General features: G+C 47.2%; 11 protein-coding genes across 11 annotated transcripts; 3 read left to right on the plus strand and 8 right to left on the minus strand.

Annotated features, from left to right (window-relative positions):
* Positions 1-6,803: 6,803 nt before the first annotated feature.
* PtA15_8A714 (uncharacterized protein) lies at positions 6,804-9,195 on the minus strand (the record flags this gene model as incomplete). Its single annotated transcript, XM_053172172.1, has 4 exons — positions 6,804-7,334; positions 8,618-8,753; positions 8,853-8,970; positions 9,048-9,195. 4 exons carry the CDS (start codon positions 9,193-9,195, stop codon positions 6,804-6,806), a joined length of 933 nt encoding a protein of 310 aa, XP_053023362.1.
* An 11,963-nt stretch (positions 9,196-21,158) lies between these two features.
* Positions 21,159-22,043, minus strand: PtA15_8A715 (uncharacterized protein; the record flags this gene model as incomplete). Its single annotated transcript, XM_053172173.1, has 1 exon — positions 21,159-22,043. The coding sequence occupies one exon, from the start codon at positions 22,041-22,043 to the stop codon at positions 21,159-21,161; it is 885 nt and encodes a 294-aa protein (XP_053023363.1).
* Positions 22,044-29,006: 6,963 nt separating this feature from the next.
* PtA15_8A716 (uncharacterized protein) lies at positions 29,007-30,391 on the plus strand (the record flags this gene model as incomplete). Its single annotated transcript, XM_053172174.1, has 3 exons — positions 29,007-29,121; positions 29,197-30,217; positions 30,301-30,391. The coding sequence occupies 3 exons, from the start codon at positions 29,007-29,009 to the stop codon at positions 30,389-30,391; spliced, it is 1,227 nt and encodes a 408-aa protein (XP_053023364.1).
* Positions 30,392-30,649: 258 nt separating this feature from the next.
* Positions 30,650-31,945, minus strand: PtA15_8A717 (uncharacterized protein; the record flags this gene model as incomplete). The annotated part of the gene is made up of 5 exons (XM_053172175.1): positions 30,650-30,859; positions 30,972-31,113; positions 31,193-31,258; positions 31,358-31,576; positions 31,659-31,945. 5 exons carry the CDS (start codon positions 31,943-31,945, stop codon positions 30,650-30,652), a joined length of 924 nt encoding a protein of 307 aa, XP_053023365.1.
* A 14,920-nt stretch (positions 31,946-46,865) lies between these two features.
* On the minus strand, positions 46,866-48,931 carry PtA15_8A718 (uncharacterized protein; the record flags this gene model as incomplete). The annotated part of the gene is made up of 6 exons (XM_053172176.1): positions 46,866-47,614; positions 47,698-47,714; positions 47,847-48,336; positions 48,480-48,545; positions 48,619-48,666; positions 48,772-48,931. 6 exons carry the CDS (start codon positions 48,929-48,931, stop codon positions 46,866-46,868), a joined length of 1,530 nt encoding a protein of 509 aa, XP_053023366.1.
* An 11,938-nt stretch (positions 48,932-60,869) lies between these two features.
* PtA15_8A719 (uncharacterized protein) lies at positions 60,870-61,579 on the minus strand (the record flags this gene model as incomplete). Its single annotated transcript, XM_053172177.1, has 2 exons — positions 60,870-61,186; positions 61,297-61,579. The coding sequence occupies 2 exons, from the start codon at positions 61,577-61,579 to the stop codon at positions 60,870-60,872; spliced, it is 600 nt and encodes a 199-aa protein (XP_053023367.1).
* Positions 61,580-71,760: 10,181 nt separating this feature from the next.
* On the minus strand, positions 71,761-72,904 carry PtA15_8A720 (uncharacterized protein; the record flags this gene model as incomplete). Its single annotated transcript, XM_053172179.1, has 4 exons — positions 71,761-72,051; positions 72,116-72,355; positions 72,422-72,527; positions 72,606-72,904. 4 exons carry the CDS (start codon positions 72,902-72,904, stop codon positions 71,761-71,763), a joined length of 936 nt encoding a protein of 311 aa, XP_053023368.1.
* Positions 72,905-94,773: 21,869 nt separating this feature from the next.
* PtA15_8A721 (uncharacterized protein) lies at positions 94,774-99,439 on the minus strand (the record flags this gene model as incomplete). The annotated part of the gene is made up of 6 exons (XM_053172180.1): positions 94,774-94,795; positions 97,526-97,720; positions 97,804-97,874; positions 97,960-98,217; positions 98,283-98,579; positions 98,648-99,439. 6 exons carry the CDS (start codon positions 99,437-99,439, stop codon positions 94,774-94,776), a joined length of 1,635 nt encoding a protein of 544 aa, XP_053023369.1.
* A 215-nt stretch (positions 99,440-99,654) lies between these two features.
* On the minus strand, positions 99,655-103,951 carry PtA15_8A722 (uncharacterized protein; the record flags this gene model as incomplete). The annotated part of the gene is made up of 7 exons (XM_053172181.1): positions 99,655-100,352; positions 100,446-100,507; positions 100,592-100,762; positions 100,859-101,015; positions 101,105-102,030; positions 102,165-103,039; positions 103,181-103,951. 7 exons carry the CDS (start codon positions 103,949-103,951, stop codon positions 99,655-99,657), a joined length of 3,660 nt encoding a protein of 1,219 aa, XP_053023370.1.
* Positions 103,952-119,585: 15,634 nt separating this feature from the next.
* On the plus strand, positions 119,586-120,132 carry PtA15_8A723 (uncharacterized protein; the record flags this gene model as incomplete). Its single annotated transcript, XM_053172182.1, has 3 exons — positions 119,586-119,700; positions 119,772-119,980; positions 120,046-120,132. 3 exons carry the CDS (start codon positions 119,586-119,588, stop codon positions 120,130-120,132), a joined length of 411 nt encoding a protein of 136 aa, XP_053023371.1.
* A 1,329-nt stretch (positions 120,133-121,461) lies between these two features.
* PtA15_8A724 (uncharacterized protein) lies at positions 121,462-122,077 on the plus strand (the record flags this gene model as incomplete). Its single annotated transcript, XM_053172183.1, has 3 exons — positions 121,462-121,677; positions 121,766-121,965; positions 122,032-122,077. The coding sequence occupies 3 exons, from the start codon at positions 121,462-121,464 to the stop codon at positions 122,075-122,077; spliced, it is 462 nt and encodes a 153-aa protein (XP_053023372.1).
* Between the last annotated feature and the right edge of the window lie 6,142 nt (positions 122,078-128,219).

The following is a 128,219-nucleotide window of genomic DNA, read 5'->3' on the forward strand; positions in this document are numbered from 1 at the left end:
ATTTGGCAACTGGATTAAAGAAAAATATTCTTTGGTTACGTGATTTTGCTGCAATAATTGAATGTGATCGCGCAATGCGGGCAGGAGGAATTGGAAGGGTCCTCAATATGTGTTGAAGTGTCAATCTAGCACTGCTTAACACATTGTTGCTTACACATCCAATCACCACACATCATCATAAGCATACATCTACTGTATTCAACTGCAACATAGCAATGTGTAATTAGCTCAATGGTTAGAGCATCACTCATGAATGTTGAGTATGTGAGTTTGACTCTCACAGTACACAAGGTTGCGGGTTCAACACCCACTTCACTCGGACCTTTCTTTTCACTTGTTCAATAATATGTGGAAACATTTCACCATAATGGCTCATGGAATTAAAGGTCTTAACAACTATGCAATCTACTTGCCACAGATGATACTTCTATTAACAAAAGTCCTCCCGAAAGGCCTTGCAAAAACCTTATTGCACTTGCTTCTCATCAACCCCAGCGGACGACCAAATCACTTTGTTGCCAAGGATTTCTTCTTGGAAAACAATAACTTTTGGCTCAAGTACTTTTATAATCATAGCGGCATCGGGACCGAAATTTCCCGCTTGAAAGACGTTTTCTTGCTTATCATACCAATTGTGGGTGTTCTGTATTCAACCTTCTATTTATTCTTGTATGTTTTATTTGCTGATTGCGCCTTTTGTTCCCCATCTGAATAGCTACGCGAGCTGGTACAGGGAATTAAAGACGATTCTGGCAAGAATGTGGTTTATCAATCTCATAAACATTATTTATCAATCAACTCAATAAATAGCTATCTTGGAAAGGCCCAACAACACAATTTACTCTCCAAATCATCTATGTTCAACTCAAAGACTGCTGACATTTACAAAGCCGGATTGGAAGCCTTGCATAAAGATTAACAGCAAAAGAAAAAGAAATTGAACTGTATGCGACCATCAACCATCCTGCTGTATCACACGCCCACCGGTCCAATTGAAGAAGCAAAAATGTTTGAAGAGGAAGAAGAGGATATAGGTGACCTCAAAGAGTAATTGTTCACTTTGTTAGTTTTTGTTGTTTTCTCTCCGCGGCTTGTTCAGAGTTTTTTCTTTTTGTTTCCTCTGCTTTCTGTTGGCAGCTTTCAAGAGTGGCTTGGTTTCTTTCTGAGATCTCTTTTTTTTGCTTCCTCGGCGTCCTTCTTTTCTCTTTCTAGTTGCTCCAAGTAATCCATGTATGAGACTCTTCCGACATAGTTGTTGATCTGATCAAGTAAGTGTGCCATTTGATCATTGTGAGCTTCGCCGCCAGAGAGATCCTGCAGTTCCTTATTTGAAGCCCCCCCGCGAAATGCTACAACGACCCTCCGTGCCTGAAATAGTCCAAAGTGATCCTCAGGGTCAAACTCCGAGTAGTCAGCTTTGATTTGAGTGTAATGGAAATCAGCGTATTCTTTGACTAAAAACTCGGCAAATCTTTCAAGTTCTCCAGCCAAAGGTTTGATTCCCGTGTCCGCTTTAACAACTGATTGAGTTGTGGGTACCTTCTGAACCTTTGGCGGCACTGGGACATCGATTGATAATTCTCTAGAGGTAATGTTTTTGCTGAAGTTTTCTTTTGTGAGGTGTTTGAAAGCTTCAAAGAGAATCCTTGCGCTTTAGGGGTTGCAGTTGGAGCACAAACACACATCAAACTGATTTTCTTCTTCTCTTAGTTTTTCAAGTTTTACGTTTGGGTTGGCTTTATCTAACGGGACATAACCTAGTCTGCAAAATCCAATAACATTGAGTCAAAATCAATGATGTTTTAATTTAATTATGGGCCTCAAAACAAAAAATAAACTCACAAATTATCAAGAGACATTGCAATGCAAAGGCACACTGGGTTGTGGCAAGTGCGTCCATCCTATTGTCGTCGGATTGCATAATTGGGGTTTGAAAATCACTGATTTTATTCTTTCCTGACCTCCGATTGGTTTCAACAAGCATTATACCGAGGCCTGGATTATTTTCCCCACGGCCACCCCTGCCAATCATCTGACTAATTGAAGAGGGGTCTCCCCGGCCAACGTGCACCACACATCTGACTCGCTTCCAATTCTGGCCCAACCCAAGAGCCATAGTGCATGAAATAATTGGGAACCGTCCATCTTCAAAACCATTGATTATGTCAACTTTATCTAGGTTTCCAGTACACAAATGGTAACAACGAGCAAATGAGCTGTCTGGGTCTAAGTGGCCACCTTGGATATCCCGAGCTTCATGGATTGCGCAAAGGACTTGCCAGGTGAGATTTCGGGTTGGAGCGTAGATGAGGGTTGGAGGAATTTGGTTGTATGGAATAATGTTTCTGGTTGCAAAGAGCCTTTCAAGGTCATGACACGATCCCAAAGATGAATTAATTGGGACACGGATGAGACAAATTTCCGGACGGGTGAGTTCACCATGTACCATCGTCATATTTTCTGGTAAAATCTTCAAGCTGTTCAGGATCTTCTGGATTGCAACGGGTCTGCAGGTTGCTGAGAGCAAAAGGATTGGTTCTCCATTTGCTGCAAGAAGTCTGGCACCTAAGTCTTCATAAGAAGGACAAAAGATACCTTGGTCTTGAAGCTTGAAATGACTGCTAATTTTTTTCCGAGTCTGCTGGCAACTAAACCCCAAACGTATATCATGTGCGCTTCATCAACAACTGTCAAGACTAATTGAGATAGGAATTGGCATTCAAAAAAGATTTGCCAGAACGTCGGATTATTCAAAAGGACCTTGGGGCTCTGGTAGCTCAGGAAAAGATCAGCCAGCCGGTTGAGTTGTTCCAAAGGAAAGCCACTGAAAACTCTAACCAGGTAAATGAAGGCAAAATCCCCTCTAAGCACTTTTTTCTCAATGTCCGGTGTAAAGTTCATCTTAGTCAGATTCACCGCTTTTATATTTGCATTTTTCTTCTCCAGGACCTGATTGCGGCACACACATGCAGGGGTTCAAATATTAGTAAGATACCATGCATCAAACAATCAAGAATCAATGGATAAATAACTTGGTTATCTCCAAGAGAATCCAAAGGATTAAAAACAAGGATTATTGGTTTCTTGTACGCAGGAAAGAGGCAATAGTATACTTCACCAATCCTTGTTTTGCCAAAAATGGTGCCAGCAAGCGTAAAGGTGTGCTTGCAACAAACCAAGCTGATCACCGTTTCCATTTTGATTGGCTTCAACGGTTCCAAGTAATACTTGGCTACAGTAAGGGTGATATGTTTGGTAAGTTCAGCATTGGACATTGTGTCAAATTCTTCCCGCAAATTCAATTTTGAGGTTGCATTTTCTTCTTGAGATATATTGAGGGTGGCTAGATTGCCATCATCCTTGTTGGTTGCTTCCATGGCTGATTGATTTAGTTGTCCAATAAGGATGAGGTTCTCTTCCAATGTCATTTTATTCTTTTCTTGTCAATCAAGCTCAAGGTTCTTTTTTTGGCCTCAAGGTTTTTTTCTCCATTGATTGTCGGTCATTTGGGCGTGATCAGGCTCACTAGCTTCAATTGGGTCCCAATGCGGTTGGGTCAGTGCGCTATGGAAATACTAAATAAATTGAGAATGGAATGTAGTGATGTGCTCGACATCACAGTAGGCATGGCAATTGGGCGGGTTTGGGCCGCCCACGGGCAGCCCGTTTTGGGCCACAGAATAAACGGGCGGGTCGGGCCGGGTCAATTTGTCTCAAATTGCCGCCCGCCCCAAACCTGTTTAGCTCGCGGGCAGCCTGCGGGCCCCTGAGCCCAATTCGCCCGCGGGCAGCCCACGGGCGGCCCGCGGGTCGCCGCCAAATGACCTATAAACTCAGATATCTAAGGATTAATACCAATGCCAATATCCCCGGCATTGGAATGTGGCCTGTCCGCAGGCCCCCAAAAAAATTGAATTCAAATTGAGGATGCCATAGGGTGCTACAGGTTCAAAAACTCAGCCCCTCATGGCTGGACGCTGAGCGGGGGGCTGCAGGGGCTGACTGGGGATCGGCCCAACGGGCGCCCAGCGGGCTACCCAAACCTGCCCGGCTTCAGTCGTGGGTCTGTTGGGTTGGGTTGACTTAACAAATTTCCTCAATAAGCCAATGTGGTAGATGAAAAAGTGAAAAATCAAACGTTTTTTCTATACTACATATTTACTCACAATACGCCTCAAGATACCATCAAATGGAATGGATTCTACGGCCAATATTACCCCTATTCAACACTGGAAGAATCACTGGAGTCCCTCTGGATTGGAACCTACACTTCTTTGGACACTGGACACCCATCACACGTTCAACATACCAAATCACCAACCTATCACAAGCCTCAATTCAAGGATCACAGAATTATGCTTATACACATCACAGGATACAAACATACATCTCCCCATCAGACTACAGTCATTACATATTATCAATTACTCTTCTATTTCCATATTATGATGTCATCACACACTGACTCTGCAGCCTCAGACTTCATTTATGCACCCTCTGCATCCACCTGTCAACTCATGCAGTCTACTGTCACTTTACGCAGCCTTCATGCGGCCCTACTGCATCCTGCTGACATTGTTTATGTACTCCTGACATATCATGACATCATTTTGTATCTGCTCCCATCAGCTAAAATCCCTCACCCTGTTGTCTAGATTAGTTGCAACCCTAACCCACAAGCCCCTCTGGGGCTCCACTTTTGTCTATATAAGGAGCTCTCTCCTCCCCAGTTGTCAGCTCCTCAGCTCAGTACTCACCAGTTATTTACATACCACCCTTCACACTTACCATCACTACAACCCTTATATTTGCAAATAACTACTGAACTCACTCTCAAATCTCACATACCTGTCATTGAACAACTTCATCTGGAACTAGACCAGACCTATCACTTGATTAAAACTTGCCAAGCATAGCTTGGTGGGTCTTGTTGACTGATAGCATAGAAGGGCAGAGTTTGCACCTCTATCATCCCCTTCTCCATTCAGCAAAAGGGTTTCACAACCAATTTTGAGTCTTACACCAACCCAAGCCCGGCCCAAACCCAGCCGGGTTTGGGCGGCCCGCCGGCCGACCCACCCAATTGGCATCCCTACATCACAGTGATTTTGTTTTTTATTCAGATTTTTGAAATATTTATTTTAGAGGTAGATGAGCTAGATACATGGAATCAAAAATACATGATAATTTCATTGAAAAGAATGCCATTCAGAAAAAATGGGTCCTGTAAGGAGGGGTTGAGAATTGACTGAGTAATGAGGAATATAATGATGAACGTGGTCAAATATCCGGATCTCTCATGTGAGAAATGCAGCTTAGTCATATGGTGTTGCGAGCGCGTCTGGGCACATACCCAACTCCCGCTTGGCCGAGTGCCTCCGGGAGTTGGGTATGTGCCCAGCGGGCTTGATTGGGCAGGTTGCGCGGGGGGCAGAGCTTGGCACACAGCCAAGTCCCGCTTGGCCGAGATCAAGCTCTGGGCCAATGGGATCTGTGACTTGGCATGCAACACGCCAGTCATCAGACGCCGGCCCTTGTCTCTGCCTTGAAAGGCAAGAGCAACGTGCCCTTAAGGAGGGGAAACGTTTTCCCTTCTTGACATCGCACATTGGACATCAACAAGGGAGCTTTTCCTTCTTGATGGCCGGTCTTTAGGCTGGTCATTGGGGAGGAAAGACTCCCTTTGCAATGGGCAATACTTGTATTGATCATCAAGAAGGGAGTCTTCCCTTCTCAATGACCGGTTTTTAGACCACCCATTGAGGAGGGAAACTTCTCTCCTTGATGGCCAGCACAGCGTTTGGTGTGCGTGGCACTCTTGCTTGAAATTGGCCCAGCGGGGCTTTGTGCCAAACCCCGCCCACTTTGTGATGTGCCAGGCGGGCTTTAGGGTCAGCCACGCGCGCTTGGCCTTTTTTCGGCCAAACTTTGGTGAGTGCCCAGACGGGCTTGCAACACCATAAGTCCCTCCGGCAAAGCCTCAGGCGGGGGAGGGACTTAGTTAAGTTTGCTGTGATGCAGGCTTTCACCGTTAATCCCAGTCAAAGCCAGAATAAACATTCCAAGGTTATTCACAGGATATATACATAACCTAATTAGCCCAAATCAAGTGAGCTATTTCATTCTATGAGCCCAATTTGCAAAAAGAGAGCCATTCTAGTAAGAAAACATGTCCCCGTTTCTCTTGTATCTCTAAATCTCTGTCGGGGTAAATATTTAGCTATGCTTTTTACATACAAAGAATAAAGAGTTTCAAAAAAGAGATTCATATAAGGTGATGGGCGATGTGAAAATCTATTGAACAAAGATAAAATCTGTGAGATTATCAAGAGGCTGAACGTTGATGATCACCCAACAAAAAAGCAGAAGAGAAAAAGGACCAGAAAATCAACAGGCAAGACCCAAAGAGCCACAGGACCACTTTTGGCATGCAACATTTGAATGAGAAAAATAGTTGGACGACGTGCATGAACCATTAACTCCAATCAGAGCGCAGCAAGAATTGTTTAGCATACTTCTAGCCAAGGACGTCCGCATGGCGCAATAGTAGATCCACCTTGATATTGATCAATTTCCTCAAAGCTTGCTTCAATTTGGGACTGAGGAAATTAAAAGCATCAAGACCATAGAACACCAGGGAAGCCTGGCGAACATCTGGTTCTCCTTGAGCAGGTAGTTGGTAAGTTTTCACGCGATTTTCAGGGTCACCCGCTTGGGCTTGTTTGTCAATTTGCGGTGAGTACTTCAAGTCGAAGAACAGTGCAAGATAAGGGTTGACATTGGGTATGTCAATGCCTGCGTTTTCAGGGGTCATCAACGACTGGTATATGTATCTGGGCGGCGGTGTCGTGGGGAACGTTCTTGACCTGGACACCACAGAATGAGATATTTTTCGGTTCCAGAAAATCTCGGGATCGTTCCTTCAAGTAGATTGTCAAGACTTGATCAAATGCCTTTTGGCTATGCTGACATTGCATAGCCACCCCTCGGTGCAGACCTTCCATCAATGATTCAGTCGTCGGCGTCTTCGTGCATTGGATGAAGTGATTCCAATGCATCATCCCCTCTTCCAACAGTCTTTTCTTCTGCTCACTAGCAATTGAACCCAGAGGCAGCGTATTTGCTGAAATTCCGGTAAGGGTTTCCAGAAACCTCGCCACTGGAATCGCGCCAGGAAACTCTTTTAGTTCCACGGGCCGCGAGTCGGGAATGTTCGGGGCTTTGTTGGAAGTCTTCGGAGCTTTGTCGAGAGTCTTCATATCGTCAGGCGGTGAATCAATGTCCATACCATCCGGAGCTTTATTGTCCGTACCGTCACGAGCTTTGTCGAGAGTCTTCAAATCGTGAACAGTTTTGTTCATCGCGCACAGTAGAATTATTCTGCTGGCGTATTCGCCAGCCTCCCCTGTATCGACGCAGCCTCGCGAGAGAACACGAGCCAGAGAATCAATACATAATACGAGCTCGTCCTCGTTCTGATATAGATAATAGTTTGCAGTTAACGCATAAATCGGCTGCGACGGATAGAAACTATATTGGAGTTCTTGGGCTGGATCAATGTAGCCGCAATGTGCCGCATGAGACGCAGTAAGTCCCACGTTGAGACGTGCCTGGCCATGGAGAGGAACCCCAATTGTCGGGCCGAGTAATGCAAGTGCCCGGGCTTCAGTTATTTCAACGGGTTTTGTTGTATCGTCGCAGAACAAAAGCTTCTTCAAAGCAACCCGAGCCATTTCGTCAACAGCAATAGCGAGGGTATCCACCGTTTTAAACGCCATCGCATCTTTGAGCTATACACTGTAGAAGGGAACACCATATTGGCAAAGTCGCTTCGGCAATAGTAAGTCGTTCCAATTTTCTGGCCGTCCATCAGAGGGGACCATCACGTCGAATGATGCGATTTTGTAAATGGGGGGGTACTATTCCGCGCGCTGCGGTCATATCGGGTGTTTGGCAAGAAATTGGCAACGCGAGAGTTTGTGTCAACTGGAACGGCAAAGATACCCGCGCTTTTTGGTATGTTTCTAAACGAACGGCGAAACTCCCGGAACCGCGGAACTCTCCGATTGGCGAAAATTCAAGCAGAGCACTGGCCTCATCAATCGCCAGAACCACCTTCAACTGTGTATATTTGAAAAAGTTGCTGTCATGAATGAACCAAACTGCTTGACGTAAATCGTGCGGCGAATCTTTCGTATCGACTAGCTCGCCAAGTTTGGACCGAACGTTTGAGTAAAAATCCGAGTGAATGGACTCTTGGTGCTCGTTCCATTCTTTTAATAGCTCGGCTCGATCGGATTTTTTGCGGGCTTTCTTCTTGAAAAAATCGGAGGCAACGTGAAGCATTGCTGCGATGAGGGCGTTGTAGTGATGTTTGGATGAGTTTGTGTCTAACATTTCAGTTGCAAGTTGGGATCGTGGCGGTTCACCGGTGGAATCCTTGGGGCGGAGGCAAATATAAATGACACAAACTTCCTTCGCAATTTCCTTGAGCAAACGACTTTTCCCCATCATTGACGGGCCAACTATACACGTGTAGGGCGCAAAGTAGATATCTGGGCTCCAGGCTAATGTCCACGCTTCTAGAGCCTGGTGTGACAATTTCATCGTGACCAACATATTCGGAGTTAAAGCCTTTCTGAACAACGTCCAGGGCCAAGATGGGAGGTTCAATTATGTTACGCGAAATTGTTTCGCCTACGACCAAGGGGCTTTCGAGCGCGCGGATTTTCGCCGCGGTATTGATTTTTTCGCTGTCGTAAAGTTGAGGGTAACGCCTCATGAGGGCGAGCTGCATTAGTTTGTCTTGCTTCAACTGGTTGTCAGCCACATATTCAACCACAGTATGTTACCATGGTTCTATTGTTTGCCCGGTGGCAAATTTGATTACACCCAAGCGAGCATTTCTCGCGACATCTAAGATTTTGAAGACCTCATCAAGCAAGTTCAAGTATCGAAAAGCAGTGGGTACTAAAGGTTCCACAAAAACAGCAGTATTAGCAAGCTGGTAAAAAGTAGAGCAACCTGACAGATGAAATGTTGCATACATCCGGCACGTTGGCAGAACGACGTAAAATCCTTACGATCGTGATCATGAATATGGAGCCGCTCGGATTTCTCCTCTAGTTCTGACTGAGAGAGAGAGGGTTCGGAGTTTTCGGCTTGATGTTCACGGGGTGTTTGGTCTGTCATCATGATTCAAATATTGATTCGGCAGGATTCTGGAGTCATGTAGGAAATGACTGGTCAGCAAGGACTACTGGGGGCTGGATGTATTACACTTACGTATGCACTCATCGGAGTCAGTCCGATTGGATTTGCGTTCGTGGTTGAGATACACCCGGGGAGTCCTTCGACGAGGATATCTCGAGGAATCCTCGTGGATTCCCCGTAGTGCCCCTCGAGCTTAACAAAGCCTCTCGAACGGCTAACTTAACAAAGTCCCTCCCGATGCGGGAGGTTGGAGTTCGGAGTTCGGGTGGTGGTACGGGGGGTAACTCATTTGGGTGGAGCTTAAGTTTGGCTGGTGGCGAAGCCACCCCTCCCGCAGGGAGGGACTTACGGGCTATTGTACCATTTGGGTGGGAGGCCATCCACCAAAAAGTGATGAAAATCCACACTTTGAATTTTCCAGCCTGCAGCTTCAACCCTGTCCCTCCCATTATCGGGAGTTAAGGTGATACAGATGTTGCACATTTTTTAACCTCATCAACTTATCATCAAACCATCAAGTGATTTTTTGATGGATTTTTGAAAAAGGCTGCAAGCCTCAAGGCCACCTCTTCTTGGGCGGTGCCTGGCCCCGCAGGTCCAAGCGGGGAAAGTTTCTTTCCTCTTTATTCTCCTTCTCTTTTTTGTTTGAGTGACTCTCTTCAGAAACAGAGTCGATAGAAAGACAGACAGGATGCATTCGCATCCATCCATGGTTGGAACCTTATATGTAGCTTGCAAAACAAGTGAGCTACAAGCCTTTGAACACCAACCAGAGTTTCTGAGATGCTCTCAGGCGAGCACCCCAACATAAGTTGTAAGTCCCTCCCTGCGGTCGGTGGTACTCTGCTCCCCACTCAGCCCCGCAGAGGAGGAACTTTGTTAAGTTAGCTCAAACGGGGGTCCCAAAGGGACTCTCCGTAGGGGAGGCTTACACCCAAAGTTGGCCGCGTGGCCTGAGCACTTTGAGAAATTTACATGAATTTCTTCTTTTTTGGAATAAACAGCTCGTTAAACACAAACAACCACCTTTCATGAAATTCTGAGGAGAACAGTTTGTAGACTTGCTTCTCAGGCATTTTTTCATACTTTTTTTGGGGTGATTTGGTTTGAAATAAGCAGTTGCTTGTGATTGCTAGTCAGCGATGTCCCAGCATTTTGCCCGGTAGAGATCAACAGCTGGCAAACCGGTTGGATCATTGGTTCACGCACCCTCTCACGGCTTGGTGACTTACATGGGGCCAGATTTCATCTTTAAAATGATAGTCTCTGGTTTCTGAATTTTTACTCAGTGCGAGGTAATTATATATGTACTTGCACCAGGGACAGCTGCTGGGATATCCGGTCCTGATCAGATTGTTTACAACACTATTTTCTTTACAGGATGATTCTTGCGAGGGGATGGAGCTATTCAGAAGTTTCAAGTGGTGTGAGGTATGCACGAAGCCTTGCATGGGGGATATAGTGGGATGAGATCACTCCCCAGCCATTTGGCTGGTAGCTCTCCCCCTCATAAGCTGACTTTAGGTGCAAGTCCCTCCCTTCGGGAGGCGGGCCCTTTGGGCCCCCCCAAGCGTAGGCGTGAGGGAGGGACTTGTGTTAAGTTCAAGTGCCCCTGCCTGCTGGTCCACACGTTCACGTGATCTCCACCAAGTGGATTGCGGGGGCACCTTGTGATGGCCCCAAGGATTCCACGGATATTTACAGATGTGCAGTCAATATTGATATATGCTTTGGGACCGGCTTCTTTTGGTTCAGATACTTAAACAAATTGTATGCCAGATGAGAGCATCCACCACCGTCTAGGTAAATCTTTAGCTAGCCAGCGAGTCCCGCGAGGCTTGGTTGCTTAGCTAAATAAAAAATCCACCCTTGCCAGCCGGTATTGGCTTGGTAGGTAGCGCAAGTTCAGATAAAGACACCATCACCACCCTTGTGTCCATTCAGCCTCTCTGTAGGTGAAACAACACTATTATCACATACAGACCTTCGCCCATCGGGCTTGAATGCATCCATTCAATGACCACTTGACCGGTCATCAAATAGATACAATCAGCAACCGGTGTGGTAGACGGAAAAGTGGAAAAATAAAAAGTTTTTTTCTATGCCACATAATTACTCATACGAGGCCTCAAGATACCCTCAAATGGACCCCAGAAATGGATTCTACGGCCAATTTTACCCCTAGTCACAACTGGAAGCGTCACTGGAGCCCCTCTGGATTGGAACCTACACGCCCTTGGACAATGGACACCCATCACACGTTCAGCATACCCAGTCACCAGCCTGTCACAAGCCTCAAGTCAAGGATCACAGTATTATGCTTATAAACATCACAGGATACAAGCATACATCTCCCCATCAGACTATAGTCATCACATAGTATCAAGTACTCTTCTATTTCCATATTATGATGTCATCCCGCACTGATCCTGCAGTTCAGACGTCATTTATGCACCCCCTGCATCCACCTGTCAACTAATGCAGCCTACTGTCACTTTACGCAGCCTTCATGCAGCCCTACTGCATGCTTATGACATCATTTATGTACCCCTGACACATTATGACATCATTTGTATCTACTCTCACCAGCTAAAATCCCTCACACTGTTGTCCAGATCAGCTGAAACCCTAACCCACAAGCCCTCTGGGGCTCCACTTCTGTCTATATAAGGAGCTCTCTCCTCCCCAGTTGTCAGCTCCTCAGTTCATCACTCACCAATCACAGTCACCCCAATATTCACCCTTACCAATTATAACCAACCCTTATATAAATCATCAACTCTATACCTTGTCAATCAAACAACTCATCTTGAGCCAACCTACCCTATCACTTGAATAAAACTTGCCAAGCATAGCTTGGTGGGTCTTGTTGACTGATAGCATAGAAGGGCAGAGTTTGCACCTTCATCATCCCCTTCTCCATTCAGCAAAAGGTTCTCAGGAACACTTTTGAGTCTTACACCGGTAATAGATTATATTTGGAGCTGTTGTATGACCGGTAATCATAAAACTGGTCATCAAAAGACCATTTTTCTCATTAAAAGGCCTGTGATTGATAGAACGGTCATCAAAAGACCAATCATTGATAGACCGTTCATCAAAAGCCCGGTGATTGGTTATTGAAAGACTAGTGATCAACAGGGGTGATTGGTAATAAATATCCCTCCATTCAATGACCGTTCTTCACTGGTCATTGAATGGGGGTTCACAATCTCAAGACGCTCAAGGTCATCTATGTATGCAGGTGGGTTGATGACCGGTCAATCAGTCTTGATTGGTCACCAGAAGGAGATCATATTTTTTTTGGATAACTGGGGGGTATGTATGTACATGTACATGTATGGGGTGTACATGTACTGGCAAGTCTGGAGGGGGCAGTTGGTAGGCTTGTAAAAATTTTCCTTACAGAGGCTCTGTAGGGCTTGGTAAATCTAGCGAGTCTTAAAGATTTACCAAACAAACATTTAGCTAAAGAGCCCTAAAGAGGGCACGGGGGTGGCAAATCCCTTACATGCTCTGTAAATCTGCCTTACCAAGCAGGTTTACAGAGACAAGGGTGGATGCTCTAAGTCATTTTGGCCTGCTGCATCATCAGTTGGCCCCTTTGCCTCCATGTTGACAGGTGGTGGGCATGGTGGAAAGTGAGCTGCAATTGTATATCGGAGTTGATGTCCATCTGGGTTGGATGAGGGTGGGCTGGCAATAGGTAGCGGGTTGCTGGTATGATTGGTGGGTGACTGCAAGTGGAATCTGAAATTTCGGCAGCCAAACGGTCCAATCCTCATGAGGATCTGGATCTCAATGTCACGGTCCAGATACAGGGCAGTTGCACAGATTAAGGTTTTGCCCGTCGAAAATGCCGTCAAAGACAAAACACCTGCCTGATTGACCGCCCACCTGTTGGCCTCCGGTCAGCCGTCAAACTGCCAGCCAAATTAACAGCCAAACGGCTGGCACTTGACTTCAGGCAAGTTTAACATAACCTGCCTGGGGTTGGTTTGCCAACAAACATGCTTGACCCGGTGGGAACAGTGGCAAGATGCCGGCCTCCAGGCTAACCCCAAAAAAAGGACAGAGTGGGCCAAGACAAAGTCCGCCCATCAGAGGGACACGTCACCCTTGGCCCTCACCCATCCACCCGCCTCATTTTTTCTAAGTCCACTCATCGGATCACCGCCACCCTCACCAACCCACATCCTCAGATGTGTCCCTCTGCGCCTGCCTCCTCCTTGCCCAGCCCACACCCCATCCACAGCACACTCACCTACACATCACATCCTCCAGCAAGCTCCGCACCTTGCTTGGCTCCATCGGCTCCTTCCAAGCCATGTTCCCCCGACTATTGCTCCTCCTTGTCTTCCTTCTTGCCTGCTCGCTTCTGGGCTGATTTTTACTATTGATTGATCTTTCCAACCATGGGGAACATTGCGAGGACCCGCCGAGATTTGTGTGGTCACTGATGGCCAGGCCTTTTCTTCTCATCACAGCCTCCAAGCTGAGGGAACACCGCACCAGCCAACCACGCCAAGCCCATGATGAGCCCATTCATCCAGCCCATCCCGCCGGCTGAGTTTAAGCAGCACTTCTGCTCTCTTATTGGTTGGTATTCAAGAACTGGGTGGTGTGGCTGAGAGATCAAGAGGCTGATTCTCCTCATTTGCATCTCACCCGCAGAGTTGTCAAGCGAGGCCTTGGGCAGCTCGATCATTGCCGTCTCCAACCAATGGTTTGCACCCGCTGAATCCCTGCTCAAGCAACATGTTTGTCCCTCCCTTGCTCTCATCAACTACCTCCATAAATCAGGCATTTATTCTTCATTGCTCGCTGTTCTCAATTCAGCCCCCTTTGGATTTGAGAGGCCAGTTCAGACCCAACGGCGCACTCTACGACGTAAGTGGCACATATAAACAGCTGTTGAATTTACATAAATACTTGGACCCTGGATCATCTAAGGAATGATTTGCTTCAGTATTCCGTGATTTCTCTCTCTTTTCATTATCTCTCCTTCCCTCCCTAGTGAGAAAATTGTAAAAGCTGAAGAATGTATTTCTTTATAAGTATGGCTGAATAAAGAAATACAAAGGTATAATAATAGTAATGTTCTATTAAAATAACAAAGGTTTTTACCTGAAGGCAGATGCTTAATCTGCTCAAAGATGCTTGTCTGTGTTTGTAACTTAGTCGAGTGACTAGTGACTAAACAAGGCTGAGATGTATCTAGTTAAAAGCACTAAAACATTACGATTACATTGATTGTTAGTACTTTAATCTAGCTGAATAACTTCTTATTAAGAAGATGAAAAGAATTTTACATATTTGTAAAGATCTAGTCTTTTGTTTAATCTTCGTCGATGATCGACGAGCTAATACGGTCCGCAAGACTTGTGTGTCTGTTTTAAGGCAATCAAAGAGTCAGAGACTTCTTCATTGAATTGAGATTTAGAAGAAAGAAAGCGTCAGACGACTCACGATATCTTCGTGAACGTTTGACTGCTTCGATCTTTCGTTTTGGTTTGGACTTCGGGATTGATTGATCTGTAGAAGAATGAAAAGATGATTAGCTTTTCATTCGACTGAGTTTGTGAAGTCTGCAACTCACGAAGAGCTTATCAATAGCAAATCGACTGAGTTTTGAGCGGTGACGTTGCTGTTGTCACTGCTTGGTGCAATAGCGCGAGGCTTCTTGCGATCTGGGTTGTGCAGGGGATCTGTCACAGATTTGTAGAGAATAGTGAATATCAATATTCATTATGAACTCTTTGGTGAGTGTACTAGGGTACTACTCACCAGGGGTACTCCTCTTATGAGGGTGAGTCAAATTCCAACACCTAGCATGTATTCAGAAAAAGAAAAGATTAAAAAGGCAATAAAAGATTAAAAAAAAAAAAAACAATGTATAAAAACGGACTTACTTCGCGCACTGCAAAAAACTCTTCGCGCACTGCGAAAAACTCTTCGCGCACTGTGGGGGTCGTTGTTTTGACGTCCAGCCCCCAGTGCGCGCTTCTGTGACGGCTCTTCGCGCACTGCAAATTAAAATGGGTGATTTTTCATTTTTTTTCGCTGCCAGCCAGCAGGGGGGATTTTTCTTGCCCCTCCATAAAATTCTTGGAGATTTTGCAACCCTCTGAATGACACAAAAGAGAGGAGAAGAATACATACTAAAAATAATCTGAACACCGGCTCCCAAGCACCCAGGACTTCTTCCACGGGGCTTTCTGACCTGCCAAAAGTCAATCGGCCGGGTACCCAAACCCTCGAGAGCAAAGTTTGAGGGACATAATCCATACATGTATGTTGTACCGGTGGAGCAAGAACAGGGGCAGCCGGCCGCTGATTCAACCCGGTTGATCAGGGACAACCTGGCTGCCTGAAGACAAAACTGCTTCCCGGTCAATCAGGCTATGCAACCTGATTGAATGGGATGAAATCCTCCCCTGATTGATTGGGAGGAAAGCCTTGCCTGATCGACCGGGAGGAAAGGCTGTTGTCGGCCACCTGATTGATTGGGAGGAAAAAACTGTTGTCGGCCACCTGATCAACCAGCAGGAAAGCCTCTTGTCGGCCCCCTGATCATTTGCTGTGGTCGATGGGCGAGCCAGGTGGGTTGATGGGTGCAGTGGCAAGTGAGCTTAGAGAGGTGGCGGCGCGGACGTTTTCCTCGGACTTCCATCTGCGCCGACGCTCTTGCTGAGGGGCGAGGAACTCATCGTAGGCTGTGAGTCCTCCTGTTCAATCAGGTGAGGTTTTGCTCCTGGTCGATCAGGTGAGGTTTTGCTCCCGGTAGAGCAGGTGAGGCCTTCCTCCCGGCCAATCAGGTTGTATAGCCTGATTGACTGGGAAGCAGTTTCCTTGTCAGGTACGGGCAGCCAGGTTGTGCACGATCAACCGAGTTGAATCGCCGGTCGGCTGCCCCTGTCCTTGCTCCACCGGAACGGCGGCCGGGGGTACCGCCGCCGGTACAACATATATGCATGGATTATGCCCCTCGAACTTTGCTCTCGAGGGTTTGGGTACCCGGCCAATTAAGTTTTGGCAGGTCAGAAAGCCTCGGGGGAGCGTTCCCGGGTGCTCGGGAGCAGGTGTTTGATTATTTTTAGTATTTATTTTTCTCCTCTCTTTTGTGCCATTCAGAGGGTTGCAAAATCTCCAAGAATTCCATTGAGGGGCAAGAAAAATCCCCTCAGCTGGCTGGCAGCAAAAAAAATCAAAAAATCACATATTTTAATTGGCCGTGCGCGAAGAGCCGTCGCAGAGGCGCGCACTGGGGGCTGGACGTCAAAACAACGGCCCCCACAGTGCGAAAAGAGTTTTCCGCAGTGCGCGAAGTAAGTCCGTATAAAAAAAACATTTTGAAATGTACAAAAAAGTGCCCTGGTGGCCGTTAAACCAAAACTGAAAGTGCCTGTGAGTAATGTGATCGGCCAGCAAATTTCTGGTGGTGTCTGGTTGAATGGTGGTCAAACGGTGGGCAAGCACCCTGACCGCTTTTGTAGGGGGGCTTGGGTTAGACGGCGTGTTGCCAGACGGGTCGATGTGCCCTTACTTTTGCCAGCGGGTTTTCCGCTTGCGCTGTAAGACTCAAAAGCAGTTGTGAAACCCTTTTGCTGAATGGAGAAGGGGATGATGGAGGTGCAAACCCTGCCCTTCTATACTATCAGATAACAAGACCCGCCAAGCTAAGCTTGGCAAGTTTTAATCAAGTGATAGGTCTGGTCTAGTTCCAGATGAAGTTGTTCGATGACAGGTATGTGAGATTTGAGAGTGAGTTCAGTAGTTATTTGCAAATATAAGGGTTGTAGTGATGTGTGAAGGTGATGGCAAGTGTGAAGGGTGGTATGTAAATAACTGGGGAATACTGAGCTGAGGGAAAAACAACTGGGGGGGAGAGAGCTCCTTATATAGACAAATGTGAGGGGTTTTAGCTGGAAGGGGGACCCTGGATGAGGGATTTTAGCTGGTGGGCTGCGTACAAGTGGTGTCAGAAGATACTAAATACAGGCAAAAAGTGGGGTGAGAAATGAAAGATGATGTCATACTAATGCAAGGAGCGCATAAACAAAGTGGGGAAATGTCAAATACAGGGGTACCTCATGCAAGTGGTGCATGAGTGGTGTCAGACTAATGCAAGGAGCGCAGAAATGGGGTCAGAAGACTGCATGCAGCTGCAAGGGGTGCATAAATGAGGCGGGGACATGTCAAATACAGAAGAAATGGGGTTGGTCCCCTGCATATGCAGTGGAGATAAGAGGGATAGAAAAGAGTATGTGTTTGGCTGGGGCTGAGTATGCATATACTTGGGAAAGGTGACTTGAGGGGTGTGACAGGGTAATGACTGAGGCTGGCCGTGTCCATGAGGGTCCAAGAGGGTGTAACTTCCAATCCTGCGGGGTTCCAGTGACGCTTCCAGTGGTGACTAGGGGTAAAATTGGCCGTAGAATCCATTTATGAGGTTTATTTGGTGGTATATTTAGGCCTAGGGTGAGTAAATATATGTATGAGGAAAAACGTTTGATTTTTCACTTTTCCGTCTACCACAGCGCATTGGCGGGGGTGCCGTCAAGTTCGGTGGTCCTCTTGACGGTTGATGGGAGGCCGGCATGCGAACAGTCAATGCTGGCTGGGGGGAAACGTCAAATTGACGGCCAAACTTTGGCCGGATTGGCGGCAATTTGTAAACGCTGTGTACACAGCGGTTACTCATTGCCGCCAGAGATTGTAGCAGATGTGGGCTGGTAATGTAAATATGTATATGCGGAGGGCACACCTGAGCATCATACGGTGCGTCCGGGGCAGGGCTGAGTCTGTCGAGGCCATAGACCAAGCAGGCCGGCGCTTCATTGCCACTAAAGAGGGTTGTGTAGATTTCAAACCCGACAATCGTGCCTGAGGGAATGTCAATCTCAATGATCACCCTTTAAGAATCAGCCAGCTTCCAGGCGGAAGCACTTGTTTCGTAGGAAGACAAGGAGGAGCAATAGTTGGGGGAACATGGCTTGGAAGGAGCCGATGGAGCCAAGCAAGGTGCAGAGCTCACTGGAGGATGTGATGTGGGGGTGGATGTGCTGTTGATGGGGTGTGGGCTGTAAAAATCATGACATGTCACCTTTGTGACATCTTCTCAACCTCGCTCGTCTCTTCCCTATTTCCAATTCATCCCTGCTCCTTGATGACTTCTCATCATTCACCTCAAGATCAATCAACAACCCGACTTTGACTTCTCATCAATCAATCCCAACTCAATCAAACTCTTTCTTCTTTATCTCATAACCTCTCTATCTTTTATTCTATATCATACTCACTTGTGTTCTATTCCTTCTTGTCTGGCGAGATTCCGCTCTACATAACAATTCTCCTGATGCCTAAACTGATCTTTTCCCTCATAGTCCTTTGTCCATCACCGCTTCTTCCTTCCATAGTTTAACCATCAAATACTGCCTTAACTCAAGACTCTGTTGATCTCAATGTTGGTTCCAAATTCTCTCATTCTTCTACTTGTTATTTCTTTCTTTCTGACTTATTTTCTCCTAAGTGTGTCGGCTTCATTTTAGCAATCAAATTCTCAATCAAAATTCTTTTATGGGCCGGGAAAGGAGGAGGCAGGCGTAGAGGTACACATCTGAGGATGTGGGTTGGTGAGGGTGGGGGAGATGGAGGGTGGCGGTGTGGTCATTATTCCTGTGTTTGTAGGAGGAAAAATTCAAACTTTTATGTGTACTCACAAAACTCCTCAAGATACAGCCAAATGGTCAGAAGAAATAGAATCTAGGACCAAAATAACCCCTAGTCACCCACTGAAACCACCCTCATATCTCTACCAGATCAGAAGATACGCAAATCATCCCTTTCACGCACCAGTCTCGAAGCAGGTTCACACACAGACTCAACTCTTGGCTACCATACTTGGCATAATGCATACAGCACATGAATTCCTTTTCTTCCTTCCTTTTAGCAGTCCGCACCTCCTATTTTCCTTTGCATATGTTTGTTTCCCATTTGCATATCTTTGAACTTGGAAAATCCTTGTATGAATATATATGATCCTGTTTGCATATCAAAGGGACGCATTGTAGATAGACTAGCTAAATTCCCTCAGTGGTACTTTCTCACCAGCCAAATTCCCTCAAAGCTGTTCCCCTGGAGCTAAATTCCCTCATCATTGTCTATATAAGGAGGCCTCTGCCTGCCAGTTGTTCCCTCCCCCATGCCATCCGGGCAGTATATATTCCCTACTCACTTATCACCACTCATATTATCATCTATCCATATCACAGTTATCAGTTCATATCACCACTCAGTTTCACATACCTTCCACAGTCTATTTGAAATTTATATCACCACTCAGTCACACACCTTTCACCAGTAACCAGTCCCCGGTTCCACTCCTGGTTGAGCTTAGCTCCCTCTCATCCTCATCACTCCTCACTTTCTGAACTTATATACCCCCAGGCCAAGGACCTAGTTTCAAGCCCCACTCGAGACATCAAGTCACCGTCACCTATCTCATACATCAGTAACTCCATCAACCTCAGACATCGACAACAATCCTCTTATATATCTCATCTTCAAACATATCCTATCACAAAATAAATTGCCAAGCTTACCTTGGTGGTCTTGTTTTCTGATATACAGAAAGGCAGAGCTTGCACCTCATCCATACCTTTCGCCATTCAGCAAAAGGGTCTCACGACACCTTTTGAGTCTTACAGCGGTGATCCAATGAGCAGACTTAAAAATGGGGCGGGTGGATGGGTGAGGGCCAAGGGTGACGTGTCCCTCTGATGGGCGGACTTTGTCTTAGCCCCCTCTGCCCTTTTTTTGGGGTTAGCCTGGAGGCCGGCATCTTGCCACTGTTCCCACCGGCTGTTGTCAGGTCAAGTGGCAAATGGACCCCAGGCAAGTTATGTTAAACTTGCCTGAAGTCAAGTGCCGGCTGTTTGGCTGTTAATTTGGCTGGCTGACGGCTGACCGGAGGCCAACAGGTGGGCGGTCAATCAGGCGGGTGTTTTGTCTTTGACGGCAGTTTTGATGGGCAAAACCTAAATCCGCAGCCGTGTACCATGACATGTTTGGCTGCCAGGGTGCCTTTGGCTGAGATCTGAATCTGCCAGATTCAGATCTTGAGATTCAGGCCCCCGCGCGTCCGAACGGCCCAAGGCCCTCCTTCGGAGGGTCCCTGCAGGATGGTGTCCCCCCTCCAATAGCAAACTTAACACAAGTCCCCCCCGTGCTTGCGGGGGCGAGCACCCTCCCTGGCGGGAGGGTGCTCGTCTCCTTCGGAGACGCTTCGCGCCTCCGCGGAGAGGCTTAGTTAAGCTCGCTCCAATAGAGGGACTTAGTTAAGTTTATAGGCGTGAAACATGGATAAATGGAGGACTTCCTGTCAATCTGGGCACTCAGATTTCTCCAGATTTTGCAGGGAAATCTGGGCTCAATTGCACCAAATCCTAGATCTGCCTAGATTCCCCTCCAGACTCTCAGAAAATCTGGGAACCCTTTCCAGACCTAGATCTGGGCCAAATTTGCAGGGAAATGGAGGACTTCCCGTCAATCTGGGAACCCAGATTTTTCCAGATTTTGCGGGGAAATCTGGGCTCGATCTTCCCAAATCCTAGATCTTCCCAGATTTCCCTGCGAAATCTGGGAAAATCTGGGTTTCCAGATCGGCAGGAAGTCCTCCAATCTAGGCTTTGGGACTCTGGGAGCCTCCCAGATCGCTCCCAGATTGTGACAGGAAGTCCTCGAGCAAGCTCAAAAGATGTATGAATATTTCCAAAATTTGGGAATTCAGGTTACTGTGTTCCATAGGGGCTTTCCTGGGCCCTGCTGGATAAATATGCACATAACTTTTCTTTTCTGGACTAGAGCGCATTACATGAAAGTTATTCAACAGCATGGATAAGGTGTTCGATGGCCCAACTGAAGTGAGTGGACCAGGTAACAAATCAGGCCCTGAGGTGGCTTTGAGCATGAAAACGGTCAGTGTCCGGCCTGTGAGGTAGAAAGTAGAGGAGCATGCAAAGCACAGCAGGCTCGAAGCGACCCGCGAGTCGTTGGGCGATTTCTCTGACACGGGGACCGTCGGGACGGCGGGAACCATTGGCATGTGGCACTAGCTCGAAGAAACAGTCGATATCACCATCAACGTGTTCAGCTAATTCAGCTAGGTAACCGAGCTGGTCGGAACGGAGTTCGGTGAATGGCAGGAGAGGCTTCATGTTCGTTACTCGGATCGAATCTAACTTCTTGAAGAATAGCCTGGATAGCTTGAAGATCGGCGATAGCAAATATGCCCACGAGAAGTCCTGGGGCTCTCCCAAAGACATTCGCTCTTCTTCGTGCACGCGATCGATTACTACGCAGAGCTCTTCCAAACTTGCATCGATCTCGCGTGTCCAGTATGGCCAATGGAATTGCACGAGCTCAAACTCGGTTCCTTTGAGCCATCTCATCGTCGCTTCGATTCTCTCGATGGAAAGAGTCGTCTGCGGAGGTACTCCACGTTTATATAGGCCATGCAATGCTGCAGGTGGATCACGTTGGGCACCAGGCGTCCGAATGTGTGGGAGATACCGGGTCATGAGATGAGCGCAAGCAGCCAAGGTGGACATCAGCGAGGTTAGGAATTCCTTTGCGATCCGCTGGTGCAAGCCGTGCACCCGAAAGAATTTGAATTGCTTGAGAAGCTGATCATTGATTCGGGTTGATCGAGATGTGTCTGGTGCTGGACAGAGTTGAGAGAGTGCCGATTGGGTTTGGCCCAGGAGCTGATCGAGTTCGGATTGGATGGCCAAGATGCGGTCGAAATGTAAAGCAGGATTTTCCCGCATGCGAGTTGTAAAAGATTTCACAATACTAAGAGATGTTTATTGCTCATGAGATATTGGTCTATCTGTCAATCACAGAGACGAGAGAAATAAAAGAAAACAAAGTTTTACCTAAGAGCGGATTGCTGGCCGACTCTGGTAGAGTAATAAGAAAAATAAGGAAATGACAGGTTTGACTGCTAAGCAGCTAGAGTCGCTCAGAGGCGACGAGGACGATAACGTCTAAGAGAGGCAACTGCGATTGTCGTCAGTGCTAAGGCTTCCGGAGACGGAGCTGCTAGGAAAGAGAGAGTTCTCTTACTTGGACTCGGTAGGTGGAGCGCTTAACACTTGCCTATCCGAGCTGCGAGGCTTTGGGCGCTGCTGGTGTCTACGGAATAATGATTCCTGCTATTAGCATCTTTGCGCTTGTTATGAGGCACTGCAGCATAGGACTCACCTTCTCTCGATGGGTCGGTGATCCTTCTGCTGAGGCTGGAACCTTGTAGGTCTTGGTGGGCGTCGGATGGTAGCGTGCTGTATTCAGGTCAAGGATCCTGTCAGCATCGCTCTCCTAGCTATGGCATTCCCAGCTCTCCTACTTACCTTGAAGGTGTTCGAGTCGGCTTGGGTTGCTTCGACACTTCGTCTGATGTCGACGTGGCTAATAACAGAGGAACAGGGTTTCAGCTCTCGCTTACTCCTCCTGTCTGGGAGTCGCATGCATATGCATGGACCTAGAGAATGCGCGGACTCACCGCTCCCCCTTGCGGGGTTAGGGTTTCTATCCTTGCGCTTCCTTTGACCCGGGACAAGCCCTGAGTCTTGACATCCCGCCATGCTTTGAGCCGGTAGGATTGAAGCAACCAAAGACAAGGGTTTGATACCAATGACTTCAAGCGCTCTCCGGATGATGGCCCTGCCGACCGGTTTGGTTAGGAAGTCGGCGGCGTTCGCCTCAGAGCAAATGTAATTGAGCTGGATCAGTTTTTGAAGGACTAGCTCCCTGACGAAGTGCAAGCGTATTGACATATGCTTGGTACGGAAACTGTTTTGTGAAGTTTCGGATTTCGCTAGATCAATCGCCCCACGGTTGTCGACTAAGACCTGGACGTTCATTAGATTCTGTCGCACTTTGACTTCTGAGATGAGATTGGAGAGCCAGGCGAGCTCTCTACCCAGGTCTGATAGAGCCTTGTATTCGGCTTCTGTAGTTGACAAGGACACTGTTGCTTGCTTCGATGACTTCCAAGCGAGCAAGTGAGTCCCGGCCATGATAGCGAAACCTGTAGAGGATCGTCTGGTGTTGGGACAGTTCCCCCTGTCTGCGTCAACGTAGGCTTTGATAGAGTTGTCCTGGTTCTTGCAGTACGTGAGGCCAAATGACTTGGTTCCGGCCAAGTATCTGTATACTTGAATTGCCGCATGGTAGTGTAGCATGCCGGGGTTTTCAAGATATTGGGATAACAAACTGACTGCATAGGATATGTCTGGTCGTGTCAAGACGCTCAGGTAGTTGAGAGAGCCGATTAGCGCGCGGAAGTTGACGCCGGTTTTTCTGAACTCTGCAATCTCTTGTTGCGTTGCTTTCTTCAAGTATGCTTTTGGGTTTAGAGGACATGATGCCGGGTGTAACTTCTCTAGACCGAACTCCTCCAGCTTTCTTTCTATGAACTGTGATTGGTTGATGTGAACTCCCTTCTCGGATCGCTCGATATTCATTCCCAAAAGAAATTTAGCCTTGCCCAGATACTTTATCTTGAATTCTGCTTCCATTTCGCTTTTGAAGACAGCAGGCTTCTTGCTTATAAATACCAAGTCATCCACATGTGCATAGACGAAGGTGTCCTCCCTTCCTGGGACGTTAACTCGGTAGAATACGCACGGATCCGCAATCGATATCGCAAAGCCAAGTTTCTTGAGGTAAATCGACAGCCGATTGTACCATACTAGAGGTGACTGGCAAAGGCCATAGATTGCCTTTTTAAGTTCTAACACTGTGTTAGGCGGCATATCTAAACCAGGCGGTGGGAGAAGCGTGACCTTGTCTTTGAGAGGACAGGTCAGGAACGCACTGCGAACGTCCAGTTGATGAATCTCCATGTCGTTATCGACCGCGAAAGAAATAAAGAGCCTCAATGAGCAGGGACGTCCTGTTGGTGCATACCGTGCTTCATAATTTAGGCCGTAGACCTGCCGAAACCCTTGCGCACATATGCGCGCTTTAAATTCCGTCACCTGATTTTCCGGGCCGAGCTTCTTGCGGAAAGCCCAAGTTGCCGGTATCGGCGAGTCCAACGGAACCCGTAGCCGCTGTAACCACACATCATGCTGTATCATGTTTGTGACTTCCTTGAGCTCGGCTTCCTTCCAATGAAGCGACTCCTTGGAGTTCATAGCCTGCTTGTGATTTTTCGGATTGAGTTCAACGGTTGTGTGATACATCTGCCGTCGACTATACGTTTGGATGTTGGCTGGGTCAATATCACTGGTGATGCGCGTCGGGTGCCGGGGACCAATGACTTTTATGCGAGGTCTAGAGTTCGGCTCGAGAGGGTGATCGTGTTCGTCTTCCAAGTTGTCTCGCTGCTCTTCTTCTTGTTCTTTGCCTTCCTCATCTTCAAGGCGCGGACCCGGAGCGAGCTCATCTAAGATTCTGTAGATATCAGATTCTTCCTCCTCGCCCTCTTCTTCCTCCTGTCTCTGCATGTCTAGCACTTCCTCCTCGTTGAAGGGTAATGGATCTTCTTCGGTAAAGGACGGTAACTTGTTGATACCGTAGGCGTTGTGACTCCTGTGTAGCGCTGGACACTCGGGAAACGTATGCTCATCAAAGTGAACATGTTTCGAGGTTACAAAAGATTTGTCTTCAGGTCGGAAAATGCGATACAAGGTAAAGTCGTTGTTGTAGCCAAGCATGATCCCATCCCATGCTATGGAGCCGAACTTCGTTCCTCTGTTCTGTTTTGGTTTCACAATCCAGGCGCGGCATCCGAAGGGCCTAAAGAAGTGCATGTTCGGCTTAAGACGAAACATTAATTCCATTGGAGAAGCTCGTGACTTGCTTAGAGATGGCAAGCAATTTGTGGTTGCCGTCGCAGACTTCACTGCCTCACCCCACCATTCAGGTGCCATATTGGCCTGCATCAAGAGGGTGCGCGTCATTTCAATTACCGTTCGATTAGCGCGTTCCGCAAAACAGTTGTGTTGAGGCGTGTAGGGAGGCGAGACGTTGTGTTGTACACCAGCTTCTTTGAGTATCCCGCTAAGTGCTTTGCTCACGAATTCACCTCCACCATCTGATATGAGTTTCTTGATGCTCTTTCCAGTTTGATTCTCGAAAAAGGTCTTGTACTCCAGGATTGCCGCCGGTGCGTCGCTCTTCAACTTGAGTATCTCGGTATGAATATATCCAGAGTATTGATCTACTAGAGTCAGAAAGTAGCGAGCGCCACTATTTGTCGACGGAGTTATAGGACCAACCAGATCCGCATGAACCACTTCGAGCGGACTGGATACGGCTTTAAAGTGACTGTTAAAGGGCAATTGGGTGACCTTGCCTTTCATGCAAGCTTCACATGCGCGAGTCGCATCGTTGGGTAACTGCTTTTCAAGCATGACTTCAATTCGCTTCTTGCTCGCGTGACCCAAGAGACGGTGCCAAAGGTCAAAGTCGTTGAGCTTAGCGGCAGGGGCTGCTTCGGAGAGATGTGCCACTGGTGCCTCCTGCGGCTCCCTGAGTCCTATGATTTCAAAGATTGAATTGGACGTGTTGATGCTTAAGGATGTTACATCGTCGATCCTGAATTCAAAGCCATTCTGCGACGGAGAAATCACTGCTTTGTTCACCATCAGCTGCGCGAACAATATTAGGCTTCTAGTCAGGTTCGGTACGTATAACGCATCTTTCAGGACGACCGTGGAGCCGTTGTCGAGCTGGAGCGTAGCGTTCCCTTTTGCTACTGCGAATAATTCATTCTGGTCCCATTTATTGCCCGTGGCAATACTGATTCGGACTGGTGACGTCGTGTGGAATAATTCCAGGGAGTTAAGCATATGATGACTCGCCCCTGAGTCTAGGACCATCCTGAGTTTCTCGTTGCTGGAATTGGGTCCGGTTAGATAGCCGAAAGTCGGTCTTACTATGTTTGCGGCATTAGTCGGTTCCGGAGCAGCAGTAGTTACCAGACCAGTAGGAGGGTTCTGTCGCGACTTCTTGTATAATCCCGGGTGGAGCGTCCAGCAATTTTCCTCGGTATGGGACGTGGCCAGGGGATTGTGCTTTTGATTGGCGCATGGATGCGGATTGAAACGCCTTTTCTTCTGATTATTGTTTCAATTAGAGGAAGATTGAGCTTGCGCGTTGAGAGCCGTAGATGTGATATCCGAACCAGATAAGGATTCTTCACGATTCATCGTAGCCGTTACGGCATCGTGGTGCGCGATATCGCGCAGTTTTGCAATGATCTGCTTTGGATGAGAGAGCATTTCAGAGTTGCTAATCAACATCTCCATGAGAGACGGCCGCTTTCTGGAGATTCTTGCAATGATTGTGCAACTAAGTATGGTGCCCGGAACGTCTAGCCCCATGGCAGCGAATTCAGCCAGCATCGATTCGAGTTGGGTAATGTATTTGTTTATGTCGTTGTTGTACTGAATGTCTTCCCATTTTCTCCAGGCGTGGTAGATAGCAAGAACGGACGCTGAAGCATACTCTCCTTTGATTTCTTTCCAGAGAGTAAAGGCGTCGTTGACGTTTTCATCGGTAATGATGTGATTGTAGATATCGTCTTCGATATGTCCGCTGATGACCGCCGCGGCTCGTACATACTCCAATCTGGCTTCTTCCAAGGCGTTGGGAGGCAGGGGTTGCTTGATGCACTTTAGAAGGCTTTTGACAGCCAGGTAAGTCTTGACCTTTCTTTGCCATATCGGGAAGTTTTTACCGTCAAACGTCGGGCATTTAAACAAGTCCCGATCATCGCTGGTGGTGGCTGTGGCAGTTGCATTCAATGAAGAAGCGGCAGGAGTCTGTCGAGTTCCGGCCATGGCGATCCGCTCTTAGTTATGTTGTGCTAAGGTCGGGAGGTTCCGAGATTCGTCGAGACTGTAAATCTAAAAGATTTCACAATACTAAGAGATGTTTATTGCTCATGAGATATTGGTCTATCTGTCAATCACAGAGACGAGAGAAATAAAAGAAAACAAAGTTTTACCTAAGAGCGGATTGCTGGCCGACTCTGGTAGAGTAATAAGAAAAATAAGGAAATGACAGGTTTGACTGCTAAGCAGCTAGAGTCGCTCAGAGGCGACGAGGACGATAACGTCTAAGAGAGGCAACTGCGATTGTCGTCAGTGCTGAGGCTTCCGGAGACGGAGCTGCTAGGAAAGAGAGAGTTCTCTTACTTGGACTCGGTAGGTGGAGCGCTTAACACTTGCCTATCCGAGCTGCGAGGCTTTGGGCGCTGCTGGTGTCTACGGAATAATGATTCCTGCTATTAGCATCTTTGCGCTTGTTATGAGGCACTGCAGCATAGGACTCACCTTCTCTTGATGGGTCGGTGATCCTTCTGCTGAGGCTGCAACCTTGTAGGTCTTGGTGGGCGTTGGATGGTAGCGTGCTGTATTCAGGTCAAGGATCCTGTCAGCATCGCTCTCCTAGCTATGGCATTCCCAGCTCTCCTACTTACCTTGAAGGTGTTCGAGTCGGCTTGGGTCGCTTTGACACTTCGTCTGATGTCGACGTGGCTAATAACAGAGGAACAGGGTTTCAGCTCTCGCTTACTCCTCCTGTCTGGGAGTCGCATGCATATGCATGGACCTAGAGAATGCGCGGACTCACCGCTCCCCCTTGCGGGGTTAGGGTTTCTATCCTTGCGCTTCCTTTGACCCGGGACAAGCCCTGAGTCTTGACAAGTTGGGTCTAGTAACGGCGAGAGATTGCTGATTTGGAGTGCCAGTTGCGGCAGAAGATTCGACTGGAGCCGGCTCAAGAGATCTCTTTTCTTGTCAACTTCATCGGTGGAGATTGCGAGATTTCTTAGAGTAGGCCTCGGGTAACGCCCAGGGGTTTTGTGGGGATCATACTGGCTCTGGAGGCTCTTGAACCCCTCGACCACCAGCGCTGGAGAGATGCTGTTCAGTTCCACTAGTGTTTGCGCAGGGTGGTCGATGGAAAGCGGAAGGGTACAGTGCCCCCCACAACTTCTCAACTACCCCTACAGGGAGGTTCCAAATTTTGGAGTTTTTTTTTTCAAAAATTCTTTTAAAAGTGGGCTGATGCTGGGCTCTTTTTGGCACATTTTTTTGATGCAAATGTCACATTTCACCAACCAGACCTGGTAACATGCATGATAATAGTCCAAATTCATTGAAATTTCACTGGACTTGCTGCCAAGAGAGCAATGAAGAAATATTCTTCACATTGCCACATTCCAAAGAGTGTACTGATGGATATGGCAATCATCAATAACTAAGGAGCTACATATTTACATAAATATCTACACCTGTAGTATGTATGTACATAGATAATTTAGTCTCTAAATACATAATAAATATTTTATAAGTCCATAGTACATGTCTGTAACCACATACTATGGTCTTAAAACCAGCTGTTCCAAATTTTGCATCTGAAAAAAATGAAACTTTTTTTTGAGGCATTGCACAGACTTCAAAGTTATATTTTTGAGTTCTCCTACTTCATTAGGGCTCAAAAATGTATAGTTTACATGTGATACATGTCTGGTGACTTTGAACACATTGTTCAAAGTTCAATTTTTTTTTGCAGGTGCGGGGTAGTTGAGAAGTCGTGGGGGGCACTGTACAGGCCTGAAGGGCTCTTTTGGCGAGTGCCTCGGCCTCGGCGAAGTTGCTGAATCTCTCTTTCCCGACTTCAACGCTCACCCACCTTGGTCCCCCCGCTTCCAGCAGCTCAGGGCTCAAGAATACGAATCCCGCAACCGGCCTCGTCCCGGGAGACGCAGGTAGATGGCCAGCACGAGATTGGTCTTGAGCACACTCAACCGACGACTACCAGCAGGCACACTACCATCAGGACACCGGTGCAGCTACTCTCCCCTGCCGGTGCGACCGACTCCGAAAGGTCTGTAGAATGATTTCTGGTGCTGCAGAGAGAGCAGGCAAAGTGAATGCATAATTATTCTCTTATCTCAAACAGCCCGAAAGTCGTCGAATCAAGGCAAGCAGAAACCCAATCCACCAGCCCTGATCGACCAGAACGCTCCGTCGCCGTGGAACTTGGGCTCGTTATGGAACCCAGGCGCCAGATCGCTTCCCAACAACCCCAGCTTTCCATGGACAGATTACGAGAGCGGGCTATCTCCGAAACTTGCCCCGCCTAGAGCGACGAACGTCCCGAGCGGAGGAGCAGGAGCCAGCCGATCGGCGCCAGCATCATCGGTCGTCGTCCGAGTACCTGACCATCCGCACGGCCCGCACGCTCTCCATCCCGCTCATCCCGCCGCCCCCTTACTCTCCCAATCCGCCCTGGTCATCGTCCGACAGCTGGAGATGCTCAACCTGTTCGTCGGCTTCGAGCAGGCTAACCGCTATCGCATCCTCAGTCCGACCGGGCAGACCTTGGGCTTCCTCGCCGAAGAAGAACGAGGGCTCAGCGGGACCCTGTTCCGGCAACTTGCGGGCACCCATCGCGCTTTCCAGGCCAGCATCTTCGACCCCCTCGGCATCGAGCTCCTCCGCATCCGCCGCCCCTTCAGTCTCATCAACTCGCGCATCTTTGTCGAGCATAGTCCCACGGGAGATCCTCAGCAGCGCGCGATCGTCGGCGAGAGTCAACAGGAGTTCCACCTCTGGCGACGCCGGTACAATCTCTTCACCCGTCTCGCTCCTCGCTCAGCAGCTGCCCCGGAGGAAGAAGACCAGCAAGAACAGCACTACGACCAATTCGCCCGCATCGACGCCGGCTTCCTCTCCTGGGACTTCTTCACCCTCGACGCCAACGGCCGGCCGACCGGCAGCGTTTCCAAAAACTTCACCGGCTTCGGCCGCGAGATCTTCACCGACACCGGGCAGTACGTCGTCCGCTTCGATGCCGTCGACGCCCCTCATCTCATCCAACAGTCACCCTCTCCAGCAACTTCCTCCGTCCCTCATTCCGGCCAGTCTGCCGGCTTAACTCTCGACCAACGCGCCGTCATCTTGGCCACTGCTGTATCAATGTTAGTCTCTCTCTCACTTGCCTAGGAGTAAGCAGCTTCGAACGTGTGCTGATGTCCTCCTTCATATTTTTCTTGTGATTTAGTGATTTTGATTATTTTTCTCGCTCCCATAGAGGTGGATTAATGCCTCCAATCTTCTTTGGCGGGGGCTCGTCCTCCGATGGAGATTTTTAATACCCATCGTTCACCTCTTCTAGTTCTCTCATCCTTTGATTATCCTTGGAGCATGTTTATTCATATTTTCTTGATTGCTTTACCTATATTCAATGCGAGAGAAGTCTTTGTTAATTAAAAAATAGAGATCAGGCCAAAATAAAAAGTACTGTTGAGCAATGTACAACACATCAAAAATCCTGCAACGCCCTTCTCTGTGAGAACTTGTACAAACAAGGAAAAGTGCTATCATCTATTTTTTTTTGTCAGTGTGCGTTTTCAAAGAGGTGCTGGAGAAGGAGTGGGAGAGGAGGGAAGGAAGAAGGAAGAAAAGTAATAGGTTAAGACATGTGAGGCTAGATTGAAGCCTAACAGACTGATGAAATATAAAACGGTATAGACCAGGATGGGGATCAATAGGATCTCGGACTTGATTAGGAATGGAAGTGAGTTGTATCCTAGATAAGTCACATAACTGTATTGCGTGGCCTATAATATAAGAGAAGGGATTGTGTTAACGTCTGTCATAAGGTTGATTTAAATTTCAGAAGGAATAAGGGGGTCTGGGCAGTTCGATCGGCAGGGGGCGAGATGACTTAACTGCAATCAAGTACAGCGAGTTGCCGATCCAGAGCGAGACCCAATTATGGCGGAGAACCAAGGGAGCCAGGATGAGTTGGAGGACGTAGAGGTTGAGGAAGAGGGGGAAGAATGAGTTTGTATGTATGTCGAATGCGTATTGCCTTCATGAAGTTGGAATCAGGTTTTTGTTTTAGTTGCCTTGCCCTGTTGAGTGAAAAATTGGTGTGGAGTGGGGCTTACCATTCGACTCGTTGGTCAGTCGCATGTGTGTGTGAGGAATGTGTAAAGAAGTGGTTCGAAAGCGCCCTGGAATATATCGTCAAAAAACAAAAAAAAGAAAAAGGAACAGATGGTTGGTTGAGGTGAGAGCAGAGAAGGGGATCGTGGGAGTGGCAGATGACCCACCAGAGAAGAGTGCTGATGATCAAGCCGCTCAGAAAAAAGTCCCGCAAGATGAACCGGGAGACCAACCCGAGCCAGCTGATCGGGCTCCAGGAGCGTAGATAGAGCGCGTTCCAGAGGAAGCCGACGAAGGCCATCGATCCTATTAGCAGGATCACGATCGCTGGGTCATCCCTTGCCCATGTGTTTTTAGTCTGTTTGTGGTAGTAGACGTTTCGATACCTAGGGTGAGAGGGTGCATGGAGTCAGAGCGAATTACTATGGATATTTCTGTGCCGAGAAAGTGGTCAGAAGGGAGACTGACACTCTTCGTGGGGCGATGCAGAGATAGCTCATCTGCCAAGCGGCGAGCTCGAAGTCCATCGTCGGCCATCGGCTGGGTTTGAGCAGTCTCGAGAGGAGTTTCTTGAGCCTGTCCGGGCCGGAGCGGGGCCGGGCGAAAGGGCCGGATGGCAGAAGGGAGACGGATGGGGCCAGGTTTCTGCCGGGCGAGTTGGGTTGGCCAGGGCTGCTGGGTGGTGGTCGGGCGTGGTTGCTGGAGGATGAGCCTGCTGCTGTCGTGGGCATGGCGTAGAGGTGATGCTTCGACATCTCGTCTTGAGTCTCCCGTCTGCCCTCGTCTGCCCGTCAGCGCTGTTCGTGTCCTGAGCTTCTGGTTTACTTCGGTTCTGATATTGCAACGTTGTTGGTATTTAAATTTCCGAGGCGCGATGTCTTCCACTTCTGCAGCCTTTTAGGCCAGCTTGGTTTGCTCCCTCCGGATGTTTTGACGACTGGTCCGAGCCTCGGATCGGATCGTCTCGTCCAGACTCCAACCGGCCGTTGGAATTGTTATGTCAAAATATGGATTTACTCATATGTATATATTTTCTCATGCTGTCATATTCATTTTCTCACATATTTTTTAGTTACATACTTTCTCATGGCTTTATAGGTTCTCATCAACCAAACTATGTACTTACATTTTCCTATAAATATCTCTACATACTCATCTCGAAATTATATGCCCCTTGGGGGAGTTTCCTTTCATCATCTCATATTCCAGGATTTACAGCTCTACAGGTTATGAGCCCGCGCTGTGACCAGCGGGGTTTTTTCCTTTTGATCTGACACCATCTTCATCCTTTCGTGAAGACATTCTAATCCTCTAGGTTTCATCCTTCCGTGAAACTTATATCCCCAGATATACTTTTACAAACTTTCCATTTTTGACTCCGACAAATCACCCTTCCGTGTTTGCTGGATTTTCAAGTTTATGGTTAACACACGTTCCGATCGTCCAGACCTTGTTACTCCTGACTTCACTGCTCGAGTAACTCCTCCTCGACGCCCCCTGCCTTCCATTCCCGAAGAGTCTTTTGACTCCAATCCCTTCATATCGGCCGATTCTTCGATCTCATCCGATACAATGTCTCACGATCAATCAAATATCCCTTTTCCTTCTTCCTCCGTCAACCCTATTCAATCCAACACTGAGGAAAAATCACCTGAATCCCTTGATGCCATCCTTGCTTGCGAACTTGAAAGGTCTGGCCTAGGCGGTATCGACGATAACCTGCTCAAAGTGCTCCTGATCCAAAATCTCACCAACACCAACCAGACTGTTGCAGCGGTATCAAATGCTCAGGTGGCAAGTCAACTCCGTTGGCATCAACTTGGCAAGTTGATTGAGCCTCAATTAGCGCTGGACGGGACCAACTTTCCTTCGTGGTCGGCTGCAATCATCAACGCGGTTAAAGGTGTTACCCAGAACACTAAATTTTTTGAGACGGATACCTCGGCAATCGATCCAGCAACTTCCAACGGGATCCTGGCAATGCTTCAACATTCCATCGATCCGGCGCTACGCCCCTCCCTCAACGGGTTGTCCGCGTATGGGGCCTATAATTCTCTGAAGGGGCGATTTGCTGGCGCCTCCTGGTCTCTCCTCCTCAGTTGTTGGTCCGACATTGCACAGGCCCCAGATGCATTGGACACGATATCGGCCAGCTATGAGGCTTTGAAGCGGAGCTGGTACGATTTAGATGAGAGACTGGGGGGATTGACAAAAGATAAGTTATTATCTTTGTCTTTCCACTCCACCGTCAAGCGTTATCAGCAAACCATGGCTGATTCTGTCAATGCTCGGATTGCAATCAAGCCCGATTTTGACGTCACCCCGGAGGAGCTACTTCAAATGGCAACTTGGCTCCATCAGTCCTCAACGGTTTCCGGATCGGTTTTGGCAATGGCAATGTTGCCTGCTGGGAATAGAAATGGGCAACAAGGATTGGCACGTGGTGCTCGTGGTCAAGGCAGTTTTCGCGGGTCTCGTGGTTTGACAAGACCAAATGCACAAGGCAACCAGGCGAGATCATCCAGATCTGTTCCCCCTCCCGACAACTGGGCCAGGCAGTACCTAACACCTGACTATCCGTGTAACATATGTTGGGAGTGGGGTCATTGGGGACCGGATTGTCCTCGCGTCAAAAATAGCCAACCGCCACTTGAGGATCCGAGGAAGAAGAACCCGAATTGGCGACCTACCAAATCAAATGTCCTCTCCGGTCGAATCATCAATACCGGCGGCAAGCTGGCTTCAATCTCAGCGCCTCCTGAGGATCAGGATGACATTCTTTGTGACACAGGGGCAACTCATCATGTAACGTCGCACTCTAACTTCTTCGTTAACCTCCGTCCTGCTAATATACGGTTGTGTGTTGCGTCTCAAGACCACATTCCCGTAGATGGCATCGGAGACGCCTGTATCCCGACTCAATATGGCGATATGTACCTCCGGAATGTCTTATATGTCCCAAAAGTGTCAGGCACGGTTGTCTCAGTTGGTTATTTTGATCGGTGGGATGGATTGGTAATTTTCAAGGACGGCTGTTTCTCTTTTCATCAAAACGAGCGGTCTTTTTTGACATATACACGACACTATCAATGGTTTATCCCCACTTCAAATCCCTCTTCCTCGTCTCAATCTTCTCCCCAGTTGTCTAGTCTCACGGCTTCATCACTCTGGCATGACCGTCTGGGTCACATAGCTGTTAGATTTTTTAACCGAAGAATTGTGCAACAGTGTGTTTCCGGAATCCCCATGAAAAAGCTATCTTTACCAAAATCTAAATGCCATTCATGTTCTCTTGCCAAGAGCACACACACTCCGGTGCAGTCCCCGTCACGTGAGATTGCTGATGCTCCAGGTGATGTTATTGCGGTCAATTTGGTTGGCCCCTTTCCAGAGGCAATTGATGGTAGCACTTATGGTCTTGTGCTACACGATGTATTTTCTTGGATGACTTCGGTAGTTGGTCTAAAGAACAAGGCTTCGGCTGGGAAGGCAGTAACGGACCGGATACAGGATTTCAATCGTCTAACTCCGCACCGGGTAAAGGCCGTTCACTCTGATAATGCTGGTGAACTTACTTCCAACAAGTTCAACAAATTCCTGCAAGATAATAACATCCGGTGTGGTGAGATCAATCAACTATCAACAGCGTCAAAATAGTATAGTTTTAAATATTATAGTACATTATAAACTACATATTAAATATCTTTAGTACAAATACTTTACATTAAAACTTTTCTCTTAAATTTCACGTCTTTTTTATCAGCCAGAAAACCAGTGATAGTCCACTCAGCAGGAATCAATCACGCCACAGAATAGCACAGTTAATCATTAGTTTCACACTAAGATTCATACTCATACTAGGCGCACAGCCACTTCAGCCTGTTTTTGTTTTCACACATATTTCCCCTCAATGATTTGCATTCACATGTTGGTAAATCCCATCTTAGATGTGATCATCTTTCCCAAAGTAGCCATTTGATTTCACATTAGGCCCCGTTTGGACGCCGTGTGTGATATGATAAATGGTGTAATAAATTACATAACACCCAAAATGAATCTTGAGTGTCATAAAATTAATTATGCCACCAACAGATTTATAATTTGTCTGTTTGGCATGCACTCCATAAACATTCCTAGGGTCCATTTATCACCTGACTGTTTGGCAAACCAAAGCAGACCAGTGTCATACATGTACACACAACACACTCCTGGGAGTGCACAACCTCTGGATGACCGGTTTAAACGGCCATCCAGAGTACTTCACCCCCTCAATGACTGGTGAACTGGTCATCTAGGGGGACTTCACCCTTTCAATGACCAGTCAACCGGTCATCGAAGAGGACACACCCTCTTGATGACCGGTTGAACGGTCATCAAAGAGGACACACCCTCTTGATGACCGGTCAAACGGTCATTGAAGAGGACACACCCTCTCGATGACCGGCCAACCGGTCATCAACGAGGACACACCCGTTGACCGGTCATTGAAGAGGACATACCCTCTCGGTGACCGGTTGAACGGTCATTGAAGAGGACATACCCTCTCGATGACTGGTCAACCAGTCATCGAAGAGGACACACCCTCTCGATGACAGGCCAACCGGTCATCAAAGAGGACACAACCTTCCGGTGACTCCCGATGACCAGCCCCAGTCAACGAGGTGTTTTGTCCTCTTCAATGACCAATCAACCGGTCATTGAAGTGGGTACGACCTCTGGATGACCGGTTTGACTGGTCATCCAGAGGACTTATCTCTATGACCGTTCGACTGGTCATCAAGAGGGTGTGTCCTCTTCGATGACCGTTTAACCGGTCATCAAGAGGGCATGTCCTCTTTTATGACCGGTTGACCGTTCATCAAGAGGTTGTGTCCCCTTTGATGACCGGTTGGCCGGTCATCGAGAGGATGTGTCCTCTTCGATGACCGTTTGCCCGGTCATCAAGAGGATGTGTCCTCTTCAATGGCCGATCAACCGGTCATCGAAGTGGGTACGACCTCTCATGATTGTTTGACCGGTCATTGAGAGGATGTGTCCTCTTCAATGACCGGTTGACTGGTCATCGAGAGGATGTGTCCTCTTCGATGACCGGTTGGTCATCGAGAGGTTAAAGTTGCAGGTTATGTCCACCTCGATGACCCGCTGACCGGTCATCGAGGTGGTGTGTAGGACTCCTCTGGATGACCAGTTGAACGGGTCATCCAGGGTTGTGTACATGTTCCTAGGTATACTGATGGCCAAATATCACCCAAAATAGAGGTCAGGACCTCTATTTCCGAAATGGCTGGGGATATAAATGGCCTGCAATACAGAGTAATGAATTTTACGATATCATTGGCCATCCCAAACACATATAAGTTTGGTGTTATACCCCGAGCACCCCCGGTGATAAGTCGCGCAATTTATAACTGAATTTGGGGCGTCCAAACGGGGCCTTACATTAATTTCTTTTCACACTACATTAATTTCTTTTTCACACCATGTTATCATATTTCACACTACATACATTATTGCACATCACCAAAACCACTCTCAGACGAGTTTTCATCTATAAAAGAAGGCCTTCCTTGCCCCTTCCTGTTTCCTTTTTCCCCATGCTTGCACTAAACAGTAATATTAAGAGATTACTTCTGCATTCATCACACCACTATAGTTTAGTAATGCCTGCATAAATAGTAATATTAAGAAATTACTTCAGCATCCATTACATCATTATAGTATTATAATATTAGATGTTAAATTTAGAACTTGATAATTATAAACATAACTTACTTTTTATAACAAACTTGATCACATCAAATTTATAACATCTCTCATCCCAAGCACAAGATTCCTGGTTCTTAGGGTCTGAAGCAGTCTAAATTAAGAATAATTCATCTGATTTAGCCACACTATAAAATTCTAGTGTACTTTCTCCCAGAGTTTAATACAGGAAGGCAGCCCTTCAAGCACCTGTAGCCTAAACTTAACTATTTTTTGCTATTTCCCTTCCAAGCTCAGATCACGCATTGCACAGAAGTTCCACACCGGCACGAGCTAAGTATTCCTTATGAGCACCACCAAAACGGGAACGTTGAGAGGACAAATAGAACCTTACTTGATATGGCCCGGACGTTTATTGTACATGCTAAATTACCTGCTTCTCTCTGGTTTCTGGCCATGAAACAGGTGGCGTGCATTTTCAACCGAGTGGTCCATGCCAAAGCTGAGAAGTCACCGTACGAACTTTCTTTGGGGAAGCGGCCGTCTCTTGACATGGTTCGCGTTTTTGGATGCCGGGCATATCTTCACGACATCGACTATCCTAAGCAATTTGTTCCTCGGTCGGCGGCTCTCATCCATGTCAGTGTTTTGGACAAGTCTCATGGCTGGCTCCTTTGGAATCCGGTTTCTAAGAAGCTTGAACGGGGCGCCTCTGTCATCTTTCACAAGGACGATTTACTGTCACAAATGACAAACTCTGGTTCACTCAATGCGGTTCTCAATTCCATCAAGGTCAACCGACTGGGAGATTTCAGCCAACTTTGTGAACTGGATCTGCAGGATGCATGTCTGGCGTCTGCCGTATCTGAGTCGCCATTTACCTCGGATGCTCCGTTCACCTACTATCAAGCTATTGTTGAAACTTTGTCTCTGTCTCTTACTCACCCCAAATTCCTAGATCCTTTAACACCCTTCTGCTCTTTGTTTCTTTCACTCATCATAGTCTGTACAATGTATAGTTATGTATGTCTGTCCACATGTCTTGTAGTCTTTGAACCCTGACATCCCTGACTTATCAACTCTCTAGCATGTCTTATCTTTTTGTGTGACATTCACTCATGAGCCTTGGTTATTTTTTGCATATTCATTTTCATCTCACCCACAGTTTGACCACATGTACATAGTCTACTTATACCATACTAGCTACATGTGAATCAAATCATCGGTTCTCCTCCATCTTTTTCCGTACCCCAAACTGAGCCGCATCCGGTGAGAGATTCATCCTCACTGTCCCTTACTCTCTTGAGCCACGGAGCTCACTCCTTCTTTGCTCTTATGATTGTCGCGGAAAAGTCATAGCTTCAACAGCTATCAACTCCACTCTTCGGGCTGAATGGAAGGCAGCCATTGATGCGGAGATTGGCATGATGATCGATCTACGTGTATGGGAGGAGGTTCCCGAGTCGGATTGCAAGGACATCCTGACCTGTCGTTGGGTTTTTGCACTCAAGAGGAGTCAGGAAGGAGATATCACCAAATTCAAGGCGCGGATCATGGCGCAAGGTTTCAAGCAGATTCATGGTCAAAATTTTGGGGAGACGTTTGCTCCGACTCCAACATTTCCATCTCTCCGTCTTCTTTTGGCAATGGCATCTAAGCACGGCTGGCCGGTCGCGTCTTTTGATGTCAAAAGCGCTTTTATTCACAGTGATATTGATCACAATGTATTTATCTGTCCCCCTCCAGGTGTTTCTGTTTGACCTGGCTGTGTTCTGAAGCTTTGAAAAGCTCTTTACGGTACTCGACAGGCGGCTCGCTGTTGGTGGCTTCATCTGAAGACGCAACTTGAGCAAATTGGTTTTTTCCCCAACCTTGAGGATCAATCCACCTATGTCTTCCAGTCCGGTGAAGACAGGGCTTTCCTATGGGTCCATGTCGATGACAATCTTTTTACTGCTAGTTCTCCGGATCTTCTCGCATCTCTCAAGGACAAGTTATCATCGGTTCTGGATTTGAAGTGGGATCAGTCCCTCTCCAGCATAGTGGGACTACGTGTGCGCAAGACAAAAGGTGGCTTCCGAATCAATCAGCCGATGCTCATTGAAAAAATCCTAAAATTTCAACCTTCAACAATTTGTACCCGCACCCCAGTTCAATCTACAGATCTTGAGTCTAATTCATCCAATGGCTCAATGGAAATCGATTATCTTTCTTGAATTGGGTGTATTCTATACCTTGCTGCGGGCTCTCGTCCGGATCTAACTTTCGCTGTTAACTTTCTGTCCCGTTTCTCGATGGCTCCAGACGCTTCTCACTGGGCGGCACTTAATCATCTCATTTCCTACATCAGATACAGCAAAGATCTGGCTCTGCCGATAGTCGCCTCAAGACCCTTTGAGGACGGTATTAGGACCTTTGTAGACGCGAACTGGGGAGGTGAGGCGTCTCGCTCTGTTCAAGGCTTCATCTCAACAGTTTGGGGGATTCCGGTTTCTTGGTTGTCAAAACGCCAGACCTGTGTAGCTCGGTCCACTTGCCAGGCCGAGTACATGGCTCTGTCATTCACCTCGAAGGATGCCTGCGTTCTAGCGTCCGTGCTATCAAGTTTTTACCAACTTCCGCCCCCGCTACTGCTGTGTGACAATAAAGCCGCCGTACAAATTAGCTCTGATTGTCGTACTCGAAAAGAACACCGTCATGTTGATCGGGAATTTCATGTCATCAACAAACTCCTATACCTGAAGAAGGTTCGCCTCGAATGGATCTCCACCAACGACCAACTAGCCAACATTCTCACCAAGGCTCTCGGGTGGCGAAAGGTCTTGGAATTTCTGGCGGCGGTTGGATTGCGGATGCAATCCCAAACATTGGCAAGTACAGGGGGGACAGTATGCGCTGGCGGCGATGAACATGCGCCCCCCGCATCTGTTTGTCTCCCTCCTGGATCAACTTCACTTGATGGCGCTTGATTGGTTCATCGGAAGCTAATCATACCCAATTTACACTGTACAGATCTCGGCGACTCGACTTTATCGGTTGGATTTTTTCTTAGCCTTCTTTTTTGTACATAAATTATGGGTCTTGGAAAAACGACTCCCAACTTTTGGGAAAACGATTCCCATACGTCGGCGCGACCATTTTTCGACCAGCGCTCGACGTCGACCTAGACCCTTTTTTTGGGAGTCGTCGACCCAAAACAAATTTTTTTTGGGAGTCGTCGCGCTAATTTTTCGTATTTTTCTTATTATTTTTAATATGTATAAATTTTTTGTTCCACGTACTAGAGACATGAAAATTTGATAGCACAGAGATTTATGCATAAATTGTACCCCCTGAATTTCTTAGCAATAGTGTGTCATCAGAACATGAGATATAAAGGGTGCACATAGGGCTTAGTAGGAAAATGACCGCCAACCACATACCTTTTTTGTTACACACCCAAACAGTCCAAAAATTTCAGGAATCTTTCCATGATACACATATTTTGTACTATCAAATTATTAGCAATAGTGTGCCATTGTAGAATGACGTATAAGGGGTGCGCGGAGGGCTTACTAGGAAAATGACCGCCAACCATATAACTTTTTTTTTACACACCCAAACAGTCCAAAAATTTCATAAAACTTTCCATGATGCATATATTTTGTGCTATCAAATTATTAGCAATAGTGTGCCATTGTAGAATGACGTATAAGGGGTGCGCGGAGGGCTTAGTAGGAAAATGACCTCCAACCTTATATCTTTTTTTTTACATACCCAAACAGTCTAAAAATTTCAGGAAACTTTCAATGTAGCATATCAGGCTTGCTATGAAATTCTTAGCCATGGGGTGTAGTAAAAATAGGATATATAAGGTGTGCGCGGATAAAGCCCGCTGCGCACACCCCATATCTCCTATTTTTATCACATCAAGTTGCTATGAATTTCATATCACAAATGATATGCTAAATGAAAGATTTCCTGAAATTCTTGGACTGTTTGGGTGTGTAACAAAAAAGTTATATGGTTGGTGGTCATTTTCCTAGTAAGCCCTCCGCGCACCCCTTGTACGTCATTCTACAATGGCACACTATTGCTAATGATTTGATAGCACAAAATATATGCATCATGGAAAGTTTCATGAAATTTTTGGACTGTTTGGGTGTGTAACAAAAAATTTATATGGTTGGCGGTCATTTTCCAACTAAGCCCTACGCGCACCCCTTATACATCATTCTACAATGGCACACTATTGCTAATAATTTGATAGTACAAAATATGTGTATCATGGAAAGATTCCTGAAATTTTTGGACTGTTTGGGTGTGTAACAAAAAAGTTATGTGGTTGGCGGTCATTTTCCTACTAAGCCCTATGCGCACCCTTTATATCTCATGTTCTGATGACACACTATTGCTAAGAAATTCAGGGGGTACAATTTATGCATAAATCTCTGTGCTCTCAAATTTTTATGTCTCTAGTACGTGGAACAAAAAAGTTATACATATTCAAAATAATAAAAAATAATACAAAAAATTAGCGCGACGACTCCCAAAAAAAAATTGTTTTGGGTCGACGACTCCCAAAAAACCCGTACCCAAAAAAAGGGTCTAGGTCGACGTCGAGCGCTGGTCGAAAAATGGTCGCGCCGACGTATGGGAGTCGTTTTCCCAAAAGTTGGGAGTCGTTTTTCCAAGACCCTAAATTATTACACATCTCATACTCCTCGCTTCATCATCATTCCTCTAACTTTCAACTTTTCATTCTTATCTTTATTTGTTTTGTGTTCTGCTCTTTTTTGTTACACCTACTCGTTATTATCTCATTGTTTCTTGTGTTTTGTGGTTGATGAGGGGGGGAGTGTTATGTCAAAATATGGATTTACTCATATGTATATATTTTCTCATGCTGTCATATTCATTTTCTCACATATTTTTTAGTTACATACTTTCTCATGGCTTTATAGGTTCTCATCAACCAAACTATGTACTTACATTTTCCTATAAATATCTCTACTCATCTTGAAATTATATGCCCCTTGGGGGAGTTTCCTTTCATCATCTCATTTTCCAGGATTTACAGCTCTACAGGAATGAGTCCGGTGAGCCGGAGGAGGCTACTGCGAGCCGCACTTCACCCATGCCATCATGTCCGGTCCTCAGATTGAAACCTTGCCTCCATCCATTAAGGCTCCGTTTGGCTGTCCACAAAAATGTGGGAGCGTAATAAAAAACCTTGCAGATTATTTTCGGGGGGACAGGGGATATTACGCTATCCCCTGTCCCTGTTTGGCAGCCCACCGAGCGTCATAAAGTTGACGACAGGAGTTCACGCTCCATTATTCCCCCCGCCATTTGGGATATTTCACCCTGACCCCAAAATTTGCGGTCATAATCGCTCCCTTCGGCCTCAAATCCGCGCAAATCAATGGCACCCCAACGCAAGAGACCTCCATCCTCGAAACCTCCCCCTCAATCGACCAAGGCTTCAATCCCGCCTCCGCTTCCTGACCCAAACGAAGCGAGGCTACAATCACCATCAAGATGACCAGCTTGATGATTTTCTGCTGGCGTTTGTCTTGGAAGCGAGGCAAGAGGCGGATGTTGTCGAGGGTTGCGGAGCCCGGTGGGGGCATCGTAGCATCGGATTTGAGGAGGAGAGAAGCGCAGGCCGGACTTGTTTTTGAGTGGCGCACCAAACAGACAGGACTGCTGTCGCTATATTACGATGGCCGTCCCAAACGGCCCTCTATAATTGCGTAAGCCCAGTAATAATACAAATAAGGTTTACACCAGGGAAGAAAGTGTTGCACTCTCTAGAGAGTGCCAGGCCGTAATTTTGTATGTAAGTTAGTCTGATGTGAGTTCAATGTTAAATTGAAGTCTTTGTTCACTTTCTTCCCAATACCAGTGTAACTGTAGGTCAAGTGTTTGTGAAATGATCTATAACTCAATGCCAACCCACAAGGATCTCTCTGTTGAAGTTTTGTGTTTGTTTCATCATTATTACAATTGCAGAAGTGATCTTCATTGCACACAAGCTTTTCCAAGAATGTATGAATCTTACCCTCAAACATATCCTTAGCCAACTGCCAGGTAATTTTTTGGAATTGCAGATTTTTTCATTCAAAACACACATAAAATCACATTATGGAACATACTTGTGAGATATAGCAAATTCGGAGGATCTGCACACTCGTGGATGAATCCTTGTGGCATATTTCTGACATGTCAATTCCCATATCAAATCGGGAGGAAAGTGGTTTGACATAATATTTCTGTTCTTCAAGTATCAAACCCTTACCCCGCCAAAGGTAAGAAGGCCTTTTTCATATGCAATTGTACTCCAAGAAATATGAAATGTGAAAATAGCGGATTCAGTTTTCCCTACCATTTTTACCAAGGGATGAAACATAATTTTGTAATTTTTCAGTGCCAATAGCTGTTCATTTTGGAATATGCATCTTGCCTAGTACATGACTAAAAATTGTACAATTTTGTAAATTTAACTACAACTGACCAAAAAATGCCATCTAGAATCCTAAATAAAGCTTCTGAAGGTAAAAGGGGTAGATTGGTGGGTATTAAAAGGTGCACCAATGTTCCCTTGCTTCTGGAACAAGCTGGAAAAATAATTCAACGGCTGGTCTTAGAACTCCAAAGGGAACAGTGGAGGACTTCCTGTCACATCTGGAACCTTCACAGATTTTTATTTAGACCCAAAAAGTCTGAATTTTTGCAGGAGAGTCTAGATTTTTGGGCTCTAGATCACTTCTGGGAGATCTGCAGATATCGACAGGAAGTCATCCAATAAATGCTTAAATCCCCACGCATATCCCAGTGTGGTTAGAACCATTTGTCTTGTAGATTGATCATCTTGTATCTTTTCTTCACCAACCATTTTCCATTAATTTTCTTCGGTGTAGCATTATTTTGTCACAGGTATCCATGTCTATGGTGCAACAACATGGTGCCATTTCTCTCATAACATGGTGCTGATGTAGCACCTGCTGTCAGTTGAGACTTCTGCACTGCGGTCAGGCTGTATCCAGACCACTGAAAATGATTGGTCATGGGCCAGCAGGAGTGCCACAAAATTTGTGAGGAAAAGTGTTAAAACAATTTGTGTATGTGGGTTTGAAGGTTGGCACAATTGAACTATGGACGCGTGGGGAAACACAGATTGGCTTAGCATCCCCCTGTTTCCCTGGTGAGGGTTTTTTTTCTGTTTTAATGCCCACCCTCATGTTTGGGCCAATTTTGGGGTGGAAATTGGCAAAAATATCACACATTTACCCAGACTTGATGAACAGTGGGTGCTGTTCATCGCACTGGAAAATTCGCCTCTCAATGGCCACCACATGCTGGCCATCCATTTGGGCTTTTCTGAGCTTGACGGGCAGTGTGTACTGCCCCAAAAGATCAGAAATGCTGGCGCGATGATCAGTACTTGCTGGTCATCACAATAGGGCTCTTCCGACTCGGGGACCCCTTCCATTTGTCTACCGCATTGTTCGGCCGTACGTTACGGTGGACAAGTGCAGTGTACATTAATCTGCTGCGTCCCCGAACCCAAATCAGTGCTGGTCATTGCAATAGGGCTCCCCCGACTTGGGGACCCCTGTAATTTGTCCACCGCAAGGTTTGGCCGTACGTTATGGTGGACAATTGAAGTGGACATCAATCTGCAGCCTTGCCGAACCCAAACCCAATGACCAGTACCTGATGGTCATCACATGGAGGCCCTAGCCCGATGAACAGCACATACTGGTCATCGAGCAGGCCTTCCCAAGCTCGCGAGGCAGTATATAATGGCCACCCAGTCTCCAAAGCCCAGCTGAATGGCCAGCATCAGCATGTACTGAGCATTGATCCGGGACTTCCCCAGCGCAATGTGTAATTCTTTCTGGTTCATCAAGATGAGAAAGGCCCTTCTTGATGAACATCATGTATTGGTCATTTAGCTGGGTGTTTCAAAGCCCATTAATGTGTAATCAAGTGGAGGAGATCTCCACTCAATGGCCAGTATACACCAGTTATTGATATGAGAATCCATTAACTCAATGGCCATGAACAACAGTCATTGGGTGGAGGATGTCTCCGCTCAAATTCTGGGATACATGTTCATTAACTGGAGGATGGATGCACTTCATGTCCATTACACAGCATCATGGAGTTGTGAATCACTCCACCTGATGGCCATCTAAACCAGTCATTACACAGAGGTTTTCTCCACTTGATGGCCATACAACACAGTAATCAATTGGAGGTTGTCTCAAATTCCTGGCCGGTACACAACAGTCAGTGGAGAATATGTCTTTGTAATGGCAGTGGAGTGGAGAAAGCCATTATACGAGTCTAACTCACCAAATCCAACAAGATTTGATACAGATAAGATCAGTATGAGTTGAGTATAAACACATGGCCAACCCACAACTCATTTACACATGGGGAAACGGTTCATATCTGGCAGACTTCTAGACAAAAATTACGGTGTGGTATGCTTTATGGTATCCCATATGCCAAAATCAAAATTTTCTGCTTTTCTTTCTTATTTCTATTAGTTTCCCTCTTAATCTCCCTTTTCCTCTTAGAAATCACTTAATACTCCTCAAGATTCAGCTTCTTGGGACAAATTTACCCCTAGTCTTGCTTTACAGAACACTCATAATGGTACTCATTCAGAAGTTACATACTCTTACACACTCACAACACCCCTTACAACCTCAAACAGTTACACAATCCACATTTACAACACTTAGTTACACACACGGTTACATACATAGCTACATACATATTTACACATAGCTGCATCATCACTTACATACATACAGTGTACACATGCAGGCACTCATGCAGGTGCTAGCTGCATGTGATAGCTGCATGCACTAAGCTGCATGCGCTAGTGGATCTTCGTTGCATGACAACAGCAGGTGACCTGGTTACAGCATGACTACACTAACATACAGTCCTGACCAATCACACCTCCTGATTCAGCCTGCATGTCATAACCCATAATCACCTGTACAGTTCTGACCAATCATATACACCCATTCAACATATGTACTAGCCAAAAACCCTCATGTACCTAGCTAAAATCTCTCATGTGGAGCTCCTCTGGAGCTAAAATCCCTCACTGTTGTCTATAAAAGGAGGCTCTCCTCTCCTGTTGTAATTTCCCCCCCAGCAGACTACCTGCACTCAGTTTCCCCTATAACAAAGTACACAACTGCTCACTCCACAAATATATCAGTCACTCTATATTTTGGTTTTACACACATTACAAACCACTTACACACGAAATAACAACTCTACACAACACTCACATTACATAACACAAACCTCTGAGGGGTCCTCTTTGACCAACTATCATCTGGTTGAAGTCCAGACTCCTCACTCATAACACATTTTAGCCACTTCATCGCACCCACTTTATAACAACAGTTATCTTTTGATAACACTCCACTATCACTACATTAAACCTGCCAATCTGAGATTGGTGGGCTTGTTTTAGTGTCTAGTGAACCAGGAAAGGCAGAGGTTTCCTCATACATCCCTTTCCGCACTCAGCAAAAGGTTCTCAGGAACACTTTTGAGCTTTACAACGGTCTGGAACTCTCTGGAGAGTGCCACACTTTCTTCCCTGGTGTTAGTAAAGCTTAATTGGATTATTACGCTGCGGTTTATTCCCACATATGACGCTGGGCCCTGCCAAACGGGGCCTAACATTCCTCCACCTGGGCAGTGTGGGCAACCCTAACACCCCTCCCAAAGCATGATAAGCGCCCCCACAGCTTCTGATAACTTAACACAGCGCCAGATCTCGCAATCGAGGGTGCACGCTCCCGACATGGGTTCCATAAGAAATGCTTATTTAGGTGAAATATGTAGATGTGCGAAGAATGAAACAAATATGCTGATTTGATTTGCAGCCAATGAACAACAAAAAAAAATCCAGCAAAAAAGGGTATTAATCATGTCGCAGTGTAAACTTTCTCAGGAATCCAGGAAAACAATTGGTTTCAGTCGATCGAGCGGATCACGTGCCTCCTTGGGGTTTGGAGTGTCCCTGAGAGTATTTGCAAACTTATTCATCATCGGTCCAAAATAGCGAAGCTGATCAGGAGATTCTTGATAACGAGCCATTTTTTGACCGACTAATGTGGGTGTCATAGGCTGATCAGCGATCTCCTGGATATCCGACAAGTAAATCATTGGGACAGGGTCGTCGAGATTCCAGTAAGAGACTAGTTCTTGCATGGACTGGCCATGCTGGAAATAGACTGATTTGATTACACCAGAGAAAAACATGATTAGGCTATCAAGGTTCTGGAACTGTTGAGCCTCCACCTCCTTGGGCCATTTTGAAGTTGGAATCGTCGCCTGCTCCATAACACTCAAGCCGAGGTGATATCGGCCCAAGAATCGGACCATACTGTGTAAAACTTTCAAGGACAAGATCTTCATGATCGGCGGCGATGTGATGCTGATCTCCCCGGATGGCTTGCTGACATCGTCGATCTGTTCCGCCAGGAACCCCAGCAAATGTTTCATCTCTCCTTGATACCCGCCGCTATTCACAGTGGCCTGCAAGTTGGTTAATGATGTGAGATACAAGAATTGCACTGGTGCTTCTTTCCAATTCTTGGGACTGAACACCGACCCATCGAAGCGACGATCGACCGCAGACATCTGGTTGGTTAGATGTAACCGCTCTAGCCACTGCCACCCAGTATAACCGAGGTCTGATACCAAAACGAAAAAAAAGAAAACCAAGGTGCTTCGAGTTAGGTTCCATTGGGATTCTTGTTGGCACATTCCAAATTACCGTTTGATGAGAAGTGACTGATGAACGTGAACTCACATTTGAAGAGCCCCTGGAGCTCTGCAGTGAAAGGGCTTTCTAGAAGGGCTTTCTTGAAGTCCGTGATCAAATAGACATTAGGGACGTCGATATCATCTCTCAGCCCTGGAAACCTGTGCGCGAGGTAGTTGAATATGATTTCAACTCCTTGTCGACTGTCCAATAGATCTACGAGCCACTTGCGAGAAGCGATGTTGTGCCTTTCAAGGATGATAAGAAAGTTGACGAGGGCGTCATTCAAATGGTCAAGTGCCATTTGCTTGCGGGGAGCGTCCAATTCTTGTTGTTGGGGTCGGAAATGTGTGCATTTTGATTTCCGTAAGATTTCCATGACCTCTTTCGTTTTCTTCAAGAAATCTGAGGCTGCCAGGTCACCATCCTCAGCGTTTACAAGACCAATCCCCGCCGATTCTGCGAGGTCAGGTGGCTGTTTGGCATTCTTTCGAGCTTTCTCCATAAGATTTGCGACGCCCTTCCCGAGTTTAAAGATCGCGTCCTTAAGATCTTTTGCAACTTCTACCGTAAACCCCATGGATTCAAGCGCTGCAGGTATTTGTAAAGGATTCAACACGTCGCTTTGCAGGGCACTTAAAAACAGTGCAGCTGATGCAGCAATAAAAAAAGAAGGCCAGGTTAGCTGGATTGGATATGACACAGTGTTGGATTCTCCAATATTATTATAATTTCAGTAGAGCCACATGTTTGTGAATTCGATCTGGAAATTGATTGGATTGAATCTTCCTTACTTGCTTCTGGCCTTTCGAGATTGTGACTTTGACCTCCATCGGAGCCAGCGCGTTTGCCGCATATGGCTAATATGTGGTCAATTTCTATCAGTTTGTATCTTCTACAATCTAACGTGGTTTAAAATCGCGAGAGACTCACCACGACCCAATTCTTCAACAGAACTAAATCTTTGTTGGCACATCTCCCCTGAGGAAGGCAAAATTTTATGAGGTGAGTCAACAAGAAGCTTGCAGTTAGCTGCTGATGTTCTTGGTCAAGGGAAAAGGATCAGAGACTCTTCTGGCTACTTACACTTTACGCTCTCTGCGTACTCATGAATGTCAGTAGGATATTTCTCCAGGATTCCTCCAAGCGTTGGAAGACATAAACATCGAGCAATGATTAACCCGAAAAGAACTAAGATTAATGAGTTGAAAGAGGCGGAAAGCGTCGAATTTAACGCAGCACGCATGCTGTTGGTCGAATCAAGGGTCCAAGTCCAAAGGTTTAATGGTGTTTGGAAAAGGAGACACCGGGGGTGGCTGGGTGCGTTTTATCCACCAGGAAAGATTGAGTAGACGCTCGAATTCTCGAGTCTCGAACCCTAAGAACATCAGCCCCCAGGATTTCCTGACATACTTTTCTACCTCCTTGACACACTTTGTAACCTCCTTGACACTCTTCCCAACCTTGACACTCTTTCCAACCTCCTTGTATCACCCCCGTTCTGATGATTTGTATTTTTAACCCTCTTTCTCTTCACCCCCGTTCTGATGATTTGTATCTTGAAGTTGAGCCCACAACCAACTGGCATCTTCGTATAAAGCTTGCAAAATGTGATGTTCAACACAAAAGTGGAATTCAACAACAGGTGGCACGATCTGTGTCCTTCCTGGGCTTCTGCAGGGGGGGGGGGGGGATTGCAGGCTCAATTAACCAAGGCCCTCTGCAATTGGGATGCCATCCCGCAGGGACCCTTCGAATATTGCGCCTCCCTCCGGTCGATGCAATACGCAAAACCAGTGTTTGACCACTCCGAGTGTAGAGGGGTGGAACTTAATTTAGCCCTGCCGTAGGGTGTCTGCCTGAGACGGTTTCGCGGAGGACTAGTACATAATTTTTATAGGCGGGGGGGCCTGGAACAGCCCATACAGCTCAGCAGCAAGTCCCACTACAGCCGGCAGGCCCAACAGCCTCGGCAGCTGACAAAAATTGAAACACGTGAGGGGTCAGCTTGAGTACGCTCGGTATCAGTCATCAATCTCAGTGAAGAAAGAAAGGAGCAATCGCGTTTAGGACTTGACCGTGGGTCAGGAAGGGGTCCGGCTTCACTTGTCTGTTCGGTATTTTGCCGCGACGACGGGTCAACGTCGGTGATGGGCCAGGTAGGTGCAACAGTCTACCCAGCCGCCGCCCTTCGGCCGAAATGAGCAAGCCGGCGGAGACTGATGTCACTCTTCGTGGGGCGACAGAGCATGCGGCGAGCTCAAAGCCTATCTTCGGTCATCGGCTGGGTTTAAGCCGTCTTGAGATGAGTTTCTTGAGCCTGCCAGGACCTGAGCGGGACCGGGCGAAGAGGCCGGTGGGCAGAAGGGAGGCGGATGGGCGCAGCTTTCTGCTGGGCGAGTTGGAGTAGGGTTTTTGGGTGGTCGGGCGTGGTTGCTGGAGGTAAGCCTGCTACTGTCGTGGGCAGGGCGTATAAATAATGCCTCGACCGGACATCTCGTCTTGAGTCTTTGTCCTGCTGCTCCCTGAGGCTGTAGTGTCTGCCCGTCGGCGCTGTGCTGGGCTTGTTCTGGTTTGCTTCGGTTCTGCAACTTAGAAACAGCTCGCCCGAGCATCGGATCGGATCTTCTCATCAAACAGCACATAACCGACTGATCGGCATCATCATCCAAACAGCAGACTATGGGAGTCGATATGGATTGCTCGCGGTGTCGACGGAGCTTTCAGCCTCATCCTTTCTTTCTCGCTACCCGGCCTCTTATGTCAATGGCCGATGGTTGCCTTGCCTCTAACTTAGCACAAGTCCCTTCCTTCCGAGGAAGCGCGAAGCGCCTCCGCGAAGGAGGGACTTGAATATAATAGGGGGTTTCAAACATGGTGCAGGTACTGTTTCAGGAAACCCCAATTCACAAAATCAGGGCACCTGCAACACACCTGACAGCTCTGTTTATAAAGCTTAGGGCAAAAACCCGTCAAAAATAAGGGTTTTGGGCCCTAGCACTATAACTGTGCTGATATAAACACTGGTAATTTAAATTACCAAACTTGTTACGTGGCAAATATGGCCACTACAAGGGTTTTAACACTCTGTAACAGAGGAAGATTTAATTATGTAATTAATAATTATGGTGTTGAAAGTTGGTTTGCATAATTTTATGCATGCATAAATCATAAAATCATAAAATCTTTTTTGCAGGGGATATGACTGTCTGATTATGTAATACAAAATTTCCTCACCAAAATATTTTTATGATTTTATGATTTATGCATGCATAAAAATAGGGGGTTACTAAACGTACCCGGGTATTTCCGCGTTTGTACCCGGTTTTTGCGTACCCCCTTTTCCGTGTGCGTACCCGGTTTTTTTCTATTCATTTCTACGCGACGCAAATAGGCTTAAAATTCGTCTAAAATCCTGAAAAGAATTATTATGCATTCAAAATTCCAAAAAAGCAACTTTAATTGATTTAACTGATTTTTTGCATACCCCCTTTTCCCAAGTGTGTACTAAGGGAATATCTTTTTTGTTACATGTAACAGGGTTCCAAAAAATTGAGGGAACATTTAAACATGCATTTGAAGCTTCCTTTAAAATTTTTGAGACAAAAAAATAGGTACGTGGCGGGTACGTGGTGTGCTTAGTAGAAAAATGACTGCTACATGTATAAATTTTTTGTTACACATTTAAAGAGTCTAAAAATTTCAGAAATGTTTCTATTGTGTATATTCTGTGCGCCATTAAATTTATAGCAATGGGGTAAACGCCAAACATGAGATATAGTGGGGCCGGGCAGCCTGAATAGGAACAATCTGGCTAATTGAATATTGTTTTTGATAAATTTCCCAGAAGTCTAAGGACTTAAGAGATTATATAATGATGCATATTCTCTGCGCTCTGAAACTTTTGGAAATATTGCTACCTCAGAACATGAAAAATAAGGGGTGTGTGGTAGTCATATTGCCTTACTGCGCACCCCTTATATCTGATGTTCTGAGGTACCAATATTGCCAAAAGTTTCAGAGCGCAGAGAATATGCATCAATATATAACCTCTTAAGTCCTTAGACTTCTGGGAAATTTATCAAAAACAATATTCAATTAGCCAGATTGTTCCTATTCAGGCTGCCCGGCCCCACCATATCTCATGTTTGGCGTTTACCCCATTGCTATAAATTTAATTGCGCACAGAATATACACAATAGAAACATTTCTGAAATTTTTAGACTCTTTAAATGTGTAACAAAAAATTTATACAGTAGCAGTCATTTTTCTACTAAGCACACCACGTACCCGCCACGTACCTATTTTTTTGTCTCAAAAATTTTAAAGGAAGCTTCAAATGCATGTTTAAATGTTCCCTCAATTTTTTGGAACCCTGTTACATGTAACAAAAAAGATATTCCCTTAGTACACACTTGGGAAAAGGGGGTATGCAAAAAATCAATTAAATCAATTAAAGTTGCTTTTTTGGAATTTTGAATGCATCATAATTCTTTTCAGGATTTTAGATGAATTTTAAGCCTATTTGCGTCGCGTAGAAATGAGTAGAAAAAAACCGGGTACGTACGCGGAAAAGGGGGTACGCAAAAACCGGGTACAGACACGGAAAAACCGGGTACGTTTATTAACCCCCTAAAAATATGCAAACCAACTTTGAACACAATAAATATGTAATTATTAATTACAGGGAATTAATTTGGCGTAAAAGTAGGTGGTAAGCACTTAAACTGATTGGCTGCTTGACAGAGGCGGTGGTCTTACGGCAACTACTTATAAGGATAAAGCTTTAAATATGCTAATAAGGGATTTTTGATGATTTAAAGGGTTTAATCCAGTGGATTTTACGTGCTGGGGATGGTTTATAAGGAAAAGTGGCTACAAATGTAGCAGAGGAGAATATTCACGGCAAACTTACAGTTTATAGGCGGTGAATGGTCTGGGGGATCTTTTCCTGAGGGCCAAATAGGCCTCTATTTATGGAGGGGACTTCAGTGGGCGTAAACACTGAGTCCTTTTCTCCCTATGGGAGTATCCAGGGCTGTAGCCGTGAAAAGGGCTTGGCTGTGGGTATTTTAATTGTATTAAAATAGACTAATTTCCCTGACTCTGTCACATGACATGTTTATAACCAATTGTCATGTGAAAGAGCTTCAGTAGAAGTCTACATAATACTTTCACGGGGTATTTTTACACAAGTAATATTACTCATTATTGTACAACAGTTTATTTTTATGTACTTTAATTGTTTTACTAATTTCTTTGTATGTAATACTATTTTTGGGCGCTTTCTGTGGCCAATTCTTATTTATACAATTAGTACATGAAGGAATAGGAATAAGGGGGTACTTTAAGTGGGTGACCCCCCTTAATTTATGATGAGGAATCTGATTCTGCAATAATAATTTAATAATTATTATTATTTACTGAGTTATTGCAGTCTTTTGGATACTTGATGTATCTCTAAGGCTGACACTCGCCCTCTCTAAAAAGGTTAAATTCTGAGATAATTTAATCTTTGTGTTTAGAGTTCTTGAATCTTCTTAGATATTTATCCGCATCTTTAATGTCTTTTTCTGGTAGCCATTCATCTTCATGAATTGGGTTCCTGTATCTTACAAGATATAATTTATCTTTCTCTCCTCTGATCTTCTTGTCTTTCAAGATCTTATGAATTTTCTTCTCCTCTGACTCTTCAAGTGGAGGTACTTCTGCTTCAGGTATTTCCTTGCGTAAAGGGAATAATTCAGCATCTGATTCATTATAATGTTTGAGTAAGCTTACTGGGAATGTAGGATGCTTCTTTTCTAATTCTCCATATAGTTCCACTTCTACTGCATTTGGTCCATGTAATTCCTTGACTACAAATGGGCCAACAAATGCATTCCTAATCTTCTTAGGTCCTTTAATATTAGTAAAGTTTGTAGTTGATATTAATACTAAATCTCCTATTTTGAAGCTGGGTACTTTGTGCTTTTTGTCCCATTTCTCTTTGCTGTATTCAAATGCATTATCCATGCTTTGTTGGGTGTGTTTTCTGGCTTTGTCCAGCATGTTCTTGAAGCTTGCTGCTGTGGGATGTACTTCTACCAAGTCCTTTTTCAGGCTGTCTTGTGGTAGTCTGGGGTTCCATCCTTTCTCTAGAATAGCTGGTGTTTTTACTGTTGATGCATGGATTGATGTTCTGTAGGCTAGTTCTAGGACTGGTAATAGTGTAACCCAGTCATGAGTAAATCCATCAGAGTCTTTGAATTCTAATTCATAGGCACAGAATCTCCTTAGCATGTCTTCCAAGGTTTGAATCATTCTCTCTGCTAGTCCATCTGCTTGTGGATGGTAGGCTGTTGAGAAAGAGAGTTTAGTGCCAAATAGGCGGTACAGTCCTCTCCATAGATCTGATGTAAACTTGGGATCTCTGTCACTGATGATATTTTTGAATAGTCCTGTCCATTAAATCACTTGCTGCCAAATCATTATAGCTGTGTCCATAGCTGTATCATCTTTGTGACATGGTAAGAATATAGGTGTTTTACTAAATCTGTCTACAATAACTAGACATGCATTAAGGGTGTTCAAAGCTGAAACCATAAATTTTTCAATGCATAAAATCATAAAATTATAAAACTTTCAAGTGATGATTTCATATGTACCATTCTAGAAATGTTGCTCTAATTTGAGTGCTTGGGTGCAACATATTTTTTTCAGCTTAGAATTTTATGATTTTATGGTGTTATGATTTTATGCAAGTCAACTTTGAACACCCTAATTATAGTTTTTCTTTCCTCCGGGTGGTAATCCTGTGACCCAGTCCATGTTAACTGTTTCCCATGGTCTAGTGGGTTCTTCTATTTTTATCATGTGCCCAAAACTTTTGCCTGTTGCTTTATTTGCTCTCTGGCATCTCTCACATGTGGTGCAGTATGTCTCTACATCTTGTTGCCATGTTGGCCACCATGCTAGGTTTCTTACTCTGTCTTCTGTTCTGTCTGAATATAGATGGCCAGATGATGTACTGTCATGGCATTCATGTAGTAATGTATTGATCAATACTCTGTCCATTACTGTTAGTACACATGTGTGTTTGGATCTGTGGTAGATGATTCCGTCAAATAGGTGAAATCTGCCTTCTTGGTATGATTTCTTCCATGCTGTATCTAGTGCTGCAATCAGGTCATCATCCTTTGAATCCGTTTTGGATAAGATTTGTACTAACAATGTACAGTTCTTGTCTTGTTTGTAACTATTTCTGATTTCTTCAAAGAATTCATCCTCTAGTTCAGTAATGCTAATTCCCATAATTGGTAATTCTTCTGGGTCTTCAGGTGCCCAGGCTGGATTATCTGGTGTATTTGGTAAGGACCACCTAGAGATTCCATCTGCATTTTTATGCAATCTCCCTTCTTTGTGGATTATTGTCATGTTGCCTCTGTATACTCGAATGGATATCTGCCATCTAAGCATGTGTCTGTTAGAGGTTTTCATGTTAATGAGTGATTTTAGTGCAATACAGTCTGTGATTACATCAAACACACTTCCATCTAGATAATAGTGGAGTTTCTCTAGTGCCCAAACTAAACACAGGCACTCTAGTTGACTTGCTCCATAGCGTGCTTCAGTTTTCTTGAGTTGTCTGGATATGAAACAAATGGGACCTTCTACAGGTTTATCATTGATGATTTGTAATTGATGGAGGGCTGCTCCTAGTCCTTCCATTGAGGCATCCACATATAACACAAAAGGTTTCTTGAAATCTGGCATTAATAGTAGAGGTGCTCTAGTCAGGTGTTCTCTTATCTTATTAAATGCCATGTGTCTTTCTGTGGTCATTTCAAAGGCAGTATCATTAGAAGCTATCTCATACAAGCTTCTGGCCATAGCTGCATAGCCTTCTAGGTGTTGTCTGTAGTAGCTGGCAAATCCAAGAAAGCTTTGCATTTCTTTCTTGTTTGTTGGTGCTGGCTTCTGTAACACTGCTGCTACTTTATTCTGATCTATGCATAATGCTAGTCCTGAAACTACATGTCCTAGTGCTTTAATTTCTGCAAATCCAAATGCACATTTCTTTAATGAAATTTTCATGTTGACATTAATTATTTTTGTTAGAACTAGTTCTATTCTACTCATATGGTCTCCCCATGTTTCAGAGCATATAATTATGTCATCTATGTATATAATTAGCCATCCTAGTCCAAGTTCTTCCCAGAAGATGGTGTTCATCATTCTTTGGAAATGTGATGGGGCATTTTTAATTCCAAAAGGCATTCTGAGGTATTCATAAACACCTTTGTGTGTTATAATTCTCAGATATTTTCTTGCACGTTCTGTTACTACATTCTGATGAAATCCTTTTAAAGCATCCATACTTGTAATGTATTTTGCTTTGGCTAAATTTTTCAGTGTCTCTTGTATCCTTGGTATAGGATATCTGTCTGGTACTGTGTAGGTGTTCAGTGCACGGAAATCTCCTACCATGCGTGATTTACCATTATGGTAGGTTATAATTACTGGTGTGGTTATTTCCACTTCTTCATTATGCCCTACTTTTCTGAGTACATTGAGTCTTATTAGTTCATCCAGGTGTTTGGCAAGCTCTTCTCTTGCTCTGGGACTTGCTGGATAAGCTGTAAGCTGGTCTCCTCAGTAAAGGTGGGTAGGGGCGCTCAATGTTTAATGTAATGTCCACTTCATGGCCTATGACTGCCCCTAGTGGTTCTTTATCTGATGCAAAAGCATTTCTATACTGTGGTAGACGGAAAAGTGGAAATATAAAAAGTTTTTTCTATGCCACATAATTACTCATACTAGGCCTCAAGATACCATCAAATGGACCCCAGAAAGGGATTCTACGGCCAATTTTACCCCTAGTCACAACTGGAAGCGTCACTGGAGCCCCTCTGGATTGGAACCTACACGCCCTTGGACAATGGACACCCATCACACGTTCAACATACCCAGTCACCAGCCTGTCACAAGCCTCAAGTCAAGGATCACAGCATTATGCTTATACAAATCACAGGATACAAACATACATCTCCCCATCAGACTACAGTCATTACATATTATCAAGTACTCTTCTATTTCCATATTATGATGTCATCACACACTGACTCTGCAGCCTCAGAATTCATTTATGCACCCCCTGCATCCACCTGTCAACTCATGCAGTCTACTGTCACTTTACGCAGCCTTCATGCGGCCCTACTGCATTCTTATGACATCATTTATGTACCCCTGACACATTATGACATCATTTGTATCTACTCTCACCAGCTAAAATCCCTCACCCTGTTGTCTAGATTAGCTGAAACCCTAACCCACAAGCCCTCTGGGGCTCCACTTTTGTCTATATAAGGAGCTCTCTCCTCCCCAGTTGTCAGCTCCTCAGCTCAGTACTCCCCAGTTATTTACATACCACCTTCACACTTACCATCACATCTATACCTCATCACAACCCTCATATTTGCAAATAACTACTGAACTCACTCTCAACTCTCACATACCTGTCATCAAACAACTTCATCTGGAACTAGACCAGACCTATCACTTGATTAAAACTTGCCAAGCATAGCTTGGTGGGTCTTGTTGACTGATAGCATAGAAGGGCAGAGTTTGCACCTCCATCATCCCCTTCTCCATTCAGCAAAAGGTTCTCTGGAACACTTTTGAGTCTTACAATACTTATACAGCATGTTGCGTAACTGTAATAGTTGTTCTACACTCAGTTTATCATTAAATTTGGCTTCTGTTAGTTGTTCTCTTCCAAATCTCTCTTTTTCTTCATCCTGTAGTTCTACTTGTTCTACAGGTAAAGGCTCTTTGGATTTAAATAGGAATTTATTCTTTTTATTGTCATTCCCAATAGTAAAGTATCTTTCTCTGCTATTGGTTATGTCAAAGCCATAGATATTTAAGTAGTCATTTCCTAATATGAAGTGTTTACTTACTGCATCTTCTATCACGATAAATTCCACTGTCATTCTGACTGATCCTGTTGGATGAGGGATTATTATTGGGCATTCAAATACTCCTATTGGCTTCATAGTACTGCTGGCACTGTTTATTCTTACTTTCCCTAGTGGTAAAAGGATATCTTTGTAGTCTGGGCATAATTTTCTCAAGTATGTCTCAGGTACTACTGAGCAATATGCTCCACTGTCAAGTAACATTTCTGCTTCTCTACCATTAAACAGTATATGTGTAATGTTGGTTTTACCAGCTGTGTAGCCTTTCCCTCTTGTAGGTTTAGTTTTCATCAGTCTGGCTTCCTGGATATTTCCTATAGGCTGCCCTGGATGCCATGCTTGTGGTAAATTGTGCTCTGTTTCAGCTTCAGCCATTTCTATATCTATGTTGATCATATTACAAGATCCTGATGATACTGAAGACCCATCATCATGTGTTTCCTCTGAGTCTGATTGAGTCTTTTCTTCAAGTGTTTCTTCTGCCTCTATTTCAACATTGTTAATATTTTTCTTTGGTTGAGGGCAGTTTGGTGAAGTATGTCCCATTTTACCACAGTTGTAGCATTTCTTATCTTTCTGATAACTCTGGTCTTTTGAAGAGGATGGTTTTTTCTCCTCTGTTTTCTCAGTTTTATCTCCCTGATATTTGGGTTTATATCTTCTGCCAATGCGTGTACATGTAGTTATGTCTTCTAAAGTGTTAACAATATCTTCAGTACTTGCATTGTAGGGTAGTCTACTTTTAATGGCGTGCTCTAGATCTCCTCCACATTTTTTGAGGATTCTTAGGTGGACTTCATTGTCTGTTAAATTGGGCCAAATGGCTTTCAATCTATCCTTCTGAGAGATGACCCATTTAAGTGGATTGTCCTTTTCAATATCAAAGGTGCTCTCATCAAATTTATTCTCAATTTTGAAGCGCCATGCCGGGCTTCCCCATTTACTATTGATTTGGTTTTTCCACCATTCCCAAGATTGTTTGCCATGGGTTGAGCGTAAGTCTGTGAACCAGCGCTTGGCGCAACCTTTGAAGAGGCTGTTGAGTCTTCCAGTAATTGAGGAATCACTAAGCTCAAAATCTTCTTGGTACAAATCAATTGTTTTGATGAAGTCCAAGTGATCATATTCTCCTTCACCTCCAAATGATGGCCAATCTTTAATTATGGGTACATCTTTAGAGTTATCCCTCATAGTTTGGATACTTGGATTATATGATTGTTCTTTGAAAAATGGTGTTGGTGGTACTGTGTACTCCTTTCTCAAGGGTGTTACCTCCTCTGCCATTCTTCTGAAGGGATTGCTGGATTGATGTGGTGGTACATCTTTTATTCCTTGTTTGTATGGTGTCTGAACTTGGGGTTGCAATTGTGTATTGTTACCAATTTGTTGTGCTATGTTATCCATGCTGGCCATAAGTTTACTCTGCATTTCATCAAACTTATTGTTAATTTTGATGATTTCATCTGCCATGCTGTCACTGTTGTGTATAATAAGTTGTTCTAGTTTATCAACTTTATCCATTATCTCAAGTATGTTTTCATCTTGAGTTTCACGGTTTTCTGACTCATGCTCACTGTCTATTTTTAATTGGTCCAATTTACTGGTAATATCCAATCTGTTAATATCAGTGTGTATTGCATTTAATTTGGCAATTACTGTAGTTTCTTTAGCATTTGTCTGCATTTCTGTTGTAATTTTGTGTAATTTATTATTATAACTAGAGGCCAAGGCGGCTTCGCCGCTGCAGATACCTGGTCCCATTTCTCCAACTTCCTTGATCCCTCCTTCAAAATGTCACAATCAACCTTTCAGCATCACACCTCACTTATGTTCATTCCAATTCCCAAAGTACTGGTGGCAATATGTTTTCTGTCCTGTTGGCCAAGTTGTAGATCCAACCCAAATGATGTGTCTACCACTTCAAAATTGGCACAATTTATCTACAAAGCATTATTTTGACAAAAACATTCTGCAGATCTTCACATGTGGTGAAGTCCACATCAGGCAAGTAAACTTGGGTGTAGTCAAGTTTGATGATGAATGTAGCCCAGAATAGTAGATATATCCCATATTTTTGACATATTATCTCCCAGATTTTTACAATACCATGCACCAGAAACTTTGTTTGTATTCCACCCCTGAAAGAAAATTCATGAACAGGGTAAATTAGACTGCAAATTTGATTTTTTTTCTGCAGTTTGTTTTTGTATTGGAAAAAATATACATCTAGGTTAATTTGTGCGGAAGAGTGTACAATGCATAATTTTAGATAGAACTAGAGGCCAAGGCGGCTTTGCCGCTGCAAACTTCAAAGTTTTCTCCACCCACTTCACCCCCTTGGCTCTCACCTTCTCCTAAATCTTCTGGGAGAATGTTGAGCCCCTATTAGAACTATTGACATGAAATTTGATGCAAACAAGAAAAATCATCCTGCACCTAAAATAATACAGCAACAACCAACCCAGAAAATCTTGCACATCAGCCTAAATTTACTGTGAGAGATGTTTGCCCACCAGTAAGTTATTACATGCTGAATTCATACTTTATCCTACCAGAACTTTAACTTACCCCTCTATCAATAGGATTAACCCCCAGGACACCTCACATTTTCATTCTGCAAATTTTCCTCTCATTTACTGTGGCTAGACCCCACACCAGAAGGACAGTCTACCAGTAACAGACCACTCATAGGAACTCCAGTTTTGGTGCACCCTTTGTTGATAACTTGACAATCAGATTGCCAACAAAAAAAGGGGGAAGACGCAAGGCCATATCCCACTTTGGCATATCAGTATTACCGCTTATCATTGGCCAACCGTTACAAGGAGCTTTAGGGACTTCTCCCAGAAATACTTTGTTTTGATACATCTGATTAACCTGTGTCCAGCAACCAGTAAGGGCCTTGATTCAAATCACAACTCTAATTGACCTTGCTTATTGCCTAGCTGTAGCAGCAGGTTACAATTCTACTTGGTATCTCCACCAAAATAACTTCATATGTACATTGCCCAAATTCTGTATTACTCCCCTTGTGAGAGTTTGCAACCTAAAGCTGGTGAGGTGTGTGAAACAGACAAGGTAAGGGACGCCAGGGAGGTCAGCATTGATTTTCTGGAGAGGGCAAGTAGGGGGAGGGCAAGGGCAAGGGCAAACAAAGAGAAGTCCTGAGGGGACCCCATTGACCCCGCTGAGGAAGAGAGGACTGTGTAGCTAACTCTCAGAGGTTTAGGTCCAACAAGCCGCATCCAGACAGACAACAGGAGTGTCAGATCGATAACCCTGGAGATGCGACTGAAGCGGAGGAGATTGCAAGCGAGGGGGTGCGGGGCTTTGGGAGCGGTCGCCGGGCGCGAGAGGCAGAGGCTTGTGCAAGACGATCTGATGAAGCGGAGGAGATTGCGAGCGAGGGGGTGCAGGGCTATAGGAGTGGTCGCCGGGCGCGAGAGGCGGAGGCTTGTGCGAGACAAGGATGCGCATGAGTAGGGAGAGACTGCGAGAAAGTCGTTGCGGGGGGCTTGGCGGGCCGGTTGGAACGGGGAAAGCTAAGCTGAGCGTTGGCGTCGAGGATCTCGGTGAACAATGCCCGGGTCGGGTCTTATGATGGTTTAATGGGTTGTTTGGCTGATGATTTCAATACAGAAAAAAGCAAAACAATGGTCAGCATGCTGTTCAATCTCGAGCGGGTTGAGGAACTTGCTGTGAGCAGGTGGAGGGGTTTTATGTGTGGGTTGCGCGGGCTGGGTTTTGGTGGTGAAGCAGGGGGGTGGAGGGGTGAGGGGGTCGAGTGCGTTTGAGGCGTTGTGGACAAGGGCGTGGATGAGGTGGGAAAAAAGTGGGTCCTGAGCAAGACAGAGGGGACCGGCGGGCAGCCAGGCTTTCAGCGTCCGGATTCTACTGTGTTGCTTGACATTTGTCCATTCCAGGGCGCCGTTCATTGCGAGGAGCAGGCATTACTGATCTCGACATCCTGGATCTACGGGCAAAACACCACAGGCTGTTTCATCAGCGGTTTGGGAGAGAGAGAGTGTGTGTGGGGGTGAGGATGAGGCTCACTTTGCAGTTGGCTTGTGCGCTGACGAGTGTTTTGGGAGACGGGGGTTTGAGGGGTGTGGGTGTGGTAGTGGGGGGCAGGATAGCGAGCCGGAGCAGGTCAACGGTGCGTCGGATTCAGCAAGAGGGCTGGAAATGGCTGTAGCAGCTGGATGACGTGTCTGGTGGCTTGACAACGGTCGGCGAGGGAACGGTTGGGAGGCGGTGACTTTGTTGGTATGTCAGATGAGGTGGGAGACAAGGGTCTCAGCAAAAACTCCAGTCTTGTTGACAACACCTAGCCGTGCAGGTCAGAGGTACCGTATGTGCGTGGCGGTGGCGTAGTGGTCAAGGCTAGGTGGATTTTGCAGTCCAGTGCGCTGGTGGAGTCTGTCAAGTGCCAGGTAGTTCAAGATTGCCTATCAAAGTAGGTTTGACTTCCTTGTTTGTGTCCCCCAGGCGTCCTCTGCCGCTGTACTTCCAGCGTGCGGTTTGTCCTCAACCCCCTCCGCTGTTGCACTTGCGCAGTTTGAGGGGCTCTACTCGGTGGCCCCCCTTTGCATAATGCCTTCAATGCGGCGCGCTGGGGGTCATCCTCTCACCATTTTTTAACCCTGCTAGACAGGGATGGATGGTGGGCCACGGTGAATCAGCTTGCTGATGTTAGGTGGCTGGGTGCAGATTATTGTTTTGTTATTGGTTTTCATAGTTTTTTTTTGTTGATTTTGGCATTTGTAGAGGGAAAACCCTCCATGTTTTTTTCTTCTGGAAGTTGTAGAGGGGAAACCCTTGTTTTTTTTTTTTGTGATTTTTGGAGATTTGTAGGGGAAACCCTTGAATTGTTGTTTTGTGATTCCAAGGCTTTAATAAACTTGGATTAGCGAGTGACAGCGGATGCTTTCCAGCCTGCTCTCAGTTGCGCGACCGCAGCCACAAGGCCACAGATTCCGGTGATCAGTTCGGAGCCATACAGACCTTTTGGCATGGACCTAGGTTAATAACGTAAAAGAAGATGAGCTGTAGAAAGTGAATTTGCACATGTGAGGGGAGGGGACGCACCAGTGGAGGGTGAGGGGCGTGTAAGCAAGGTTGACGATTAAGCCATTGATGAGAGCGGCCCTGCAGCCCTCCATCTCCTGGGGAGAAGCTGCGACGGCCGGACTGGGCTTGCGAGGGGTGTCGAAATCGGTACCAGCCTGGAGGGCCTGAAGTCGGCGCCGCTTGGGCTCCAGCAGCTTGAGTTCCTCCCTAAGGTGGAAGAAGTGCAGGAGCGTGTAGGCCGCCCAGGCCCGACAGGAGTACAATGCCGCCTTGTTGATCAGTTGGGGCAAGAGCGGCAGGACACCCTTGGAGGCCAGGAAGATAGATGTTCAAGCTGGGCAAAACAATTTTTTTCATCCCGATTGGTCTTGAAGCGGGGCTCTTCAGGAACTGAGAGGCCTAGCGGAGCACGACGCGAAAGTGACGAGAAAATCCTCTGAATTTCGAGAGGGAAAAAGGAACTGGGGAAACCCCTACAACATGAGAGAGGCCACTTTATATAGTGGCCTCAAGGATGAAACACGAGAAACAAACTACCCTGAATACAGGGGTGCAAACAGACACTACAGCCGTACAGGACAAGACCCCTGCGGCTGTAGCAAGATGGAAAGAAGGGAGGCGCTAGCCTAACTCCGGAGCTAGTCCGAACTAGGCGAGGGAGGCGGGTGCGCCTCCTGCGTCTCGCCTCCAGAACGGGTGGTAACGCGTCTGGTATCTGTAGCCCGGCTACAACATCCCCCCCTCTAAACGGGGGCCGTCCCGGACCCTGGTGGCGGCGGTCCTAGACGGAGCCGGAGCCTTCTTCCCGGCGGCTGAGCCGGGGGAGCTTCAGAGCGCGACTTGGGTGCCTCAGGTAACTCTGAGGGCTTTTTCTTAGTCTTGGCAATAGACTTGGTCTTTTTAATGAGATCCCGCGCCACTTTGGCATCGGCTCTCTTCTCGCGCTGCGCTATCGCAGGCGGGGTAGCCCACATGTCGTTCACCATGAGAGAACGCAGGGCTACAGGCTTTAAGCTATTCCCGTTGACGGGCCTAGGGTATTCGACCCCCTCGTGGTCCTCGACAATGTAGACATTGTTTTCTAGGACTGCTTTGACCATGAAAGGTCCAAACCACCGCGGCTGTCCCTTGGTGTGTTTTTCATTGCGAAGCTTCACAGCTTGCCCTTCTACGAGACTTTCTAAGTCTCGAGCGAAAGACGTTTTCGCGTCAAACGCTTCTTTATTCTTAAGCGCCCGCACAGCAGTGTTGCCGGAGGCGACCGTCCTGGTCTTATTCAGCTCTTCTATGCGCGACTTGAGTTCTTCCACCCCTGGAAGGGCTGGTTCCGCGGCTATCATACGCCGACGGTCCTGAGGCAACCTCGGCTTGACGCCGTAGAGGAGCTCGAAAGGGGAGAATCCACTGCTGTCACTCACATGAATTCGTGTGGAGAACAGGGCTGCCGGGAAAACATCCTCCCATTTCGAAGGGTCCCCGGATTTGTTCATGCGGAACAGAGCTGCTTCTAAGATTCCATTGAATCTCTCTGACTTTCCGTTTGTCTGCGGGTGGTAACCCGAGGTACGGACAGGTTTTGTCCCGGCGGCGGCCAGGAACTTTTGAAACCCTGCGGACAGATAGTTCGATCCGCGGTCGGTAAGGAACTCTCGAGGTGCTCCGAAAGGTGTAATCACCTCATCGAAGATGGCCTGAGCTATGGCCGCTGCTGAAGCTTCTTTCAGCGGGACCGCTACGGGCCACGACGTGCAGTGGTCGATGGCCGTTAAGATCCACTTGTAGTGGTGTTTGTGGCTCTCCGGCATCTGAATAAGGTCCGAAGACCACCGCTCGAACGGCAGAACAGCCGGCAGCGGCTTCTGGAGGCCGGTCTCTTGGGATGCATGCGGCCTTTCGTGAATTTGGCACGCTTCGCATGTACGAATGTAACTTTGAACATCGTCATATCTCTTCGGCCACCAACCCCGACCCCGAAGGATCTGCAGGGTGCAGTCTCTGCCGCGATGGCCGAGTTCGTCATGAACTGACCTCAGAAGATCGAACCGGTACGCAAACGCAATAAACGGAGACCGTTCCTGCAATCCCCGACGGCCCAGGTACATCAAGGTTTCGTCGTCAGGGTCGTACTCGAACAGCTCGATATTCTCCTTCGCCCGGATAATCAAGCGCTCCGGTATCCCGGTTGGTAAGTCTCTCCCTTCAATCAAATAAGGGATTATGAGAGGCCAGTCTGACTTATGAAGGCCTTCTGTCACTTCCTCTAGCAAAGCGAGGTCACTTCTACGCGAAAGGGCGTCGGGCACGACATTGTCGGCCCCTTTCTTATATCGGACGTCAATGTCCATTTCGGCAAATTCTTCGATCCAGCGCAAGAGGCGCTTCGTCGGGAGTAACTGCGTTTTTAAGTACGCCAACGAGGCATGGTCCGTGTAGACGACAGTAGTCTCTACGGCCCCATCCAGGTAAATATGCCATTTTCTCCACGCATGGATGATGGCTAATAACTCCCTTTCCTGAGCAGGGTAGTCAATCTGGGCTTTATTAAGCTTACTCGACTCGAATGCTACCGGGTGCAGCAGCAAGTCCTCGCCGTCTTGCAACAGCACTGCGCCTATGGCGAAATCCGACGCATCGGTTTCCATGACGAACCTTTTCAGGACGTCTGGAAGAAGGAGGATTGGTGCGCTGACCAGCGCCGTTTTCAACTGCTGGAAAGCCGCCTCCTGCTTCGGCAGCCATTGGACTGACTGCCGCTTGGTTACTCCACCGGCCGTGAGATCATGCAACGGACCGGCGATTTTGGCGAAGTTTTTCACGTAACGCCGGTAGAATCCACACAGACCTAGGAACGAACGAACATCGTAGACTGTTTGTGGTCTCGGCCAGTCTCTGACACAGCTCAACTTCTCCTCCATCGGGCGAATTGAATTAAACCCGATGATATGGCCGACGTATTGGATTTCACGAAGGCCGAAGGCGCACTTGGCGCCGCTACACTTCAGCTCTTCGCGCCGAAGCACCTCAAGAACCGATTCTACATGTCGCACATGCTCCTCTTCCGACGCGGAGTAAATCAGAATGTCATCCAGGTAGACCTGGACGAAAACGTCAATAAACACTCGGAGGATCTGCGTCATCATACGCTGGAACGTCGACGGGGCGTTAACCAGCCCAAAGGGCATCACCAACCACTCGAAGTGGCCATACTTCGTCCCGAACGCTGTTTTAGGGACGTCTGATTCCGCGATTTTCATCTGGTGGAAACCTTGCTGCAAATCGATCTTCGAGAAGAACCGAGCTCCCCGCAGAGCATCGAAACACTCCTGAATTATGGGCAACGGGTGCCTATCCTTCTTCGTAAGTGCGTTGACTTTGCGATAGTCTACACAAAGACGAACCTTCCCTGAAGTGGGATTCTTAACCATAACTATGGGCGAGGACCATGCAGACGTTGAAGGACGAATGAAGCCCGCCTCCTGCAACCCTGCCAACCGGTCTTTGAGGGTATCCAACAAAGCCGGGGATAACTGCCGCACCGGCTGATGGACCGCGGCCGCATCACCGGTATTTACTAAGTGCTCTATGGTCCTCGGCTTATCCGGGACCTTAGCAATGGGTCCGAAGACCTCTCCGAAGCGAGTTATTAATAACTGCAACGACTTTCGAAGCTCGGCATCCGGCCCGAACAAGGTAGGTAGACCCACTTGTTGCTCGTCTCGAGGGCCGGCGACTCCCTCCGATTCCATCAAACAGATGAAGGACTCCCGGGCACCTTCGTAAAACTCGTGGCGCCGGATCGATCTAGGTAAGAACGATTCTTCGTCATCAGTCATAACTGCTAGCTCGTGAGATAACAAACTACAGACTGAGGACGATGCTAAACAAAATTGGACGACATTACTGATTCCGTCCCTCAGGTGCCAGGTATTCGTGTCCCAATCAGTTGAAACGACGTTGGACGCAATCCAATCCCGGCCCAGAATAACGTCGTAGCTAGACAACGGCGCTACTCGACAAACAACTGCGAAATCTACTCCCGCCAAATTGAAACGAACGGTCGCCAATCGGTCATCCGATACCCGGTCTCCGAAGGCTCCGGTAACCTTGAAGGACTCGGGAGAACAAGAGATCAGCAGGCCTAAATTCGAAACAAAAGAATTCGATACATACGACGAGCCAGCGCCGGTATCGAGGAGGACCCTGGCCAAGCGGCCCTCAAAAGGGTGATGGAACTCTGCGCGAACTCCTCGGGGTTCATCAGGCGCGTATTCGATTGAATGGCAACCATCGATACACAAACAATCGCTCACAACATCGGCGGCGCATTCCTGCGGCTCCTTGCCGGTCTCACTTGGCTCATCCGATGTGGCTGTCCCCATGCCTGGGCGACTAGCACAAATCTCAGCTGACTTAATCTCACGGGGCTCTTGCACACAATGAGGCTCTGGTAAGTTCTTCTCAATAGAAATAGGATTGCTTTCAGGAGAAGAAAATACAACTAATGTCGGTGGGAGAGACGATTCCGCACCGACTAATCTTTTTTTTCTTTTTTCTTGGCCTGGTTGGCCACCTCCCAAGCTTTTTGGGAATCAGACTTGGGCTCCGGGCATTTCCTTGCGGGGTGGCCCGACTGCTTACAGTTGTGACAGACGTAATCTGTCTTCTTTCGGTTGGAGCCACCTTGCCCTTCGGCGCGGCGCTTACCAAAACCCGACCCTCCGGCAACCGGCGCAGCTTGCGCCTCCCGATAATGCGCGTCATTCGCGACCGCCTGCATGAAGACCGTATCCATCGAGACTGGATTCCCGAGGACGGTCTGCGTCGAAACGAACTCCGACACCTTCTTGCTGAGGCCGGGGTTAAGACGCTGGATGAACGCCGTCTGTTCATCATGGGCGAAGTTGATCGTCCTCGCCCGACTTTGCCAATCGCAGAACCGCTCGTAGAACAGTTGGACCGCTTCGTTAGGTTGTTGGCGCAACCTATTCAACTCCGCCGACACCATCGCCGGCGTGGACCCCAACGGGTTTAAGCGAAGGAGCCAGGCTCGGAACTGCTCCCAGGTCGCGGGTCGGGTTCCAGCTGCTAACGCTGCCTTCCAATCGCGGAAGGCCTTGCCACTGAGACGAAGACCGGCAACACGATGCCAAATGCCAGGGTGCGCCAAGCGGTCCCCCAAGAGCATCGCCACGGTATCAAGCCAATCCGGGGCGCTTTCGCCCGGAGCTCCTGTAAACTTCGGACAATCTTTGTCCGGCCAACCTTTCAACGCACGGGTCGGATCCTCCTCGTATTTCAGCTCGAGCAGCGGGAGAGGCTCGACTGGCGCACGCTGGTGCTGCGATGCAGCCGCGGGTGGCGCTCCGGCATAAGCCGAGTGGTGAACTACGGACGGTGCCGGTGGTGCACGAGGCAACTGGGCCCCATGGCCTTGCGGGCGATCGTCGACCTTCATGTCAGACTCAGACTCGTAATCAATCAGATCCTCTGAGGCTTCCTCTGGCAACTCGAGGTGTTTGTTCTTGTAGAACCACTGACGTTGTTGCTTGCTCATCGCCGCTATTTCCTCCTCCGAGTAGGCTTCGCCATTCTCGGGATCCGCGGGCATTTCAAAAGGGGGTTCGGACTCGGGCTTTGGCGCGGGCCTCTTCCCTTTCGGGCTGTGCTGGACTTTTCCTAAATTCGACATCTAAAGAAACGCGAAAAGAAGTAGGTGGGATACAGATAGTAAGCTATCTGATGTCTACTTTGTCTGGTGTACTCGTAGAAACAAGATTCTGACTGTGCTAAACCTCAACCCCAGAGGCTCCGATCTCTTTGAAACAGATCGATACTCCAAGGAAAGAAGTACGCTACTACGGAACTCTGCCAATCTGGCCTCTGATCCGGTTAACTAGGTTGGTAAAAGAAAGTTCTGCGACTAACCACAACTCTGCTGGATGGACGAATTTTACCGGCTAGCAACCGAGATGAGAAAAATTTTCGAGTAGAAAGGTATATAGTTCGGGATGTAATAGTGTAATGAAGTTTTTCTTTCGTATGAAGTGAAGTCGAAAAAAATATATAGCTCTCGCTACCACTGAAGCGGGGCTCTTCAGGAACTGAGAGGCCTAGCGGAGCACGACGCGAAAGTGACGAGAAAATCCTCTGAATTTCGAGAGGGAAAAAGGAACTGGGGAAACCCCTACAACATGAGAGAGGCCACTTTATATAGTGGCCTCAAGGATGAAACACGAGAAACAAACTACCCTGAATACAGGGGTGCAAACAGACACTACAGCCGTACAGGACAAGACCCCTGCGGCTGTAGCAAGATGGAAAGAAGGGAGGCGCTAGCCTAACTCCGGAGCTAGTCCGAACTAGGCGAGGGAGGCGGGTGCGCCTCCTGCGTCTCGCCTCCAGAACGGGTGGTAACGCGTCTGGTATCTGTAGCCCGGCTACAGTCTCTTGTCAGTTTTATGTCCATCCATCAATTCTCTACCAACTAAGACACTTCTGTACGCAACTGGGTAGTATATTAGCATCGAGATCACTTGTAGTTGCTCGATTTGCACTGGCTTCGAGCCTGATGGTGGTAAAGCATTTAGCGAGCGGAGCCACTGGACGATTGAGATCAAATCCCACAGTCAATAACTAATCTTGCCCAAGGACCACGAATTTCACAAAATCATACCACCAAAATCCCACAAGTCAGCTTTGAATATGCCAAACGTGATCCGAAAAAGTAAGAAGCTCAACGTTGTTTGTGCGTCGGATAAGAGTTTACTCAGGGCAGCCAGGCGGAGCACAAGGGCCTTGTTGGACGAGCCGCTGTTCGAGCGAGTGGCGAGTTTTCGGAGGATGATAGCCAAATACTGGACGAGCATGAACGACGTATCGGCCCCGGAGGTAGTTGAGAGCAGCCGGACCAGATGGTCCATTGTAGCTTGGAGGTTCTGCGTAAACAATAAGCGTGGGTATGCACCTCATACAAGCTCCCCAAACCACGACAGAGATATATACATGTGTGCGCACTTTGATGATTGGCTCGCCCATTGAGCTGGCACTCAGTAGCAGCCGGGGCCGGGGCACATCCCCAATATCAGCTCCGAGGGGTAAGAAGAGCGGCCTGAGGAAAGAAATAGTAGGTTTTTTTTTAATAATTTCAACATGCCAGAAGAGCGGAGCGCGTTGGGTTGTTGGGTCATTGAGGCTGTGTCTCAGGAATTAGCCTTACTGGGTTGGTTTTGGCTGGACATCCTCAGGGCTTTGCCTTGGTAAAGTATGTAGGTGTTGGGTTGAACGACCACCCTGGCATGAAGTGAAGCTGGTGGTGTTGTTGCCTTGGCGGTGTTGGTAGCATCAGAGGAGCGAAATGATGAGTTTGGCGCAACCAGGTGCAACCAGCCCAATGGAGTACATAATCAAGACTGGGCTGGGTCAGGAGCCACCAGGGCGGTGCCGGTAACATAGAGCAAGGTGTGGCGTGGGTGTGGTTGGGCAATTGGGGCGGTATCGTGAGAGAAGTGTGGCGTGGCGGTGGTGTGAGGTGGCGGGTGGTGAGTAAGGTCGTGTGAGTATATAAGGAGTAGGTGATGGATGGATTGATCCGCAGGGGATTCGGTTTCGTCCGCCCCCTCCCTGGGAGGCCCCTAACTGCTTGGTTAGGCCCTCCCTGGCTAGCTTACCAACCGGCCCTCTTTTGCTCGTTGCTCTGGCACAGCTGGAGGGTCATCCATAGGGCCTTTGGGCCTTTGGGGATATTCAACGTGCCAAGTGAGATAAAGGGGCATTTTTTGCCCCATTTTGTGAGAAAAAAAACACCCCAAAACTTAGATCTACAGGTCTAGAATTCTGTGGATTTAAGAAAGTGGGATCTACAAGTCCTAATTTAATATTGCTTATTTGTTGTATTATTCCTGTAGTTTTCTTGACTTCTGGTACAATATTTTTAATATCTTTAGCGCTTTCTACCGCATTTTCTGCTAGGTTTTTAATTTTAAAAGTGCTATCATGTACATTAAGGTGGATAGCATTGATTTTACTATCAACTAGAGGCCAAGGCGGCTTCGCCGCTGCAGGGAAGCAGGTAATGCCCAATCCCCCCTGTTTTTCCCATCTTCAAATTCAATCTAGATGCACCGGCCACCCCCCCCCCCCCCCTCATTGAACAAAAAGTGTGCACCAGGGTGCAAGGGTGTAGGGTGGGAGGATTTAAGGGTATGACAAGAATCAAAAGTGTGCGCCGGGGTGCAAGGGTGTAGGGAGGATTTAAGGGTATGATAAGAATCTTCATTGGCAAATTTTGAATAAGATAGGACTGTTGAGGTTCAAGGAATGGGCTGGGAAAAGCTGTTAGCCCAGCTTCCCAGCTCAACTTGTTTACTCTATGACAGTAGTTCATGATGTGTTCATCTTTTTGAATGAATTTATAGAAGGCTTTGGGATATTTATAATTAAGGTTGATTTGTATGTGATGCAACAAATAAGTTAACAATTGATGGAATTTAATTATCTAAAATTGCCAACCAAAAACCTTTTCAGTGGTGTTACACAAGCACACTGGGAGTGGGCTGGAGAGCATAAGGAACTTCCAGGACCAAACACAGTGGGGTTTGATTACAGGTTGACTGACTGGCTCAAAGGGAAGGAGCTGAGTTCTGTCCAGAGGAAGAGAGAGAGGTCTCTCCTGAGCCAGGGATTACAGGCCACCCATCTAGCTACACGCTTGTGATAAGTCAGGGTACATGTGTGACTCCTTGTGAACAAACCCCAAGGGAGGAGGGGGTTCTACAGGAATGTAGTCAGGGCTGGTGATTGTCAACTCTTGGGATAGGAGAGACTTATAAATCAACAGGTGCTCTATTTGAATCATGAAGCTATGAATTTAGATGGTTATAGGTAGTGTGATTCCACAAGTTGGTCACTGAAAGCAGTATCAACAACAAAACAGGCAAAAACAAAATCCTGAGATTTTGTATCATCAGGTTAACAACAAGAAATGATTGAATTTTTGGTGACTAAACAATTTTTATATGTGCCTTGATGGGGTGACATTGTTCAGAGATTACAATTGATTCCGGAAAATCCATACATCATGCACCCGAGGAGAAGGGGGACGGGCAGGGGCAGGGAGTTGGGTCTGGGCGGCAGGAGGGGATGCAGGCCTTTTGGAGGAGCCGGCAGCCGGAGCAGCCGGCTTGCGAGTAAACTTGATTTTTCCCAAAGCTTCTCTCGTGATGGAGCTTTGTAGGAATCCCAGTTGGGCGGCTGTAGCGGCGGGGGGCGGGTTGGTTGGGCGGTTGCGGTTGACCAAGTCTTGAAGGGGCGGGCGTTGGTGGGAAGGAGTCGGCAAGGACTGACGGGGAGGAGGCGGCGGCGGGTGTGGGGCAGACGAGGGCCGTGACTGGGAGGCGGCGGACTTTGCTCCGCTCGAGGAGGTTGTTGGGGGTATTTAGGCCGGCATCTTCTGTGCGTTGCCGGTCTCGCCCTTCGTTGGTGTGCGCTCGGCCGTGCATGTCCCATTTGATGGGGAGGGCGTAGCGATATCGCTCGAGCCTTTCCATGCGGAAGAGCAGAAATCTGTAGTCCGAGAGTCCTGAAGGATCTCTGACGATATCGAAACGCGTGACTTCATAGAGACCATCGTCACGGTATCCACTCTCGGGCGCCCATGGAGAATGTTGGGCATCGGAACCCCGGACGACTCAGACTGGACAACGGTTGACGAGCGATGCCCGCAAGGCACGATGGGTGTTGCTCTCGGGGTCTTGGTCCCTCTGCATGATGGATTTCTTCTGGCCATCGAGGACGAATCCGCCGGATCCCATGTACCTACGTGGCGCAGAGCGATGGTCAGACAGGCGCTGAAGTGGAGAAACGAGAAAGAAAGAGGTCAGAGGGCGAGCCTACCAGATGATGTCGCCGCAGTCGCCATCGTGGTAGCCGTCGTTGAGGGTCACGCTCTCGGCGCCGCCCCTGTCTTCGGTGCTGGAGATGCCGCTCTGGACAGGGGCATGGACGCCGGCCTGGCTGACGTCGATCCTCTTCTCCCACCGCGACGCGGGGGGCGCGCCAGGGATGTGGCCAAACACACGTGGGTCCGGCCGGGTGGAGCGGTCGAGGCGCGTCTGGGAGGGTCTGGGGCTGGATGAGCCGGATTGGGAGACGACTGCGAACTGGGGCGAGGGCGGACGGTCGGGGAAGGCCATGGGGGGGTATGGGGAGAGGGAGGATGGAGGGCTGAGCTGCCTAGTTTTTCAGCTGGAAGAGGAAACTGTTGCTGCTCATAACATATCTGCAACGGAATATCTCCCCCGATCGATTCCACATACGCAGTCTCTTCGGATGCTCCCCGGCGCCCCGCTGAGATGAGTATCAAGTTGATCAAAGGCTTCCAGCACCATATTTTGAAAGTGATGTTCTGGGTAACCCCCCTTCACCGTTGCGTAGCGTTCGGAGAAAACCGGCATGAGCAAACATGTCGGGAATTTATTGTTGCGATACGGGTCGACTTACGAACAAAATGAATGCATTCGTTCACCAATACGCTCAAATCTGAGAGGCTCCACGCAATCCAATCTTCCATTTGGGATTGTTCACACCCGCAAGCGAACTGGAACTTGTTACACAGATCGATTGATGTACACATGTACTGACCAATTGTTTCAGGTAGATTTATTAGCATCGGGCAATTTGCTACTCGAAATATTAACGGCGCAACTCACTTTTCAAGGTTGAAGTAGTCAAAACTGGCGTGTATTGTGCCCTGGTGAAGAAGACGAGGAGGCGTTTGCAACTGGGACCGTGCCCCACGGTCATGTGATGTGGCGCAGGGGTCAAATGGACAGTCGGTTGGGAGTGGGACGACGATCTGGGCAGATGGCGGGCGAGAACGTGCAGGCAGGATCGGTGTGGACCGTGAGTTGGGGTGAGCGTTGCAGTTGAACGTTGGATGCATGAGCGTGGCGAAGGTGGGGCGGAGACTGTTGGCCTGGTGATGGATTGAAAACGCGCAACGAGGGGCTAATGCGGCGTTGTGATGAAGGCGTGTCAAGTTGATGGCCAAAAGGTATATAAGGAGGGTGTGTGGAGTCAAAGGAACCCCAGGGGATTCGGTTTTGTTCCGCTCCCTCCCTGGGAGCCACCTAATTACTTGATTAGGGCCTCCCTTGCTAGTTTAACAACCGGCCCTCTTTTGCTCGTTGCTCCGGCACAGCTGGAGGGTCATCCATAGGGCCTTCGGGTCTTTGGGGATTTTTCAACGTCCGTAGTTGTGTGTAATTGTAGTAGATTTAATTTTCTTTTTTGACAATTGTAGACGCCAAAACTTAGATCTCGATGTCCAGAATTCTGTGGATTTAAGTTAGTTGGATGTGTTCAATATTTTTAATCAAAATTTGATTAAAAAAATCTTCCACACGTGCTAGGGGCTCATTGGGATCAATAAGCTCCTCTAGTTTCTCAGTTTTTTCTTGTTTATTTATTTCTTTAACCTCTTTAGGTGGTTTGCTAGGTTGTCCTTGCTTATTCAAGCGGTGAACTTCTTGGCGCACGCTCTTATTTTTTGTTATAGAAATATCATTTCTTATATCACTGTTTAATTTCTCCACAACTGGTTTGTTCTTAGAGCTATTCTTATCGCGCACTATGCTAGGTTTCTCTGGTTCAGGTTCAATGTTCACTATGACAGGCTCTGGATGATTAATATAAAAAGGTTTCTCTTGCACAACGCTGGGTTTATTGGTCAAAGTAGATATGTGGACAGAGGATGATGCGACAGGATGAGGCTCTTTAGCAGATGAAATAATATTCTCTTTGGTAGACAACAAGACATGTTGAGGCTGTAATACGGGGTCAGACGGTGCTGTGGGCTCGGTGTTACGGAACAAGTAGGAGGACGATGCTGTGATATCAGGCTGGTTAGTTATATGGCCTACTCTTCGATCGCGTCCTTGACTTCCATCAGGACTTGGGCCATCTTGAACATTTCTTTCCATTTGTTTGCGCCGCTCTTTGTCTTCCTTTCGTACGGTTTCGAGACCGACGCCTTTGGCTTGGAGCGGTCGATCTTTGGTATCTTGTAGACCTTCTTTGGATCACGCTCGCTGCTTTCCTTTGTCGGTTCTTTGTTGTTCTCTAGCACTTTGATGTGCTTGCGTTCCGTGTAAGGATTCCAGCCGTCCGAGTGATTCGCTAGGATCTCCTTCCACGGGAGAAATTTCTGGACGACCCGGAAAGACGAAATGACTTGCTCAAGGTATGACTTGAGGAGATCCATCTCGTCGTAATTCTTGGTGTTCAAGTAGGCGGCTTTTGTCGCTTTGAATATTGATATGGCGTCCTCCTGCGCTTTGTTGAGGACTAGGACCGAGCAATGTTAATATAGAATCTTCGGCGTTAGTATACTTAGATGGTGTATCGACTAACCTCGAGGGGGTGCCTTGGTTACTACCTCGAGTTCGTCCTCCTTGGCCTCGCCTTCCTCTACTTTGTTTGGGCGGGGGAGGGTTCTTCGAGTGGTCTTTTCCTGATCTGGTATTGACCATTTCGGAGGAGTCAGTTCTTTTAGGTTTTTGTTTTATATCTCGGTTAGGTGGGTGGAAGTTTTACCTTTGAGTAATTTAAGCGCTGCGGCCTTCGGGTCGAATTGCTTCTCGATGATTCGAGCGGGTAACGTCGCCGGGTGCGGTCTCTTCTTGTCCTGGTATGGGCTGAGGAAGAAGCCGGGCGGGAGAGACTCGGTGCGTTTAGACTGTTTCTTCTTGGCCGCGGTTTTCGGATCGGCGGATTTGGTAGTATCCGGGTAGTTGTCGGCGAGTTTAGCGGCTGGCACGGGAGAAGACACTAAAGTCGGGGTAATGAGATAAAATGGCAGAAATATATTTTTAATATTTTAGTTTTTATGTATTTTTATACGGACTTACTTCGCGCACTGCGGAAAACTCTTCGCGCACTGTGGGGGTCGTCGTCTCGACGTCCAGCCCCCAGTGCGCGCTTCTGCCACGGCTCTTCGCGCACTGCATTTTCCGCCAAAAAAACGGCTTGCATTTCTTGAGATATTTTTTGATGAATCAATAGAATGGCTTTTTATGATCCCCCTAAAAAATAATCAAGTCATTTAGGGGTCTCCTTGAGCCTAGAGAAAATTGACATGAAAAAATCATATTTTAATGCGGCAGGGACATGTAATATCGCTTCCTGTGCCCCAGTAGCCCCAAAAATTTTACAGTATCATGGTACATGAGCAAATTCATGACCTGATAATTTTCAGAATTTTCACCAGCTTTCCTGTAGCCCAAATAGGTATTGCGTTTATTATTTTGTGTATATGTATAACTTTTTTGTTACACACACCAAAGGCACAAAATTTTGAGATCACAGAGAAATATGCTTCAAATTAATTCCCTGAAATTCCTAGCAATATTGTGTCATTATAAAATGAGATATAAGGGGTGCGCAGCAGGCTTAGTAGGAAAATTACTGCTAACTGTATAGCTTTTGTGTTACACACCCAAACAGTCCAAAAATTTCAGAAATGTTTTCATTGTGAATATTCTCCGCGCCATAAATTTCTTGGCAATAGTGTGTCATGATAACATGAGATATAAGGGGTGCGCGGAGGGCTTAGTAGGAAAATGGCTGCTACATGTATAGATTTTTTTTACACGCTGAAACAGTCTGAAATTTTCAGGAATGTTTCAATTTTGCATATTCTCCGCGCCATAAAGCTCTTAGCAATAGTGTGTCATTAAAACATGAGATAAGTTAGCAGTCATTTTCCAACTAAGCCCGCCGCACTACATCTCATGTTATCATGATACACTATTGCCAAGAAATTTATGGCGCGGAGAATATCCGCAATGAAAACATTTCTGAAATTTTGGGACTGTTTGGGTGTGTAACAAAAAAGCTATACAATTAGCAGTAATTTTCCTACTAAGCCTGCCGCGCACCCCTTATATCTCTGGGAAAAATTCTGAAAATTATCAGGTCATGAATTTGCACATGTGCCATGATACTGTGAAATTTTTGGGGCTACTGGGGCACAGGAAGCGATATTACATGTCCCTGCCGCGTTAAAATATGATTTTTTCATGTCAATTTTCTCTAGGCTCAAGGAGACCCCTAAATGACTTGATCATTTTTTAGGGGGATCATAAAAAGCCATTCTATTGATTCATCAAAAAATATCTCAAGAAATGCAAGCCGTTTTTTTGGCGGAAAATGCAGTGCGCGAAGAGCCGTGGCAGAAGCGTGCACTGGGGGCTGGACGTCAAGACGACGACCCCCACAGTGCGCGAAGAGTTTTCCACAGTGCGCGAAGTAAGTCCGTTTTTATATTTATTTTACTGTTTTTATCTCTATTGCACGATATGTCAGAAACAAGGAAAAAATGTGTACTTGTTTAGTGAATTTAATGGTTTTTTATGTAAAAACTGAAGTACTGACGGCAAAAATATGGGGATAATTGCTAAATTTAAGGTAAAAACTCAGCAAAAATTCAGTTTTATCCTTGACAGGTACTCTGGGTAAAAAAAACACGATGAGGCCCCCAAATGACAGCTCTGTTTATGAAGCTTAGGGCAAAAACCCGTCAAAAATAAGGGTTTTGGGCCCTAGCACTATAACTGTGCTGATGTAAACACTGGTAATTTAAATTACCAAACTTGTTACGTGGCAAATATGGCCACTACAAGGGTTTTAACACTGTAACAGAGGAAGATTTAATTATGTAATTAATAATATGTAATTATTAATTACAGGGAATTAATTTGGCGTAAAAGTAGGTGGTAAGCGCTTAAACTGATTGGCTGCTTGACAGAGGCGGTGGTCTTACGGCAACTACTTATAAGGATAAAGCTTTAAATATGCTAATAAGGGATTTTTGATGATTTAAAGGGTTTAATCCAGTGGATTTTACGTGCTGGGGATGGTTTATAAGGAAAAGTGGCTACAAATGTAGCAGAGGAGAATATTCACGGCAAACTTACAGTTTATAGGCGGTGAATGGTCTGGGGGATCTTTTCCTGAGGGCCAAATAGGCCTCTATTTATAGAGGGGACTTCAGTGGGCGTAAACACTGAGTCCTTTTCTCCCTATGGGAGTATCCAGGGCTGTAGCCGTGAAAAGGGCTTGGCTGTGGGTATTTTAATTGTATTAAAATAGACTAATTTCCCTGACTCTGTCACATGACATGTTTATAACCAATTGTCATGTGAAAGAGCTTCAGTAGAAGTCTACATAATACTTTCACGGGGTATTTTTACACAAGTAATATTACTCATTATTGTACAACAGTTTATTTTTATGTACTTTAATTGTTTTACTAATTTCTTTGTATGTAATACTATTTTTGGGCGCTTTCTGTGGCCAATTCTTATTTATACAATTAGTACATGAAGGAATAGGAATAAGGGGGTACTTTAAGTGGGTGACCCCCCTTAATTTATGATGAGGAATCTGATTCTGCAATAACAATTTAATAATTATTATTATTTACTGAGTTATTGCAGTCTTTTGGATACTTGATGTATCTCTAAGGCTGACAACACCCACCCAATTTTACCCAAAAAACATAAGGCCCTTTTTGGCAGTGTGATTATTACGCAATAAATAATCTTGCCATGTCCCCCTACATTGTGTAAGACACCACTTTTCCGCCTGATCTTTTGGAAGTAAACTGCCAAGCCTTATGAGGGTTTACTTTCAAAAGATCCAAGTTTATTAAAACCACAGTTTCACAGAAACTGACTTCATGGGTTCATGCTGCATTTCATTGAAATTGCAGGCAGAAGAAATTAAAAGTTTGAAATTTGTGTTCCTTAAGTTTAAAAAGTTTAAGTTTTTTTTCAGTATGTACAGAGTTTATGGTTTGTTTGAGTTTATATAATTATTGTTTTTGTGTGAGTTTATTTTATGTTTTTGTGTGTTTTGATTGTGTTCAAATGTTTTTGTTTTGTGTGAGTTCAAAGTTTAAATTTTTTTGTGTTGTGTGAGTTCAAAGTTTAAATTTTCTTGTTTTGTGTGAGTTTAAAGTTTAAATTGTTAAAGTTTTGTTTGGGTTTGGAATTTTTGTTTTTTGAAATCAAGAAGGGGCCTACTCAAATGAAATAGGGGGCCTTCAGGGAGGGGGTGGACAAAACCAGATCCCCTGGGGGGACAAACAGCTCCCCCCCAGCCCTTTAAGTATCCGACCAAGCTCACAGGGCCCTGACATCCTTCAAACCAAAACTTTTGGTTGCCAGGGCCCTGCACCTGGGCAGACACAATGCTGGCCTGTACACACTCATCCGAGTGTTTACAGGTCAGCTTGAGAGCTTGAATCCTCAAGATGACCAGTCAGGGTCATCGAGACATGTTCCGGAGAGGCATCCTCCCCAAGGTCTGCATCTTGTCTCAATGCCAATCTGTAGTGGTATCGGGGGGATTCAACCATTGAGGGGTAATGCACTGTGGAGTCCCCTCAATGACCGGTACAGACCGGCTTCGAGCAGATTCTCCTCCTCTCCAATGACTGGTCTGTGCCGGTCATCGAGAGGAGTCATAGCTCTCGATGACCGGTCTGTGCGGTCATTGAGGGAGGTAACACCTCTTGATGACCGGAACAGCCCGGCATTGAGGAGATTCATACCTCTTGATGGCCGGTCTGTACCGGTCATCGAGGGGACTCCACAGTACATTACCCCTCGATGGTCGGTCCAACCGGTCATCAAGGGGTCCCTCACCTCCCGATGAGCGGTCGGACCAGCCATTGAGGGGTCTCATACCTCTCGATGGCCGGTTGGTACCGGTCATCGAGGGGTCTCACACCTCTTGATGACCGGTCGGACCGGCCATTGAGGGGTCATCAGGGGGTCTCCGCAGTACGATGACTGGTCGCGTGCCGGCCATTGATCTCTCACCTCCCAATGACCGGTCGGACCGGCCATCGAGGTCTCACACCTCCCAAAGACTGATCTGTACCAGCCATTGAGGGGTCTCACACCTCTCAATGACTGGTCTGTACTGCTCATTGAGAAGAGTTGCACATTAGCTGGTCATCAAGTGGGGTGTGCCCTGCTTGATGACTACTGTGAGCACTCCAGTTCATATTTGAACACTGGAGTGCAAAGCCAAAATCAGGGTGGAGTGCATCCCATTTTGGTGTATTTTGGAGTGCCGAGGCATGTGCTCCAACAAACATGGAGTTAAGAGTAAAATAGGCCCTCCAGATTTTTTGGAGTACCATCTTCCTAACCCACCTCCCCCAAAGCCAAAAATTAGTACAAGTTTGGAGTACATTTAGGCTTATCCTACTTTTAATTCAGAGAATATTAATTTAATATCAATTCAAAGGTACATCTACAGTTGCGCGCAACATTCTACTGTACAGAGCTACCCGCAAAAATTGAAACCCCAACTGGGTCGGGGGTCCAGCACTCTAACAAAGTATAAAGAGTGTGTGGATTCCAAATCTAAAGTGGCAACCAATTTGGTCCAGCCAATTTTTTTTTGTTCACAGCCCATATTTTGGGATCCACCTCCCAAATACGGGCATAAGTACATATGTATGGGCTCCTAAACCCATACTCATGCCTTCTGGTTGGGCACTAAACCCACACATGAACGCAGAAACTGTCATGCAGTGCTTTGAGGAGTGTCTGGTGGGTGTAAAACCATAGCTAGGACACCATACCATGTCCCAGCCGCCCAAAAATATGTGAAAAAACTGTATTTTTTAGGTTTTGGACCCCAACATTTGGGACCAGACAAAAACCTTGTACAGTGGAATGCTGCGTGCAACTGTACAGCCTAAAGACCAGCCTGAGAGAACTTGGGGATCTCAATCATAGAAATATATTCCACCTCCTTGTGGATTAAAAACTTTGAAAACAGTACTCTGGTCAGATCAATGTCTAATTCAATTAATCTCTTTCCAAAGTATGTATGTATATCCTGAGGAAGAGGATTTTGATTTTCAGACTTAGGCTAGGGGTGTTATTGTGGCATCATAATAAATAGAAAATCAAGAGAGTACTCCATGATTACCACAAATATTCCATAAACCTTAGATACTGGGACCTGGGAGTGCAGCGGCGAAGCCGCCTTGGCCTCTAGTTATCCTCAAAAGACATGTTTTACCATATGTAATGTAGCATGTTTCCTATTATTACGCTGCGTAATATGACGCTGCCAAACAGGGCCTAAATAAATAATTTGAAAATTCATTTTGCAGGAACTTTGTTTTCCTGAATTTGGGTTCCTGAACTGGGACCTGCACAATGTTTGAAACCCCCTAATGTCCCAAATCTCGCGTGAGCGCAACCAGCCATTTGGCTGGGGAAGGCATTACAACCCCTAAATCACCCACAAGCGCTCTGATTCTGGTCACGCCTCCCAGACCATTGAAAAGCTTGTGATTTTTTGGCATGTGTACGGCCCTCAAAGCTCCACATTTCCATAGCATCAGGAAACTGTGGGGATGGAGATCTGCCCAATGCAGGCCCAGAAGCAACGCTGGAACAAGTATGATACATGGAGTGTATCTGGTAAACATTTTTCATTGAAGATGGAGACCTACATGTCCTATTCTTTTGTTTTCAGCCATCCTATACATAATCAGGGCTAAAAACAAAAAATAGGACTTGTAGGTCTGTATCTTCAATGAAAAACGTTTACCAGATACGCTCCATGTATCGTACTTGTTTCAGCATTGCCAGAAGGGCCCAGATAAACTCTTGGATTGATCTGCTCCTTATTGCATAAATAGCAAAAAGCATACATCATAAGCCATACACACCACCAATTGCAAATATGTACATATTTAATTAAAAATACAATTTGAAACTTCAACTCTCCTTGATCCGACAAGAGCAGAATCTGGCAGGTCAGCAAAATCTAATCTCCCAAACCTGGAAGTGCCCTTTCAAAAAAAACTGCTGAGCAGGCCATTTATGGCCAAATTTCCCCCAAAAAAATCCAGCAGATGCTCAAGATGGGCAGCTACAGCTGTGCCAAAAGGCATTAAAGAGAGTTTATTGATTTATTTTTAATTTTGTGCTGAGTTTATTTTTTATCATTTCCCTGCCAAAATTTGACTGTCCTCAGGCCGCGGGTCCGACTTTACAAGTGAGCCTCTCCTTCAGAGAGCGTCCCTTTGGGAAGCAGGGCCCCCCCCCAACCCTCCAATTGAGAGGCTTAGTTAAGCTTGGCCTTGCCTACCCGCTGACCCTAGCTTAACAAAACCACTCAAACAGAGGTCTGGGAGAGTGGAGTGCTCTCCGTAGGAGAGGCTTTTATCTCTCAACTCAAGCATGAGCAGAAACTATGTAAGCCCTGCTCCTCATAGGCTTACACAGACATGTCACCAGATTACATAAGCCTAGTTCTCCCTTGTACTTAGTCTTCACCCTCTGCTTCCCTAGTCCAGCAGAGAGCTTTCCTCTCTCCCGGCTAGGTAAGCTCCTTTCCATTTTCTCTCATTCTGTCTAGTTGTACTTACGAGAGAGCTTTCCTCTCTCCCGGCTAGCCCATTGCAATTGAGTCCCCCACCGTTTGGAACTAGAAAGTTCCCTAAGGCTCCGTCCTCGTCCCTTTCCCTTGTTGTCTTCAGTGAGGGTCCACTGGACCCTTACAAACTATGTGCTACACCAAAAGGAAAAGGAGATAAAGTAGAATTGTAACTACTGTCCTGGAGAAGAATTTGAGCCAATCAGTTGTCTTGTAGCCAGAAAACTGTTTCCTGGAGCCCCAACATTGGTGAAAGGCTACGCTGGGCTACAAAAAGCGCCCCTTTTAGCGCAGCGCAGCGGGTATACGCTACGTGCACCTCCCAAAAAGCTGTGGTGCAGCCATAAAGCGCTCCGCTATGGCTAAATGTAGCTCACCGGCACTTTTTGCCCAGGTGAAAAAGTGCAAGCGCAGCGCAAAAAGCCTTGCTTTTGCTACAAAATAGCGCAGCGCAGCACAAAAATGTTTTATTTGCACTATCTGAGTGCTACAAAAGGGTAGCCACGTAGCAGCCCCACTGCGCTACAGGGAGCTCCCAGGGGCTACAGGCGGCCTGCCTCATATATATGGATATTCATACAACCCTTTGCTCACCCACACCTGCTCTGGCTAATCTACACCCACCATCTCCGCCAGACGGCGGTACATAGCACTTCCTTGCTCAGTCACCAGCACCACTTTCTTGCTCTCAACCTCCCCCATACATCTCTGTCCTCAAAAATCTGTCAAATCTATTTCTTCCAATATGACCAACACAAACATCAACAATGATAAAGCACCATCTAATCCTCCAAATACTACCAACCTCCAGAGCAATCAACCTCAATCTGTTGAGTTGTCTGTTAGTCTGCTACCATGATGTATCACCACAGTATGGAGGGCTGTTGGATTGACCCATGAGCAATACCAACCAACCACCCAGCTGGCAGCCACAAGCGTCTGTAAGCTACACCGCCAGAAAACAGATGACGTAAACTGGATTTTGTCGCGCTGACAAAATCCAAACTCAAATTCAAACTTGCGCCCCGGGTGTGTCGTCACCTGCCATTCTCAGTGGCAGGTGCAAGAGAGCACGACTCCCTCAATGGCCGGTGCTAACCGGTCATCAAGGGGACATACACACCTAGCTCCCTTGATGGCCTGTCTGTACCAGCCATCAAGAGGAACACCCTACACCCTCTCAATGGCTGGTCAGTACCGGCCACCAAGAGTAAAGCACTATTTATACTCTTGATAGCTGCTACTTACCGGCCATCAATAAGTGATACACATACCCCTTGATTAGGGTTGACGGCGCCACCCCTAGGTGCGCGCCAATGTGCGGTGTGGTATTTATTCCTGTGTTTCTACGCACAGAAATATAAAAATTTCCTTTTCTTCTTTATACATCAAAGATATTGTAAAAATAACCGCAGCAATGGAATTTTCACACAAAATAGCCTATAGTCACCCACTGAAATGACCCCTCTATCTCCACCGGTTTAGGAGTTACACAGATTTCAACCTGTCACAGAGAATGTTTCTCTTGCTTATTGTTCTTCAAGCTCACTTTGTATTAAATATGCATAATGAATATGCATAATTTTTGCTTGTATTTATAATACCCTGCGGGGTTGTACTCTTTCTGTTGTAGGTAGCACCCTGATTCTTTAGGGTAGGTCCCTTTGAGGCTGTGCTCCTGTCAAACTATATGTTGTAGGGATGTACCCCATTAGCTATTTAGCCCACCAAAGCCTGTTCCCCTGGAGCTAAAATCCCTCACCCATGGGTATAAAAGGAGGCCTCTCTTCAGCCATTTGTTCCTCATGCTGGCAATTCCCCCCACATCACAACATATCACTCCTCATCACACCAAATTATATACTACCTACAATTTCATATTATTACCCTTACAAGTGCAATTAAAAGTCTAAGACATTCTTATCAGCATCAATATAACAAGTGCCTAGTGCCAGTACCCCGTCCTTGGTTCCAATCCTGGTTGAAGCATAGTGCTCCCACACCCTTCACGCCTCACCTGAGCCAACCCGGGTTCCATCCCTCTTGTCATTGATACCAATACCTCACCCAAACTCAGTTCAATTCCCCCTCTTCACATCTTCATCACCAACACTCATTAGTACTCTATACTCTATACACATATTGATCAAACGACTTCATCCTGAACCGACCAATCCTATCACGTGATTAAAAATTGCCAAGCTTACCTTGGTTGGTCTTATTATCTGGTAGTTCAAAGGGCAGAGCTTGAAACTCCACCATCCCCTTCTCCATTCAGAAAAAGGTTTCACAACCGCTTTTGAGTCTTACAGCGGGCACCTCGCACGCTCGCACCGGGCACGCACATTTTGCCAAAAAAAAGGGGGGGGGGTGCGCGCACTTTTGTATCCAAACTGTTGCAGGGAGAGTCTGGAGGGTAGGGTTGACGGCGCCACCCCTAGGTGCGCGCTGATGTGCGGGCGCCTCGCACGCGCGCACCGGGTGCGTACATTTTTCCAAAAAAGGGGGGGTGCGCGCACTTTTGTATCCAAATTGTTGCAGGGAGAGTCTGGAGGGTCTGGCAAGGACCCTGGCAGGTGCGGCCAGAGGGTACGCATGAAAATCAATTCAAAAATTGTGGGATTCATACATTTTTAAAAGATATTTTTGGCTTTTCTTGCCAACATTTACCACATTTTGGGGAGAAATTAGCAGTACATTATTCTCCCTTTAAGCGTACATGTGCCCATCTTTTCAGAATACATTTATCTTGTTTGGTTGTGAGCCAAAGTGACTTGAAGCATTCATACATTTTCATGCGTACCCTCTGGCCGCGCTTGCCAGGGTCCTGTCTGGCAGCTTTCCCTGCTTGACTGAGCAGCCCTGAGAGCCCATGATATTAGCCTGAGAGTGTTAAATCATTCTAGAATGACAGGTCACAGCCCGCTCCAAAGTCTAATGTGCCCTGGGACAAAAGAGCGCAAAGGATGTTGGAATCTCAAAGGCAGTTCTAGTCTCCAGAATGGCAGGCTTTGGAATCCAACTCCGGAGAAGTTTTCTTTACTTTACCTTTTTGCAACTGCAGTAGCTTTTGTTTCACAAGATGCCACCCACCGGAAATAAACCCAATCTACATTCACAAGCATGGTCCAAGCCAACAAAAAATCACCACAGTGGAATGGATTTGTAATGTCAAATCTACAAAAGGACCAATCCCAAAGGTGTCAGGCCAAGTGCACCTACTGTAATAAGGAGTTTAACCAAGCAAAGCCTACCCCACTATGAAAAAAAAAAAACAAGAAACTGCTGCCAGTTGACATGCAATATTACAAAGGTGCCTTTGTAATATTGCATGTTAACTGGCAGCAGTTTCTTGAGTTTTTTTCACAGTGCCCAGCTTTTCAGTCACATCAAGGATTCCTGCGTGGCGATTTTGACAGAGAAAAAAGCTGAATATATACAAGACGTCTTGAAGGATTCTAGTCAGAAATGCTCAAAAAAACTGGCGGAGACCTCAGGCTCCGATAACAATGACGGCCGAATGATCTCTGTTTCTGTTGCGTCTGCTGGTCAATCTGAATCAGTTGGAAACTACTTTTGCCCAATGTCTAGCAAAAAAACATACCATCTTCATGAACTCCTTACAAAAGCACTACTCAGCTCCAATATCCCAATGACATTACTGGAGAATCCTTACTTCCAAGAATATCAATCCAAACTAGCCCAAGCTCCATATCAACTACCACGACACGTGCAGGTTATGGAGAAGATATTGCCAATGGTTCATGCAAGACACAAAGCTGAATTATTTGTAAAGCTGAAGGATTAGAAACAGTTGACCTTATCGTTGGATGGCTGGACCAACAATTCAGGCAACAGTATCTATGCGCTGTTGGCTCTCAAAGGTGCAAAGAAGAAGTACTTCCTTGATGTGCTAGATTTAAACTCAAAGAGCCACACTGCGGACAATATATTTTAAGCAATCAAGAGCTCCTTGAAAGCAAAGCAACTTGATTTCGAGCAATTCAGTGCCATTGTGACTGATTCTCCATCAACTATGATCAAGCTTTGAGTGAGTCAATCTGTTACTCTACATAAATTTAGGCATTCTCATTTTGCTTATTTTCTGTCTTTCTATCCAGAGAATTGTGAATGAAGAACATCCACACATTCTACGAGTTCACTGCACTTTGCACGTGTTCAACTTGATTGCGAAGCAACTTGTCAGCCATCCAAGCATGGCCAAAATTGTCAAGGCAAATAAGACACTTGTTAACTACTTTTCGCAATTGGGATTCTGGCGCGAACATCTTGCTACTTGGCAAAAAGAAAACAAAATCAAGCACGGTCTTGAAACTCTTTGTGAAACACGGTGGTACTTGATGGCCAGGGTCTGCCTAGGAGTTCAATCCCATGAGATTGGATTTCGGAAGTGCCTGGAACTACTTTGTGACCCTCTTGTCGTACACCCTCAATGACCAAAGCAGCCATTGAAGTCATTTAGGATCGCGATCACTTTACTTCAAATCAAACACTGGTTTGTCTCCTCAAACCAGTGGTTGATGCAATTGGTAATCTCGAACGCGCTGAGACAACCTTTGCCGATATATGGAAAGAATTATTGGACACTCACAAGAACATATCCGAAGTTGACGTCTACACTTGATTTGAACCTTTTAAAGTGCATTGTCTTGGTGTTATACATGCACAAAATAAAGTATACCATGAAGATATCTACATCGTGGCTTTCTTCCTTCACCCAGCCTATCGCCGTGTCGCTGTTTCAAAGAAGCACTCACTTGCAGATATTGGCCAGATGATACTCCAACAGGCGAAGAACTGGAGGTTCACCAAATCCAAGGCGTCTGTCCTGAAGGATTCTATCAATTGTTATTACAATGCAATCTATCCATTCAATTCAAAGAACACGAATAAACCTCTTGAATTCTGGCTTGCAGTACCACACACGCCTGACTCCGAACCAATGAAAAAGCTAGCAATTGGCCTGCTTGATATTGTTCCTCATGCTGCTGGAGTAGAAGGACTTTTCTCAATGATGAGTGTGATAAAAACTAAATCTCGCAATCAACTTGCTCCAAAAACATTGAAGATGATGGCTCAGATCAAGCTACATCCCACTTTCTTAAATCCACAGAATTCTAGACCTGTAGATCTAAGTTTTGGGGTGTTTTTTTTCTCACAAAATGGGGCAAAAAATGCCCCTTTATCTCACTTGGCACGTTGAATATCCCCAAAGGCCCAAAGGCCCTATGGATGACCCTCCAGCTGTGCCAGAGCAACGAGCAAAAGAGGGCCGGTTGGTAAGCTAGCCAGGGAGGGCCTAACCAAGCAGTTAGGGGCCTCCCAGGGAGGGGGCGGACGAAACCGAATCCCCTGCGGATCAATCCATCCATCACCTACTCCTTATATACTCACTCAACCTTACTCACCACCCGCCACCTCACACCACCGCCACGCCACACTTCTCTCACGATACCGCCCCAATTGCCCAACCACACCCACGCCACACCTTGCTCTATGTTACCGGCACCGCCCTGGTGGCTCCTGACCCAGCCCAGTCTTGATTATGTACTCCATTGGGCTGGTTGCACCTGGTTGCGCCAAACTCATCATTTCGCTCCTCTGATGCTACCAACACCGCCAAGGCAACAACACCACCAGCTTCACTTCATGCCAGGGTGGTCGTTCAACCCAACACCTACATACTTTACCAAGGCAAAGCCCTGAGGATGTCCAGCCAAAACCAACCCAGTAAGGCTAATTCCTGAGACACAGCCTCAATGACCCAACAACCCAACGCGCTCCGCTCTTCTGGCATGTTGAAATTATTAAAAAAAAACCTACTATTTCTTTCCTCAGGCCGCTCTTCTTACCCCTTGGAGCTGATCTTGGGGATGTGCCCCGGCCCCGGCTGCTACTGAGTGCCAGCTCAATGGGCGAGCCAATCATCAAAGTGCGCACACATGTATATATCTCTGTCGTGGTTTGGGGAGCTTGTATGAGGTGCATACCCACGCTTATTGTTTACGCAGAACCTCCAAGCTACGATGGACCATCTGGTCCGGCTGCTCTTGACTACCTCCGGGGCCGATAAGTCGTTCATGCTCGTCCAGTATTTGGCTATCATCCTCCAAACACTCGCCACTCGCTCGAACAGCGGCTCGTCCAACAAGGCCCTTGTGCTCCGCCTGGCTGCCCTGAGTAAACTCTCATCCGACGCATGAACAACGTTGAACTTTATACTTTTTCGGATCACGTTTTGCATATTCAAAGCTGAATTGTGGGATTTTGGTGGTATGATTTTGTGAAATTCGTGGTCCTTGGGCAAGATTAGTTATTGACTGTGGGATTTGATCTCAATCATCCAGTGGCTCCGCTCGCTAAATGCTTTACCGCCATCAGGCTCGAAGCCAGTGCAAATCGAGCGACTACAAGTGATCTCGATGCTAATATACTACCCAGTTGCGTACAGAAGTGTCTTAGTTGGTAGAGAATTGATGGATGGACATAAAACTGACAAGAGACCGATCGGGATGAAAAAAATTGTTTTGCCCAGCTTGAACATCTATCTTCCTGGCCTCCAAGGGTGTCCTGCCGCTCTTGCCCCAACTGATCAACAAGGCGGCATTGTACTCCTGTCGGGCCTGGGCGGCCTACACGCTCCTGCACTTCTTCCACCTTAGGGAGGAACTCAAGCTGCTGGAGCCCAAGCGGCGCCGACTTCAGGCCCTCCAGGCTGGTACCGATTTCGACACCCCTCGCAAGCCCAGTCCGGCCGTCGCAGCTTCTCCCCAGGAGATGGAGGGCTGCAGGGCCGCTCTCATCAATGGCTTAATCGTCAACCTTGCTTACACGCCCCTCACCCTCCACTGGTGCGTCCCCTCCCCTCACATGTGCAAATTCACTTTCTACAGCTCATCTTCTTTTACGTTATTAACCTAGGTCCATGCCAAAAGGTCTGTATGGCTCTGAACTGATCACCGGAATCTGGGGCCTCGTGGCTGCGGTCGCGCAACTGAGAGCAGGCTGGAAAGCATCCGCTGTCACTCGCTAATTCTATCTGAAATTATGCATTGTACACTCTTCCACACAAATTAACCTAGATGTATATTTTTTCCAATACAAAAATAAACTGCAGAAAAAAAAAGGGTCAGCCTAAATGCACCCCAAAAATTTACTTCATGTACACCAACATTTTGGTGTACCCACATGTGCACCCCAATATTACTGGGGTGCACTTCTGGAGTACCCCAATTTATTGGTGTGCAGACCTGCTTACCCCAAAAACATTGGGGTGCAGGTGTTAAAACCCCCAGACTGCTCCAATTTTTGGGGTGAGATTTAATGTACACCAAATGAAATGGTGTACATAAGTAGCGCACCCCATTGAGGGGAGTTACTCCCCCACCCACCCGCCCGGCTTGTTAGACCTGCACACATCGGTCATCGAGGGGAGTAGCACCCCTCAATGACCATTACAGACCGGTCATCAAGGGTGCTACTCCCCTCAATGACCAACAGAGACCGGTCATCAAGGGTGCTACTCCCCTGATGACCGGCACAATCAATCATTGAGGGGAGTAGCACCCCTCGATGACCAACACAGACTGGTCATCAAGGGTGCTACTCCCCTTGATGACCGGCACAATCATCGAGGGGAGTAGCACCTCCCCTTGATGACCATCACAGACCGGTCATCGAGGGGGGTGCTACTCCCCTCGATGTCCGGCACAATCATTCATCGAGGGGAGTAGCACCTCCCCACAATGGCCGGCACAGATAGGTCATCGAGGCGAGGAATCGATGACCGATCTGTGCTAGCCATCGAGGGGAGGGAGAGTAGCACCCCCCTCAATGACTGGTCTGTGTTGGTCATCAAGGGGAGTAGCACATCGAGGGGAGGTGCTACTCTCCTTGGGAGGTGCTACTCCCTTCGATGACCGATTGTGCCGGTCATCGAGAGGAATAGCACCTCCCATCAATGACCGGCACAGACCGGTCATTGAGGGGAGTTGCACAAATTGACTGCATATTGCTGCCAGTGGTGCTTGAACAAATTTAAAGCTTTGGGACATTCCTGCTACAACCTCAAGTCACACCGCAATGGTGCCAACAACAAAGGATTTATCCAATCAGCTTGCCCAGGCCGCGCAAAGGCAATGTAAGACTCAAAAGTGGTTGTGAAACCCTTTTGGTGAATGGTGAAGGGTCCCTCTGGCAGGTAGCTACCATAGTCCTGGAGGCAGTTGTCTCACAGGACTTGTGGTTCTGGCACTCGTTTTTTGGGCTTCCTGGATTGCACAGCAATGTCAACGTGCTTGATGTTTTGCCCTTATTCACCAATCTTCTCAACGGAGTTGCTCCAAAATGCACCTTCAAGATTAACGGCCACCAATACAATCAGGGATACTTCTTGGTGGACGGTATCTATCCTGATTATTCAACGCTTGTCAAAACAATTTCTCAACCCCAAGGACTGGAGCAAAAGGTGAGACTTTTTAGCTGAATCAAATCATTAATTGAGATTTTGATTAACCTTTCTGTGCAGCATTTTGCAAAAATGCAGGAAGCAATGCGCAAGGACGTTGAACGAGCATTTGGGGTTCTGCAGGCTTGTTTTGCTATAGTTGCACAACCGGCATAAGGATGGAATAAGAACAATCTCCACAGGATCATGAAGACGTGTATCATCCTCCACAACATGACTGTGGAGGATGAAAGAGGATCACCAGAGGACTTCGAGTATGAAGGTACAACCACTTCTGTCGAGCACACGCGAACCAAATCTGTTGACTTCTCTCAGTTTGTAAAAAACTACCAAGGAATCCGCAACGAGCTTGCTCACCACCAGCTCAAAAACGACCTCATCAAGCACCTCCACCAGGAAAAAAAAGTAGTCACTTGATGGCAAGTGACATGATGCAGCTTTGTTTTCAGCTCCAACACTGCTCCAATGCTGCTCCTCTCTACCAGCACATCTAGGGCTCACATGACAGGTGTCAGGATCAAAGCACTCAATTTGGAAAAACCAGATGATGCTCTGCTTTGGCCCTGGCCCAGCTGATGCTCAGCTTTTACCCTGTCTCAGCTGATGCTCAGTTTTTTCCCTGGCCCAGCTGATGCTCAGCTTTGGCACTGGCCACCTGATGACCATCTTTGGCCCTGGAACAGATGATGCTCAGCCTTGGCTTTGGCTCAGCTGATGCTCAGCTTTGGACCTAGTCTAGCTGATTTTCAGCTCTGGTCCTGTCCAAGCTGATTCCCATCTTTTTCCCTGGGCTGGCTCAGCTGATACTCAGCAAGTTGAGCATCAGCTGGCCAGCTGGCCCAGGGCTTGGTCAAAGCTGAGAATCAGCTGGGACAGGACTAGGAAAAGGCTGAGCAAGGACTGGTACAAAGCTGAGCATCAGCTGCGCCAGGACTAGTACAAAGCTGAGCATCACCTGGGCAAGGAATGGTAAAAAGGCTTTATTCAAATTCTGAGAGTGAGCTGCGTGAAAAAGCTGAGTATGAGCTGGACAAAAAAGCTGAGTATGAGCTGGGGACCAAAGCTGAGTATCAGATGGACAGAACTGAGGATCAGTTGGGCTGATTAAAAACTGAACAGGACCTCCTTGGTAAATTTTGGAAGTTGAGTAGATGGTTGGGAGATTGGGGTAGATAGTGGATAGATATTGGATAGATGGTGGGTAGCCAGCTGGAGCTGGTGTGATGTCACTTGTCATCAACTGACTATTGGGATAAAAAAGGACGCTTGGAATTGGATTGACCTCGTTGAATGTAATTTCTGTCTCATGTTTTCACTTCTATCTCAGCAATCTTAGATATCACCCAATCGGTGTCAATGCAAAAGTAAACAATACAAAAAAAAACTTGTTTAGCTTTTATTTCTCAATCTCGTCATGTTTCCTATTTATTTCTTGATTTGCAGAAAGATAAAAAAATGATGATGATTTCTTGACACTTCTTGATCTGCACAAAGCGAGCCAAAAAAAGAATAGGCATGGGAGTGGGAGAAGGTGTGGGAGGGGAATAAAAAAGCGGGCAATCAAACAAAACACAAGAGAATGATTGATAGCCAAAAGAAAAAAAGTCACAACGAGCAAGACAGAAAATTGAGAGTAGTCCTAAAACCCGTCATCATCATCCTTGCTTTCCCCGTCTTCATCCTCTTGATCTTTGTCATCATCTTCTACTTCGTCGTCTTCTACTTTGTCATATTCTTCCTCATTGCTTTGATCATCATCTCCTTCTGATTCAACTTCAACAATTGATTGTGCCCGTTTCTTCACTATTGGCTTGTTGATTGCCGCCGCCAATTGAGCCAATTTGACTGCGCCAGTAGTTCTTTTGGACTTCACTGCTATCACACGTTTAGCCACCGGAGCGCTCTTTGATGTCGCCTTTTTTGGTTGGTCTTTCTTCTTTGCTGGAGTCTTCTTGTTTCCGACTTTCTTAGCCTCCTCCTCTTTCTTTTCCTTTTCTTCCTCCTCCTTCTTTTTCTTTTCTTCTTCCTCCTCTTGTTTCTTCTTTTCTTCCGCTTTTTTCTTCTTTTCCTCCGCCTCTCTTTCCTGTTCAAGCGCCATCTTCTCCATGACCTTTTTCTGTTTCCACTCAAAAAACAGCCGCCTTGATTCCGGTATACTATCCAGGTCAGTCTTCATGATTGATTCCTCGGCCATAGTGATCATCGCTTCCTTTTGCTTGGTAAGGATCTCATTCTGATTTCTCAAATGGATCGCCAGTTCCAAATGCGCTTTCACAAGATCTTGCCGCCACTTTTGATCCTTTGCTTCCTGCACCTTTGCCTCTTTGGCCTTCTTGTTTCCGGTGGTTCGGCTGATTTCGCCAGATACAGTTGACGGGACAGCAGTAGTGTCACTTGCCACTTCAGAAACAGTAAGTTCAGAAGATAATTCATTTTTCTTTTGATCTTTCTTATCTAGTTGCTCGCAATAGATGTTCCACTTCGGCGAGGGCGCAAGGATGTTGTAGCATTGGAGATGAGGATAGGGACGGCGTTTGGTTGCAACATAGAGCTTGAGGGAAGCAGACAACCAATCATTGTTTGTAGTTCCGCTCTGATTTGCCTGGTTGACTTGCTTAAAGCAACCGTGAAACTTGTTTGTGGCCCGCTGAATCCCTTGCCAACTTTTCTTGATGCTGCTGACAGGACGGTTGTGCGTGGGGATCATCTTCATGTAGTGCTCACAAACTCGAGCCCAGAACGTCTTTCCAGTTTGGTTCGTGGAGTTGAGGGGGTCTTTGGTGGTCTCAAGCCAAGAGCAGCAGATTTGCACGTGTTTGTCTTCAGTGAAGTTTGGCAGGCGGATGGTTGGTATTTTCTCTGAATCTTCAGCAGCGTCATCGTCCTCCTCCAACTCAACTGATTTCTTCTTTGAGTTTTTGGTCTTCTTGGGCGCGCTGGCGGTCGGTGTTTTCTCCAAAGCTTTAGCAACATCATCTGCATCATTTCCGTCATCATCATCCTGCAACTCAGCATCGGTAGCAGCCTTTGTCTTTCGAGGGGCAACTTTTGTCTTCTTGGATGGCTTGGAGGGTTCCTCCGCATTGTTGCTGATGGCACGAGCTCCTGAAAAAAGAATAGAAGCAACAATCATCAGAATGGGATAAACAAAATTGGTGAAAATAAAGCAAACAACCTACTCGGCTTCTTGGTGTTTCTCTTTGGAGTTGGGCTGGAAGGTGGGTTGGATTGGGTGCTTGATGGCATGTTGAATGATTTGATGTGAGAGGTTTGTGTGGAAGTGATTTTGGGGGTTGGGCGGTTGATGGATGGATGGAGCTGGGGGGGTAGTTGAGCAGTGATTTTGGCGGGAAGGCGGGGTGCAGTCAAGTGCTAGATGTGGCATCCCAAGGATGATTTTTACATCCCGAGCAATGTTCTCCTGATTTGCCCCCCCCCCCGGTGGGCTACAGTTTTGTGATGCGGGGGTGTAAAGTTGGTTTACCTCCCCAATTTACCTCCCGCGGTGGATATGCTCTTAAGGACCCCGGAAGGGGGTTTTCAAGCCGTTCGGGGCCGACTAGACTGTGCCAAACGTACTGGAGCCGACGCAGCCTAGGGTTCTCGCAGCCTTTGGAAACAGCGCTCCTCAGCGCTCTCTCATTATCATCACTGCGGTTAAACAATTTGTATATAACCTGTCGGCCGGTGAAATGAAACATTGCCTCTGGAGTTTATGTAAATATGAGACCCGCGGTGTACGCAGTGTAGGCCGTTTTGAATTTAGAGTCAAGCAGTTTTTTCCTCAGCTTGGTACACAGCATAGGAATGAATCTAGCCCCTGCGCAAAAACAAATATCCACATCAGTTTTATTCATCACACACAAGTTAAATGTGTAGGGTTGTGCCGAGGACATCATTCAGTTTGGAGTTTGTTGGATGTACAGTCCGCTGCTGATAATCGGCTGACCGATTACAGTGGTTGAGGAGAGGTAACAATGCTCACACTCGACAGCGATTACTAAAGAAATCTGAAAAATGGCCAGCGTCGCATCTGGCCCCACAAAGTGTCCTCGCTATTGCAACTGACCCCTCGGCGGGAATATGGTCTTGTCGGAGGGTCTAGCGCACATTACGATTGAAGCTAGCAAAGTTTCAGATGATTCCTCGACTAGCTTAACTAAGCCTCTTGAACGGAGGGTCCGGGGGACCCCGCCCGGAGGGCTCTCCGCAGGAGAGCGGGAGGGGCGGCTTCGCCGCCAGCCACAGCGCTCCCACCAGGGGGGACTTGTGTTAAGTTAGATTCCTCGACAGTTTGCCTGCGTGGATCAATCATGCCTGCAAAGTGAGCTCTCTGCTTGTTCGGCCTGACCGGATACGGCCATATAAGACTGGTTGAAAAGCGGCTCTATTTCCCACCCCCAAGCTTGAACATCACATTCCCCAGATTATCTCAACTATCCTACTTGTTCTGGGGTTTTAATCTTACAAAGCGTTGGCTTTACCATGAAAGTCTTTTTGTTTCTGGGCTGTTTAGCCTTCTTGGCACTCAGCCATCCAGGAATGTCGGCGCCCATAAGTTTGAACAAGCAAAATAGTAAGTCCCTGCTCGGACATCGAATGCCCATTTAAATAATTCCGTAGCTTACAATGAGGTACATGCATATGTATCCGAAATTCCCCTCAGCCTTCACCCCAGGCTACGTGCTGGTCCGAAAGCAAGATTACAGAAACCAAAATAAGTTGCCATTGCGTCGCACGGCCAATGGCTTCTGGAGATGGTTGTGTTGTTCGAGTCCGACTAAAACCACGTCCAGGAGCACAAGTACTCCGTATTACGGCGGAGCGGACGCCTCAACAGATTCCTGTTGGGGTGGCGGTAACGATGGCGGTGGCGCTGGCTGTGGTGGTGGCGGCTGCGGTGGTGGCGGATGTTAAATCTTGGGCAGATTTAGCCCAACCTTTCAGCATAGCTCTGCCAGAGGGTATAAAAAAAACTCATTTCCAGAAACAACCCTACGGATTTCCAAAATCGGAAGAAATGCAAGAGCTTGACACCTTTTGATCCCAATTTCTAATCTTGATAACCCAGACCAGCTACCTTGCAGTTTTTTTCTTCTTTTAACTCTTTGAAATTAACTGCTACTTCTTTCATATTCACACCTACTCTTCCATGTTCACTTCTGCTCTTCCATACTCACTCCCAATAACCTTCCATAACAAGAATAAAATGCAGATGTTCAATACTTACCACCATTGTATCTCCAACTGCTGCTATGCTCAGACTTTTAAAAATCCTGCCTGACTGCTGATTTTGGCGGAAGAGGTACATCAACTTTCTGGGTATCTATACATCATCAGAAGCCGGGCTATCTTCTATCCTCTTCTTGCGTGCTGATCTGCTTGCTTACAATCCCAGGATGTGAGGAATGCAGCATCAACAAAACCATGAAGGCTAAAACAGTTAATTAGTTGTGGGAACTATTATCAAGTGATGCAGGTAGAATTATGGCAATTGTATACATTCACCATTAGACAACATGCAGAGCTTTCCAACAGTCCAAATGGAATGGGTGATAGTTACAAAGCTACTGAAAAAGCTGTCCAAGATCACATATATGGCCATTGCTCTCAGTCCTAAATCATGGATACAGCATAATTTGCTCAGATGTTCCACCTTTGCAGCCAATGAGCGACTCGACTGTGGTTGATGCCGAAATTGTGTTATCAGTCCATGTCATGTCACTTAGACTTTTTATTGTGTTACTAAGAATGACATGACGAGTGAAAGAAGCAGATCAGACACGAGAATCCATCCATCCATCATTGTTTCTCCTCCTTCATGGGCCTAGATTTCTCAATCAGTTGTTTTGTTTTTTCGCGGATGGAGGAGACAACGATGGTACAGACAACCAAAATGGTGTTCACAAGATTTCCCTAGGGGGCTGGTACTTTTCAGCCCCAGTACCAGTGAACAATTCTGCTACATAAATATTATATCTGTGAGTGAGTGGTGCTTGTATTTATCTGTTGCCAACCTCCTCTGATGTCATCTCTGCGAGGCAGAGACCCTGCAGGGGAGAAGAGCTCGTCGGACAGGGGATCGTTGGTGTAACACCTGTCTGGGAACTGGAAGGCAGTCTGTCAATCCTCAACAACAAAGGTCTTGGGCGGCTGGGCACATTGCAGTCTGGTCTGGAACTAACTACAAACGGTCTAGATTACTAAAGCACAACAAGAGAACCGTGATCGTCCATGCTGAGGAAGACAAAGACAAACAAGCGATAAAATAGATAGATGTATATAGATAAACAAAACAGCCGGTCAAACAACAGTGTATGATGTGTCACGTGTAATATAGTACAAGGAGAAGAGGAAGTGAGGGTGGATGGATGTGGCACTGGAGGGGCTTGGGAGGAAGGAACGAAGGCGGGGGTGAGATGATGCGTCGATGAAGAGAGAAGAAACAAGGGCGATCAACAACTTACAAAGAAAAGAAAAGGGATAGAGGAGAGCAGAAGAAGAGAGAGACAGCAATAAAAGAAGAAAAGTCTAAGTGATGATGATGATGGATAGCGAGATGTTGATGACGATGGCGGTGTGACGACACAGAGACGTCCGCGGAGGAAAGCGAGTGAGGAAGCAGTCGTAGAGGGGGGTGGGGGAGAGGGAAGGGGATTCGAAGGGGCTGGGCGGGCGATCCATCCAGGACACTGTTTGAAGCCGCACAGCCGCGCAAAAGCGTACAGGAAGGCGCCTGGCGTGAAGAGAGAGAGAGAGGGGGGGGGGGGGGGAGGAGGATCAGGAGCCGGAGAGGATGCCGAGGCCGAGCGGGGCATGCGGGGCGGGGGACGAGGAGGTCCTGGAGCTAGGCCTAGTGGAGCCCGCAGGATTGGCGGCCGGGCCGGCGGCAGAAGAGTCGCCAGGAGGCGCGGGGGAGGGTTGGCGAGACTTGGCGGGGTTCTGTTTGAAGGCGTTGAGGGCGGCAGCAGCGGATGGGTGGGGCCCGCCAGCTGCGGAGTTAAGCGAGCCCATGGTAGGCAGGGTGAGCGCGGACTGGGGGCGACGACTGTTGGCGACAAAGGCGGCCATCATGCCGGGCGGGCCTGCGGGCATTCCGGGCGGCCGGGCGAGCGGAGTGGAACCGGCGACCGGGTTCGGCCGCCAGACCCCGTTCTGGATCGGCGGGTCGAGCGAGGAGAGTTGGCTGCCCCGTCCGCCGCCTGTCGTTGCTGCTCCTGCTCCTGCTCCTGCTCCTGCTGCTGCAGTTGGGCCAGCAATCGGGCCCCGGAAGCCCGGGCCAGTCACGCCGCCGAAGCCTGTAGTCCCCGCGGGAGGGATCACGCCCATCGTCGGCCCCGCCCGGCCCACCTCGGCACTCGTCGACCGTCGCATCAGGCTCCCCGCGCCCCCTCCGCCCATCCCACCCATCACCATCCCCTCTAGCGCCGGCCTGATGAGCGCCGGTTGCTGTCCACTGTTCCGGCTTGCGGGCGAGGACGCCGCGTTCGCATGGCCTTGGATGCTGATGAACCTCGACGCTCCATGGGAGCCGCCCGAATGAGCCTATGTATATAAACTCGAGCTGAGTGTGTGTGTGTTTGTAGTGGGAGGGGAAAGGAGACACGCACGGTGAACTCGACAGAGACGCCGGAGTGGTCGTTGATTTCGAGCACGTTGATCAGCCGCTTGCCGAGCCCGTTGATCTTCTCGACGTTATCCTTCTCCTTGACCCAGATCTGGATCCTGTTTCCCCGGGGGCGAGTGGCGACGATAGCCCCGCAGACGAAGTCGTCGTCCTGCTGGGCGCCGCCGCTGGCGCTCGTCTCGATCTGTTCGCCGACCAAGCCGAGGACCAAGTAGGTCCATAATTTGTCGAGCAGGGCCAGGTTGGAATTCGACTTCATGGTGATGGTCCATTTGCCACCCTACATAGAAGAGGAATAGATGAGTGTGTGTGTTGTGATTGAGAGAGATGAGTTGTGGGATTATATACCTTTGAGTTAGCAGGATCTTCCCACATCGGTTTGATGTGGGCCTTGAAGAGTTGGACGGATGAGTTCATGTCCATCTGGCTGGGGATGACGGTCCAGTTGAAGAACCTGCAGAACTGCTCGACGGACTGGAAGGTTCCGATGGGCTGGAGGCCGGCCTCGTAGGCCTGTCCGCCGGTGGCATGGCCGCTGGTCGACGAGCGCTTGGAGAGCCGGGTGTCGAAGTAGAGCGTCCAGGAGTGCTGGAGCGGATGCAAGTCTTTGGGGGCCGGGTTTTCGCTGGCTGCTGGCTGGTTGGTGGGGGTTTCCTGGGGCGGCTCGGCAGTCTTGGTTTCCTTCCCGGGGGCGTCGGTGCTGATCTCGGGAGTGGTGGTGGTGGTGGTGGTGGTGGTGGTGGTGGTGGGGGATGCTGCTGGGGGCTGTTTGTCGGCTGGTGGGAGTAGTTCCGGCTTCATCCTTGCGATCCGCTCCTGGATTGCGGCGAGGGAGGGTGCGCGGGTTCTGTTGAGTCCGATGTTGATGTCGGATGCGGATCCTCTTCTCTGGAGTAGTAGCTGCTGTTCCTGTTCCTGTTCCTGGGTGGTGGTGGTTGCTGGTGGGGGTGGTGCTGGGTTGCTGCCCGGTGGGGAGTGGTTGGTGGGGGTGCTGGTGGCTGAGATGCTGGCTCGGCGGTCGAGGCTGCGGAGGGTTGAGAGCGGCAGGCGGAGTCTGTTGGGCCCGGCAGACTGGGTGCTGGTGCTGGTGCTGGTGGTGGTTGCGGTTTGGATTGTGAGCTGGGGGTCGTGGTTGGCCATTGTTGTTGACCGTTTCGAGCAGTGTGCAGGGTGCGGTGCGGGCGGAGGCTGGCCTTCCTTTTCAAGCGCAGGGCTCCGGGGAGTGGGCCAGCCGTTGCCACAGCAACATTCCCACCACTTCCACAGCAACACACACTCAAGAGAAAAGCGCCCATGTTGTACATATTTATATTGCGCCACGCCAGAGTCATAACAAAAAGAACAAGAAGCAGCATTCAATCCAGCACCTGGCTCAGCAGCAGCCCCAGGCTGATGAACCCAAAGCTGTGCGTCCCAAAGAGGTTGGACTGGGACTGGGTGGCCACCGTCCAGGCCACAAACGCCCGGTGCACGCCCCCCAGCTCATCCTCCTCCAGCTCATCCACCTCAGACTCCGCGTCGCCGGGCCCGCCGAGGATCGACGCGCGGAGCAGCCCGAAGAGCGCCGTCGTCTGCTCGAGCAGGCCGCTCAGCGCCGCCCGCTTCTCGAACCGCTCGCAGGGCATCACGATCACCCCCAGGAAGGCCTCCGATTCAGTCAGGTGGTGCCCGCCCGTCCGCGTCGAGACGCTGTTCAGCTTGCAGATCTTCATCAGCTCGCTCCCGAACCAGGCCAGCAGCCCCGTAAACTCATCCCGCAGCCGCTCGTCCAGCCGGACAACCCGCCGGTACGCCTGCCCATCCGCGTACTTGCGCTTGATCCGCCGGACAACCAGCCGGTGCAGCCGGCTGTCCCCGTCCAGCCGCGCGTACACCCCCCCAAACTGGCGGTCAGTCCGCCGGAACCGGTGCATCTCCGCAATGTCGTCGTCGATGTGGCTTGCTTGGATAAAGATGTCGATCTTGTCCGCCGGGATCTCCCGGAAGAGCTTCCCGAGCACCTTGCCCGACTCGTAGTAATCCTCGCCCTCCTTCCCGCTGTCGTGTTCATGGCCTGAAACGCCATTGGACAAACCAGACAAACAGTGAATCAATATCGGATCCCCCCCACCCCCCCCCCCTCCCCACAGAAGAAAAAAAGATTTACACATAAAGTCCGGTTTCATCTTAGCCGGAGGGTTCGGCAGCTGTCGTATGTTGACCGGGACGCTTTAAATGTTCCAAAAAAAAAAAAAAAGATTTCCATATCAGGAAGATTGAGGAGTAGTGCGACGCAAGGGGGAGGGGACTCACCCTGTCTTGGGATAATCCACTGCATCCGAGTGGAGCTCGGCGAGTCTGAGACAGGCCCCATTCAGCGTGCCTTCAGCACACTGGTCTGCGATGTGCAGATGTCTGGTGGCGATCATCCCAACCAAATCACTGGAGATATAATCCAAGAAGAAGTCCGCGCCATCTGCAATCCTGCCAAACCACGACCACCAAGAAGAAGAGAAGAAACAGGGGTAAGCTGTCAAGCTGCCCTCCCCTCCTCTGACAGCGGAAGAAATCGATATTTACGTGCAGTCACGATCCAACTTCCTCATCTCAGGCGGTAGATAACTCGCAGGCCGTTGGATTCGTGCGCGGTTCGGGACCAGCTCGGGCAAGCCGATCACAGTAAACAAATCCCCATCGAGATCGCCGCCACCTAAACAAGAGGGTAACGATCTTGAACCTAGCTCACTCGCACAGTCGGTCAAGAGGACACCTCGAGTTAATTCGGGCGGCTTCCAACGATTATCACGACGATCAGGACAGTTTTACCTTGGACTGGGAACGCAACGCAGTTCACCAATGAGCTCAACCGGGGGGCTATCTTTGGGTCGAGCTTGCCTACTGCTGTCACCACTCTGACATCGCCTGGATGGAGACTAGGCGATCTGGTGACAGCGAATGAACCTTTGAGGTATTTAGGAGCACCTTGCGGGTACTGAACACAAACATAGATCGAGTCCGGTGGAAGGAAGTTATCCTCATCCGCAACACCCACCAACGTGTAGGACTTCTCCAGTGGGATTCGGCCGCGATACTTCAAGTCTCTCAGACATTGGATCGTCATCAAGTCGTAACACTCCTCAACAAAATCAGAGCCAACCGAGACCTCATCCCCCAAGAGCTCGCTCAGCTTGTGGAGGATCGAAGCCATCCCGCTGCCAGAACCCAACGAATATTGCTGCATCAGATCCGCCGCAAGTTTGGGACTCTTGCGCGAGTCTTCCACCTTCCGGACGATCTTCGCCTGCAGCTTCAGGAACACCTCCGCCCGGATGCCCAGGTCCTCGAGTAATTTGATCAACGGCCGATTGAGATAGGCCACCAAGGGCTTGGTGAACGTCCCAGCGATATCCAGCGTCAACGAGTCCGGCGCGTCAAACTTGTCCATCGAAGGTCTCATCCGCACTACTTTGCCCTTCAGGGTAGGATCCAGTGACAGCATGCCCTTGAAGCCACCCAGCCGGATCTGATAACAGGTCGACCGGACCGACTTTCGGATATTCCCGATATTCAGCACCCGATGGACCTCATCGACAAGCTCCTGGGAGATCGTCCCTACTCCGTCAGTGAAGCAGGAATCATTCCGCTCCACATCGGCCATTCGCGTCACTTCTGAGGGCCGTAAGGTGAGTGACTTGCGCGTCGAGGTGAAGGCCTGGGCGATTCGGGCCATGTAGCGCGCAGGAATCCGGATACTTTTGGGGAGATTTTTGAGCACGATCGTAATTCTCAAGTAATCATAAGACATAATGCACACAGCTGAAAATACCATCAAATGGACACGAGGTGTCCAGTACCTTCACAAAAAAAAAGAAGAAAGAAGGCTCACACTTTACTGAAATCTCCTAGTTTAGCGCGTATCGAGGCCGCAGTGACTAGCTCATTACCCTTGTAGAACGGACAGACAAACCAAGCCTGATGGTCTTTGAGGGCAGAGTTAGAGTACCCCAAGAACTCGAATTTCCGTCCACAAAGAATCATCCCTTTGGTCAAAAAGGGCCGGTAACGAGTACGGAGAAGGTGATGGATATCCACGTCTCGGCTCGACCGAAGTCGATGTCCGGTCTCATCGGCCAGGGACACTCTGACGAAGTTGTGGGTTTGTCCGTACAAGCGAAGGATACTGTTGGATTGCTCGATGTGCGGGCCTTGTAGCGACAGTCTGGTGGGAGTGATCGTGACGGTCCGACATGGGAAAGAATCGCCACCGTCGATATTCGGATGGTGTAACGTGGCCTCTTGCGCGCTGGTTTTCAGCGCTTCTTGGAGTGCTTGCAGATAAGCCGGCTTTTGTCCTGTCTGCTTCCCATCACTGCTATCGCTGTAGTTATCTATGAATTGGATCAGGGCTCTTTCGGCCAGACTCTCATCGATGCCCATCAGAGCCTGACAGACCCGAAGGATCTGGTACGGTAGAAGGACGGAGTTGTGAAGCAGACACTCGATCTGGAAGGCCACTGGGATCGTAAAACAGACGAGGTTTTCTAGGATGGACTTGATCCTCTCCGGATCATAATGATCTTTCTCGACGATGGTCCGACTGAATGAGGTGATCTTCGGTAGTGGTACAGAGATTTTCAAGGAACAGAAATTGCGGAAAGCCGCGTCAGTGGCAAACTGGATTCGAAGTTGATTGTTCACAAACGGAAACGCGTCTGCCCTGGTGTGAGAGTATCCATGGACGCGAATTCGTAGACCAGCATCCTTTTTTATTTTCTCGCCGAAAAAAAAAAAGAAATGTTCAAAAAAGTTCATGTGAGTAAGCCTTCTTGTACTAAGAGTAATTTCTTCGGATTAATATTCATATTGAGATGGAAATATTAGATGAATTGAAATTTGGCCAACATTTTTATCTTGAGCTGAGGCAGGGCCAGAGAGGAACGAAGGGATCTTATTCAAAAGCTCTTCAAACTGAGGGGGTCTTGCGAGTGAAAGTATCACCCAAGGTGAACAAGCTTCGATTTTCCGCAAGGTTTGCAGTTGAATCACGATCTTTTTGGAGCGCTCTTGGTTAGTCCAACTGAGCATGATAAACTTGTTGTCAATATCGAACCTGAGTTGACTGGAATCTGAAGGTAAACAAATCGCATATTCGGATGAGAAGGCAGGTTTATTAAGGTGTAGACAGGTCCGACCAAAGTCGATCAGACTGATAGGGATTGGCTTTTGGGTCAGCTCTAGTTCTTTCAATTCCTGGATGACTTCTGTTGTTTCTTTGAAACGCGAATCCTTGAGAGCCTTAATCAACTGCGGGTGCGGGATTATCCTCCGTCCATTCCGGAGGGATTGTTCGAATTGAATAGGCGAAAGATTATTGAAGATCTTGATAGGACTGCGAACGACGGCGGTCAAGAATCTATGGCCTAGCTCAGAAGTTGGGAAGGTGACGGTAGCGGTGAGGCGGTCGGATCGATTGATAGAGGCGAGGAAAGCTGGCTGGGGGTGCTGGGAATGAGGATTGCCCAGCGGACGAACGTCGACTTGAAAGTTCGACTTAGTTTCGTCCGACTTGAGCACCGGTGGACGGTGGATCACTTTGGAAATAGCGGTGATCAGGGCAAGCTTGGTTTCGAGGTGCGTACCAGACGAGGGTAAGTCAAGAACATAAACTTCCATGGTGAATACTGCAAGATCTGATTGGAAGAGCTGGTTATATGTGGTTTTCAAAGAACTGATGCACCACCAAGGACAAGTAATATGATGAACGAAAAAATTCAAGTTAGCAGCCGGGACATGAGGAAGGAAGGGGATGGGATGGAGCCCGGACCGCTCAAGAAGGCTGGAAAACCTGTCGGAGATATTTTGGACAGTCGCTTATGTAAGCACTAGAACCAACATTAAATATGCATCCAAAAAGGGTCGCGGATGCATGCCCCTTCCCCCATCTGCACTGCACAAGCATAAGAAAGCCAAGCCATGGATGAGGGTTCGCGGTACGTTTCCGCTAATGGGACCATGTACAAATGGGGCCCTGTATTTCCCGAGGGATTATCAAGAATCGCAAAAAAGCCCTGCAGGTTATTGCCAAGACTGAAAACAGCGACTGCCCTTTGCCCTGATCAACACCGCTTCCGTCCACCAATGTACATGGAGCCACCAAACGGCGAACACTCGGGTGCATTTTGTGATTGCGGATCTAGGCCTAGGGCAACAGTCCCCCCGTGCTAGGGAGCAAACAATTGAGCACGTTTGGATATTGCTCATGTGACGTGTTGTTTTTTTTTCGTGCTGCCCTCAAGACGCTAAACTGTGTCCATGGTGTAAAATTGGCTTTTGGAGGTTCACCTGGGGGGCTTTGCCATAATTCACTAACCAAAGCTTTGTGTAGTGTGTTAAGCTGCAACCACACTATTTTTTATGTCAGAGCAGTCTGTTGAATATGGAAGCTAAATCAAACCTATCTCACCACATCTTGTGAATCTAGATTGTGCTTTGAGAGAGGGGGGGACTTGGGTGGGCTTGATTTCTTTTGGCCAATGAGGTGATTTTGAAGCAAGGTTTGGGAAACTTCCATACTTACACTACACCCGGGGAGTCCCTCCACGGGGAAATCACTTGGAATCCACAAGGACTCCACGTGGTAGCCATGCGCAAGGTTGGACCAGCGGCTTTTGGTCCAGGGAAACACGGGGTCACCACCGGGAGGATCACGCGGCCACCCCGTGATCATCCCGCGTATTCCACGGCAGCTTTTGGCTCCGCCTGGAATCCCTGCGGACTCCCAGTGATCCCAACGTGAAGGTCAAGCCCACGGTGTGGTGATTTATATAGGCATGCGTGGTAGAATGTCCACTCGGGGATAGCACAGGCGGGAATGCACAGAGCGGCTCAGGCAGAGTGCATTCCGGTGACATGAGCACTGAGGATGATTTCAGAAAAAGCACGCTAAGAAAGCTTATGGAAAGTCGCGCGTGGATGGAATGCATGGATTGGGTATTTGGACCGGATCGGAAAGACAGGGCTGGACTGCGGCGGACTACACACGTGGACTGGTAGCAGCGGCGCGTCAGCAGTTGAGCCACGTTCAGCTGAAGCGGGTGGAACTGGGGCAGAGGCGGTGGCGAGAGACTGACTGGCGGGGGCTAGACAGAGGAGGGTGGGAGGGCAAGCGTCAGAGAGGAGCGGAGTCTGGGACAATGACATGCGGAAAGCAGGCAGAGCTGAAGGACTAGTGCGGGATTGGGTGGGAACGGTGACGTGGGAAAAGGCTCATGGTTTCTCTTCTCTCTCTCCTATCCTATTATCCTATCATCTTAGGGATTACTCATTATTGTACTTGCACTTACGGACATATTAGAGTATTAGGAGAGATATACGTGAACTTATCTTTACTTACAGAGTTACTTGCGGATTCTGTTCTTGTGGAGTGCAGATCTTTAGTCACTTGCGGATTATGAAGCTATAGATCAGGCTCAGAGAGGAGTGCTGAAGGCTAGCGGATAGTAGCAGTGCGGAGCCAAGTCGCCAATAATCACACAGCCCGGACACATATATTCTTTAAGAGGGTGGTTAGCGGACATTTCTACTGACTTACCAGCCCTTATTCTCACAACGGGTGGATCACGGCTCCTTCAACCGTGGGCTCCCCGAGGAATCACTGTGATACCCACGCGCGGGTCGGGCCCACAAGAGGCAATCCTGACACCAGCTATAAAAACTGGATTTTTGTGCAGCAATTCATGTTTATCTGGAGTACAGGGTAGCATATGCTGCATTCCATGGATTTAAAAAAGAAAAACAACAATAGATCCTATTTTACAACAGGAGAGAGAATACAAATAGAGAGCCAAGAAAATAAGGCAATCATTGCCAAATCTTGACAATCACCACCAGTCCACCAGAATCCTCAAGAGACCATCAGCAAGGGCGACTATCAACCAGTTGACACCACAATGATGACCACCGTCACAAGTCCCACATAAGAAGTTGGACACACTCACCTGTTTCTTTGGAATCCAAAAGGGGTGGGAGTACCCGGCGGGATGAATCAGTCATCTCAGAGGAAAGCAATCACCGTTCCATTGGATCTGTCCTCAATCTCCGGCGTGCTTGGCATCCTTCTTCTGCTATTCTTGCTTGTTGTCCGATGATTGCCGTTGTATTTGTCAGAGGAAGAGTGGGGCGACTTGGGAAGAGAGGTGGCTCAGAGGCCAAGTAACTCTTGGACAACCTTCTGGCCAATCTTGCTGTACAGAGCTGTGTTTTCCAAATGCTTGTTATCTATTGCTTCTATCTGTGTGGATAATTGAGAGACCTGGTAGATGTTTTTCCAGAGATGATCAGTCATTGGAAATGGTTTTTCCAGAGTCTAATTTTATGTTTTTCTGGGTCTGATGTGAGTCAGATGTGGATTATGAAATGATTGATAAATTATCCAGAAGTCAATGGGAAGTGTGTCAGAAGTGATGTGGAATTATCACAGGACCTTGTGCAATGTTGCATAGAACCATTTAATTTTCTAAGGATGAATTAATTACAATCTGTCATGAAATCATAGTTAATCAATTCCCAATTATTACTCAATTATGATGAATTTCTGTTGATCAATTTCTCTATGTCAAAGGGGTTCCAAACAATGTAAATGTGAATTTTGGGGGCTTTCATGCCTTTCTGACCTGTTTTTACTTGTAATGGAGCTGTGAAAGGCCCCTCCAGTGATCTGTCACCCTAATGTAAGCGCGCACACAAATGTGACATTGGCAAAGTGGAAAAAAACTCACATGCATGTGCATGGAGACATTGGAAAACAAACAAACACAAAAACAACTCAGAAGCTTATATATTTTAAGAACCCAGGATGTCTATCTGAAATCTGGGATCACATACCTCCAACTTGAAGCTTGACTTGACTCATATTTTCACCCTACTTTCATCCTTTTTTGGCTCAATTCTAGATGATACCGGCCTTCTTTAGGGAAACTAGCGTTTAAGGGCGGCTACGCCACCCCGTGATTGCTGGTGTAAATTCATTCACCATTAACTTAAGACACTTCCTAAAAAAGTTGCCTTTATGGTATGCCAAGGTGACATCCTCCCCCAACCAGGATAAGCGGATTGCCGGAGTTGGATTTTATATAGCGGGTTGGATAGGTGCGCGCAGGGTGTTGATGAAACTTCTGAAAAGAAACTCAATTTCCCATTTTTGTGGGATCAATTGCGTCCAGGAAGACTCGGAGGCACACCGGAAAAGGTGTCAGCCTGGAGAAGGGCTAGGGAAATGGCTTGGGGTGATTTTAAGAGCTCTGAAAAGAACCTTAGGTAACCGTTTTCAAGTGATTGATTGCATGTGGAGAGATGAAAATGGAAGAAAAAGGGGAGGGGGATGTGGGCAAAGGTGGGAGGGGAAAAGGAAATTAAATAACAGAGTCCAGCTTGAATTGAAGTATGGGGAAAAGGATAAAAGGAGGCAGCAAGTCGATGATTGCTGGTCATTGCTTGGCTCTTGCTCGGCGCCAATTGCTTAAAGAGCCAAGCGATCCAGGTGCATTGGAACCTCTATTTTTTTTTTTGGGGGGGGGGGGGGGGGGGGAAGGGAGAAATGCTGCCATTTTTTTGTTGGTGGGTGCGGCGGTCTGCTTAATGTTAAACTGTTAATATGCCAATTCAGATGGGCCTTTCACATCATTCTAACAGGTGTGTACATGTTGTTGATCTGCGGGAGGCCCAACCTGCAATTTGTAAAAAATTTACACACGCGCACATGACAGTTACATAATGACATTAGCAAAGTGAAAACAATGACCACCTTCATACGCATATAAATAACATGAATTGAACCCCAATAATTCATCTCAATTAACAAACAGTTCAAATTGAATTATGATTTGATTGCGGCCATTGTTTCTTAGTGGTTTCAACCGCGTTCCATTTGTGTTCCAGTTGACTTCTGCATGACTTCTGGATGGTTTTGTAAGGACCTCTGTTAGGTCCTTCACTACAGTCCAGTGGAGTATGATCCGGAAGGATCCAGTGGTGCTTTTGGGGCTAGACAAGACCTTGTGTCTTGGAGAGAATTTCTAGAACCCAGCAGTATGAATTGCACAATCTAGCTCAGTAGAAGGAATCAGCTTTTTCTCTACTCTATGTACAATAAATGATGAGGGAAAGAAATGGAACAAGATTGAGAAAGGGAATTGTGAGACATACCTAGCTCAGTAGAAGGAATCAGCTTTTTCTCTACTGAGCTAGGCAGGTGCGGAGGCGTTGAGCTTAAAAGTTTGTGGTGGTGGTTGCTGAGTAAGCATCAGGGACTGTTCCGTGAACCCTGAGCCGGTGAGGTGGCAAGGGCTTTGCAGGTTTATGCATGAATCCAGGATCACTTTCAGATCATTTGTGGATTAGTTCCAGAGTTTTCATTAATTCTTACACTACTCTCATCAAAGGCATCCAGCACAGTTATGGAAAAAGGGTACAGTATGGCACTCTCTGGAGAGTGTGTCAAAATCTCCCCTGGTGACATAGGATGCCTGCAAATGGCTAACAAAAAATGGCCGCTCAACTTTGTTCACAAATTGATCCATGTCTAATGCTTTGACACGGTGTGGAACTCCTACCGTGCCAAGCGGTAGGCAGAGCGTCAAGGGGATGGGTTCTGTTGAGGCTGCCCTTGTGGTGGTCCAACAAATGAGATGAGGATTGGAAAGTGATAGCGTTGGGGGTAGATTTTTGATAGACAACGGGGATAGAATACTGTTGGCGGTGGTTGGTTTGTTGAGGATTGGATGATGATGATAAGGGGATCAGGAATAGTACTGGGGATACTTTCAGCGGATCAGAAAAGGTTGATGGAATTTTCTCTTGGATCAGAGCAAGTCCCATGCCGTCCCATCCTCCAAGTTTGAACTCAAACTTGGACTCTGGGGAGCGACATGTCATAACATCCCTAACTACAAACATCAAACAGGAAAAGAGGAAACAGAAGAAAATACCACAACAATCAAAGATAAAGAAAAAACAATGAGAATAAGAAGAAAGGAAACACACAATCAAATGATAAAAAATCTAAAAAGAAAAGAAAATAAAATAAAATAAAACAAACAAAACAAAACAAAACAAACCCACATGACTCATGTGTTAGCACCAAGAAAGGAAAAGAAAGAATCTGGGGGGGATTGAGAATCTTGAGGAAGTGAGAAACTATGAGAAGGGATCTTGAGGGATCTTGAGAGGCTGGATAATTTTTCTCTTGTGGATTTTCTGATGAGTGATCTGAAATCTTGAAATCTTGATCTTGAGGCCCTTTACCAGTTTGACCACCACAACGGTAAGAGAGATCAGCCTTTTGGAGCTGAGGATCCAAGCAATATGATGGGTCAGCTTGAGGGTGTCATTGGGTTTTGACTGGGGGGATTTCCAAAAAAAGGATAGCAGATGAAAGCACCCACAGGCAGTGTGGTGGTTCCAGGTGTTGAGGAGGTAGGTGTTGTGGGTAAAGATGAAGTCATCGGCAAGGACTTTGATGACAAACTTGAGCACAAAGAAAAGGCCAAGGATAACTTCGGCAAGGGTAAACCAGGTATAGATTGACTTGCCATTGATCAGATAGTAGTGCTGCTTGTAGATTGGCGTTGCAATAGCTGCAACGACAACACTGCCCAGGATTGTGCTGAAGACAATCACACCAATCTTGTTGGCCGGCCATACACAGGTTTGTTTGCCGTAGGAGGGCTTGACAAGATACTGGCAGAGCTTGCGGGGGGGGGGGGGGGGGGGGGGTTAGTCTGGGAGATGCACCAGAAGACCTTATTGTAGGTTGGATTCTCTTTGATGAACTGGGCCTCTTGCTCAAGCTTCTTGTTGTTTGAGGTGACTTAGAGCTGCTGGCGCTGGCACAAGTCCCTTGTTGCCCTGGGTCATCCAGAGTAATCAACCCTGACCAGAAGTTTGAGCCGCGGCGGTTGTCATCAAATTAGCCCTAATCTCCCGATGAGCCGCGCTCTTGTAGGTTTCACCGGCAATGTCTCAACTACGGGGAACCCACGGCTGCCCCTGCATGTTGTGTGCTTGTGGGCTCCACTGCAATCCCACAGGCGGCCGTGGAATCCTTGTCATTCTTGATGTGGAAATCCCAGGTGGGTGGAGAAGACGGGAAAGTCAGTTGTGTCCACCCATTTTCCACGGGAGGGTGGTACCAAGGGGGGGGGGGGGGGGGTAACAAAATCCATGTGGTTTTCACAGAGCCAGTGATCCCGTTGTCTCTACAAAGCACCCCCGCCATGTACTGTAAGATACGGTGGACCTGTGTTAGAGTTAGGTATATGTGGAAACTATGTCTTAGCATTGATGTACTTTCCTCTTATGTACATAGATTCTAACCTAGTTGGTGACAGGAACCAACCTTAACCTGTCACCGGCGCGCACATATAGTTCCGGCCCTCACGTGCCCGGGATTCTCTCTCTTTCCTCACCAAGATTGGAGACCCGGGACCAACACCAACGGTGGGTCACTACTTTACAGTTATTGGTAAAGTAGCGTTATCGTAGCGATTTTTGGTCACTCTACGATAACCGGACTGGTCACCACTGTGAAATATGGTGCGATATTGATAACGCACTCAGGGAGAGTTTTTTTTTTCAAGGAAGCTACGATATCTATGCGCAGAGCAGCAGTTATCAAGCAAGATATTGAGCAATAAAAGGCCATTGTAGGGCAAATTTGGCCTTTCATTGCTCATTAATTTGTTCATTTACCAGTAACAGCTGTATGAAAGGGCCATTCTAGGGCAAAATTGGCCTTTCATTACAATAACTCGTTAATTTACCAGTAACAACCTTATGAAGAAAGGCCAGTTACGATAACCATGACACTGCTATCCGCGCGCTAGCAATAACAATAACCGTGAAAAACATAACTGAAGGTCGCTACTTTACTCTCCCAGCCTGGTTATTCTAGAGTAAAGTAGCGACCCACCGTTGCCAACACGTGAAAGCTGATTCACCGCCGGACTGTATCATGCAGATTCTGTGCCTTAATAACCTGGCCCAACATTGGTTGCGCCACCCTAAATGAAATCTGACACTCGTGTCAGATACATATGCCAAGTATAGGCCACGGGACATAGATACTACAGTCTGTACTATATCCACAACCTTCTTGGGTTCAAAGGTGTTAGAGTTGGATATGCACTTATGCAAAAGCCCATAGAGATCCTATGTACTTATCCCTCATGTACATAGTTTTCTAACCTTTTTGGTGACAGGTCCAAACTAGACCTGTCACTGCTGAGCCGGTATAGTCCCAGCTCTCCCCAGCCATGCTCCTTTTCTCTTTCCTCACCAAGATAGGAGTATTGAGTCAACCCGTGGAGAGCTGACAGCCATTGGACTGTATTGCCCAGGTTAGTGATAATGACAAGAAATTGACTGAGATAGGAGTATTGAGTCAACCTGTGGAGAGCTGAAGTGACAGCCATCGGACTGTATCACGCAGATTCTGTTTGGCTTTCTTATAGGTTAAAAGCCGCTCTTACCAGACCACGTTGTGTTCAACCATACTGTCAGGATTCTTGGGAATCAGATAGATGAACAAGGAAGATTTTGATCTTGAAATAGAAAATATTATCCTTAGAGAAGAAGGAAGAAAAGAAGAAGAAATATATCAGATTGTCTTGATGCAACACTGGGTCGCTACGCTAACCATAGCGGTTAGCGTAGCGTAGCGCAGCGCAAATGCGCTATTTTTTAGCGTAGCGTTAGCGCAATTGCACGCATATGCGCTAACGCTACGCACACGCGGTGCGCAGCTATTTTAGCTGATAGCGTAGCGTTAGCGCAGATGCGCGCAATTGCGCTAACGCTACACATGCAGGGCGCAAAAGAGCGCGCGCTACGCTGCGCTACAGCGCCTTTAGCGGGAAAAAAGGGCTTTTTTCCGCTAAAAGCGCTGTAGCGCAGCGCAGCGTAGCGTAGCGACTGTAGCGGCGCGCTAACGCTAACAAAGAATTGGCGCGCTGTTAGCGCCGCTGAAAATTAGCGCACCGTAGCGGCGCTAACAGCGCGCTAACGCTATGCAAAATAGATGGGCGCTTTTTGCCGCTACGCTAACGCGTAGCGCTGAAATAGCGTAGCGTAGCGTAGCGACCCAGTGTTGCTTGATGGCAAGTGTCATGATGCAGCTTTGGTTTCTGCTCCAGAGCTGCTTCAGGGCTACTCCAAGTCTGCTCCACCAGCACTTGTAGAGCTTGCAGGACTGCACCAGAGCACTCAATGTGGCACAGTCAGCTGATCCTAAATTTTTCCCAGGAACAGCTGATGCTCATCAAAAGCTGAGAAATAGGCATTGACTGAGCCTGGGCCAAAGCTGAGAATTGGCTGAGCCTGGGCCACAGCTGAGCATTGGCTATTCCAAGCCTGATAAAAAGCCCAGTGTCAGCTGGACCAAGAATATTCCAAATCTGAGCATCCTAGCTCAGCCAACAATGGTCCAAAGCTGAGCATCATCTAGGAAAAGGCTTTTTCAGAGCTGAGGATCAGCTGGGGAAATACTGTTCCAAATATTAACACCAGCTGGGCCCAGAATTTTCAAAAGCTGAGCATCAGCTGAGCCAATACTGGTCCAAAGCTGGGCAGTGGCTGAGCCAAGGCTTTTCCAAAGCTGAGAATGAGGTGTTTTAAGATTATTCAAAAGATGAGTATCACCTGAGCCAAGGCTTTTCCGCAGCTGAGAATCAGCTGAGCCAAGGCCTACAGCTGAGCATTGTCTGAGCCAAGGCTGGTCCACAGCTGAGCATCAGCTGAGCCAAGGTTGGTTCACAGCTGAGCATCAGCTGAGCCAAGGTTGGTCCACAGCTGAGCATCAGCTGAGCCAATGTTGGTCCACAGCTGAGCACCAGCTGAGCCAAGGCTGGTCCACAGATGAGAATCAGCTGTTACAGTAGTGGTCAGAAGCTGAGCATTGGCTGGGCCAAGATTGATCCAAAGCTGAAAATCAGCTGAGCCAATACTGGTTCAAAGCTGAGGATTGGCTGGGTCAATGATAGTACTAATATGTGCCTAAGCTGAGCCATGACTGGAATAAAGCTGAGAATCAGCTGTGTCAGGACTGGTTCAAAGTTGAGCATGAGCTGGACACCAAAGCTGAGCATGAGCTGGGAGCCAAAGCTGAGTATCAGCTGACCAGAAATGAGGATTATTGGTGCCCAGCCAAACCTGTGGAAATTCTGAAAGGTAAGTATATGGGGGGGGGATGTGGTTAGATGGTGGGTGGATGGTGGGTAGATGGTGGGTAGATGGTGGGTAGCCCGCTGGAGCTGGCATGATGTCACTTGTCATCAAGTGACTTTTTTTTTCCTGGTGATACCAGAATAAGAACCCAGGGTGTAAACTAAATTTGTGGGTTGGAGTGATGTTCAGAATGGTATTGTAATCTAGGGGTAAATTTGCTTGAATATATGGGAGCATTTGATCAAATATGGGCCCAACACCTCCTGGTGGAATTTCATCAAAATTGAACTCAAGCTCTTGCATTACCAGAGTGGCTAATTCATGAAACCAGTCAGATGTGTGAGTGAAAATTGGCTGAATGTCAGAGTAATCATTTTCCAGGATAAAACTGACTGTTTCCTTGGGTACATGGACAATTTGATCAGATGCACCAAAATGTTCAGGGGTCAAGTATGAGAAGTTTGGGGGGCAGGATTTTGGCAGCTCAGTAAACTTGTCCTTCATTTTCCTTGAATCATTGTATATTTTCACCCAGTGGTACACACTTTTTTGAAAAACCGGCATCCAAAGGAACAGGAACAGGAGTCTAATGTGATATAAGTTAGCTCAAACCAAGCAATAATGGGTATTGGATGAAAAATTTACCTTTGTATTTCATCTTCCTGGTCATATCTACCAGCCTCCATTTGTGTAAAAATTTTATAAATTAGTTTTTCCTTGTGTTCCTTCATCATTGTTGACCATAGGAACTCAATTTTTTGATTGTGGGTGGATTTAGTATAGTGCATATGTGTCTGGGCTTCTTCAAAGGTGATTCCAGCATATCTTTGGGTGAGTTGTATCATGTGGGTGGCCATATCTGTTGGTTCTGATCCACAGTGTGAGAATAAAAGCTTGTTGATGGGTAGAAAAGTCCACTTTCCGCCTCTTCAAGAATATGTGTGTCCGGGCTGAGTGATTATTGGTGTATTGGCTCCGCAATGCTACTTTCCGCTAGCCTTCAGCACTCCTCAATGAGCCTGATCTATATCGTAATATTCCACAAGTGAATAAAGTTCCGCAGTCCGCAAAGCAAAAGATAAGGTTACGTAATACTCTTCTAATACTCTTGTACATCCGTAAGTGTAAGTACAATGATGAGTAGTAAGTCAGATGATAGAAAAGAAAAGAGAAGAGAAACCGTGAACCTCCACCTCCTTCCTTCACTCCATGCAATTTGCCTTTCCCACCCAATCCCGCAGATCCAAAACTTTCACGCACTAGTCCGTCAGCTCCGCCCGCTTTCCCGCACGTCACTATCCCGGACTCCGCTCCTCTCCCACGCCCTCTGTCTAGCCCCCGTCTGTCAGTCTCTCGCCACTGCCTCCGCCCCAGTTCCACCCGCTGGTGGAACCCTCTTTGGCTGCCTTGGCTCACCTTCTGACACGCCGTTGCTACCAGTCCACAAGGGTAGTCCGCCGCAGTCCAGCCGTGTCTTTCTGCTCCAGTCCGCCTATCCAATCCGTGTGTGACTCTCCGTAAGCTTTCTTAGCGTGCTTTCTGACATCATCAAGGCTGAAACGCTGCGCTGCGCTACAAAAAAGTGGTATTTTAGCGCAGCGCAGCGGGGAACCGCTGCGCGGTCAGCCCAAAAAGTGGTAGCGCAGCGCCAGTCTTGCTGTGCTACCGCTGAAAATAGCAGGGCCCCGCTTTTTCCCCGACCCAAAAAGTGGTAGCACAGCGGGCGGGGCCGCTCCTTTCAGCGCTGCGCAGCGGCCACCAAAACAGCTGCGCTGCACTTTTTTGGCTGGCAGCGAGGGAGCGCTACACGGCCAGCTCAAAAAGTGGTAGCGCAGCGATGGTTCCGCTGCGCTACCGCTGAAAGTAGCGGGTCCCCGCTTCTTGCCAGACCCAAAAAGTGGTAGCGCAGCGGGCGGGGCCGCTACTTTCTGCGCAGCGCAGCGGCCACCAAAACCGCTGCGCTACGCTTTTTGAAGTGCAGCTGTAAGCGCTTGCTGTGGAGCGCTTCACTAGACGAGGTCGAGGGGCGAGGGACAGCTTTCTAGAACCTCTGTTTGCTATTTGCAGGGTAGTGGAGCTAGCTCAGGAGAGATGGCATACCAGTCTCTCAGTCAGTATCTACAAAGTGGGAGAGGCAGGAGAAGAGGTGGAAAAGAAATGGGAGCGGACTCACCTAGCTCAGGAGAGATGGCATACCAGTCTCTGCTGAGCTTGGAGGGGAGGGGGAGTGGCTGGACTAAGTGCGGGTCCGTTTGGGACCCTGTGATCCTTCTTGTGACACCCCAAAGGAGGGGGGGTTACAGCAGCGCTTTCACCCTTGACATCATCCTCAGTGCTCATGCCACCAAAATGCACTCTGCGCTCAGCTGCTCTGTGCATTCCCGCTGAGAGACTCCTGTCCGTGCTAGGCGGTGGCAGTTGTGTGAGGGGAAGGTGCTTTGAGAGCTGCCCTCTGGTGGTGGTCCGGAGTGATGAGCGGAGGAAATTTGGTGGTAGCTTTTGGGGTTGGTGGTTTTGAGATGTTCGCTGTGGTATTTGATCCTTGGCAGAGGCTGTTTTGTTTGGAAAAAGGATGTGGAGTTTTCTTAAGAAAGAGACAGAAGACTGATGCGTAACTAGATGATGATAACTGATGAAGGTGATCCTGAGTTTTTCAACTCTGATGATCTGATCAATAAACTCTCTGTGATGGACCGTATTCTGCAGATCAGAATGCCATGCCGCTCCCTTCCTCCAAGCTCCACAAGCTTGGACTCCGGGAGGCAACCTGTCACATGTATTTCATCATCTCCTCCGCGCGCTACACGCGCGCACGCACACAACAAAACCACAGAGAAAACAGAGGAGAAAACACAACACATCATAAGAGAAGAAACAGAGAAAACAATCAAAACCTGAGAAAGAAAAGAGGAAAGAGGACAAAAATAAAATCAAAAATGCAAACAAAACAGAGGATAAACCCACAGCAGGTGCTGTGTTAGGACCAAGAAAGATGAAACATACGGGGAGAAGGAGAAATAGTGGAAAGGAGTATAGAAAGAGGTGGAAGGGGAAGGAAGAGCCTTGAAAGACCAGAGTTTTTGAGAATGAGAAGAAATGGGTGGAGATGAGGCATTCTTGAAGTCTTGAAGGGTAAGTGTTGATCTTGAGTCTTGCTGAGAATACTGCTGATCTTGCAGGCGGCGGAGATGACACTCCTGAATAGCTGACCACAAGATAGACCACCACAAAGCCCCTGCTATCTCTGTGTGGACATTCTACCACGCCTGCCTACATAAATCACCACAACGGTCTGTTGTTAATTTGAGAGGAACTCCACCAGCATTTGCTACAAGTCGTAGGAATTATATGTCAATATGCTTTGGATCATTGTTGGTAACATGAGCATACATTGCTAGTATCTTCTTGGACCAAGCATCAATGAATCCATAAACAGGGATTCCATATGGCTTCAACTTGTCATGTCCATTTGCTGACCAAATGTGGTTTGGACCATCAGTTTGGAATATTCAAGGTTTGCAAGCATGGCAGAGCCGGTCAGCCATTCCTTTTGGATCAAGTTTAGACAAAATTTGGTATACAACAAGTCTATATTGTGAGAGAAGATGGATTGTTATTATTTCTAAATCAGGGAGGTCGCAGGAAGAGAGGGAATTGAGAACCAACCTGGGTACATGGGTCTGGTATTCTTGCTTCAGAATGTTGTTCATTCTCCTATATCCAGCTGATGTGGCCAGTAATTGTGTTCTTGCATGTCTTATAAGGCATTTAACTTCTTCTTCGGTGACCTTTCCATCTGCAATATCATTCCTTCTCTGCTTCAAATCTAGTATAGCCAAGTATCTCTCCACTGTGCGCTGACACACATTTTTACCTGTTTCAATGATAAGGCGAGAGTGAATTTCTGCAACAGTGAATCCTTGATGGTGGGAAGAGAGTAGGGATGCTTGGATTTGTGGGAGAAGAGTAGAAGAGGTTGATGGTTTAGGGAGGTCACAATTTCGTAGTCCCCATTCAGCTTGCTTGCGGTTGAGTTTCCTCAGTCCTATCTTGTATCCACAATCTTCTTGAAGGAACCTGTGGATCTCCTTGCCAGTTTTGTGTTGAGATAACAATCGATTTTCATGAGGCTGCGACTTTCTTAATCCATGTTATTCGCGGATGCTACCAATCCTCGATCGTCTTGGCAAAGTATTGGGACTGTTTGCTCGAAAGTGACAACCCACAGCTGGATCGGGAAATGATTGCAGCCGCTCGTCAGTGGCTCAACTCTTGGACTCCCGTATTTACTGTCGCCGCTCGCATAGCGATGAGAGCTACTGGCCGTTTACGACCCGATCACTTCAATTTCGAACTTCGAGACGCTGACAACGACGGACAACTTGCTTATGGATTAATTCAAACCTTATAGCATCTCTTGTTTTCAGTTCCCAACCTCTCAACTCTCAACAGTACTTTCACTGGTACTGTAGGAAGATGTCAAAATTTTTGTGTTACACCCTTTATAATCTTCCTAAATAACTTGGGTTCTTTCGATTTTTATGTATTTTCTCCTCATTTGTTTCTCCAAGAAGCAATATATCATCCATTGGGGAGAATTTCGGACAAAGCAGATGAGCAATCTTAAAACTTGAAACTTTAAACCACGCAAGAAAAATACAAAACTATTGCTCATGAGTATACAAACCAGGCCACCATCGTTGATGCTGGCTGTAGTTTTGGTACTACAGGCCAGTCAGTGTTGACGAAGTGACAATCTTCATTGCCGGCCAGCCTCCTTCAGACGCAAGTGGCGATGGTCCACAGAACTCCCATAAAGACCTATTATCCAGAAAATTGCACGAGGGGCTATTTGTATCGAGACACCCTTCTCAGATTTTGATGGGACCGAGGAGTGCAGGCTAGCGTGCTCAAAGAAGAAAAAAAAGCAAGCCAAGACATGTCGCTACATGTAGCCACTACTTTGCTACTTCATGGCGTCTGAGGTCCTTTATACTCCGTTTACATAAGGTCTTAATATTATATCGAATGTCAAGGCCATTTCATCATGATCACCCAGGATAAGACAACGTTTGACTCGGCCTTTTGTGCATCCACGATGATACAGTCTGTTGAAATACAATCGAGCTTGAAATGTACCCTCAACAGCATTTCCTCCCGATCCATGTCATTATTATTGTAAATCTAGATGTCGCAGCGACCAACTGCGCTTGTCTTTTCAAATTTTATCTTGCACCAAATTCCACGGGTGTGGGCAGGCGTCTATGAATTGAGCTGTACTCAAATTATGGCGCAAATCTGGGAACAAGCAGCTTTGCAAGTAACAAGAAACGGGTCCATGGGCGCGACGTAGCCGCGAAATCCCTATTAACAGTAAGTGTTCCACGAAAGATGTGTGCAAATTGTTCCCCGCTGGTGACAGTGTGATTCAGGGGCCTCTAGCACTTCGCATCGTAGCACAGAAAAGTGTATTGAAAAAGATGAGATGTCGGAGCTCACAATCAGACTCGAAGGAAGAGAGAAAAATTTCGGACTTGGCACACAAATCTCTCGTCGCAAGTGCAGCCAGATCATGGAAAGAGGGCTTCTTCCAGTGGCGGACTTTGACATCCTGTCGGAAAGGATTGGCCAGGCTCTGCCGGGTTTGCCAGACAATTCCAGGGGATATGAAGTCTCAATTTCCTCGGTAAACGCTGAGATAGTGTGGTAGCTGCCGTCCGCCTAGAACGGATAAGAGAGACGGCATCCTTCAATTCATTAAGTTTTATGGATTGATCAGAAAGAAAAGCCTCGATCCGTAACTTCGTCCAATCTGCAGAGCACAAAGTGAAACGTGACTTTTTGTTCAGCGTAGAAGCTCAGTCTTGCGCTGTATGCAATCCTCAGTACTTTAACCGCGAAGCCTCCTAGCATTGCTGCCAAAGTCGGGCTCAGCATTGATGAAAGGTATAAGTAAGCGTACGGTTCCAGCCGTGCTACTACCCATCATCTCCCCAAACCCAGTGTCGATAGACCCCCTTCCCATCTCACATCTTCCCAGACTCTAGCAGTTGCTCCAAAAAACTTCAGCTTTTGATAAATACACAATATGAACCAAGAGATCTTAGAGTCAACCGGAGAGGTTTTCTCCGACCTTGCGCATGCGGATGCATTTGGTTCTCCGGAGGATTTCGCAGAGGCCTTGCACCATCTAATGGAATCAGGTAAGCTACGCTTCCAGTATGTGTTTTTTTCTAAATTCTATGGACGATTCTGACTTTACCTTTGGGAGAAGCTCGGGCCACTGCCCTTGCAAAGCGAAGAAATCAGGTTCAAGAGCTACTGAACCCTTTTCCGAACAGGACCGCTGCCACTTTGACATTGAGCAACGATGGCACAGCTTCGGAATGCACAATCTGTAAGGAGGAGCTCTCTCAAGTTGGGCAAACAGTCGTTCAGCTCCCATGTCATCCAGCACATCTTTTTCACCGAGGATGCATTCAAGTAAGCAACTCTTTTAGCCCTAGCATCCATAGTCCATTACTGATTTCAATACTTTTCGGATTTAGCCCTGGATAGAACTAAACACAGGCTGCCCCATCTGCCGAGCTGTATTCCAACTACCACCACCCTCGAACTCGGAACCCGCTGGTTGAATTGGCGGAGCGGCATTCTTGTTTTGTATCTCTTTCTAGTACAAACCTTTAGTGTACAATACTTTCTCATTTGGCTTTACATGGATTCTTAGAATAGTAGCAAGTAATGCAGATTGCCTTCGGTTGACATAGCGCAACAGCGCAAGGCACTCCTTTGACTTGATCCGCTTCCTGCGGTCTAGGTAGATCCAATGCCAACATGGAGAAGATGAATATGAAATTAGGCTCAGCCTTTGTCGTGAGGTAAGAGACCTTGTGTTGAGTTGAAGACGGCATCTCTCTTCTAAAGTTTTTTTGTCATTAGATCACGTTTTACATATTCAAACGTGAATAAATGTTGAAATATACCCTCAACAGCATTGCCTCCCAATTTATTATATTTCTCTTTCAATCTCAGAGTTGACCAACAACTGCGCTTGAGCAAAGAGTCTTTCCTTCCAAAAGTTGTCTTGCATCTAAATTCACGGGGTGTGGATACTTCAAAAAGTTGTCTGCATCTAAATTCACGGGGTGTGGATAGCGACGTCTAAGGATGACCTGTAGACACATTATGGCTAAGAACTGGGAACAGACGGCTCATTAAACAACAAGAAGCAGCTTCATGGGCGCGGCGGGACACCGAATTCCATATTATCCTCAGAAGGATGTGTGCAACGTTTTGCTCGCTCATGCCACAATGAAGACTTATTAATCTAACTTGGCACACACGTCTCTCCTCCCAAGTGAGTTAAATGAGTGCCTCCTGCCGAGACTTTGTACCCTTGAGCGCCGGGCCTTTCCATCCAAGGAAAGGATGGGCCAGGCTCTGCAAACGAGTCCAGGAAATATATAGTCTCAATTACATTCCAGTTTGGCAGCTGCCGCCCGACCGTAACGTATAAGAGAAACCAGAGCCTTACGATCTATAGCTTTAGGGATTGATCAGAAATACAATCCTGGAAGTAAAATTTCACTCAGTCTGCTGAGGACAAAGGAAACTAGAATTCTTGTTCAAAGCAGGCAGCTTGACAGCGGAGAAAGGCATAGCAACCCGTAGATGATCTAGAAACTAGGCTTCAAGTCCGCGCCTTTGTCGAGCAAGCTGAGCCTCGCGCTGTTGCAAGCAGCAGCAGTCCTCAGCAATTCAATTCAATCGCAAAGTCTCCCCTATGTGCTGCTGAATTTGGGCTCAGCATTGATGTAAGGTATAAATAAGCGTACAGTTCCAGCCGTACTGCTACCAACCATCTCCCCCAACTCACAACCAATCTCGCCACCTCCTCCCCATTCCATCCCCTCCCAGACCATAGCAGCTACTCCAGAACTCTTAGCCCTTAATAAATAAACAATATGGATCAACAAGACTTGTTTGAGTTGGACGAAGAGGCTGAGTTGGAATTGGCGCCCGAAGGCGAGGCTCAGGTCTTGGCAGACGACCACTACGAATGGGCTACGCCCGCTGTCCCGGACGACTTCGATCTGGACACCACTTCTATGGAGCAACTCGAGGTGGGTGCGGCCTACCTAGTGGAATCAGGTGAGATGTCACCGGAGGAAGCCGAGGAGGTCATGGACAGCCTAAGGCAATCATGTAGGTCACACTTAGATCATGTGTTGTGTTCACGGCTGATTCTGAGTTTACCTCCCGAACAAGTTGCCTTGGCACAGCGCAGGAGGCATGTTCAGCAGGGACTGGACGCTCTTCCCCACCCGACCGCCCCCACTGCGACACCGAGCCAAGATGGCGAAGCTGAGAGCTGCACAATATGTCAAGAGGAACTCTTTCAAGTTGGCCGACCTGTTGTCCAGCTCCCATGCCATCCGTCCCACCTTTTCCACCAAGACTGCCTCCAAGTAAGCACATATTCTTATTGTCTATCTGCATTATCAATGACTGATTCAGATTCTTTTCTGTTGCAGCCCTGGATTGAGCAGAACTCAACATGCCCTTTATGTCGCGTTGTAGTTCAGCTATAAAGGCGATCTTCGGGCTCGGAACTCTCCGGTTGAACCGGAGCTGCTGGCATTTTTTCTTGTATTTCTTTGTAATATGAACTTTTAATGTACAAACGGTCTCAATCTGTATCTCCATTGGTCCTTAATAGCAAGGAATCTCAATCATTTCGCAACCCCAACGCGCGAGAGCGCAAGATCCTTTTTGTTTCTCTGCTTTCCGGGCTACAGCTAGATTCATTGCCCATGTAGAGAAGATGAAGACATACATACAAAGTGAGGCTGAGCCTCTGTTGAGATGGAAAACACTCTTATGCCGTCCCGAAAGACCAGCAGCCTCTCTTTTATAATCCCGCTGCCATTAGATCACATGCGCATGATGTTGCGGAGTTGCAGTCTTGAAGTTGGATGCTTGCCACGGTCGCGCCCCGCGCAGTCGCGCAGCCGGCTAGCTCCATTGTCATCAAACTCGGCGAGTCGGCTGGCGGGACCGGCGCTGCCCAAGTCAAATTTGAGGCCAGGGCTTGGGCTTCAACCTGCTTCAACTCCCCAGAACTAATTACAGAAAACAAAAATCAAAGGCCAAACCTCAAGCGGGTACTTAACCTGCTGTGCCTGCCCAGAAGCAACAGGGCGCCATCCCCGGACGACCAGGCTAATCAAGCTTAGACTACTGAGAACACTTGCCTCTTGATGGCGAGACATCTCAACCCGCAAGGGCATTTAAGCCGCGGAAAAAGACTTGGGTGCTATGTAAATCCTGCAGTGCAGCCGACAGCCTGGCCAATTCCTACAAGTATCTGATCCATTGCGCGGTTCTCCTCAGCAATCCTACTACAAACAGGGAAAACTTTATCTCAGTCTGCCAGTTGGGCCTGTCTCAGCCCTTGAGACAGTGATTTGATGGAGACATGTGTAGCCTCGCTCAAGGGCGGCTTACTGTCTACCGTGTTTCTCTTGTTGGAATGACAAAGTAAATTCATCGAAACATTTCGGGATAAACCCCAGCTGAATGGAAGAACGTGATTTCCCACGACCAGAACGGATTATCGTGTTGGGTGAAGTTTGAGGGATGTGATGCATCCGTGGTGTTGAGCCGGAATCACCCCCAGGCAGGTACCTCGGATACATCCAAATGTGCATATTATCAGACAATGATATGATGTCTTTTTCGGAAGCTCATGTTGGGAGCCATTGTGCATTAGTGGCAGTGTATGTCGGACAATATTGTGCCTACTTACTGAGGGTAGTTCGAGGATCCATCCTGAAATCGTGCGACTGAGTCCGAGTATTGGAGTTGTGTGTGTATTAAGGTTTCTCGAAGCCAGGCCTCGCCGGGTGGCCCGTGCCTGGCGGGATGCGAGCGGGTAACCCCGATGGGCGGTGCAAGAACGGTGGCGATCGAGCTCAGGAGTGTTGGAGTATGGCCGGAAGATTCAGGAAGACAAGAGTGCAAAAACAGAGTTCATGATCATGTACTTAGTCTAAAGCTAACGGGTGATACTCCGGGGGATTCACCCGGTTAGTTCGGGTAGCCATTATGTAGCCTGGATGTTCCCGCGCCCGCCTTCAATCTCTTTTCCTCACCGAGATTGGAGACGGGATCAGCAGCGCCGATAGCTGACGCGACGGGACTGTTTCGTCCAGGTTAGTATCTTTTTGCCTTGTTATCTTCATGCAATCAATTAACGAGATTGGAGACGGGATCAGCAAGGATCAGCAGCGCCGATAGCTGACGCGACGGGACTGTTTCATCCAGTGCCCATTTGCCCCTGGCATCTTATGGGTGCTTACCGGGAGCGGAGCGGGAGGTGGGTCTAGACTCTAGTCCAAGACGCGTAAACTCAGGCGGCGCTGCCCCGCGCGAGAGCGCGGAAGGGAACTGGTGCGCGATGGGAATCGCGCTTGACCAGAGAGGGCCACCGCACTCCGCAGTTGGGATCGCCGATTCGCAGCAACCAGATTCTTAAACCTAACTGATCCGGGAGCAACCGGTACCGGCTAGCCGTATCCGCCTCGGAACATTAGAATCTGCAAGCCTCGCCGATCACAAACCGACACCAAGTTCCCAAACCAAAAGAAGGAATTTTTTGCCCCACCCACCCACCCAGTTGAGGGTCCCGCCCGCCCGCGGGCTCAGACCTTTGTGCAGAAGAATCTCGCAGGAGGCTGCAGCATATTACCTACCAGGGCAATAGAGCATGCCTCCTCACTCTCTCTACTTCCAAACCAGCTCCGTGACACACTCCGCGGAGTAATAGTCAAGAGAAGGGAAGAGAAAGAGGAGAAGGAGTTCTTCCCCCCTTATCCCATACTCGAGTGACTCGGGGAGCTACAACAGTAGCTTTCAGGTCACCCTAGACAATAAGAAGGAACTAGTTAACCTTCAAGCATTGTTGAAAAAGTGAAAAGAAAAAGGGCCAAGGAGCTATCCGCGGCCCACCTACGCGCCTACCACGTGGCAGCAGATTGGATAAGGAGAGCAACAAACTACTCACAAACACCATCAACCAGAAAAGGATGGCCAGGATACCAACACCAGCATTGGCAAGCGGAGGATCATTCCAGGCCTGTGAGTAAACTACAATACACAGAAACAACAAAAGAAACTGCAGACGGACTGCCTCATTGGCAGTGGCAATCAACACCTGTTGTAACCCCACTGGTTTACACATGAAGGGTGTCATCTAGACCCCTTTTCACATCCTTTTCATGTATATAAACCTGTCTATGTTCATACACATGAAAAGCATCATTCCTAGCGTGAACCACATTCTGAGGTTCCTTTAGGTTATGAGCCCTCAAAAGTTATGGGACATGCTAAATGCACGCCAAATTTTTACTACATGCACGCCAAAAAGGCGTGCACAGGCGTGTACACCATCTGTTTGTGGTGTACAGGGAAGTTTACTCCCAGAAACCCAGCGCCCCCAGTCATGTACGCCAATTCTGCAGGCGTACGCGACTGGAGATGCCAATTCCCCAAGGAACATGGCATATAGATACAAATCCAGCTCTCCGAGAGCTCTTGCAAGCTGGATAGTACATGCCCCTTGCCTGGAGCACATCACGGCACTGGTACATACCAGGTCACCAAGAGCTCTCGGCAAGCTAGAAGTTTGACCAGCTCACCGTGAGTGTTTTGCCCGCAGAGCTGATCAAAGTCCAGCTTTCCAAGAGGTATTTATTCTCTTGGAGAGCTGGTTAATTATCATCACAGCGGCAGAAATTCCTACCTTCTGGCAAGCTGGTACAAATTCAGCTTGCCAAGAGGTATGCATTCCTCTCGGGGAGCTGGTCAAAATCCATCCTGCCAACAGAAATGTCTACCTGCCGGCGAGCTGGTGCAAATCCAGCTCACCAATAGGAATACATATCTCTTGGCGAGCTGTCCTTTGACCATCTTGCCGGGAAAAACATTCTTGGTGAGCTTGTTAAATCTGTGCAGCTCGCCAAGAGGTACATATTCCTCCCGGCGAGCCAGCACCAAGAGGTATACATACATATTTGGCGAGCTGGAAATTGACCAGATTTCCAGGAAGAAAACTCCTGGCAAGCTGGGATTGCACCAGCTTGCCAAGAAAAAGATGGGGGGGTTGTGAAATGGTGTGGCCATGCCATTTTATCTAGCGTGCAACAAATCCACACCCCCAAAGGGTAGGTGTACTGATGCTTTGTATGCCACATCTATTGGCATCCTCATGCCGGTACGCCAATTTTTACAGGCAAATTGGTGTGCCAGGCCCCGTATGGCATCAAAGTTGGTGTGCACAGGCTGGCACACAAAAAAATTGGTGTTATTGGGCCATTTACGCCAATTTCTTGGCGTACCCACCTATACACGCCAAAAACATGGCGTGCATGGAGTAACAATTTGGTGTGCATTTAGCACAACCCAAATTTATCTTGACTTCAAATCATATATATCTCTCTTTACCTTGTTGGATAAACAACCATTTCTCTCTATCTTCTAGGGTATCCCAGTGTAGGGAGTAATTGACCCCTAATCAATCAGCAAAACTTCAAAATATCCTATATCAATCACTCGACATCCTCAATGAAACATAACTATACCTAATAAGCTGCACGCGATTAGCTACCGCCGTGTATACCTGTTCTTAGGACGCTGAGTTCAGGGGCTGAAAATTTCTTTAAAACTTCTTTCAACCAAACCAGCAAGATTACAATCAACTTTATTGTCTCCACATCACTTGAATATCTCTTTCCCTGTTTCCATTTTTTTCTTTCCCAACATCTATACTTCAATATCCACCCAATCCCAACCACTCTGAATTCTCCACATAACTCTATCACCTCCACAAATAGACACACTTCTTTATCTTCTGATCACAATACGCCAAATCTCTTCTTCTACATTCCTGTCATCACCGTTCTTCCTTTTTTACTCTCCCAATTTTTTTTCTTCCTTTTCCCGTAAACCTGGTCCCCACCTCCCTCAAATCTTATCCCTCTGTTATGTCATCTCCCGTGGTGAACACCCCCAACTCCGGCGGCAATACCCCCAGGCCTGACCCACCAGCACCCGTTGTACGTTGCCCAGCTGTTGTCAATGTGGCTGAGGACAGAAACACCGCAGCTATTATTGCTTTGGTTGTAAACCTCATCCAAGACAAAGACCGCCTCTTACCTGACGGGTCTAATTTCGGAGTGTGGGGGGATTTTTTGCAAGAACACATGTGTGATGCTGTCAACAACGGCGATTACCTTATGTTCCTGTTGACAAGCAAAGTCCATGAACAAACTTCCCAATTGGTTCTGTTGTACTCCATTGACCGGACTCTGCGCCAACCTATGGCACGTTTTGCGACCACGCAAGCAATGTTTGCTGAACTCCGCCTTTGTTTCAACGTCAAGAATCCACACCTCAAGCTTTCAATCATCAAGACCTCAAGATCCTCAGCCTCTCAAGCTCTCAGTTTATTCCTCCCAATCCCTCTCATCCTCTTCCTCAGTTTCATTTCCCCCTCTGGTCCGCTCCCTTCAAATTCTTGGTCCCAAAACAGCATGTGCTGTGGGTTTGTCTCTTGTTTTGTCTGTGGTTTTCAAGTGGTTTTGATTCTTCTTCTCCCTTTCTTCTCTTTCCACTGGTGGTTGATTGTTTTGTCTATGTGTCTGCCTCATCTCTCTGGTTTCTCCTTTTTGTCTTGTGTTTTTGTTTTCTTTTCTTTTCTCCCTGTTGTCTGTCGTGTTGTGCGCGCATGTGGCGCGCAAGGAGATGATGAAATGTATGTGACAGGTCGCCTCCCTGAATCCAAGTTTGCCAAACTTGGATGATGGGAGAGGCATGGCATTCTGATCCAAGAAACAAGGCCATCACTTTTTCCGAATCATTATGAAGAATGATTCCCTCTGAATCCATCAAGATCACCAGATCCTTCCTCAACCAACAAAACCGCCGCCAAGGATACAAACCCTTGGTGAACTTCTCAAAACCACTTCCCCCCAGCTATCAATTCGAATCTGTACAACTCTTTCTGGACCAATCCGTGAGGGAAGTCACCCCAACACCTATCCCCTCCCAGGGCTGCCGCTGGCCTAGCACCGGACGGAGCTCCTCTTGGCAGGCTTGAGCGTTTAAAACCGCGATGGACGCCGATTGGGACTGAATTAAATTGGACTGGAGTGAATTATTGACTTGTAAATTCGCCAATAAGGTTGATAAATCATCATCCTGTTGACCACCCTGCTGTCTGCTAGGCCCCGCCACCGGACAAATACCTCAAGTATTGGGAGTTGGAATTTGATGTGGGAAAAAATTTATGAACAAAGGGGAATTGTGATCAACAGGCAACAGTGAATTGACAGAAAAGAAAGGATTTTATTGAGGAGGGATGTTCATTGGAATCAGTTGAAGTGTGTTGGGAGGTGGAGAAGTGTAAAACCCCCGCGCCGTAGGCGCCGCGGATTTCACAAACCTGTTGCAAGACCCAAAATGGGCCCCATATAGCTCTGCACTCCCCGCCCCGCCTAGCTCAGTAGAGATCCTCGACTGACTGACTATCTCTCCTGAGCTAGGTAAGCCCAAGTTTCCCCTTTTCTTATCTTGGCCTGTCCTCCACCTTTTATTGTATATAGGGAGAGATCCTCGACTGACTGACTATCTCTCCTGAGCTAGACGTGCAATACAAGCCCCA

This window comes from Puccinia triticina, chromosome 8A, assembly GCF_026914185.1.
Source record: "Puccinia triticina chromosome 8A, complete sequence".
NCBI classification, from domain to species: Eukaryota; Fungi; Basidiomycota; class Pucciniomycetes; order Pucciniales; family Pucciniaceae; genus Puccinia; species Puccinia triticina.